The sequence below is a fragment of the Ammodytes marinus genome (genome assembly GCF_949987685.1).
Source record: "Ammodytes marinus genome assembly, chromosome: 6".
In the NCBI taxonomy this organism is placed as follows: Eukaryota; Metazoa; Chordata; class Actinopteri; order Uranoscopiformes; family Ammodytidae; genus Ammodytes; species Ammodytes marinus.
In genome coordinates, this window is record NC_137235.1 from 12035481 (window position 1) to 12142774 (window position 107294).

Below are 107294 nucleotides of genomic sequence, written 5' to 3' on the forward strand. Positions count from 1 at the left end.
ACATACTGTACCAGTGTCCAAATGCAAGATGCCTCACGGAGCACTGTGAATAGTATGTTACACATCCTGTCCTGTTCATCACTCATCATCACGTATATAGCACAGAGCCCAACCAGCATCAACACGCACTCCCCTATCTATGTTGTTTTAGTGGCAAACATTGTCCAGTGATGGATAGTTGAAGTTTTGAATTGCAGTGATGTGCAGTCACAGTGACCATTATCCAGACACTTGAAGACTGAAGAGTTATTGAACTCTGGCCAGTGATGGAATTTCTGCATTTGTGCGTTTGGAAGCTCAAATTCACATTTGCATACTGTAAATGGTACTTGATATATCTACAGCATGTGCATATATGGCTTTTGTATGTAACTCATGCTTTGATACGGACAAAAGACATAAATCAGTTATTTTCCACAGACTGACATTATGTTTTCTACTCCTGTAGATGTGTGTAATTTCTGAAGCCATTAAGTAATTGTGCAGGGAGGGCACATGACCGCCACTGAGAACTATGCTTTCTCAGAATGTGGACCTCTGCTGTGAATGGAAGCACATCAAGTCCATTAAATCCTTGCCAGGATATTACTAATGCAAAATATGTTAACATTCATACTGTCGCTTTGGGGGGGGGGGGGGGGGGGGTTATACAAGGTAATGTCTCTATGTGACTAACATATAACCAGGGAGAAAAAAACACAAACAGACCTACTTTCACTACTTATTGTCTTATCTAATTAATCGCTTGACATAGGATTGCTTCTGGATAAATCAATAGGACTATTTATCTGCAGTACCAAACGAGTACTTTGGTTTAGGATTAAATAACATTTTAAAAATCCTTAAAAATGACATTAAGGGATTAGAAGGGCCAACATTTTGAGGATAAGTGTCAATGCAGAATGATTTGTACTTCCACATTCATTACTTGTAAGCACAAGCTTTCTGTTTTTCTGATTGGCATACCATTTTTCTTTTGCATAATGTACTGTATAATTTATTTTAATTGCTTTAGCATCATTGCAAACACTCATCCGGACTATCTATATTATATAGTCTGATAACTGGAGCTTGCCGCCCTCCTTAGTGTCAAAACCATCTACATCTGTCCTGCCATTAAATATCTGAAGTCCATCTTAAGAGGGACAAGTGCAGCCCCAGTCGTATCTGAAGAGCCCAACATCCCTTTCATCCATGCTTGAACTCCAAACAATTCTACCTCTACAACAATAATCCAATAATGACTTTCAGAATGTATGAAAATGAATTTATTTGCTTAGATGAAGGATCCGAGGCAGTTTGGGTGGTTCAAGCTTCAGGTATCGGGTCACCTCAAGTACCTATTAATAATCACAGTCCTACTTGAGACGGTCTATATGGCCATACAGTCTCATTCGCTTGTGGATTGATCTATTGTGGGGTAATCACCACATAATTTTATGCGCACCTTTAAAATGTGCACAGGGGCACGTCATGGTCCTTGGGGTGGGCTCAGTAATCAAGGTGCATAATCGCATGGCGGTAATGGCAATCAGGCTTAGCAGATTAATTCCTCCAGATCATACGCCAGCCTGTCGGTCCTGTATCTGATCCTGAAGAAGGGTGTAGGTGGTCTGGAGAGTGCAGGTGATTAAAAAGAAGAGAACAGCGGCGGCAAGAAGGAGCTCGTTATGCAAACATTTTAGAGTGCCTAATGCTTTCCATTGTTCCGGCTCCCAAATTCTTCATTTGTATTACTGATCAGGGAAAAAACAAGACTGAGAGGAGAACTTTCTCCTTGCTTCTTCTTAAACTACCTCCAGGGTCAAGGAAGCTAGTCTACCACGTTTTTTCCTGGGCAAAACATTTCTATGGTAACCAATGGTGAAGGGCTTACAGTCTATGCTGCAGCTAAAGTGAATGGAAAGCGGTGAACATATCCACAGATAGATGAATAACTACTTAGCAATTCAGTTACTGAGGTAAATGCTACTATCTTTGGAACGCTCCTGGTTTGAGTCTTTACAATACTGCAACTGCACTGTGGTGCAGCTGTGTGTATACTATGGCGACCTCCAGAAATCTGTACAGTCAATGGAAGTAATCATTTCAGTCCATACAGCTTTATTGACATACAGTCATTTCCTTTTAACCTGTTGGTCTGAAATCCCAGAGTGTTGCATGCTTGTTGCTACAGGATGGTATATGAACAGGGTGCTCTTTGAACTCACAGATATTTATCACCCAATGCTGTTGTTTCCCTCCGCTCTGTGAAGCACCTTAAGTAAAATATCTATTATTTCAGTTCAAAGATAGATTTATAAAGACACATTTAGCTTTTGTAATTTAAGAAATGTAAATGAAATAAGAAAATGCCACCACATGAGATCTTGCTCATGTTCTTACGTGAACACCCACTTGTTTCATTTTTCTCTCCGCCTCCTTTCACAACACGGAGAACGAATATGAATGCAATTTTCCTAAGACTGTTGTTGGACAGTTGACTGCACTTTAATGATCATGTGACCATAATGATACCCATTCATTGCAGGATTAGTTTAACTTCCCAGCGCCTTCTGTCCACTAAAGTGTCCTTGAGGGTGTCATACAGCTAAATAAAAATTAAAAGATGCCCAGTCCGCATGGGCTTACAAGTCACTTCTTACATTACCTTCAGAGGAAACAAGAAGTACCAACCCATTACATCATGTCACTCAAACAATTAAACATACAACACTCTAATATGTTGAGAGTGAGAATTTAAAAAAGAACTGAGCTATGCCAGATGACTTGTATCTTAATGTATCTTTTATGTCAAACAGACTGGGATGTCCAGCAGATGCAATTTTCAATAAAAAGTGCATTTGTTTTTCTTGACCTTATCCAAATCACACAGAAGACACTTTCTGTTCTCCCCTGGGACTGAAGGCCAAAGAACCCAACAATACCTCAGTTCAAATCTGGCATTTCACAATTTGTTATCAGTTAAGCTTTGCTGAATATTTTTTATGTCCGTTTTCTTTATAATATTGAAATAGCAAAGACTTTAAATAGCACTACAAGGCACCTTACTGGATACAACAAGTGATACCAATTCCAAGCTGACTGTGGTCCAGGATAGTCTGGATGGCTGTGACAGCAGTCCATGAGTGACAACAGGATGAATTGTTAACCATTATCCCGATCAGCCGGTGGCAGAGTGCTACAACGTCTTCCAACACTGAACAATCAGTCAAATCATTCATGATAGACTGTAGGTCGGTGATGTATGAGGCGATATGCAAACACGCACATAAAAAGTTCCATCCTATGTTCTCATTGTTTTGTTGTTTAAACAAAGCAAGGATTAACTGGCTCATAACAATGAAAATGGCCATCACAAATACTTTGACATTTGTGGAGAGAGTAGGCTTCAGGTGCATATATAGTACAGTATATCATCAATTCCATAAGAGAAAACATAGCTGGAATCATCCTGGATTCACAGTAATGGCTCTGAAGAAGGAAGTGTGTGCTTGTGTCAAAACTAAACAAACGGGAAAAAAAATGTCTATCATGCTGTTACTTGTTGCAAATATCTGAAAACCTGCTGTCAAATTAGCATTCAGCTATCTCTCGCAAAGCATCTCAAGAAAAAAATAATGCATCAAATCCACACATTCTTATAAAAGCATCATATACACACACAACCGTTAACCCCTCTGCCCATAAAGTAAATTACGGTATGACCATGTGTCCAGTAGAGCTGTGAGTGATTACTTTAGTGCTCTGACATTTGCAACAGCAGTAATGAGGCATGTCTGTGACAGCTGTGTCACTACCAGCAGCCTATGTCTCGGCTGTTCAGTTCAACGCTGGGGAAGGAGGCACACTGTGGCCAAACACTGGCACTCTCTAGATAATGATGGCTCACCCATAGAGAAGCAAAGAGAATGTGTCGAAGTCTGGGGAAACTGTGCGCATGTGTGTTTCAGCGAGAGAAGAAGAAGTGAGCGAGGGAGGGCGATTGAGAGTGTATGTGAAGTGTATTAGTGTGTGTGTGTGTGTGTGTGTGTGTGTGTGTGTGTGTGTGTGTGTGTGTGTGTGTGTGTGTGTGTGTGTGTGTCTCATTGCCAAGATGGAATCAGAGACTGGGAGAGGAGGCTGGGCTGGGACATAAAGACTGGTAGTATAAAAATGAGTGGGCTGAACATGCTCAGCTCATATACAGTGCACCCTCCCGTGGAGTAGGGGCGATCATTTGCATGTGCACACGAGCCGCAACGCCAAACTACAGTATGTATTCTGCATCTAAATTAACCCTCCAAATCAAGCATCGCTCTTTGGAGCTCCGTGAAATGTATGCAAAATGTAGCTACTTCAGCATTAGCAGCTTTCTCTCTCTCTCTCCCGCAACAGTTGTTTTTAATGCCCGCTCAATTCTGATAGTTGTGAATTGGAGCCATTACTAAAGAATAATAGAGAAGGCAGAGCCTCGTTATTTTCTGGACAGGAGCATGAGTGGCCTACATTACACAGATGGAATTAGAGGGTGGATGTTTGTAAAGGTTTAAGATCACTCCATGTGTTTAAATTTATTTTTGAAATTAAGACAGCTACTCTGTTTTCTTTTTGTGATACTCTGTTCCATTAGATTCTATTCTCTAGGTTCCATTCTTTTCTGGCCTATTCTTTCCTGTTCTATTCTATTCTGTTCATTGAGTTTTATTTAATGATAATTTGCTCTAGATAAAAAAATCTATAGGAATAACTAGGAACTATCGCTGTCAGATAAATGTAGTAGGTAAAAGTACACTAGTTCTCGTTGAAATGGGAATATAACAAGTATAACGCAACATAATGTAGGATCTTTCAAATAGAGTAAAAGTTAATTTGTCTTATTGGTAAGAGTACAGTACTTAAGTATATGTACTCAGTTACTACATATTTAAAGTACTAATTACTATAATTAAGTACCATTGTAGAGGTACTTATACTTTGTATTTCCATTCTCTCCTCTTCCTACTTCTACTCCCACTTGGTTTCAGATAATAATACTGGATAATACTGTATTACTCCGATACGACAGCTATAGCTACTCTACAGGTTGAGGTCTAACATACAAAATATAAGTTGAATTATTGATATATTCAACATGTAGACAAGTATTTATTTGGATAAATTAAGTATACTTTGTTGATATTAGTTTTGTGCTTTTGAGTGCAGAACTTGTTTTTTTTTTACTGGATCATTTTGACATTGTTTTATGACCATTTTCACTACAGTGTAGAATATCAGTATTTCTTCTGCCACTGCCTGTTTGTACTTTCTGTTTTACCCTCCTCTGGTTTTCATAGCAAAGAGCAAAGCCATAGCATCACACAGTCCCCCCCACTGCCTCCCCCTCCCCCCCCCCCCCCCCCCCACACACACACACACACACAGTTGCTTTTAGCTGGTGATGGACCGTCACTTTCACAGGAGGGGGACACGCCCCTCTGTCTTAGTGTATAGGAGCCATGCTGGGGTCACACAGGGGCGTATTCAGTACAGTATGTTTCCCAAGCCTAAAAGCCCCAGACATATATCAGTCAGAAGCTGTCTCTGATCTCAAACCTATAGAGTGTTGGAAACCTAAAGAGACGTCTTTCGTCCCCCTCCTGTGATTCTTGGCGCTTTAAACGGGGGCTTTCATATGTATGAGTCAGATCAGCAGCACACATTTAAAAACCAAAACACTTTCTCTCACTGCAGGGCCCAAAGTCTCTTGTCTTGTTAGCAATCAGCATGTGAATTAACAATATGATTTAGAGTTGTAGTTTTTGTAATTGCTTTTGTAGCTTTGGAGATACAGAATATCTTAAGGCCAGTTACAGCTGATAATTGAGAAATTGAGGGACTTCATATTGTTATTCTTTCGTGCGCTAGAGAAGGGTATTAACTACTACAGAAATCTTATAATGTATGTATAGTTTTAACAATCCACCAATTAACGAATTGGTGCATAAATGCATACTTTCTGACAAAGGTCCAAAACAAATCAATTTGTATAACACATTTCCCTAATCAAGTTTCCTGCAAAGGATAAATTAAGGGAATAATGCTACATTCAGCTTCTTCTTTTTTTTTGAATTAGCAACACAAATGCTTAGTGATTATTAGAAAAAAAAGAGTCTGCTCTGTTGTTGTTAGTCATCCGTGATCCTGTCACTCAATGCCGTGGCGGCATAGGGTCTGCTTCCTGTTAACAAGATATGTGTACAGCATCAGCATTGGTCTCCCACCGTCTGTGTATTTGTGTATTTATCCTCCTTGTCACTTCTCAGGATTGATGCATCCACATGCCTGTTAACTATTAACAAATCAGGAACTGCCATCTTTGGGGAGACAGATAGTGACAGGGGCCCCAGGTCCTCCTCAGTACTCAGCGGCTGAGGCAGGCCTTTCTTTGTTATGGAGCCAAAATGGTGCTCGCTGGCAGGATGCTGTGGCTAACCATTAACTAGATTCTTGACGCTCGGCGTTACTACTGAGGTGACAAATCACAATGTTCCCCCAGAACTTGCGGGCTGGAGAAATATTAACCCTGTCTCAGCTGGGGCTCTTCCTCTAGCGTCCTGCAGATAAATGGAGAGATGCTGATCCTTCCATCACCATCAGCTTGTCCTTCCTCCTACTCATCCACTCTCTGTGTTTGTGTCTATCCTGGCACCACTGACAGTGGTGTCTTGTGAAAGACGAAGAGATTGATATGATGAGATGTAGATGTGCTGCTTCCTGCCTCTGGACTCTGCCTCATCACTTTGCGGATCATGAAAAGTTTTTTTTTTAAAGAATAACCCTCAACGAAATTATCATTATGAACGAATACAGAAGTATGATTGAAGTTGAACAATCACTTAAACAGTCGCAGAGCTGGAACAATCAAGTACTTTATTTTATGCAGCTGATTCTCTTAATTTTGTGGTCTGCCACGGCACCTGTGCGGCACACAGTCAACTTTAATTGAACCATATTTCTGCTTCACTGAGCCCTTGAATGTTTCAGGTCTCCCTGTGTTAAACACCTTTTGGAAAATATTCTCCCTCCTTTCCACGAGAAGTTAAAAGGGTGAAAGATTTAGCCTTTGCATCCATCATTAAATCCTGTACCCGTTTGTGAAGTCAGCAGACCTCCATGGCGCCTCGGTCCCGCGCCGTAATGTCGGCTCATGGTCCAAATGGACTGAAGAGCTTTCATGTGTCCTGAACAGTGCACTCCTCTCATTAAGGCCCGTAGTGGCCCCACATCAAACGGCCTCATTATTTTTATCGAGGGAGGAAGTGTGTGTGTCACGAGTTGGAGCTACAAAGTGACTACCAAGTTCAAATAAGATCTTCCCTTTGTGGTTATGCTATGCTAGCAAAATGCTGCAGAGATTAAAGTGTTCCTCCAGACGAGTGACATGGGGCCTTTAAGTCTCTGGTTTCACTCGTATTTACATAGAATTTCAAGTTAAAATCAGGACCTCTAATGTTTCAGCATCTTCAGCAACAGAACTGCAGCAATCTGCTTGATGCATGCTGAGCCCTGATGGTCTTAAATCCAAAATATACTCAGATCATCATGACTAATAAGACAAACATTCAACACCAGCACCTCTGAATATCTAGTATCATAAATGGATTGTTTTCATGTCAGATCCTGTTCATTAAAACACAGCAAAAGTGATATCACCGAGGCCATCATTTTAGCATCTGAATTATGCCTATTTATAGTTTTGAAGCAAAGTACTTCATTTACATAAAAAGCCTCTCTTACGAGCCTAATTTAATATCAGCTGACAACAATTTGACAAGGCAAGATCAAAGGTTAAGCTAACACACAATGGCTGTTAACTCTATTAACATGGAAATTAAATGCAACAACTCAGTAGCCTGTTGTCATACCTACAGTGAACAGCCTAAATAAGTTCCAGTGAAAAAATCACAAGGGCCGTACTTGATAAGACATACTCGTGTTACTATGGCAACGTCCATGGCTCAAGCTAAGAATGCAGAGATCTGGATAATCGTTGTTATTGTGATACATGGGGATTTTGCTTGAAGAACTTGTGTATTATTATATTGAGACATTATTGGTTTTGCAGCCAGCAAGATAAGTTTCCATACAGAAATGATTTCAACAATGGTTACACTGTACTCACATTCACACACATGCCTGTAACACAAAAGGCTCTGCTCATCATTATATATTCATTTTCAAGACTAATGCACTCCTCCTTGCAGCACATATATATGATTTGCACATTGCACTAAATTAAATAAAAATATTGCAGCAGCTTTCACATATTACTTATTTTCAGATGCAATTCATTTTTAAGTTTTTCTGACAAAAGACACCTACAAAAATTACATTAGTCGGTGAATGTAGGATGTTTAAAAGGCAAGTAATGCATGTATCTACTTTGTTTGGAGGTGTAGCAGTATGTTTTGGCTAGTCTAATAAAACATCTATTTCGAGTTTTGATATTTTAGTGAAAGTGAAAGCACTCAAAACTGTCAAATGGCCATTGAACCCTAAACATCATTGAAAAGCCTTTTAGTGGGGACATTTGATAATAATTCCCCAGTGGCTGGCTTTGTACTAATAACATTTCTTCAAAATACTGATTAATTTACCAAGCACTAAGTTATTGCAGCCCTGGCTGCTAAGATGATTTATATACATCTTTAAGTGATTTACAAATGTTTCAAATGTACCTGTTAGTTGGCCTCTTGCACCAGGGTGTGTGTGCACACACTCATTTTCATAGCTGGACTTGCTTTATAATAAACCGTACACTTACAGTTGAATTGCATTATTGTGCAGCGACTGTGTGTAATGATTTTCAAGCTGTTAGACCGCAGTTTCATCACATTTTATCCCTATAATGTGTATAATTGGCACTTGAGGTGATATATTGCTATTTACTGAGCTCCCACAGGCTTATATGTTTTCCTATTGTGTTACCCTGAGTGTTAACAGGCGGCAAAAGCCCATTTGACTTTCTGATGTAGCAAGAATCCATCAGCCCCTGAGGAGGCTGGTTGTCATAAGGTTGTCATGTTGCATGGCATGTGGACTCTGATCAGTGACTATGTAGCTTTGCAGAATATCCCTTCAATGTTTACAGAAGACTTCATGGAAATGTTTGATTTGATCTTGTTCCCATTACCAAAAACAAGGGTCATATTTCTTCCAATAACTGTTTTAATGTTCATCAGTTCATCCTTGCATATCACTGGTGCCCCCTGCTGTTCAAAGATTTTCACTGCCATAGCTCCCTTATACATATGTTTGCTCCTACATCATACAAGACATCGAGTATTTGTTTAAGAGCTGGTTATTCAGCCTAGCATGACCTGTTGAATTACATTTATTTTGATGTCAGATAGAAATGCTAATTTTTTTGAAATTATAAAATTTAAATAAAAATAAAATACCTTAGTGAGGTTAAGTATTGTCCCAAGAATTAAATTATCATAATAACCATGCTAGCAGACTTTGCCTTTGTCCTTTCATTCTTATTCTCCTTTAACCCCTATTCAAAATCCTCACAGCCCAGGTAAAATAAACCCCGCAGCCCCGCAAACGTTGCCAAAAACATTGTACAAAAATGTCAGACATGTGTTGTGGTTGCTAAGCAAATAGTGACTAATAATATCTACATGGAAGAGGTTTGCATTAGTGCAGCATCAAGCCAAAGCACAGCATGTCTCAGTCTCTACCAATCTAAAGACAATGAAGGTTCACCACACTGTAATTACCAGACAATGAGTTTGTCAGTCACTTCTCATAAATATGAATAAGGAGGGATGGTTAAAGGTGTTCGTTCTAAATTTGCCACGGATTTTGACGCGAGAAAGGGAAAACGGCCCAGAATCATATTCATCCTATCAAAATCTCCTGAGGGAGAGAGTTTTTAAAGCTTTTGTGTGTCAGTCTTTCCCTGTCAGGAATGGATGAGAGCGGCATGTAGAGGGCGTACAAAGGTACAGATTGATGTAACAGGTTTGGTTTTATTATTATTATTATTATTATTATCATTATGATTATTATTATTATTATTATTATTATTATTATTATTATTATTATTATTATTATTATTATTATTATTATTATTATTATTATTGTTGTGAAAGGGTTTATATTTTTCAGAAACAGCCTGAAGGTGTCAGCTGTTACTGTGAAATGTAGGAAAAAATCTAAAGGATATTGTAGTCAGTATAGCTTTATAATACGGAAAGATACATGTGATATAAATATTTTTCTTCTTTTTTTTTAACGGTCAAGTTGATTTAAGTATTAATGGTATATGTGAAAATCACCACTTATGCTGCTGCATATTCATCACTTAGAGTCCATGGAGAGTGCTCTTAGCGTCACCAGAGTAGGCTCTATCATAACCACTGCTCTACCCTTATAATTCAAATTAACGATACAAAACAATTTCGTATTTTTTCATCAGAAACAACAATCATTTATTCACCTTTATTCAGTATTAGAATCAGCTTCCACTTCATGAGATTGCCTGTGGCTGGCTCATTGTCGTTTAATTAAAAAAATACAAATCTGCTGGATACATTGCTACACTGTCAATTTGGAACAGCTGGACATGCATGTAAGGTATAGTAAATCCCTGCTGGCTGCCCAGAAATGACTCATCGCTATATGGGTAAATGCTTTTATCAAGTATTATTTTTGATAAAAGCAGGTGTAGGTGTAACAAACACAGCATGCACCTTCTATGATTAAGCACTGTATATGAAATGATACTCAAAACATTATCTTTATGTGCAGTATTGATCTTTCATGTTAGCCAAACAAAGCTTGGTTTAGTTTTCCTAAAGCATTACTGGTGCCACAGTTTTCATTCTCTGTTACAGATTTGTGTATGCGTGTTTTTCCAGTGCACAGATTTTAAGAAAGTAGTAAGTATAAATCACAGCAAAGTATTCTCCATAATTTAAGCTCGCTGGATGACAATAGCACTGTAGTTACCACAGTGTGAAAAGCTTTAAAATGAACACTCATTCTAGTGAGGAAAACGTTGACATGTGGCGTGAATAATTTTACAGTCACAAGAGTGTGATGAATTATGGCCCATTTGACACCTTAATGTTATGTGTACTTGCTTAAAATAATTCCAAAGTTGAGTGACTGAATTTCTGAAAAGCACAGAAAGAACAAAAAGAAGGTTAGACTTTTAAATTGCAGCTTTTATGTTTCTACATTTCAGACTATATCCAGAAAAAGTGTATTTTATCTGTATTCATAATGTATTTCATCAGTTCATTTAGAGCACCACATTGTAGGGTTAGGTTATTGTATGGTGACAACGTGCACTTCATTGTAATTGCGTCACTCTATGTTAAAAACTGTAATGATTCAAAATTAATGTCAGGTTACTTTATGAAGTTATTCCTAATGAACATTTGTGTGTTTAAAAAGCCAGTTTATTGATCCTGAATCAATCTGACTTCTCTTAGTAGACAGGGTTGTGTGTAGCACAGTGAGATTGATGACACCATAACTAATCTCTCGTACAAAGATCAATACAGACTGCTAAAATGACCAGTTTTACTGTATTTCAGGATTGAATCTGTTCATATGGGAAATGTTTATATATTATTGTATTTCTTTTTAAGTTGGTGAATTGTGATAAGTACACAGTGTTTTTCAAATAGAAGTCTGTAAATGGTGTAATTCTCCTCTTTGACCAGTAAGTGGTGCTTAAGCTCCTAAATGGGATTTCTGGGGATTCTTACTACTCTCTCTCTCTCTCTCTCTCGATCACACACACACACACACACACACACACACACACACACACACACACACACACACACACACACACACACACACACACACACACACACACACACACACACACACACACACACACACACACACACACACAATCACACACTCATACACAAATACATAAGCACACACAGATATATTTTCATCTTTTTAAAAAGTGTAAGTGTTTCACATTTTCAAACTATTTCCCCTTATGCTGTATGTTCATTCAAACTGTATGTTGTCATCCAAGTGCACCAATTGACACCATTGCGTGATGCATTATTTAATTATAGGAGCGAAGTATGACTAAAGACACCTTCCCTTCCCTTGCAGCTAGGCTTGTTAGAAAATAACCATACATGTAAATATCGCGATGGTCATTTTATTTTATAAATCTTTATATTATTTTTTATGATACAGATACAGGTAATTCCTCTGTTCAGATTGCACAGCCATTGTGTTATGTTGGATAATGCAGGGACCATGTATGATGTTCATAACACTGCTTACAAATTTAATTTCTTAATGTTTATCCTAGCCTTCCTGTACGTACATGCAGATTTGAGTTTATATATCGCCTTGCTTGTATATTGCAATATGTCGTATAGTCACCCCTGCTGTATCGGGATACATATCATAAGGCCAGATTCTTGCCAATACACAGCCCTACTTGCAGCAACATATGGATTTGCCCACTGGGAGGATGGTCCCTTTACCTAGTTCTGTAAGAGGACCATCCAGTCAAGATCGAGGATTCAATCTGTATCATACTGCAGTTAGTATGTAGTAGTATGATACAGAGAGTTAAATGTAAACTGATACTGTATACTATGAAGTAAATGTCAATGCCAAATAGTTAGATCAAAACATCAGCTGGAGAATGAAGCATTGTGAGCAGATTACTAGTTGTGTTGTCCTGTTTCTATTTCCCTCTTCTCTCTGGCACCACAAAGCCACTTAATGTATAACTAGCTGCGAGAGTTATGACCCCCACAGTAACAGCCTTCACACAAAGGTCCACAGTGTTGTCAAGTTCCCACAGAGAAAAAATAGGTGTTTGTAAAATTTACTAAATCTACAATACAAGTTATTAATCAGTAGGTGCAGAGCCGGCCCGAGGCATAAGCGAACTAAGCGGCCGCTTAGGGCCCCCGACTGCCTGGGGGGCCCCCTCCAAAAAATAAATAAATAAATAAAATAAATATATATATATAGGCTATATATATATATATTTTTTTTTAATTTGTGTGTTTGATACTAACATCATATTATGCAAATGTAAGTTATACAAAAAGAGGAATAAAATGTTTTGGTCTAGATAATTAATAGCCTAAAAATGTAATCAGTTCATCTGGGAGGAAATCCAAAATTATCTGATCATGTCACGTTCACATCCATGCACAGTGTGTATTGAGTTTATTTAAAAACAATTGGAAATGGGGCTGCCCTCAGTTGCCCATGCACTGTGTATAGTCTATAGCCTATTTCAGCCTTGTCTGTGGAAAAAAAGATACAGTAGATGGACAAGAGTTCTTCTGCTTAGTTCCTGAACACTGCATTTAAATGCATTCACTATATTACAGAGAAATATGTCCCGTAAAAGAAAAAGAGCTCCAAGCCCAACCCAAAGGACCCTCCATAATATTTTATTTTATATTAATATTTTTATGGAAAATCCATGTGTCCTTCTTCAATAGCTTCTAATTCATCTGACCCACTGTCTCCAAATTATTTGTTCACACAAAATTTCTCAGATTTAGCCTCTTAATTTTCCTCTCAAAGTGCACCAGATTCATGCATTTCACTTTAAAAAGGTTAAAAAAATCTCCCGGGGGGGCATACCCCCGGACCCCCCTAGGAGGGTCTGACTCTCGGCTGTCTAATATGTACGCACAGCCGCACAGTGGAGGCACTAGCGGAAAACACTGGGTGTGTGAATGATATTTAACAAAGATCTATAGTTTCAGCAGCGCTAACATTGGAGACGGGCCCCCTAATCATATTTCGCTTAGGGCCCCCTGAAGGCTTGGGCCGGCTCTGAGTAGGTGAACCAAAATAGACACCTGTAAAATGATCAAATCCTAATTACAGATGTTTTTCTTTATTTTTAGCCCATATTCTGTACACCAATCAATTTAGTGTAGCCCACTTACCAACTCCACTTAATACAGCAACTCCAGGCCCACAGACACAAAACATTGTGTTAAATGTGCCTTCACCACATTTTGTACATATTTAAATGTATTTTTTTGCAAATTGTATGTTTTTGAACAATTTAAATTCATGTCTCTAAGCATTCTTCACTATCTGCGAGAGAAATTTAGTGTGGAGAAATTTTCTTCAGCATGATGTTTTTGGCCCAAAAGAGTGTACTTTTTTTTTTAAGTCCCTGAAATAATACTGACTACATGACTACCTATCTTACAACACTGCAATACAATATCCCCTTATCCAATTCAATTTATTCAATTTGGCTGTTACATCCTTACTCGGTCTTGTATGGCCAGGAGTTTATGGTAGCTATTGTTTAGTAATGTTAGCAAACCTAACTTACTGTAGAAACTGATTGAGTTTGATGACTTGGATACACATCTCCACTCCCCTTTGCAGTCTTAAAATCAAATCATTGTCACTTGTGGCAGCTGGTAGGCAAAAGTCTTATCTTTCTTTAAATGTTCCACTCCCTGTTTATTCTAAGCAAACTTTGAGTAAATCAAACAATATTAAAGTTGCACCGAGGAACTTTCGGCCTATGTTAATTCTTGCACCCCCTTTGGACAAAAGCGGTAGTGTTTTTACTACTCCAGCTGTAGTTCCTGAGCGTACCCATAGTTTTAAGAACCACTATATAAAAACTGCATTATTTGCACTGATGGTCTCGTTTGCTGTCTGGCCTACATGTAATTTATGATCAGCAGATGAAAAATTAGACTGTTTCAGGAATATTTAAAAGTTCCTCGTAGCTACTTTAAGGGGTGAAATTTACCACAACAACTATCTTTTATTTCACTGAGGACCTATAGCAACAAATACATTACATGACTCCTCGTGTTGTCCCTTTGTATTAAGAAAAGATGATGAAACATCATGCATATCCTGTCAATGACTGGTACAATGCTTAATAAGAAAAGCTTTGACACTTGGATGTTTGTAGCTTGATGTCAATTGATTCACAAAGAAATACAGCAGCTGGCAGGACAATTTTTTTATTAACAGTAATGCTGAGGTGGATATGAATACTGCCATACCTGCCTACAAGCCTGTCTTTCTGTTTGTCATCTATCTCTCACACCCAGAATCTCACTGGTGCAGTAGCCTATCCCTCTTTCACCAGAAGATAGAAGAAATATGTGTGTTTTTTTACGATTCATATTTTTGCATCTGTTTAAGCATTCTCTAACTCTCTCACACTCCCTATCTCTCCTCCCTCCTCTTTCCTCCCTCGTCGTCCTCTGCAGGCCTGCTGCTGCAGAGAGGGGCTGCGTGACGTCAGTGAGGGCTGGAGCGGTTCCTTGGTTGGAGCGGAGGGGGAAAATGGGGAGAAGATTGCGAGGTGAGTGAAACGCACCTTTTATAATTTCTTAACCGACCACCTTCTTGTGTGTCGTTGTATGAGGGTGTGTGTTAAATCATCGCTTCATTGAAGGCGCTGCTCCCATGCAACACATTTGTGCAACGTCGGTCCAGAGCCAGTGCTGCCGTGAAAACCGGAGAAAATCGGATACATGCCAAGCTGTCGCCCTGTCCTCCGAGAGGGCACAGCTGCTGCCATCAACATCGGTGGAAATAAATCTGACTCCAGGCCTGGCTGTCCGTGTATTTAAGTCATAACGGTGGCGTTGGTTAGCTCTGTGATGACATTTGGTGATGCCGCGCTCGTCCACACCCACATGATACGCTACTTGTGACTGATCCATGTGCAGTGCAGATATGAGGATCGATTATTCGTTCGGCACCCAGTGTGCCAATGTTTACTGTCACGTCGTTGTCAACCGAGAGCCTGGATCGGCTTTTCAGATCCTGTTTGGTCGGGATGTGTGTGGACTGTATGCTACCTGCTATTTCTGTAAGATGTGCTCTGTTACAAGTTAAATGTGTATAGCTTATGAAGGCTATAGTGCACACTCAGCTGTGTTGTAGCGTGTGGATGCGTCATAATTTCATATGCATTTTTTTAGAGTAGCCTAGGCTAAACGCATTCATTTATGATATTCCCGCAGTCATGTTCACAGTCTTTATGCAAATGTTGAGGTTTTAATATGCCCCCATGCGCACTTGGATTCAAGAGGAAAGGTGTCTGAGGAAATCATGACTCTGTAATATTCACACTCTAATAATACTATTCCCCACGGGATGCCTCAAACTCTCCTGGTGTACCAATAGCAGCCACGGCCGCTGGAGTTTGGGAAACTGTCATGTGACTACAGTGCATGAGAAATGTGACTCAGAGTCTGTGGGCCTTAACCATGTGTGCTGCTGTGTTTTTGGAAATCAGATGTGACAAAAGTTGGATCAGTCATGCTGAAAAGAGAAGGACTCAATGTATAAGAGTAAAAGCAGAGCATGTTTGAGGGGATTCTTTGGAGTAGCTTATTTAATTGTCATGACTGAGACACTTGAAGTATTAAAGGTGGAGTCTGTCTGTCATTCTGGAGAATGCTTGTTGTCAAAATCACTTTTTTGTCATCCGCTACCTGTCTGTGTGCGCTGAAAAAGAAATATGGTGTTAATGCCTATTTACAGAGCCTAGGCTGTGTTTTAACACTGGATTTCTTTTTCAGGACGCGCACACAGTAGGCCTAAGTACAGGTAGTGGATCGTGAGGAGATATTCACACAGATTTTGACAACTAGCATTCTCCAGAATTGCTGACTATACCTTTTAGTGTGTTGCTGCCCTTACATTTAAGAATGTGTCTTGTATTATGCAGCAGTGTCACTGTCTGTAACATGCATATTATATGCCTACACAATGCAGACCCCGGGGGCTTTCTCATTCACTGGTCTAACACAGATTTTGTGATAGTACACCTGCCATTTTCAGCAGTTATGTAAATGTCACTGCAAACAGATGGTTTCCCACTGATCACATGTGAGGCAGGAATGCACACTGATGCAGAATAATTTCCATTCTATCGTGTTGTCCTCCTCGGCACTGAATATCCTTACAGGTGTGTGTGTTGTGTGCGCGGTTAAGTCACTTTGTGTTTTCATTCCATATGCTCCTATGGTAACCTTGGGAAATCATCAACATATATCACATCAATATAGAATATCACCAGTCTTATCCATGCACTCTCTCATCTTACACACGTAGACTACTGTTCATGTTTGAAACTTGTTTTTTTCATTACCTGTCCTAAGTGTCCATTTTCTTGTGATCAGACATTTTTTCCCTTTAGCTTATCATTAATTTACGTCTCAGTCTCAGTATTCACTTTTTTTTCTCCTTAAATATAATAACAGGACAGTGTCTGGCTCCGGCATCTCTCTGCCTCTCTGTTATTGTCTGCCTGTAAAATGGTGTTCATCCAACCGTGACTTAGAGATCAAGGATCTGGCTCATGATTCTGGCCTCGGGGCATTTAAACTTTTCTGACAGCTCATGACGGCCAAATACTATGTGGAAAAAAACACTGACAGTATTGTGTAAATTGCACCCACCTATGCAATATTAACAAATGATTCCTTATTGTTCAAAGGTTTCCCGAAGCATTGAATACCGAAATAGGCCTTATGATCGACATGTAATTAGATTGTGTTAAAAGCTCTCTCATTTTAAGTCTCCCATCCTTCTAGAGAGAATGCCATATGTCGTCCCAGTTGAAACAGGAACTATTTAATATGCACTGATTCCCCAACTCCTCTACCAGAAAACTTGATAATCATGCCACCCCAGTCTCAGGAATAATGAGTAGGAGAACCTCATAGACAGGCAAAAAATGTGCCCACAAATCACAGAGGCCATTTTCTGCATAATTTCCCACAGACGTCTTCTATAAAAGCCACGTCCCTGGTCTTGCTTTGGCTAGCACAGGGGGCTTAATGTTCGTACATAAGAGGCTTACTTGTGTTCTTTCTAAAAGGATATTAGATCCTCCTGATAAATGACAGTATATTATCCTGCTGTGATTGGATAAAACATTTTAGCACTCCTCGGCGATGGAGGTGACAAATGTGTAAGCATATGAGAGGGCTAGCTGCATAGCCAGCAGTGGCTTAGATTAATGCGTCTACGTTCTAGTTAAACACTCGGCATGACTTATTAATGGATCTAATTATCTGTTGATGACAATGGAAGATCAATTACTTTCTTAATATTCCTTCATTGACAAGTCAAACAAGTTATCATTTTAACCCTTTGTCCTCAGGTATAGATCCAAACTGTAAGCGTATAGATGTGCTTGCCAGCAAACAGTACACAATGATTAAAGCATGGAGTGCTGTCAGTGTGTTTAACCACATCCCCCCAGAATGCACACATTGTTGATGTAGGCCTATAGCAGAGGATAATTGTTTTTGTGAACAGCCGTTTGGATCTATAGTGGACAGTGTTGAGCCAGGGAATGAGTCCGTCCATCAGCAGTTCACATTTAGTAAAGTATGTCCATCTCCTTTACTCCAGCCTCCTTTGTACCTGAGCTCCCATATTGATGCTCATTCTGTGTCGCCGCAGTGAGCACTGTGTGGCTTTAGCTTTCTTTTTGTATTCAACTGAATCTTAACACTGCTTCATTGGGTGCTGTCTGGGGCTAAAATGTGAAAAATGCATGTTAACATAGTATGGTCTTCCTTATCTCCTTTTTTAATGGAGTTATGGCTAAGTGACAGACAGTTAAGTTTTAGGTATCAGTTTTACTCTTGGGTTAGAGCCTATTAACTCAGCTTATTAAGTTAATATGGTGAGCTTGTTAGGAAACAGTTGCTTTTTTACACCATCCAACAGTTACAGAGCAACATAGTCATTCATTTTGAGCCGTGTTCCTGGCCATCTTGCTAAGGATTTAAGTTGGTATCAGCGATTATGCTTTTCCGGGCAGCAAATAACACTTGAAGTGTTGCATTATGGGTTGTTTGTAGCCTTAAAGTTGCAAGGTTAGCAACTTCAATGTATCCATGTATATTGTGTCTGCTAAGGTAAGATCACTGTAAAATGTAAAGGAGTTACCTGTAGCTCATATTAAGATGGCAAGCCATCAATAAAGCCTGAACAGTCAAAGAAAAACTTGATCATGACTGTGTGAGTAGTTACCCAAGAAAACTAATGAAACTGAGTAAAGCAGTAAGCCAAACATAGGTGAAATGTGCAGATGCCTCATTAGAATTATTTACAAACTAAATGTTTTACCTTTATGACATAAAATAACGTTAGGCATGAGGAGAAAGTTTGTATGCTTCATTTATCAAATTGAACTGCTTCAACCCTAACCAATACAAGGGCAAAGCGGGTAAACACCCCTATATGTCGGACTCTTGAACAAAGGCTAGCCTCTTACCAAAGCCTGTATTCCGGTCAAAGTTCAGAGAATTGCCACAAAGCTGAATCCACATGTACATTCTGATTCATAGATGGTAAAATGGTAGATGCAGATGTTGGTTGGTGTCAGGGTCGTACTATAAGATGCAATTATATCTTTTTGTCCCAGTCCTCTTTAAATGGGTGGCTCTGTCTGTAACATTGGCTAAATATTTTCAACATGAACGGTTAGGTTTGCCTTTTGCTGTCAGGTGAGGTGCCCCAGGTTGTCCGTCCACAGAAGAGTCATAGCTTACTGAGGACTAACACACTTTGACATGCTCATGTAGGAGCCTGGAAGGCATTATCCTCCAGCTAAACCTCCCCTTCAGTGTTTAATGGAGTCTATACATTGTAATGCAGCCAGTCAACGGGAACATGTCAAAGCTCTTAAGGCTTTTTGTCTATGTCGGCTGCTGTAGCGCACATTTAACGTTGATGCTGCTGTCATATTGTAGGCTATGCACAGCAAACTAGGGTCGGACAATGCAAATTACTTTTAATAATAATGATATTTTCTTGAATATTCACTTTTCTCATGGCCTTGACTGTGAAAATTAATAATGTGGGGAGTGAGAGGAGTACATTTTACATGCAGGAAATACCTGCAGTGAAAACAGCACCAGTGTTGAAGCGTAGGCTGATGCTCGTGTCACACCTCTCACACAGTCCATCCGCCTATTAACAATAGCGCACTGCTAAGCTCTAGTTCCAATTCAGTGCAGCAGCATCTCTGGGTGAGACTGGCATGACTGCGGTGATACACCTTGACTCACTCTGCTCTTCACACCTCCAAGCAAAAAAAATCTTTATCAGAGAGCACAGGCGACTAATCCCACCTGACTGCAAGGTAGAGAGCTGCAGAGTCGGTCTGGTGAACCAAAATGATGTTGAAGCTGAGTGACATCTGGCTTGATTGACTCTTATTATGTATGGATGAATTCAGACAATTTGATCAGATAGTGATCATCCTTCACAGCTGAACTTTTAACAGTCACATTATTAGTGTAGCCCAGGGGCCAACTGAGCTGATGTTTTATGCACATGGTGCAGAGTTAAAGGATTCAAGCACTGCAGCATAGTCCATGGTATCTTCACAAAGATAGTGTAAGGTCTTTTAATTTTATTGACATATTATTGCAACTGGGGTTATTGTTTTCCTTCTATGCCTTGGGTAATTTTGGCTTATTCTGTTGTTGTTAAAGCCTTGTTTTAACCTGTAAGGTTGGTCAGCCGTAACATTTGACTATTTAAAGAACATGTTTAGATTTTGCCGAAAATGCTCCAACACCCCCTCTCAATAAAAACATAAATGGACTTTAAATCTTTTTTTGAATTTACAATAACACTTTTTTATCAATGTGATGTTATAGAGAATACAAAACTAGCTTAATAATTAGATCTAATGAGTCCAGAATGGATCACAAAATGGGGAATGATTAAATACAGTAATCATGGCCAGATAATGCAGGGAGACACTTGTACTTTCTGGGTTTTGCAAACACGTGGTTTGAGAAAAAAAAACTTTCTAGCATACTTTACAGAGAAGAGTACCCTGAAAAGAAAGATACATCAAAAAGAGAGTGACCCTGGCTTGGGTAGGCTGAGGAGGCATCCCCCACTGGAAAAGTTGAGTTGAGTTTTGGGTTGAATTATTAAAATATCTAGTAGCATGGATCTGCAATGCTTGTAGTTTGAAACGGCGGTTGCTGGTTAACCTCTGACTTCCACCCCTAAGCCAATGACCACATACAGTATCTCACAAAAGTGAGTACACCCCTCACATTTCTTCAAATATTTCATTATATCTTTCCATGGGACAACACTGAAGAAAGTACACTTTGATATAATGTAAAGTAGTCAGTATACAGCTTATATAACAGTGTAAAATTACTGTCGCCTCAAAATAACTCGACACACAGCCATTAATGTCTAAACTGAAGGCAACAAAAGTGAGTACACCCCTAAGAAAAAATGTCCAAATTGGGCCCAAAGTGTCAATATTTTGTGTGGCCACCATTATTTTCCAGCACTACCTTAACCCTCTTGGGCATGGAGTTCACCAGAGCTTCACAGGTTCCCACTGGAATCCTCTTCCACTCATTCATGACAACATCACGGAGCTGGTCGATATTAGAGACCTTGCGCTCCTCCATCTCCCGTTTTAAGAAGCCCCAAAGATGCTCAATAGGGTTTAGGTCTGGGGACATGCTTGGCCAGTCCATCACCTTTACCCTCAGCTTCTTTAGCAAGCCACTGGTCGTCTTGGAGGTGTGTTTGGGGTCGTTATCATGTTGCAATACTGCCCTGCAGCCCAGTTTAAGAAGGTTGAGTGCACGTTTTCAGCGTCATACCAAGAGGTTGGCTTTGGAAAATTGACGTATGAGTGCTGCCAGTATTGCTGCAGGGCTTGAAGGGGTGGGAGGTCAACCTGTCAGTGCTCAGACCATACGCCACACACTGCTTCATATTGGTCTGCATGGCTGTCGTCCGAGAAGGAAGCCTATTCTAAAGATGATGCAAAATAAAGCCCACAAACAGTTTGCTGAAGACAAGCAGACTACGGACACGGATGACTGCAACCATGTCCTGTGGTCTGATGAGACCAAGATACATTTATTTGGTTCAGATGGTGTTAAGAGTGTGTGGTAGCAAACAGGTGAGGAGTACAAAGACAAGTGTGTATTGCGTATAGTCAAGCATGGTGGTTGGATTGTCATGGTCTGGGGCTGCATGAGTGCTGCCAGCACTGGGGATCTACAGTTCACTGAATTCTAACATGTACTGTGACATACTGAAGCAGAACATGATCCCCTCCCTTCGTAAACTGGGCCGCAGGGCAGTATTGCAACATGATAACGACCCCAAACACACCTCCAAGACGACCACTGCCTTGCTAAAGAAGCTGAGGGTAAAGGTTATGGCCTGGCCAAGCATGTCCCCAGACCTAAACCCTATTGAGCATCTTTGGGGCTTCTTAAAACAGGAGATGGAGGAGCGCAAGGTCTCTAATATCCACCAGCTCTGTGATGCTGTCATGAATGGGTGGAAGAGGATTCCAGTGGCAACCTGTGAAGCTCTGGTGAACTCCATGCCCATGAGGCTTAAGGTAGTGCTGGAAAATAATGGTGGCCACACAAAATATTGACACTTTGGGCCCAATTTGGACATTTTAACTCAGGGGTGTACTCACTTTTGTAACTGGCAGTTTAGACATTAATGTCTGTGTGTTGAGTTATTTTGAGGGGACAGTAAATTTACACTGTTATATAAGCTGTACACACGCTACTTTACATTGTATCAAAGTGTCATTTCTTCAGTGTTGTCCCATGGAAAGATATAATGAAATATTTGAAGAAATGTGAGGGGTGTACTCACTTTTGTGAGATACTGTACTTCTAGTCTTGGTGCTTAATATTCAAAGAATGGACGAGAAAGAGTATGAAACTGCGCCTATAATCTTTTCTGTTATAAAGGCATTTGGGCAACTTGGCCTAGTGTGAGTGCACCCTCTGCCATGACTTAATACCTCTGCCTTGGCTTTAATGTGAGAAATGTTTCCCGCTGTGTCTCAACACTTGACTTGACAACAGGCTGATGCAGAACCCAAACACAAAAATCATATGAAGTACATGAGCAACACTGTTGTATTTGAATGCCATATCAACATATGTATGTGTCAGAGGTATGATTATGTGCTTATTCGTTCTTGATTAGGCCCATGCGATTAATGTAATCAAATGGAAAAATGGACTGCATTTATACAGTGCTTTTTATACTCGGGCGCCTTATAATGTGCCTCTCATTCACCGACTGTGCAAGGCCGCTAGCCATCAGCAGCGATTGTTGATCAAAGTCTTGTCCTTTACAGTGTCAATATATATGAAAATATGGAGAAAGAATCATATACACTCACCAGCCACTTTATTAGGTACACCTGTTCAATGGCTTATAAAAACAAAAAGCTAATCAGCCAATCACATGGCAGTAATTTAATGCATTTAGGCATTTGGTCAAGACAATGTACTGAAGTCAAACTGAGCATCAGAATGGGGCAGAAAGGAGGTTTAGGTGACTTTGAACATGGCATGGTTGATGGTGCACGGCAGGATGGATCCATACTTTCATGTTGTTTACGCCAAATTCTGAACCTGCCATCTGAATGTTGCAACTGAAATCGAGACTCATCAGACCAGGCATAATTTTCAATCTTCTGTTGTCCAATATTGGTGATCCTGTGAGAGTTGTAGCCTTATTTTCCTGTTTTTAGCTGACAGGAGTGGCACCCGGTGGGGTCTTCTGTTGCTGTAGCCCATCTGCTTCAAGGTTGGTCATGTTTTGCGTTCAGAGATGGTACTCTGCATACCCTGGTTGTAACGAGTTGTTATTTGAGTTACTGTTGCCTTTCTATCATCTCAAACTAGTATGCCCATCCTCCACTGACCTCCGACTTCAACAAGACATTTTACATCCACACAAATGCCGCTCACTGGATATTTTTTCTTTTTCGGACCATTCTCTGTAAACCCTAGAGATGCTTTAGAGTGAAAATCCCAGTAGATCAGCAGATTCTTTTTTTTTTTTTTTTTTTTTAACCTTTATTTATACAGGTATATCCCATTGAGACCGAAGACTCTTTTGCAAGGGAGACCTGTTTTCCTTTCCCACGTTACCATTCACACACCAATAGCAGGCTAACTATCGACATTCACACGAGGCAAGGTGGGTGAAGTGTCTTGCCCAAGGACACAACAACTATGACTCAGGTGGCAGGGCGGGAATCGAACCTCCAACCCTTTGCTCATCGGCCAACCCGCTCTACCAACTGAGCCACAGTCGCCCAATTCTGAAATACTCATACCAGCCCTCCTGGCACCCTCAACATTGCCATGTTCAAAGTCACTTAAAACCCCTTTCTTCCCCATTCTGTTGCTCGGTTTCAACCTCAATAAGTTGTCCCGTCCAGGTCTGCCTAAATGCATTTCTGACATGTGATTGGCTGATTAGTTATATGTGTTAACAAGAAAATGAACCGCTGTACCTAATAAAGTGGCCGGTGAATGTATATACTGTATATATTTCAAACTGTTGTAACTGCTTGCCTGTTGGTAAACTCAAATAATTTTTATCTGATTTTACAGTGGTTATATTATCTTGGCCATCGATTACTTTCACTGTCCATTAACTCAGCCTGATCACAGCCACACAACCCTCTGCTGCCCCACTCCTGTCTACCTCTTCACCCTGCGCTTTAACATACTCCCTCCGTCTTTATTCTCTCTGTCTATTTGAGGATATACACCTGGGAATCCCTCCTGACTTTATGCTCACAAACCTTGTTATGTGCCACAGAAAAAAATGGACTCTGGGAATTGGAATTCTGCAACCTCTGTAATTCAGCCTCCATCTTTAAACTGACTTTATTGCCATGTTTGACCGTTGGAGAGCTTGCATGGGATGGACCAACAAGGAAAATAAGATGGCTGTTTCCCAGCAAAGAGTCTTTAGGATAGCTTTCCATTTAGAGTCTGTACAATAGGGGTTACAGGGTGATGTAGTTTTAATGGCCGCCGGTAATGTCAGTCAAAAATATGGTCTAGAGCAGTTACAGTATTTTGATCTCTTTACTAATGACCATGTATTCCCATCAGCCCTGGAAATACATAAGACAGAGGCAACTTAACACAGTAAATGAACTGTGCACACCAGTTCATTAGGAAGATAAACAGGATATTTAACATCAATATTAATGCAGTTTATTAGTTTTTGGCATTAAAGATGTGTTTAAGTACTGCACTTCTTAATGCTTTAAATTATATGCCACTATTTTCTTCTGTAGCATCAGGTGGCTGCTCTGTGAAATCATTATCACAGAGACATTCTGTGCATGTTTGTGTCTGCCTTGAGATTGTTGCAGATGTGCATTCTGATCAGCACACGAGTGACACATGAGCACAGAAGATATCTTGTTTCCAATCCCACCGCCTCTAATTAAAGGAGCTCTTGTATGTCTGATCAGTGTCAGGTCACACAGCTTGTCACTTGGCAGTTAAAAGGTAGAGACCACTGTGTCCTGGATACAGGTGGGACAGCTGCTTTTATAAGGCTGATGCTGATGCTGCTTTAGCGTGGAGGGAGCAGATTGGTTCAAATGAAGTCTCAGTCACATTCCGTTGTGCCCAAGAATAAAGTCAAGTGTTGTTTTTGAGACTAGTATGGTCACGGTCTGACCTCACTCCCTTTTTTTGCCCTAATTTAAACTCCTGTCTCATCTTAAAACAACATGGAATATTGTTAGTGTAATTTCTGGATATTTCTGAAATTGTTGATACTTTAATTATCAAAGATACGTTTCATTGGATGTTGTTGTCTCCTTGTCATATGTAATAGGAATATCTCTGGGCTTTTGACATTTGAAGACATCACGTTGGGCTCTGCAAACTTGAGTTCGAAGACCAAATAAAAATAACCATCAGAATAATCGATAATGAAAATAACGTGCATCGTTGAATCATTGTTTTTCTAATAATAAGTGATGCTAGTAGAAAAGAATGTGAACTGAAGGCCATGGCTATGTGTGTGCCTTACGTGTTACACACTTTTCTATAATCCCAACAAAACATTCAAGCCAGTGCTCTGGGATGTCTCGGCAGGATGTGACATGTGGCTACCAAACAGCCTCACTTCCTACCATTTCCTGCCTGGTTGAATACCTCTCTTGGTAATTTTAAGCAGATGGGAACGCCTGCTGTCTGCTGTGTAGTGACTGCGACTGTGAGATCCTCCTCCTTTTAATGAGTGGGCACGGCTTGCCAGTATACACTCCCTGTTCCAACCCTCACCAGACGTCTAATAACAGTCTCAGTGACTTCTGGGGATTTCCACAAGTGTATAAGCCCTCAGTGTAGAACGGCACCGCATCTGTGATTTGTGATTACACCGCCAATGTCGGTGCCCACTGCTTCTCTCATTAGTAGCTACTGCCGAAAGTTCTGAGTGAGAGTCTGTTCTGGTTCAGGCTTCCAGCACCGTTTAAAACAGAGCTGACTCTCCAGCTCCAGCCAGACACTGCACACAGTACTACTACTATTACTGCATGGGCTCCACTTTATATGCAGACCATGTGCACCAGTCCAAGTGTAGTGCTTTAATAAACCCATCAAGTTGCTGTTTTCTTAATTTTTTTAAGGAAGGCATATGTTCACTAAGAAAGTCAGGGTGTAGAATGAGTTCAGCAGAGCTTTTGTGATCTACAGTATGTATGAACAAACTGTTATACTAAAAAATGGTCAAAGCCACTTAACATGACATTCCTCTTTTACATTATAAGTTGTATCATAACAGCAGCCCATATAAAATGGTCGTCATCCAAATAATAATAAGAACTCTTACTCACAGGTGGCTTTTTTGTATTGGAATAGAAAGCTGCTGTCAGATATAATGTGATTTAACATGTGAGCTGTTGTATTGACATACGCCATTGATTATAATGGAATCTGTTTTAATATTTTGCTGGTGTGCTATGATGCAGTGTTGTTTCTGCAATCAATAGAGCTGAATTTATACCATGTCAGTTATTCAAACATTCTTGACACAAAGGCCGGCCCTTTTATGATTATGTAAGTCAAGACCTATTTTATGCCATTTTCACAGTCAAGAAAGCACCAAGTTTATACCACAGTGAACTGATTTCTGAGACTGACCTGAAGATATTGCAAAAATATTTTTTAATTGGAGGGCCTGAGGCAGGGGAATTATTAACAGAGGTTGGCTGAGGCATTCTTACTTCACCAGGGGCCTCAAGTGTTTGGTAATAGGATACACATGGTGATGCTATGTTCTTGAAACAGCTTCTTCTGCTCTGCATCAAGTAGCATATGGAAATTATAAATTAAGAAAAAAAGAAAAAAAAATGTAAAAGAAGCTTTATTTTCTGGATTCCGTTCCAATGAATGCAAGGTTCTTTGTTATTCTAAAACCTGTACATAATTGACTGGTATTCTTCACTTTCTATTGGGGCATTATTAAAAATATAATTCAGCTTTAAAGGCTTACAAGGAACTGCAGAAGCAAAGTCGCTAAAAAGTACTCTGACTAATGGAGCCATATCCTTTCCCACCACTCTTCCGCCAGTCTTCCTCTGAGTATTTGAGGTTACAAGTAAAGGAGAATGCTTTTACACCCATAGTGAAATACAGCCTTCATGTTGCTTGACCACTAAACGCACAAATCAATATTCCTACTTAGAGAGTTAAGATGCAGAGGGGCTTTGATGTCGGCTATGTCCAGAATATTGAGAGATGGACTGAGTGAAGATCTCTCCAATATTATTATTTTCTAATAAATCCAATAAACAAATAAACAAAAATAGGAAATATATGTACATATTTATAATTTGGTTTTGTTAATTTAGCATTTTACTAATATTGGTCAATAATGCTAAGATGTGGTATCCCTGTTGGATGACAGTTTCGTCCAAATGTGTCAGATTTCATTATTTGTTTGCTAACTGACTCGTAGTTTACTGCATGTCAATTTTCTCCCTTTTCCCCACAAGTAAAACTAAAAAAGCAACAAGTTTCAAAGGATGTGTAGGAGTTTGTAACAATTAAAGTAAGTGTATTGTTTCGCATTTGCTTAATATTTATTTGAGTGATTGATTATGTGACTTATATGTTCATTTGCTTTTCATTCTCACCTCATTTCTATTTATCTTGCTCTGTTTCTAGGACCTCAGGCTGGGGGACCATGAAAAATGAAGTGAACAGACCACTTGAATGTTGCCACTATGTGTGGTCGTGCGACCAAGCTGGGCTCCTCCGTTGCACATGGGATCTCTCTTCCTCCCACTGACTTGCCCAGTTGCCCTGTTTTCACTATGAGAGGATCAGTCAGGTGCTTGCCCTCCGTGCCCTCATACTGGTGCCAGTGTTGTGCTGTGTGAGCGCCCCCCCCTCCCCCCCCCTCTCCTCCTGCAGTTACTGCACGGAATGGCCTCTCTGGACCTGCCATACCGCTGTCCTCGCTGCGGAGAGCACAAGCGCTTCCGGAGCCTGTCGTCTTTACGTGCCCACCTGGAGTACAACCACACGTACGAGACCCTGTACGTCCTCTCCAAATCCAACAGTGTATGTGACGCCGCTGCTCTGCTGCCCCTAGTGGCTGAGGGAGCTCTCCTCACACCTGCCAACAACAACGACCCCTTTGAGCCCCTTCGGCCTTCTGCCTTAAGGGAGCGGCGCTTCCCTTGCCGCGAGCTTCCCTGTGCAGACGATCTGAGTTTGACCCCTGCTAACTCCAACACTGCTGCCAGGTATATTCCCAATGTGGAGTTTCCACTGGGGGAGATCTTCATGAAGAAAGCCATGACATCCACAGACCCGGGTCCCCATGGTAACCCCAGCACAGCTGTAGCAGTGGCAGCTAATGTAGCAGCCAGTGCAGTGGAGGCGGCCTATGAGGAAGGCCTGGCCAGGCTGAAGGCGCGGGCATTTGAACGGCTGGAGCTGGATGAGAGGCTGGAGAAGCTGTCCGAAGAGGTACATAGGATCTTTATACAGATATACAGCTAAATAAAGATACCAAGCTAAACAAACTTAAAAAAACATATGAAGTCCAAAAATAATTTGACTGGATAAAGCTTAAAGGAGAAGTAAGTGATATTTGTTTGTAATAAACATTAAAATCACTCTATATTCAGCAATCACTTAAACAGTATGCACAGTTCATAATACAGGTCTCCCAGTCAATAACCTTTGCAGTAATTGCCAGATACAATTTTGAGTATCCCGCTCTTTTTTATCCAATAAGGAAACAGAGCGCTATAAAGAGGCAGGTCTCTGTGCCTGTGAACGATGACTCGCTGCTTTCCATCGCGGCACTATCTGACGAAGATGGCTACTCGTTCATCTGGTGGTGACGTAGGGACGAGGGAGAGGGGAAGACAGAAAGTTAGCTAAAAGGACTATATCACTTACTTCCCCTTTAACCTTGTTGTGTAAAATTTGAAAATTTCTCACTTGAGCACCCCCTAGTGGTTGTAGCAAACATGCCAATTCATAAACCCGTGAATCAAGTCAGGGGACATTCAGAAAGATTGTGATAAAGACACATTTTCAGGAATTGTCTTCAAATTTATTAAAATTATGCTATAATCCTTGATACAATTTGCACTAAAACTCACCAGATTATCTGCAGAGGAGATATTAGTCATCATGTCATATAGTTGTGATCAAGTGCATACCTAACTCCAATGAAATGCGGTTGATTACCTTTAAAGGTGCTGTAGGGGAGAACGGGGTAAATTGTCACACGGGTTGGTTGTCACAATCGTTATATCTCGGAACCAGAAGGCGCTGTCTGTGAAAATTTGGTATGTAAATATCCACAATTGGAGTCAGAGGTCACCTACATAGTCTTCCTTGGAGTTAGACTGCTAAATTTGAGGTGAGAGGACTGTTTGTGTTTTTCATGTCAAATTGAAAATATTTAGCTCCTCAGTATTTTTCTTCTAGGCTTTTACACAATGGGTTTATAACAAAACACTTGTTACCCATAAAAAGTGTGAAGGGTAAACTATAGTTTAGATTGTGGTTAGCAAGCTAATTAGTTGTCAGATGGTTGTTGGCCTTGATGCAAGCAAGAAATTCAAGTTGGGGTTGGTCGTCAAATTTTTTGGGGGGTTGGTTGTCACATGTTATCCAAAGGCTGCAGCCAGAAAAGGAACCCAATAACGAAATAAATTGTCAAGATGTATCCTCACTAACACCCCAGAGAAGGAGAGAATAGAGCAGGAAAAGGCAGCTAGCATGCAAAAGAAAAAAGGGCAACAAAATCAAAACAACCCAGTGCATCCCAAACTAGACCAGCTGCCAAGGCTACAGTAAGTTATGTAGGCCTATTTGTCAACTTGACAATGCAATTACACGTTCAAATTTAGTTCTGCTTTCTCGTCTTCTTTTTAAGATTATTCCCATTAAGATAACATTGTGACAAACAACCCCATAGTGTGTGACAACCGACCCCTTGACGATTAATTTCTTCTTTATTACAATAAGATAGAAAAAGTGAGGGGTACACATTTCAAGCCAACACCTTAAGCTTCAATTTAATGTAGGAATGACTATTGAAAGATGTTTAGGTGATGAGCAATTCTCACTAGAGTAAAAAGTGTGCCTACTTACCCCGTTCTCCCCTAAGCGGTATGGTTCTTTTAGCTAACTTCCTGTCAGTTACTGCAGTTAGCAGTCCCCTCGCTCGTCCCTACGTCACCACATTAATGCACTGCGGTCTTCAAGCAGCAAGTTATCTAGCATCATCTCAGATCCATAAGTGTGATAAAACATGATACAAACCATCAAAACAGACATTGGGAAGGATTTTTACCTGCTCCGCCATTGTAGGCGCATACACATTCACCCATCTGTTGCTCTGGTGTGCACCGGCAGTGAGACCATGGAGTGTATATATTATACATGAGTGAGACGCGTGTTGGTTTGTAGCGTTCTCTCTTCTGATTGGATAAAAATTTGGGGATACTACAATACGTTTATTTGCCGATTCCATGCAAAGCAGCTGACTGAGAGATCGGCTTTGTGAAACGCGCACATCATGTAAGTGATCACTGTATGAATAAAGAGCGATTTTACACTTATATTAACATAAATAAACCGCTTACTTCACCTTTAATGCCATTGCAATTCATGTAAAATATGAAATGCATCATATCTTTCTCGCACTTGGGTGGTCGAAGTGATGTAGAGTAGCAGTGTGCTCAGTCCTGCCTCCAATGATTGGAAGTCATAATGAAAAAAAAACTCTTTAAATAGCTTCCATCCACAAGTGATTATTGAAATCACCTGGACTGTAATCCCTCATATTTTCACATTTCAGATACAGTATATGCATTTTCAACTCTTAGTGGTCAGTTTTATTTTCACATGAGTGTATTTGAACAAGAAGAAAATACTCAATGGATAACTCAAATGGGAGTAACATGTTGCCTGTGAGGAGCTCATCAGCTGCATAATTGTAATCAATATGGTGTCTATATTGAATAACATTAATAAAAGAACAAAGACAGACTTCAGTATGTCTGCACCAGTACATTTTCATGCTTTTTCACTCAAAATTTGTCATCAAATATTTTCATTCACTTATAATGCCAAGGCCAGTATAACGATATCTTGATGATTACTTTGTTTGTCAGAATGTGGTCTGTCTTCCAGTGATTTTTGTAAAGCATCTAAATACCTCAAAGAAGTTTACTCCAGTTTTCATCTCCACAATTTCATCAAGGCGTCGAGCACTTCTTACTACTTTTAGCAATTTATTTACTTATGTAAAATACAAAATATGGATATGTGGAGACACTTACTGAAAGAAATCTTTGTATTCATCATAACCTCATTTGCATAACTAGTTATGTTCTATGCGATGGTCTCTCAGGTGGAGCAGAAGATAGCGGCCCGTGTAGGTCGCCTCCAGGCAGAGCTGGAGAGGAAGAGCTCTGAGCTGGAGCGGGCCAAACAGGAGAGTGAACAGCTGAGCCAAGAGAAGCAGGACCTAGAGGACAAGGCGTCTGAACTCTCCCGGCAGGTCGACGTCTCTGTGGAAATGCTAGCCAACCTCAAGCAGGACCTGGTCAACAAGGAGGAGGAGCTTAATCACAAACAACAGTAAGTGAAATGAACTTGGAGCTGTAGCCGGCCTGAAAGGTAGGCTTTTTCTAATAACTTGACCATAACCTGAGCATTGTTTCAAAACAGCCTCCCAAAACCAGATTTTTTTTAAACTGCACAGAATGTCAACGTTTACTAAACTCTTTTTTCTCAGCCCCTGTAGCAGACAGAGACATGAAATAAATAAAACACATTTAAAAGCTTAACCCCTTGGCTTTAACTGTTAATCACTATCTTTGCTCTATTATTCATGAAGATTTTAAATAAAATCAATAAATATCATAAAAAACCATGACAAATTATAAAATGTCTCAGCCTCTATAGCAGATGAAGACATGGAAAAAAACATTTGAAATCTTTAACCCTTGGCTTTAACTGTGAACAACTTTTTATTTTATTTTTTGCCTTTTAAGTTTCATTGGCAATAATTCTGAATTCAGCCTATTTGTCTCTCCCGCTGCTACGGTCGTCCGTCAACTTTCTTTGCAGTTAATTTTTGCAGTGTTTTTTTTTTTCACCCCGATTCTACACTTGTATTTTAGCGAATCACATTGGATTTCATTGGTCATGTGTCTTGAAACGATGACATCTGATTGATGAGACCTGAAAGGTAAAAACACTCAATGTCTTATCAGGTCATCAAGGTAGAAATACACATATGTTGTATCAGGCCTAAATGGTTTAAGTGATTTTATCAAGCAAAAAAAAAAGAGAAACTCATTGCTGCCTCTAAAATGTGGATATTTGCCAGTTTTCTTTCTCTTTTATGATAGTTCATTGAATACCTTTGGGTTTTGGAGCGTTTTTCAGACAATTACGGCAATTATTGTTTGTCTATTAATTACAAAACTCCAATTTTGGTTGCTGCTGCTTTGACAACGTTGATCATAGTTTGTTGGTCGATCGGTCATATCAAGATGTCATTTCAACACAGACAGCTGCTCTTCTCTATTCCTTGCCCTTCTTTTTATAAAAACACATTGTCATTCATATAAACACACCCCCTCCTCTCCTTCACCTCTGCCCCTCTGTTGATGGTGTTATTCTATGTCTTGTCCGCCCACCAGATGTGGTCGGCATCTGTTCCACCACTGTCTCTTGTATTTACCAGTGCCCTCCAGGACTGGTTAGCTGCTCATGCTGAATGGAGAGCTGGGCGGAAGCAGCTGGGTTTGGCAGCAGAGGTTGTCTAGTTGTTCCCACTAACTCCATAAAAGCTGTCGTGCTAGCCTACTTCATTTACTAGTTACCAGCAGTACGGTTTCTGTAAATAGAAGGAGCACTTGGATATGAATCACAGTGTGGCAATGCAGGTTAGTGCTGGCTCTGAATCTGTTGAAACATGATTTGGAGCTCTCCCACAGATTTTTTTTAGAGCTTTTATTGAAATGAATCCTGGAGTTATTTATTGTATCCTTCAAACGTGGAGGCTATTTTTTAAGTCTGACTGGCACAGAAGAAGGCAATGAATTTAATATGTTGTTTTTACTGAAGTGTGTTAAAATGGACGATAATAGATTTAAATAATGCATCCTCTACCATTATACTCAATATATATATATATATATATATATATATATATATATATATATATGTATTATGTTTATTTGTCCTTGTTCCCTCTCACTGATAAAGATGTTTTTTTGTTTTTTTTGTTTGTTTTTTTAAAGATATTTTTTATTAAGATGCATGTAATTGAATGTCATACTGTCTCTCAATAATTTTTAATAATTGTTTTAAGACATAGAGCAAGGTGTCATCCTTCCGTATTCTCTGCAGCCACAAACACAAGCTCTGTCAATCAAGGCTCATGCTAAATTCATCTGGTATCTGCACCATGTCTTTATCTGACGAGACAGCCGGCCTCGTCTTTATAACTTCCTCCCGGCTTTTTATCACTTGCCCTCGGTTCCTTTATCAAGCCTGAGCATCAACAGTGGATTCAGACACAGAAAGGCTCCTTGCCCTTTATCTCCTCAAAAACTTGTTTGTGTGTGTGGGGGTTGCTTGCTTCTTCACAAATGTAGTGTTGCTCACATTCAAATTTAGATTGTATTATGTTGTTTTGTAGCACTTGAAAGCTAAAACAGGGGAAGAAAAGTTATCATCACGCAAAATATAAATTACTTGAAATGTGGATTAACTAGTTGATGAGTTGAATAATTGTCGCTGAAGCACTAGACCCGTCGTCCATTGTGTTTCAGTCCTCCTGCTATAATCAAATATATCAAAACTACTGTGAATTGAAAAATAAATATATAGGGGAGAACGGGGGAATCTGAGGCATCGGGTAATGTGAGCCACCCCCTGTATCTAGGCAACGGAAAACATTTGTGGTCATGTGAGATATATGTTTTCAAGCCCCTCTCATTTCCCCATGGCCCTGAAAAAGAGGACCTCATGGTGCTGTGGTAAGCATGTTTTTTTCAAAATAGGTATTTTGAATGTAAAAGTAAATTTTCTTGCTGTCAACTTAATCAACTGTTGTGCCAAAGCAAATGTATTCACGTAGGAAAACTTCTATCATACGTGTTGATGAACTACCATCAAATGAAACCATGTGATGCTGATAACTGAAGATTAGCCTGAAATGCTAAGAGAGGTAGTTTTTTCTCAAATTGTGGTGGTGGGGGAAAGTGAGCCAAACGCTGTGGGGGAAAGTGAGCCACTGTCTCACTTTCCCCCACCATGAGGCACAAGTTAAGTTTAGTCTTAAACATATTTTAATGTAAAATTACATGACATATCCTTTATTTTAATGGCATACACATTGTAGAAAAGCCATCATGCCAAGGAAATACACCAGGAAGACGACCTGGGGCAACCACACGGAAAGAGCACCTTCTCATCTGTCCCTGTAACCTTCAGGGCTGGAATGTAGAGTAGGCCTAGTTGTAGAGTATGACAGGCTGATGTTATAATCCAGTTGGGTCTTCTCCTGTGTTCTGAGTCCCAGGCTGTTCTCGCTGGTTCTGATTTTCCTATGCTTTGGCCCCCAGACACTAGCTGGCTCTAAGGGTCCTGTGTTCTGACCCCCAGACTGTGTTCTAATCTAACTGGTTCTATCTTTCATTTGAATCTTATTAAAACCTTTTGAATTATAATATGTTGTATTTGATTTTGTTCAGAGTTACTTTCAAGTGTTTAGAAAATTTGCTTTGCTTAATTGACCAAACCCCATCATTCTTTTACTAGTCCGACATTAGTTCTGGAATGTGTGGCTATCTTTCAGGATTCTTACTGTTACAATATGTGTTGTTATGGTAGTTTCAGAGTGGAAAAAGTAAGTGGATCAGTTTACCCCACAGCTGGGGTAAAGTGAGCCAAATGACAACTTTTTTTAAAACAATCATATTTTCACTGCCCTTTGTCTTGAAAAAATTCTGCTAATGCCCATTTCTAGGAAACATCCTGAATTAATGGGAAATGTGTAAATTTGAGTGATAAATCATTTTAGCTCGCTTAGAGGGGAGCAAATGTAAAAAGTGGCTCAGATTACCCGTTCTCCCCTATATAAACATAGTAGGTTATCTGGGTCCATGCAAGTGTCTATTGATGTTACAAAATGATAATATTTTAGACAGACAGCATCAGCTACATTTGCAATAGAAGTTTACTTTTTCGGATCATGTGGCAGTATGATACTTGACTGTGTTTAATTGGTTTGAACAAGTAAAACACAAGTGTGCTTTTCCTCTGTTTAGCCCCACGTCTCTGTTGTAGAGGTTACAGTAGCTGTGGTCATGTATCCCGACCCTATCCTGACCCTGGCACACACTTTTTCTGTCTTAGTCTCTCTGAGGAGAAGCTGGCAGTCAAACAGTAAGCTCATTCAGGCTCTAAACTACAGAGTTGGTCTGAGGTGGAAAAAGAGCATCACAGTCGGTGAATGTTCAGCAGGGTCGATGACTAAGCAGTAGTGAACAGACACAGAGCAGCTTACTGGCTCAAAGCTGCCTGTCTAAAACACTCAGCTGATACTTTCTAAAGCCTTTGGTGCTTATGAGTGACTTTGTTAAACTCCTTCCTGTAGATAAACATCATGTTGTACACCAGCTATGTCAAATGCTAAACCTGGGAGTCACCATACTGTGTGAGTTTCTATGCAACAAGGGAAAACTCCTACGTCTGGCTAGCAGTGATATGCATTAAAATATGACCTTGACCTACAAAAAATGTTTCCACACATTTTACAATTTATATTATGCCGTAAATAATTGTGTCAAGCATAGAGAACACCTCAGGTGCAGTTGGACTTCATTACAATTTGAGAGTGCAGTCTATTTCTGAAGTAAAACACATTCAACAACAATACACACAAAAGCACAAAAGCACAAAGCATGCTTTGTAACTGTCACTGGAAAAACATGATGATAAACAATCACTCTACAGTGTAGCAGTCACAACAGAATGAGTCACAGGGCCCCTCTAGCATGGGTAAGTGATTTAATAGCAGCTGGAATAAATGAAAGCAGCTTCAATCAGCAGAAACTAGAGCTAGAGGAGAAATGAAAAATGCTGGGACAGTTATCTTCATCATTTAGGAGCTTCATTTTGTGTCTGACGCAGAAATATGTTGAATATTATCACTGTCTTTCCGCCAATTAATGACTGCTTGATGACAAGGTTTATTAAGTTGCTATGAAATGATTGCACTCGCTAATATGCCTATTCTCTTGTTATTGTTCCAGCAGATCAAGAGATATTTCCAATTAATGTATATCTTGTCTGTAACATTTAATGTTTCAGTTCAATTCCTTTATTCGTCCGACAGCTGTGGAAATATACAGCGTTACAGCAGCAAAAGGGAAACTGCATCAGAGTTAAAGGCAGGACAATAATAAAAAGGCAAAGGTATAATAACATGTAAGTAGCCAAACATAACAAAATATAAAACTAAGATACCAAAATAGGTGAACAAAAAGACTGCCAGAATAATAAACAAGTAGAAAAAAAACACACTGTCACTATGACCACTGCACAGTTTACACTACACAGAGGTATTGCATATAGTGACAGTGAACAGTGATATGGCACACATTAACCATTTATTTATGTGTCTGGTCCACTGGGAGCAGTGTTGATCTTTAGGTCCTGACAGCTGCAGTGAAAAAGGACCTGCGATATCTCCCCTGCAGCAGAACGTGATACTGTTTGCTTTAGATTATCTGCTGTTTGTTTACCAGACAAATCCATTTATTGATTGGGTCGAAGCACATAATAAATAGATTTGCATCGCACATCTTACGTTGATGTTAGAGAAATATGGATTGAATTAGACCTATTGAAACATGTATATCAGAAGAACAGGCACTTAAATGACATAATGCATTCAAAATACATGGATTGCTCTGTATAGTATGCTATGCGATAATTTGAATAAATGATCATGTTTTCAGTTATTTAAAAATAATTCTTCCATACAGTGTTGTTTCTTCATCTGAACCCAGACAGAGACCTGCCAAAAACTCAAAACAGGTTGTTTTTTCTTATACTTAATTTATGAACTATAGCTATCAGAACCCCACATGCTCCTGCTCCTCTAAATGAAGGAAGTTTTGCGCACGCTGTTACTGTGACTATACTACCACACTAATTAATGGAGAAAGTAGGGGACAAAGCAATAGAAAATAATAGTTAAACAAATAATTGTTAGTTGCAGCACAACACATACTTCCTGACAACTATTGAGGAGACTGTGTTAGAAAGGTGATAATTATGGTAATTGTGTGGCTGTGCATTTTGTCTTTGTTGTGTCATAAACTGTACAAAGGGGGAGGGACTAAATGTTGCAGTTGTATTAGATGGTGCAGGTGTTCATGATCACTGGGTAGAAAGAGGTTGGGGAGGAGTAAAGAGAAAAAACCCTCATATCATATTCAGGACACATGTACACTCTCTCTCTCTCACACACACACACACACACACACACACACACACACACACACACACACACGCACACACACACAGCGTTACTGCAGTAGGCCTCAACCCTGAGGCTTGATTTATTCCTACAAGCATATGATAAAGTAAAAAATCCTCTGTGCAGCATGAGCAAGCGGGAGGCTCTGCAGACCCTACAGAACATGAAGCAGTCTTGCAATTTGCAACCACAAAAGAACGAAAACAAGCTTGCTTTTCACTGAGCAGTGATGGTGAATGCAAAATGGAGCTGTCAGGGCAGAGAGAGAGAGAGAGAGAGAGAGAGAGAGAGAGAGAGAGAGAGAGAGAGAGAGAGAGAGAGAGAGAGAGAGAGAGAGAGAGAGAGAGAGAGAGAGAGAGAGAGAGAGAGAGAGAGAGAGAGAGAGAGAGAGAGAGAGAGAGAGAGAGAGAGAGAGAGAGAGAGAGAGAGAGAGAGAGAGAGAGAGAGAGAGAGAGAGAGAGCCTCATTAATGCCTGCGTCTGAGTGGGAGATCAGCATGTGGCATTGGCGTGGCAAGACTTCTGAAGGCTTTATAATGAAAGAAATCAGAGTAAGAGCATGAATTGCAGTAGGCCTACGTTGACGGGCTTTGAATTGAAAATGAGTAAAGTGTAAAAATATTCTAAGAATATATGGAATCAGTAGAGAAATACTTGTCCAAACCATGTAGGAATGGATGACATGCATGCAAGTCAGTAAATAGTTTGGATGACAGGAAAAAGTGCAGCGTTGACGCCAAACCATTTCACGCCACGACAAAAGCGTGCACACAAATCATCAATCATATTTTTTTTATGTGTATAATATGTTTATTGACCGGAGAATTTCATTTCCCCACATTTATTACTTGAAGCTCATTATCTGTATTGTAACGTTCTTACAGAGCTCATTTTCTACGACTGGATGTCTGCAGTTAGATATATTAGTACAAAGTACAAAGTAGAGCTGAAATAAGTCCAGCTTAGAGAGAATTATGCTCAATGATATGCCAAACGTACATACGCAGACAATACATTCAGATTTCCAGCAGGGATATGAAGTGGCTTATAACAAGAAAGGACTTGGCCCGATGTTAGATAACCCACATTGTAGTGAAGCGGATGATCCGGTGGATGTAGGCTCTCGGTGAGAGCAGGATTTATGAGCGGAGGTCTGCCTTGTCTATCATTAAATGCAAGAAGCTGACGTGCGTGTCCTTGAGGATGAAACGCTGTGAACACAATGGAGACAGAAAGAGGATGCTGCAGACAGTCTGTCAGCGGACACGTCTCTCTCCTTTTTCATTTGGTCATTAAAGCTGACATGAAAGGTTGAAATAACCACATGTTACACTGTTAGCAGACAAACTCTGTTTGGGTTTAGTGTCAGTGTGTGTGTGTGTGTGTGTGTGTGTGTGTGTGTATGCGTGCGTGCGTGTGTGCGGGTGGAGGGGGGGATTCTTGAGTGAAAAACTGATATTGAGACAATTCTGTCATGATTCCTTTTTTCAAGCTGTCATAGAGCTGAATGAGTGCTGCTGATGTGTATATGTTGAAACACCTGTATGCATTACAACAGTCTGCGATAGAGCTGAAACGTTTGGCAGTTTCATCTATTAGTCGAATTAGAAAAATGAATCTGCAACAGTTTTGATATGGAGTGATCAACAATTTCCTATTCAAAATTCAATGGTTAGCACTTCTTAAATGTTAGGATTTTGCTTTACTCAGTTTTCCATCAATGTAAACTTGTCTTGTTTGGTCGAATAAAAGAGGACATTTGAAGGTGGCTCTGGGAGCTTATGACGGACATTTCCCCCTTTATTCTGACATTAAATAGATTTAAGACAATATAGTGAAAATTATTCCATACGTTAATTTCTTTTTAAATTGTGTTCAGTTGCATGAACATGTATGTATTTCAGAAACTGATTGCACCCCAAAGCCCAAAACATCACGGCCATCTTTGCAAACAGGCAACTGAGACAAGAGTTTCTCTGTTTTTGAAAAATGTGCCAGCTGATCTTCATTTGGCCTTTTCCTCCTTTTAGTGCCTTAAAGTGAATCCATGTTGAAATGACCGTATCTCCACTTGACTCGATCATCTGTGATTTGTAACGTGAGCATTTTTTTTTTACTTTTTTTTTAAAGAACACTAACACACAACTGAAAAAGTGAACACTCAAACAAAAGACAAAATAAAATAAACAACTACATGGCGTACTCTATACTTAACAGGTACTACATGGCGTACTCTATACTTAACAGGTTTCTAAGGACATTGTTTAAACTATAGGTAAATGTAAAGCAAAAAATAAAAAGTCAATAAGGTGTCATGAAGGTCACTTCAGCACTGCTATATAGTCAAGGAAAGGCTGCCATATCTGTTTACATTTTTTGTAACGGGAGCATTTTGTGTGGACATTGTCAAGCCACAATAAAATATTTACTTTCTCCTGATTGATCAGAGCCTAAACATGGATTAGTGGTTCTCCCTTATTTCCCGAGTGTCTTTAAAAAAAACAGTGCTATTCACTCAGCCTGAGTCTCTTTTATCTTTCCTTTTCTATCACCCTTTCATCCTTGTCTGTGTCATCTTTTCGGGTGGCCATACTCGCCACACATCTCCCCATGCTGCCGTTCTCTTTGTGTGTTTGTGTGTAATGTATACGCTGTGTATGACATTATGACATGAAGACACAATGAAGCCTACCAAATCTATCACATAGAAAAGATATAAGTGTCAAAACAGACCGACACGCCAGCAGCTGTCCTTTGTTCCAGCAGAGAGAGCGCTCACATTCTTCATACAACAGCCTCGTCCTCCCCGTGTGGGCCTTTCAGTCAATCATCTCTGCTCTTACATACTAATGAGGTATCATTCTGAAGTAATGCACAGAGATGATGACAACTGTGAAAGGAGGCTGACCAGTGATTGTAATTAACATTTAAACAGAATCCTTCAGAAGATCAGGGCTTATTACTCACACTTGTTGAAGCTGAATGTCTTTGCTCTACTAGACTATTTGTAATGGCTGTTAAGTGCTAGGATAATGGAACATGGTCCGCTCAGCTGTTCATTATTGCAATCTTGGCATTGGGCATTTATCGGGGTCTTTTAAACCCATTTGCATTTGTTTGATAAAAAAAATAACAGTTGATTAGATTGCTCTTAGCAAGCTTCCGAGGACAAAACTTAGCACGACTGGAGTAAAATAATGCATTCATGAGCTCAAAGGGACCGGAAGTTATTCGATTTAAAAATTAATGAGACAACCAAGGAGCGCTTATTGGAAGAGAACATCAGAGACCCGGAGCAGTGTTTGTTGTTTAGGCTCTGAAGAGGAATGTGTGGTCAAACTTAAATGTACCACAGTGTTATTGATTGTACAGTATCTCAACTGTGGTGTGTTACTGTTCATAATAGCATTTTCATTTACCTTCATTCAGTGAAAAACCTTGTTTGCATCAGAGCAGCTGCTCAGTCATCTTTATTTGTATAGCACAGCTCCTGCACTGGGGCAATTCAAACTAAAAGATTTACAATTAAAAAATCTTTCTCATCAAGTGTCAAATCAAGCTGTCATGAAGCAATACAGGTAAAGGTTTGGGTCGTGGCTAACCATTACCTTATCTAAAGTTGTTTTACAAAATATACAGTGTGTTAATTGGTGAGCTATGGAGTCGTGGCTAGGTAGATTTTTTAACCTTTTAGAGATTGCCGGGCCAGCTTTTTCCTACTGTTTTCACTCTATATGCTAAGCTATGCATACGGGCTGCTCACTCTACGAATGTACAGTGTTATCAGTTGTCTTACCTAACTAGGTTTTATGCTATGATAAAAGGTTCATTTTCTGTATTGGAATTTGCCAGACGAGTTCAGAAAATATAATTTGTGAGCCCTTGAACAGCAAAATCACAGCAAAGTTTATGTGTGCTTTCTGGAGGCTGTGTCTTAATATGTGTGGGTGTGTGAGAAACAAACAAAAATAGAGGCGACAAAACTATCAGGCACCATAAGCAAACTGTGAACACGACGGTCACAAATATGTGGTTACCCCCTCTCACCCACAAAACGTGAGTCGGGTGTTGTTGTGAGGACAGTGTCGATCCAGCGTGGAATCGCCGGCGAGTCATTTCCTTTTGATTCACTCCCCCAAGACAAACAACCTGCATGTTCATCAACGCCCTGAAAAATAGAAACATGGCGGCCTGCTTTTTCCGGCTCCCCCAGCGTCCGGGTAAACACGCAGGCATGTTTGTCACCTTGAGGTTTTATTTCTGAAGTGTCGGGAGTGAGTCACGCTGTAAGAGCGAGGTCTGTGTGTTTGTCTCTCTCTCTCTGTGTGTGTGTGTGTGTGTGTGTGTGTGCTTGTGTTAAAATTAGGATTGACAACAGGAAGTAGCCACATCCTATTTCTCTCCCCTGCTCTGTCAAACCTCCAGTGCTTTTTTGCTTCCACATGACTGCAGATCTGTGTTTGCTGTCGGTTGCTTTAGCCTCTGCAGTGTTTTCTCTCCTCGCAGTCTTTGAGCACATTCCCTCCTCTGTTATCAGCTTCACTCCTGTATTTTTCTTCTCGCCTCTTTATTTCTGGTCTTACTCCTTTCTCTTTGCATGTTTCCCGTGTTACAATGAAGAGATTTGTTTTCTTTCTCCCCCTCTACCCTTCCTCCTCCCAACACCTATCTCCATCCTTCAATCAAATCCCTCATTCCCTTGCTGTGGTTTGGCGGCCAGTCGGCCTGGTGCACCCATGCATTTCTTCCTCACGCAGAAGAAGAAAGGGAGAGATCTTCCCGAGTTGCTTCCATCATGTTCCTCCACAAGGAATTTGTGTAAACTCTCTGTCTCCAGTAACAGCAAAAATCTAATACAGTTGAATAATTAACCAAGACAAATTGCAGATGCATTACAATTTGAATGCCATAAAAACAAATGGCCTATCATACACCGCGGTAAATACAAAGCTCAGCTAGTCTATTAATAGCAGCTGTGAGATACCTACAGTATATGTTATTAGTACTGGGGGCTGAGGAGCGTACTCAGTCATTGCTCTCCGTTTATTAACTTGAATAATCAAAGCAAAGCAATCGTTTCAGGCTGCTTCATCATACATCACATTGAGTACAGCTCCATCCATTATAGCAAAATAAATGATACTTGGACTCATTAAACGTGCACCATAACAAAATGCATCGTATACAGTGTACATCAGTTATGTAATCTGCTGAGGCAGTTTGCTAATGCATTTCGTTTTGCAATGAGCACATCTACACCCAGCATCTGTCTCCCTAAATATTTAGCTTGTTTTTTAGTTGCATAAAATACTCACAAGCTCTTACAGCAATACACCAAAAAGTGTTTCAAATATTGTTAGTCCTGTATCAGTTTTGATATTGGCTATGAGTTTTTAATTAATTCTCCATGTAATTATTGTCATTTATTTTAGCTTATCTTGTTTTATCAGTGCCTAGTTCAACCATCCTTCATCCTTTCATTTAATTTTTTTAGTATAGGGATCTATATCTACAGATATCCAAATCCAGGTATCGGAATGGGATCAGAACTGAAATAAAATAGGTTGATGTATATTTCATAATGACAACAAAAGCCAACTTTAACATGCGATAATATCTTATTGTCATGTTCACAGTGGGAAACAGATCAATTATTGCTGCTTTAAGTTTCACACACAGTCAGTGGAGAACATTACATTTCCTTAACCAGGATTTAAAGGTAGCCAACCAAGTTGGGATAAGACTTAGCTTCTCTGGAGCTTTGTGCTGTCTTTAGTACCCCTTTATTATTGCCCAATATGTTATTGTATGTGTTTGAAACCTTCCACCTCTGTCTGTATCTTCAGATTGTCCATGCTTATACAATCTTCTTGAAATGTTGGCTATATATGTTGAAATCCCCCTTTTCTCTTCCAGAAGGTGAAAGGATAGTTTATAGTTTGAGACGGATATAAGAGGTTGGAGCTGAGACAGTTTATGTTTCACACACACAAACACACACATTCTTCATGTTTTCCCTGTAAATTTCCACAGTGAGAAGTATCATCTCCAGCATCGTCGACAGTGTGCAGTAATAGGCCTCTTTCAATCGCTTTACACCCAATTGTATGTGGCTCAAAGTAGATACAAATCACATTATCTCACATTATGAGCAAATTACCAAGAGACATACTCTAAAACATGATGGCAATTTAATTTGATATGAGTTACCATTTCAATGATTGGTTACTTAGAGCATATGTGTTTTAATTTCTCTCTTACAGTCAAACACCTACACTACTTTTTGAGTCATATTTTTTAAATCTTTGCCTGAGGAGAAGAAATGTTAACTGTGCCAGAAGCCAAACTATTTTTATCTCAGAATGTCCCCATTCCAAGGAAATTCACTGTGCGTCTGAGTTACTGTTCTTTTTTTTGATGGGCTCCGGACTGTATAATGGTTTTGTAGTGGTGGAGGTTTGACATTACATCTTCATTAAAGTATCATCCTAATGAGCCGCTTGGTTTATTTCCTGAGCGCAAACCTATTTAAACTGGATGTACTGCGATTTTATGCCCCCATTCCCTGTCTGCAGGGACGGTCTGAATCTTTTAATGGGTACTCGGCCTTTGTCAAGGTCAGATGTCTGGATTGTCTTGTTAAGCTCTCCGGACTGCATTGTTTGGACAGTAAAGACTCAGGAAGGACACAAACATAATAATACAAAAAGGAGAAAAATAACAATAAATGAATGTCTGCAGCTTATTTGAATTGGCGAAGACCCTTATGTTGGCATTGTCACATTACCAGACATGAAATGAAAAGGAAAGTTTTTTAAATGAGGGTGTGATGTTGGATCGTATGGCTTTCAGGCCACATCAGGGAACTGTTAATGAGCAAGAAACCCACTGCGTACACTACCAAATACGTAATGACACGAACAAATCGTTATATGTCAGTGTTGTCCTCGGAACAGTTTCTGCTGCCCCAAAGTGGCCAAAAATGATTCCAAATTCAGTTATTGTAGGTTTAGAGGATGAACAGAATGAAAGAGGTGGCATTAGTCAGGTTGTCTTTTCATTTCTGTGTTCCTTCTTTGTGCCAGCTGTCACTACGGTACACAACAACATCCTTCATTTATGGAAGATTTAGCTTTAACTTGTGCTTTGGGGCTGATTTGGACACAACGCCAAGCTCAGGCCAGTTCCCATCCATGCAGAGACGGCTCCTTGGTCCTGGACACAAGGGACTTTTTAAATAATTCATAATCCAAGTTTAAACTTGTTGAGTTAATATATTTTGACTAATCACGTCTGAACTTTTAGGATTTTTTTTTAAATCTTCAGGCCATTTCGGATCAAATGATACGTAAAAAAATATCACTGCAGGGAACACCAGAAGTATACAGTATGACAGTAACAGTTTGTAACACTGAATTTCTGAATTCCTGGTTTGTTTGCCTCTGTATCTGAGTAACATGCTGTCCCCTTTAAATGAAGGGAACTGGGCCCTGCTGTGCAGAGGTTGTATAAATATCCAGCTGCTCTCTCACCATCTCTCCTCTCCCTCTCTTTGTTGATTGTATAGTGAAGTCTATTTGTCTCTGTCAACAACCCCTCGTTGTGCGTAGTCTGTGTGTCCAAAAAAGACGGCAGGATAGCAGCTGCCGTGAAAGGGAGAGAGGTTGTTTTTTTGTTAATTAAATGTGTCCTGCAGTCACACAAGGATCCATTTGTTATAACATAAAACCGTCTAAGCTGCATATGCCAAGCCCAAGCCGCAAGCGACTTAAAACAGATCTCTGGTTACCCCCTACTGATGAGACAGAATTACAAATACAAGAGTTGCAAGAGAGTGTGCTACAGAGTTTAAAGAATGTCCCTGGTAATAGTGTCGTTTCCCCCCCCCCCCCCCCCCCCTTTCTGCCCTTAGGGAAGTCGCCCAGATAGACCAGTTCCTTCAGGAGACGGCAGCACGGGAAGCTAATGCCAAAGTGCGTCTGCAGCAGTTCATTGAGGAGCTGCTGGACCGAGCGGACCGCGCCGAGAAACAGCTGCAGATCATCAGTAGCTGTGGCACCACACCCAACGGCAGCCTGGGACGCTGCAGCCTCCAGGCCTCAAAGGGCAACGGACGCCAGGTGAGGCAATATCGAGATTGGCACGATTTTTTTTTTATTTCTTGTGTCTTCGGGTTTGAATGGACGTTTATTGGGGTCATCCCTATGTTCCCACAGCCCGAAGGTTCCACAGCCCTATGTTCCTGAAATTGGCGATAAGGTTCAGGCATCAAAGCTGGGTGGTTAGGGTAAGGGGATAGGGAGAGGTTAGAATAGGATTGACACACACACATACACAAAGACCTACTATTCTCTGTTATATAGTTAGATCGGGCTGTGGGTAAATACCCTGTGTTCCAAATTATTATGCAACTTGGAATTAAGTTAATTTTTTGTTTTTAATTTAAACTCATGGATGGTATCGTGTCTCAGGGCGCTTTGGATCATTGAAATCAATCTCAGACACCTGTGATAATCAGTTTGCTAAGTAAGCCCAATCAAAGGAAATCTACTTAACAAGGACGTTCCACATTATTAAGCAGGGCACAGGTTTCAAGCAATATGGGAAAGAAAAAGGATCTCTCTGCTGCCTAAAAGCGTCAAATAGTGCAATACCTTGGAGAAGGTATGAAAACATTAGATATTTCACGAAACCTTAAGTGTGATCATCGTACTGTGAAGAGATTTGTGGCTGATTCAGAGCACAGACGGGTTCGTTCGGATAAAGGTAATATGAGGAAGGTTTCTGCCAGACAAATTCATCTGAATAGGAGAGCAGCTGCTAAAATGCCATCACAAAGCAGCAGTCAGGTATTTGAAGCTTGTGGTGCCTCTGGAGTCCCGCGAACCTCAAGGTGTAGGATCCAGAAGTTTGCAGTTGTGCATAAACCTATTATTCGGCCACCCCTAAACAATGATCACAAGCTGAAACAGTTGCAGTGGGCTCAGGAATACATGAAGACTCATCTTCAAACAGTCTTGTTTACTGATGAGTGCCGTGCAACCCTGGATGGTCGGATGGATGGAGTAGTGGATGGTTGGTGAATGGCCACAATGTCCCAACAAGGCTCCAACGTCAGACAGGAGGTGGTGGAGTCATGTTTTGGGCCGGAATCATGGGGAGAGAGCTGGTTGGCACCTTCAGGATCCGTGACGGTGTGAAAATGACCTCGGCAAAAGATCTATGAGGTTGGGAGGCAGTTCACATCAAAACAGCAGCTATGGGAGGCTATTCTGGCATCCTGCAAAGATATTCAAGCAGAAACTCTCCAAAAACTCACAAGTTCAATGGATGCAAGAATTGTGAAGGTGATATCAAAGAAGGGATCCTATGTTAACATGTAACGTGGCCTGTTAAGATGTTTTTGATTGAAATAGCTTTTGATTTCACTAAATATGACCTCTAAATGCTGCAAATTAAACAAATTACCATTTTTAGTTGTTTACAACCCATAACATTTTTTGAAACTCTGTTGTGCATAATAATTTGGAACAGTGTATTTGGAGTTTTTTATTTAAAAAAAAAATACTTTTATTATTGGGAGGTTTGTTCAATAAAATTTGAAATATACTTTAACGGTTGATGACTTGAAAATTATACTGACTGTTATTTGCATCGGCTATTTAGGAAAATCTGGGAAAATCTCATTTGCATTATAATTTGGAACGCAGTGTAGACAGACACGCCCCATGTTTATTGATGACTTTCAAGATGTTTCTGGTTTCAAACGGTCAGGGCAACCAAATATAACCTAATACATACATTTGCATACCCTCTCTCTTACGTTGTTAAATTAATTGAGATAAAGGAGCTGTCACAGGCTCCAAATAGCTGTTTTGTTCTAATAATTAATAACAGATTAAAATCAGGTCTCTCATAACCAGTTTCATGGCAATAAGCTCCAGAATTATCCTGAGGACCGATACAAGCGACATTATGTATGCCAACAGTAGTCAAAAAGAAATATTAATATTCATACCTGATGATAATAATAGATTCAAATTAGGTATCTCACAGCAAGCTTTGTACAGTAACACTAAACTCAAATGCTAAAACAAACAAGCTAATTTCAGCTAACTGTTTGGTAGCAAGGTACACCAAGGAATGGCTATACTCAAGCTAGCTTAGTATATAGCTTAATATTTCTACAACAACCCATTACAAAAGTGTTTGATATTGAATTTAAACCCCCCACTTGAAGAAATAACACAAATAACGATACCAACAACAATGAATTATTTCAGCAGAGCGTCTTACATATTAACTCAACCACAGCAAGAGGATACAGCAGACCGATAATTGTAGGTAGCAGGCAACCTTCAAACCTGTGTAGGGAGTCAGTAGAGGGCACTCATGTTGCTCACCAATCCCTGCTGTGGGAAACCTGTAAGAAAATATTAGAAAGAATATTGACAAAAAACAAGAATAGGTTATATAAATGTATGTAAATATAAGTTAAGTAATGGAAAATAATGCTTACAGTATAATGATCAGTAAAGTAATGGAAAGTACGGTGGCGCTGAGCATTCACCAAATAAAAAAAAGTTTCACAGCTAATGTAGCCGTTAGCACACTCAGGATCTCGTAATTACGAGAAAAGATCTCGTATTTACGAGATAAGGATCGCCCCTCTCATTCATCAATAACGATGGCTGGCTGGCTGCAGGACGGTGTTGCACCGAAAGCTGTGACCTGTCAGAATGTGTGACCCTAGAGGGCGCTGTTCTTATTGATTAACCCAGTCTCATAGTGAAGTAGGCTATGTAAAAACGTTGGTCCATTGCACAAATCGTAGAAGTTTCTCAAAATTGGCACTGAAATGGTCAGATTGTTTTTTGTTTTTTTAAAAGGTGACTAACCAACCAAGTTACCCATCACAGTGAAATGTGTAGGCTCCACTGCGCAATCATTTTAAATTGGAAGCAAACAACTTAATAATCTCTCAATTGCAGGACTGTTTTTGTGAAACTATGTTTTCAGCTGTGGACCAACATAAGTATTAAAACATTTAACTGTGAGACTGGGTTGTTATGAGTATAGCTATGTCAACAGACATGCAGTCACTAGGACTGTTCAGGAGAAAAGCCCGCAGTCGGACCTCAGCAGCTGATCACGGGCGTAAAGCCGAAAATGTGTCCCTCAGTATAGGCTACCCGATGCGATCGCTGATTAATGAATGAACAGTAAACAAAACATTTAAAATAATTGTATTGATTATGGGGCCCATTGTAGTCCGGTGTTGCACCGAAAGCTGTGACCTGTCAGAATGTGTGACCCTAGAGGGCGCTATTCTTATTTCTTAACTGATTTCAATAGACTGTAGGCATCATTGTCATGCCCTCCTTGTAAAAAGTTATTATGTGTTTGTATGAGTCAAGGATCACACCGAGTTTAAACGACTGCTTTCATCAAAGCATTCAATAAAACTGCGCTCCTATACAGTAACAAACAGGAGGTAAAAGTGAACTAGCCCACCGGGCATTCTGATTGGATGAGACAACACAGTGCGGTGGCTCCGGTGGCCCATATTGAACAAACTGCATATCATTTAACCACATGTAGCCGTTAGCACACTCAGGATCTCGTAATTACGAGATCCTGAGTGTGCTAACGGCTACATTAGCCGTGAAACTTCTTTTTATTTGGTGAATGCTCAGCGCCACCGTAGGAAAGTGGTATCATTAACTCCACTGCGCTAACATAGAAATAGCCTACTTATAATTGCTCCTGATCACATGAAATAATAAGACCAGTGACTAGTGTTTAACAATAACTGAATAATATTTTCAGTTTTTGTTCCACCGCCAAGGACTCGGCTTCAAGACTCCCTCAGAGAGCTAGCCTCCAGCTTTCTGACAATCCTTGACACAGGAGTTTTTTGTGCTTTTGAATAGTGCATGAGCATTGATTTTATTGAGTAAAGCCCATGTTGGCACCACAGGTCAAACCATTAATAGACTTTAAGATACCCTGAGACAATACATCGACTTTACTCTTCTTGGAGACTTAAACGTTTTCATACATTGGCAGGTGAAATTGAGCAGAAGCTAAGTGTTTTTTTAGTAGAACAGAATAGTTTGTATGAAAATGTGCTGTGAGGTCTTTTAGGCCATTAACTAATTAGTTGCGGCATTATCTTTGTGTTGACTATAAAAGCATGTCTTTAATTAAACCACACAGAGGTGTTTTAAATTACAAGACATGGGCATGATATGTGTGCTTAAATTATTGTTCATGTTCATGCCGTTTGACTTCTACTCATATTGTTTAAAACAAAATAATCTAGGTTTCTGTCATTTAGTTTTTGCAATTTTCAATGTCATATTTCTAATTCACAGTTTGATAAACTTACTGAATACACTAAATAGCCAAAGGTATATGAACACACAATTAGAACACCCTAATATGTGATAAACATCACTTTGCAAACACATGTTTTTATGACTTTATTACAGCCATTTTTGGACCTGTCATCAGACATTTGTTCTCATCCAGTCACAAGAGCTTTAGTGATGATTGATTTTGTTAAATAAGATCTGGATCTAGCGGTCTTTTTTCCATCCCAAAGTTGACTATTGAGTGGAGGTCAGTGGTCATATTTGTCAAGTTCTTCTATCCCGAACTTGGGAATCCATTTCTTTATGGACCTGGCTTTGTGCACAAGAATCCTGTCATGTCAAAACAGGGAAGGGCATTTCCCAAGAAAAATATTGTTTGCTGTAGTGTTACATGTAAAGTTTACATGTAAAGTTTACCTCAAGGAATTGAAAGAATTTGAATTAAGTGGGCTCAGAAAAAAAACATAAAAAAATAATAATACCCTGCTACAAAAATGTTACCATATAGTGCATGCATTTTGTTTTGTGTTGTAATAAAAGATGCTCACCTGCCATGGGATCATAAAGACTGATGGTGTTACTAGAGGCTTGATCCTCTATGGATCAATGTGTTGCATTCGCAGTCAAAACAGAGGAAATAGTTTAAGCTCTGCAGCGGACGACAACCTGACCAGAGAGTGCACTGGCATAAGAATCTACCTCGTTGTCAGGAAAAGAGAGATAAGCTATTTGTCTCTGCAGACTTTCCACTGCTTCCATTGTGGCATTTCTCTCTCCCTGCTTTCTTTCCCTTGAAAAGCAGAAAGCTTTGCTACATACACAATACAAAAGTAAAAGCAGATACTTTCCGTCCTAAAAGATGTCACTTATCATCCAACACCTCTTGGAAAAGAGGCGACCTGTTTCATTGGACAAATCTGTGTGCTGCCATGGAAACCAGCTCTTGCTCGCGCTGAATGTTTCCAACATGATTTCGAATCACATGTAATGTGGTACAGATCTGCCAGAGAGAAACTAGCTGTTTCTCATCAGATCACTGTCTTTGCATAGTCATACAGTGAATAATATAAAGGGAGTCTTCCTTTTTAACCTTACCTGTTGCAAATAAATGAGATCAAATAAAGAAACATTGTTTTCCTGTTCCTTAAGCTAAATATGCATGTGACCTGTTACTGACCTGAAACAGTGCTGCCTAAATCTAGACCTAGTCCTCTCTTTGGATTGAAACATCAGTGAGTTAACGGAACTGTGAATAATCAACATGACATGTACAAGTGTGGAGTCGCAGACTGGTTGGCACCTTGTTTCACTGTCTAGGGAAGCCCAGAGATGTCACCCAACCAACCACACACCCTGACAATCCCATTCTCCATCTATCTGTCACGGCATCAGCGAGGTCGCCCCCATCTCCTAGGAGACAGGTTTTAGAGCCGCAGAGGTATTTTAGGACTGACAGCGGGAGAACGGATGGATGACTTGCTTCCTGCTCACTTTCTAGTTCAATCTAAGCAGAATCTAATGCATTTCTTCAAAGGATGTGCCAGGAGGCAGGATAAGGTAGCTTTGGTTCAATCGTAGTGTTTCTAAAAAGAGAGACAACCAGATGTAGAAATAAACAAAGATTTTTTGTTTAAGACCAAACTTTGGACACCAACAAATTTAGTTTTCAGACTGTTGAAGACATTTTGTACCATCCATTTCTGGGAGATTTGTCCCTGTTCTGCCTTCACAGCAGGCTGGCCAGGAATGAGAGCCATGCACGTTGTTTGCCTGTTTCGTCTATAGTCCATTTTCACTGGCACTAGGCCAGACACAAGCTGTGTGAGTAAAGGAAGAGAGAGAGAGAGAGAGAGAGAGAGAGAGTGTGTGTGTATGTGTGCGTGCACATTTTCCCTCTGTGGCACTTCGCCAGTGTGGTACACAGAGTTCCACCTGGCGCTATTTCACACCCACGTAGTAACACACACTCACACATACAAACACTACACACAGCTTTGAGATGTGTATGAAAGCGTGACCAGGAGGATTTTGCTCTCAGGCTGAATAGAAGGGAGTGAGAATCAGGCTGCACACACTCACAAAGAATACTCTTGAAAACGCCTCACCTGCTCTTAGAGCTACAGCCCAATATTTTTGGAAGAAATCAATATGCTGAGGCTTTTTGTGTTGCTAGAGTGAGGGTCTAGGGATGCAAGTGTGTGTTGATACAGTCAGCAACAATAGCAAGACATCTTAATTACTTCTGGCCAGATTGGCAGGTAGTTTTGTCGAGGATAATCATGAGTGGATGATTCGTAAATATTTAGTTCACCCGCTGACCTCCTGTTGTATCACTTTTAGACAAATGTTTTTGCTTATTAAATATGAAAATCTTTTATATAAGTTTAGCATTGCATTTTATGATGGTATTCTCGTCCCATAGTGGGGGAACCAATGGCTCTTCCTGTGCTGCCACCTTCAGGGCTTATTGTCATCTTTTGACTTGATCGTACTGCGGTGATGTGTAAAGACACAGGATTCCTATACGAACTCTTGTGATAATATCTGATTATATCAGTCTAGTAGCAGTGAAACTGTGCCAAGACTTTAGATCTTTAAAACAAAACTTAACTGTAGGAATTCCTGCCCCCCCCCCCTATCATCTGAAATGTTTTGTAGATTGTGGAACAAATTAATAGTAGGCTATAGAGTATCACATCGGTCATGCATTCTTTCAGGAGCTTTACTAAGTTATAACAAAGATCACACGGCCGAAGAACATTTGAACTATGGACATGTCTAATGAAGGACAATTGAGTAAATTGACTTCTCTTTGTTTCTCCCCAATCTGCATGTTTCTGTCTCTCCAGAGAAACTCCAGCCTCTCTGGGAGCACAAGAGGCATGTACCAAGTGTCGGATCGACGGTCCTCCCCCAGCACAGGGTATGTCAAACACAACCCTTGAGTTATGTGGAATTATGAAGCTTTTAACCACCATCTATTGTACCTGTGTGAAAGAGCCACAGCCTCTTTGACTTGGGTTTTTCTCTAGCATTTATAAACCTGTGAGTGGGCTCAAAAAGATAGGGGCACACTATGGCTCTTATAGAGAATTCACACAACTTCCAACTAAAATAACTATAATATCAAGAGATTCTTCAATAAGTCGAAAAATAGTCGCCAACTGTTTTCATAATAGATAATAATTGTTATTTATCAAGCAAAATTACCAGATATTTCCTGCTTTCACCTTCTCAATAGTGAGAATTTGCTGCTTGTATAATTCTTTAACGTTGTAAATATAAAAAAAAAAATTGGCTATATTTCTTGGTAATAGACTTTTCGGTGGACAAAACAAGCAAATAAATGGTCCCCTTGGGCTCTGAGGACTTGTGACAGGCATTCACAAATGTGTTCTATTTTCAGACCAAACAAGAAAATTTATTTTTAGTCCTATGCAATACCTTTATCAATAATAGACTTGCAGCATGTCATTTATTTATTGTCAATAATTGAGTGTGCTCTTCTTGCATGTTTTACAATCACACATCCACTTTGATATGGTTATACTTTATGTAGTACTGTGTTGAACTCTGTGATGTGTAATGGAATTGATCCCATCTTTAGGTCATTGGGCTGTCATTCAGTAGAATCTGCTCTCTGCGTGAGGTGTTTGTTAGGTGTGACTCAAACTATTTCTGGGTCCCTGCTGGAGATTTCAGACACATGGCTATGCCATACTACTCAGATTTACCCAACTGTCATGCCCAGTTGGTGTGTGAATGTGTTTCCCTAATGTGACGTCACACAGAACCTGTCAGGCTTTCCCCATTGAATCACTGATGTCATGACACACACGCTGACCCTCTAGGCCTTCTGTCTCCTGGTTGTAAATAGCTCTTCATCTGGGATAAATATTATGTGCCACTGTAGTAATGGTGATAATCTCTAGTGTTTCGGGGATTTATTGATATTGACCTCACCAGATATCAATGCAACAATGTAAAATCCTCAAAAATGCCTTAGACGGTCACATTTTCTTATCAAGACAAAAACATTTATACATTTTATTTTTTATATCTAACAGTAATTGTAACAGTTTTCATATGCATTTTTCATCAGATTTTATGAGAATATTATTTTATATTTTTAATATTATTTATATTTTATTCCTAAAATATGTAACTCATGTGTATAGATCCTTAGCTGCCATTCACTAAACAGCACTAAACCTAACTTAAAGCTTTGAGCTAAATTGTATTCATCTGTGTGATTTAAATTTCGAGAATCGAGACTTTTAGTTACTAAACGTTAAGTGTAGTTCATACTGATTTTCACATTAGGTAACAGCACAAGCAGGAGGTTGACAAAGGAGGGAGTGTGTGTTTTCCTCTGGCTATTTCTCTCTCCTGTGCTACTTAGCTGTCTGAATACACACTCTGAAATCAATAATCAGCCATCGCTAATTACAAGCGCCTCTTGATTGGGATCTATTTATATAAATAAGTCTCACTATTGATTTAAAGTTGACAAAACACTGAAGCAGTTTATTTATCAGGCTACTGCTTTACAAACAGCTCATTAGACTCTAATGAATCACAGTTTTGTCATCGACCCAGTTCTGATTGTTGAAACCATAACACACAGTCCTTTTTTGATTTTACATTATCTCAGGTCATATATGAAGACACAGCACATCTTTTTTTGCATCCCCTTTTCCTTTTTAGCATTGATCAGTGGTACCTGCAGAAGGCTATGTTATATGATTTCATTTGGTTTGTTATTCCTAAAATCATCTAAGCAGATGCTTCCACTCTTCATTTTACGCTATGGACAAAATTAGTTCTTAGGAGGAAGAAATCGAGAAAGGAAAGAAAAATTGCCTACCTTTTGATAGGCTGATATATGTAACTTCTCATTACTAGTAAATGCTGGGGGTTTATTTAAGTACTGAAGCAATACGTATGTACAAAAACTGCCCTCATTCTTTTAAAAAAAGGCAATTGGTCCCCTTTCAGTCATACATTAGTATCGATTTGTGGTTCGTTTTGGTTTCCCAAGTGCATCCAGCTCTGTCAAATGAAATATCAATACTGCTGTTTTCCTCATTGGACATTTAAGGATGCTGCTCTGAACAGAAGGTACCGACGTTGCTACAGGAAATAATCAGAAGAATCAAATGAACAGGTCACTGAAAGATTTAGAGCAGATGTAATGACACTGCCTTTTTATATGTGCGAGTCCTTTATGTGTAGGGTTTTTATATGACTGCCAGATTATCACACTTTAATTAAACAGATTAAATGCAAACATGTGATCTACTTATTGTCAGTGTAGTGATGATTGTTGTATGTGTATTGTATAATAGTATAAGACATATTAAAAAGGTAAGCATGCAAATTAATTATAAAATCTAAATTGTTGATGGCACAAGAGTAATTTGCAAAAGGAATCATTTTGATATTTTACGAAATCCAAGTATTCGCTTTTCTATGCAATTCTTGGATTGAAAGATGATTGATACCACTATCTCATCTGTTTGTTTTTTTATATGAATCTACAGATGGTTAGCGTAGTTTAGCATGATGACTGGAAATAGGAGGGAACAGCTAGCCTGAGGCTGTCAAAAGTTAACGGAAATTTACCAACAGGCAGCAGTCAGTTTTTATCCTCCACATATGTGGAACAAACTCCCATAAAACTGAAGGTTGGCTTCAACTCAAAGTACTTTTAAAATGTTGAAACTGTAATGAAAGCGAGAGAAAGAGAGATAAACAAGTGTAAGAATGACAGATTGAGGTTTATCCAAAGTTTAAGGGAAGGACTATTTCTTGGCTGGCTACGGTGACTTCCTGCAGACTTTACTGGTCGCTGGTGCCTGACCAATACTCCTTTTATATAACCCCAATAAAACCACAATCTGTCAGTTTTAGACATGTAAATTAATGAGTCTGAAAAAGTAGATTCTGTTTCTTTTGGACTGAGCCAAGAAGGCAATGTTCTCCCCTTTTACAGTGTTTGTGCTAGGCTAAGCTAACTGGCTTCTGGCTGTACCTTTATATTTAACAGTCATGAGAGTGGTAGGGCTATCTATCTTCTCATTTAACACACCAAACATTTTGCACTCTTCCTTTACATTTTTCATTCAGAATAAAGACTGGCAGTTTATTGGCTCTTGGATATATAGAAAAAAGTATTTACACCACACTTCCTTGTTGATTTGCTGCAGAGCATCAGGGCGGGTCAAGTCCATGTCACAAGGCTCGGGAGGTTACGACAGTGACAGCGTGGAGATGCATCCCATGGAGGATTGTCCTGAGGCTCAGTACTATAACATGCAGTGCCGGCTGGGCGAGGGGGGTTACGAGCGCTCCCCCGGCTGTGGCGGATCCAGGAACTGGGGTCTCCGTAAACAGGCCATCCAGAACTGGCAGCGGCGACCGTACCGGAACAGCACTGAGGGCGAGGAGGGAGACGTGTCAGACGGAGGCTCCCGGACCACAGAGTCTGAGGTGGAGATGTGGGAACAAGAGAGGAGAACCGTGGCAGAAGTCCAGCAGTCCGCCGCTCCCTATCCGCACCACGGCAGGCCAGGGTATCGCCCCAACACAGGTAACATACTCGCTATGGTGAAGTTGTTATTATTAGAAATGAACACACTGTTACACACTCTCTCCAATCCAGCATTCAGCTCAGATACGTGGGAGCCAGGACTCACAGAATGAAGGCCCTGAAATGTCTCCTGCGAGAGCAGTGCCTGATGTGGATCTAAAGTCAGGGCTGAGTTGCAGTCGCTGTGATGTTGCTGCAGCTTTTTAAACTGACGAAAGCTGATTCCACAAAGTGATTTTGGATCAGCCGTGATCATATTTGGTAAACATAGAGGAGAGAGGCCTCAAATCTGTGGCAGTGTGTAGACATAATTATAACATTTCTTAGAAAACGACTTAAACTCTGAAGGAACCTAATCACAACATCAAACACACTGACACGTTTTTTGGGGGAATGTATTATACAAATTATGCGTCCAAAGACAGAGGATGTAGTGTGCTTCACAGGCTGCTGAGATGCAATTGTTTATTGGCCCCAAAAAAGAACTTGACCTTACCTAACTTGACAATTTAAAATGCCAATTTCAGCTTGTCAGCCCTCATTTATGTGATTTGTAAAGCATCATGAGACAATAAACAGGGCTCTAGAGAGCCATATTAACTACTTTTTGTTTATAAATATAATTTACTGTGAGTTGTTGTTAAAGTGCTGCATGTGGAAAAAGTTAAATGTGTGTTCATGATGATGACAGGATTATTTGAACTTTACATGTTAGAAAATAACAAAACACTTTGTTGCCCTATTCTGAACAAGAGGATAGTGTTTGTTTAAGTGCAGACAAAACAAGTATTTATAATCTTGTAAAAGAAACAAAAAAAACATCCATCATGGACCAGATGAACATTTTCAGCTAGTTGGTTTGCAACCTAATACGATCCATCTTGGTTGTTTTGATTTAAAATGTGATTATCTCAGGTAAAGTTCATGAAGTGTTAACACTAACGTATCTACCAACAGTACGTACTATGTCTCTATATTATGTTAAACATGATGACTAAACAAAGTCCTACATTGGCTTTGTTGCTCTACACTTACTTTATATGGATGTGTCTGTGGTAGATATATTATATGGTTATAATATGTACCATATTTGTATTTGTTAGTTTGCCTCTTGTGTCATCTCAGTTTTTTGTAATATAATAAGCTCGCTTCAACGAGCAAGCCAAGTCCGACTGCCAGTCATGTCCGCACATTTCTTCAAATCCACACAGAGATTGGACATCTCTCTGTTAACTTCCTATCCTGCCAACATCCTCAAACTCACTGCTGCTGCTCTCCATCTTTCCCCACCTTCTGTCGGGTTTCTTCTCAATATCAGGATGAACTGAGGCGGCCTGCTAAGGAGAGAAACTGGGCCAGAGCCCTGTGACAAATTAACATGAACTGCTATGACGGCCCCATCAACTCTCAAAGATTTTTCTCACGTAACTCTCAACATGTTATTGGCATTCCTCTGCTCTGACGCCATTCTCCTTATTGGGACAGAGTCTTTGCCAGGTTTTATCAGATGGTATGCATCTACAAACACAGTTTTTTTTCTCTCCATGTAACACACTGCTTGGCTTTTTTAGTTCATTTGGCGGTCTTGAGCGTAGGTGGTGTGTGTGTATGTGTGAGCGAGAGAGAGAAAGAGAGAAGGAGGACAAGAGAGTGTGATTGTAAGCTATGGCCCTGATGCTTTTGAGCAGACGCCTTCCGAGGCCAAAGATGAAATGAGTCATCTCAGGAGCAATCTTGCCGGGAGGAATAAAGCCAATAGATAGCAATAGAGACATTGAAAAAAAAATTATATAATCTCATTTACTGTCTTGTTGAGGGTTGGCGCCACCGTGTGACTGAAATCGATTTAACAATGTGCATGATGCACTTGCTTTGTATTTGTTTTTTAGAAATTGACTTGAGAAAAGGTTGGCTCATCGGCAGTTTTATAGGTGAATTAAAGGCAAGACATTCCTGCTTGTTGATAAGAAAAAAGTCACTAAGAGAATGAACCACTAAAAGTAGGCTTTTAAAATCTAATTTTATTTTACTTTATTTTAATTTTTTACTTTATGTTAACCAGGCAGGTCAGAACAGATTCTAGAATCAATTCCGAAATTACATTGGCATCTGAGGACAGGACCTTTTAAACAAGAGTAATACAATAGGCTATTTTCTCTTTTCTTTGTTTTGTCATGAGTCTGAAGGCTGTATGCCAGTTTAAAGACCATCGCAGTAGTCCAAAAAGTCCAGAATAGATTGAAACCTTTAAAAATGTTGAGCATTTCAGGCTGTCAGGAATCTTACACCATGATCAGAAATATTCTCTTTTTTAACTTAACTTTTAAAGGTGCACTATGCAGTTTCAGGGGAGGGGAATTTGATAACATTTGCTGATATCATGAAATGATGAATAGAAACTTATTTTTAGGAACCTGGAACAAAATGTAGTACTAGCTGCTGTAAACAACAACAACAGTGAAACAGTAACTTTTCAGGAAGTTTTCTAACTTCAAACAGTGTTCCAGGGATCCAATTTTCCCGCGAGGAAAGTTTTTTTTATTCAGTTCAGACATTATACCTTAGAAAAAATTTCACTTCTCTGACACATCCAAAGTTACATAGTGCACCTTTTAAGACGTTTTATTTCCTCCCACACAGGACGGTCTGATAACTACAACAAGCCATGCCGCCATGACAAGAGCCCGTCAAAGTCCAACGAGGTGATCAGTCCGGAGATCCTGAAAATGCGTGCGGCTCTCTTCTGCATCTTCACCTACCTAGACACTAAAACCCTGCTGAGAGCCGCTGAGGTCTGCCGGGACTGGAAATTTGTGGCTCGTCACCCCGCTGTGTGGACCAGGGTTCTGCTGGAGAACGCTCGTATTTCTTCCAAGGTGCATACAGTGAACATTGAGATACTGCATGCGTTATGGAAACAGCACAACAGGTGGTGTGAGATTAGCTGTACTGTCTCTCGCTGTATACGTCCTCTGATCTCCTTGTTTGTCCCCTCAGTTCCTGGGCATATTGTCTCAGTGGTGCACGCAGACACACTCCCTCATCCTGCAGAACCTCAAACCTAGACAGCGGGGCAAGAAGGAAACCAAGGACGACTACTTGAAAAGCACACGGTGAGACGCACATGCAGCAGAAACAGAGGCACAAATATATTGTACTCGGAGTATTTCAGACGGATGGGGAAATAAACTGAAAATTGGTGAAGAATAAATGGTCAGAGTGAGAAAAATCTTGTTTCTTTCAACAATACACCATGAAAACTGCTTCTAGATAACCATAAATACACATTCATACACATTTGAACCCGAAAATCAGCATAATATGTCCCCTTTGACCGCATCATGTGTCATTTTGAACTTATAAGTGACATCCTAAACGACTGCTCAAACTGATAGATGAGAGAAAGGTGACAAGAGGAACACGAGTGATTGAATGCTGGTGTTTGTTTCGTCTTTGATTATGATCAGCAATGTCCGATATCACTTCCTGAAAGAAGACAAGTAGACGTTAGAAATATGAGTGGGAAAAGTGTTTGTGTGATTTACGCTTCCTGCGTGTATTGCTGCAAACACTGCAGGGACATTCTGTTGTGCTATAAATGGAAGAAATGCTGATAGAAGGACAGCATTACTTCCTATGTTCCGTCTTCATCTGTATGTTTTTGTTTGACCTTGCCTTACATTTCTATATAAGTGGCTGTCTGGAGGAAGGCCTGGAGGCATTGTTAAAGGCCACGGGAACTAACCTGCTCATACTGAAGATTTCACACTGCCCCAACCTGCTGACTGATCGCTCCCTCTGGCTGGCCAGCTGCTACTGCCGAGCTCTGCAAGCTGTAACGTACAGGTAGACCCGTACACCCACCTTTTTTAGTCATTGTTGAACATCTTCTGCACACATATTTCTGTTCTAAGGCGAGACGCTGAAGTTGAAAAGGGTATGTTTGTTTAACATATAGATATCGTAATGAAACTTTGCTGGTTGATTACTTACATTAAAACGATTATTTAAAGGTGAAGTAAGCGGTTTATTTATTTATAAGTGTTAAATCACTCTTTATTCATACAGTGATCACTTTCATAATGTGCGTGTTTCATAAAGCCAATATCTCAGTCAGCTGCCCTGCATGTAATCGGCTAATAAACTTTTCGGGGAATCCCGAAATTAATATCCAATCACAAGAGAGAACCCTACAAACCGACACCCGTCTCACTCATGGTCTCACTGCTGGTGAACGCCAGAGCGACAGATGGGTGAATGTTTATGCGCCTATGGCGGAGCAGGTAAAAATCCTTCCCAATGTCTGTTTTGATGGTTTTTATCATGTTTTTATCACACTTATGGATCTGAGTTGATGCTAGATAACTCGCTGCTTGAAGACCGCAGTGCATTAATGTGGTGACGTAGGGACGAGCGAGGGGTCTGCTAATTGCAGTAACTGACAGGAAGTTAGCTAAAAGAACCATTCCGCTTACAGCACCTTTTAATTGTATTACATTTTTTCAGAAATGTTTGAATAAATATGCCAATTTGGCAATACTTCAAGGTGCTGTAAGCGGAATGGTTCTTTTAGCTAACTTCCTGTCAGTTACTGCAGTTAGCAGTCCCCTCGCTAGTCCCTACGTCACCACATTAATGCACTGCGGTTTTCAAGCAGCGAGTTATCTAGCATCATCTCAGATCCATAAGTGTGATTAAACATGATAAAAACCATCAAAACAGACATAGGGAAGGATTTTTACCTGCTCCGCCATTGTAGGCGCATAAACATTCACCCATCTGTCGCTCTAGCGTACACCGGCAGTGAGACCATGAGTGAGACGGGTGTCGTTTTGTAGCGTTCTCTCATTTTGTTTCATTATAAATAAACCGCTTACTTCACCTTTAACTTATTATGCATTTATGAATATGTGCCTCTTTTAAAGAAACTAAAATCTAGAAGTTGGATAAAGCCAGAGTTAGAAACGTTATTTCATTTATTTGAAACATATTAGTGTCCAAAGTTTTTACAGAACAGATTTTGGATATAGCTTTCTTTTCATTTTATAGATCAAAACATACTGTATAATGTACAGGTCTTGAACATGCATTTTGTTGTGTTTCAGAAGTGCAACAGATCCTGTCGGCCAGGAGGTGATCTGGGCCCTCGGAGCAGGTTGTAGGGACATCATCTCCCTACAGGTGGCGCCACTTCACCCATGGTAATAGACCAAGACATTTACTGTTACTCTAGAACTTTTGATTGATACCACGTGTTCTTTTCTGTTATGACATCGGTGCTGTGGATTATTAAATGAATGACTATATTTTGTCTCTTTTAGCCAACAACCTGCTCGTTTTAGTAACCGATGCCTGCAGACGATTGGACGATGTTGGCCACACCTCCGGGCTCTTGGCGTCGGTGGGGCTGGATGTGGCATTCAGGGGCTGGCCTCTCTAGGTAAATATTGCTTTTCTGTCTGTGATTTTGGCGACAACACAAATACCAAAGCATTATGCATGATGGTTGTATCTATGTGTGTATTTAATTGCTGTCACACTGCTTTTTTAATAATGACTGTTTGCACATATTTGCAAAGTAAGCTCTTGACAAAATGATGAAACTAAATATTATTGTCATATTTGGATAGAAAACTAAGACAGCACAGACACTCCATTCAACCTCAAATTGGCCTCTATATACAAGTGTAACTTTTTATTCTTATTATTTTGACATTTATCTTCTTCCCCAACCCACCAGCGAGGAACTGCATGCGCCTGCAGGTGCTGGAGTTGGATCACGTGAGCGAGATCAACCAGGAAGTGGCAGCAGAGGTTTGCAGAGAGGGCTTGAAAGGTCTGGAGATGCTGGTCCTCAGCTCCACACCGGTGACCCCCAAAGCCTTGCTCCACTTCAACAGTGAGTTTGAATACTGCTGTACTGACTACAATAGGCCTACAGTACATTTACATAGGGTTAGAGTGTTGCGTAGCGTAGGCTGCTTAAACTACTAAGGTTAAGGTTACACTTGCCGCCATTGGTTGAATGAATAATAGATACAATTAGTAAAGACAAACATGGTGCATTTATTTTTCAAAGCTTTAAATGTGCACTATGTAACTTTGGGTGTGTCTGAGAAGTGAAACTTTTCTAAGGTATTCTCATAACTTAATAAACAAACTTTCCTCGCAGGAAAATTGGATTCCTGGAGCACAGTTTGAAGTTAGAAAGCTAGCCGAAAAGTTACTGTTAGTTTCACTGTGGTTGTTTACAGCAGCAAGGCCCACCTTCTTGTTAACAAACATATTCTAGTCTTATGATTAGTTCCAGGTGCCTCAAAATAATTTTGTTTTGATTTGGGATGATATAATTGGTCAATCCTAAGAATTACATGTACAGAAAATCTGTATTCTAAGATAACTGAAAATCAATGCTACCTATAATCGTTATTCTACTCATGTAGGTGTTTGCCGCAACCTGAAGTCCATCGTGGTTCAAATCGGTATAGAAGACTACTTTGAGGATCCCAACAGCCCTGAAGCCAGAAAATTGTTCGATGAGATGGTTAACAAGCTGCAGGTAACAGGACCTGTGTGTCTCAACTCACACCTACCTACCTAGCACACTCACAGTTTACACAATACATTTCATTACCAAAATCAGGACAGGCAGGACACACCTTTACCCACCACTAGGGGTCTCCCTAACTAAGAATTGACACAGTCGAATGTGATTAGTCAAGTATTGCCTATTGTCAACTAACAGAATAATGTTTGTTTGTTTGTTTTCTGTTCGTTCAGCCATGTTTTCGTTTGCCACATTGGCTTCCATTTTTTGAACACGAGACGAAGGGGCTGAAAAATCCAGTTACAGTTTGTGTTTTTGATTCAGAATAAGAATTAAATGTATTGCCTCTTAGTGTGATGAATTCCACACATTAACGAGATTGATTAAAAGCGGAACTTTATAATAGGAACACAATAGGCGATATATCTAGCCTGGCATGCCCGCCAACGTACTTCTGCTCAACTTTCATTTCCCTTCAGTAGTCAGTCTGGGCCTGCGGTATATTCGCGGGTTTTCTCCGTCCAGATATTTGACGGTCCAATCAGCGAACAGAGGGAGTGGCTTAGAACAGTGACGTTGAGTTTCAGTTGTAGTCAGAAGCCGGCGCATGACATAAGTCACGACCAAACGTTACACGATTGGTTGGCAGATCCAGAGTGGCACTGGGCAGATCCAATAGTTTTAAACTTCAACAAACACCCGCCTTCAAGTGAGGTTACGTTTGTCAACTAAGCGATTCCAGACCTTCTGTACAAATTAAATGAAGTACGATGGTCTGGTAGGACCAGGCTACGATGCATCATGATTGATGCATCATGATTTTTTGGGAGAAACCAAGCAATTCCATGTAAATTCATACATTGGGCACCCCCATGTAGCCGGAATAGAATGATCCTCGTTTCATAATCACATTTTGCGACTCTGAGATTGGCGTTGTCAGCCCTACCCGCCACTCGTGCATATGAAAAAACTGCTTTGCACACACAAGTTTCCATCAGGAAGACAACCTATTGTAAGCCATGACCTTTAGTCTGTTCCCCACACACTCTCTTTCACTGTACAGTACTCCTGTGCCATGCAGCAAGTGCAGTATTGACAGGGAGGTAAACTCTTCTGCTTTCTATCTAGAATTCTCTTGTGAATTTAGTGTCTATTAGTATTTACAGCAGCAACATGTTCTTGCAGTTTTGCACCACTGGATGCACATGACTAACAGCTTGCCCAGTAGTTGTTCAGAGGAGAAGACAAAATCTATTTTTATCACGAGAACACACCATTTAAACCATGATTCAATCCTTGAAGTCCCAGTAATGACTGGTTGTGGATGCGCTGGTGCTCACTCACTCGAGCAGAGGCTCACTGTGAGAGGCTCGGGTCATTCTTAAAGCTGATCTCACACACACACACACACACACACACACACACACACACACACACACAATCGGAGATATAAAAACTGTGAAATCCCAGGTTTTATTTCTGTTTTGTTTTTATGAGTCACTTTACAGTGTGTGGTGGGGTTGCTCACAGCAGTTAGGTAAGCTTTCCCAAAGCTGCAAACATCTATGATTTATTTGTATTCCTTTCTCTTTATGTTTGAAAAGCAAGCCAAAGTTCTCTTCAAGTTTAATCATGCCTTAAGAGTTCTGTAGTGGTGAAGTTTATGTGACAAGAGAGTCATCCATAACCCGCAGCACCTCAATACTTTTCAGTCTTTCTTCCTAGCTTTCTGTCACACATCATCTATTGAAAACACTTACTGCTAATGGAAGAAAACAGTAAGGCACGGAGACGACAGGGGAGAAATGGAGCATTTTGATTGTCAGACGAAAAAACTACAAAAAGTAAAAGATCTTACGGTGGTTGCCTTTGAGGAGATTAGATTCTAATATCTTTTTCTTCAATTTCTCTTTCAGGCTCTGAAGAAGAGACCGGGCTTCTCCAAAATTCTCCACGTGAAAGCAGACAGTCTCTGCTAACATCATTTGTGAGTCTTCAAGTCCCGGAGAGGCGCCATCTTGGCTCCAGTCGATTAAAAAAGACCCAGCAATTTGGAGCCCACTGGAACGGGGGTCGACTACGTCTGCAGCACCGACAGAAACAAACAGATGATTGCCACGACGAACCAGAACCGTGGCTCAATGTGCATACTCCACAGGTACAACCTTTAAAAAACACATAAAAGAAAAACTCATTCCCTCTTCCAATAAGGGGAAAATCAATATCTCCTTTTATGTTGGTAATGAGTGAAAAGATCAAGTCAGGAGGCTTATTTGGACTAACAGTGGCGCTGTACGTATATCACATGATGTGGTCCGTCTTAAAACTATACAGACTTAAATAACCCAACAAAACTGTCAGATTCCCCTTTTCACAGTCGTTTTTTGCTTTCACTATGACAATGGATTGTGTCGTCGGCGCACAGAGCCAGATCTCAATCTTGAAAAACGCCTGGAGCTGGGTGACAGCACTGTATTTAACTGTCTGCATCTCCATAATGCTTGACATATACTTGAGACTACCTTCAGTACCAACAGCTCGTGGGCAGGAGAATATTTTAAAGTGTAATTTCCAGCACAAGTGCGAGACTAAGAGTCTTGAGACAGGGGCTCTTTTTTTTCTTTTTTTTTGTGATTGTGTGCGAACGTATACAGCCGAGGAATGAATAAATGGTTTTCAACCTGCCTGAGCTGCACTACAGTGTGTTGGAGCTGGACATCAGACATCTTTCAACACTGACTGCTTCCACCCATTGGAGAAACATGCTGCGCGAGCTCTGGGCAAAGGACAGCAGTCCCTGTAACACACAGCCCCATCTGGACACTGCATGGCAGCAACTCTGCCCTCATCCTCTGTTTCCTCCTGTGAACGGCATTGTGTCACACAAACCTGGGCTTTTTTTCCACGGTTATATTATCTCTAGACGCAGGACGCAGTATATCTTGCTACTCATTACCAAGCCTGGACGATGATACATAATGCATTTCTCTCCAAAAATCTGGTGCCATTTGTAACAGTGTCTGTCCTCATTCTAGTGAGCATCTCTTCCAATGTGCCATTCCTGAGGGAAGTAAGGCAGATGTTATTATTATTTATTAACTATTGTAACTTAACATTATTGGAATTTGATTAACGTGTAAGCAGCTCTTATTCGATATGAGGGTGTTGTGTTTCATATGCAACACGGTCTCCAGGTGTCTGCACATGTGTTACAGTGTTTGTATACCATGTGAGTTTCATACTTTACCATACTCAACAGTGCCATTCCTAAATAGTAGTGCTTGTCACAGCTGAGGCCCCTTCATATTTTTCTGCTGACGTCCTCTGGCTCCCTCTGCTGTTTTATTGCAAGCACTTACAGAGCCAACAGATGTGACACTGTACTATTTGCAGCATGGAACACGTGTCACCATTTTGTAGAGCTCAAAGAGATCAGTCGGTCTTCAGTATCACCTTTCAAATTTTGGGATTTGATTTGGTGCAATTAATGTCTACAATTGAGTTACGCGTACGTTGCAGAAATTCTCAAGAAGTATGCATAGCAATACCTACTGCGGTCACACTCCTCTGTGCTGCAGATAACTCCATGGTTTACTCATGGAGATCAGTTTATCGTTTATACAGAGGTAATAAGAAATTAAGAACACTTGTGAAGCTTATCTCAGCTTGGACTTTGCAACACAGAAACCTCCATCACAAGCTGGGGGTGGGGGCCTTTTAGTCAAATGAAAAAATGTAGAAATATTAATTTTGCATAGAAAAAAAGTATGTAACGGGTGGGTACAATTCACAATTGAGGGAGCTTAACCCACTCTAGGGACCAGAAGTCAAGATTTTCCTTCCTCTGCTGCGTTTTGCTGTTTTTGAATAAGTCTCTTGCAAGTCCCCAGACGTTATGAAAGTGAAATCGTAAATCACCGGAGTACCCCTTTTAACAGGGCTCCTGTTAGACACGTATCACTTTGATTTTGAAGAAGAAGAAATCGAGCACACTGTTTTCCAAAACAGGCCTACAAATAATTCACCCATCAGGCGGACCGTCATGTCTCTTCCCTTCGCGACACGTTTGCTTAAACACGTTGTTTCATTTTTACCTGGCACATCTCCTTTTGTCTCATTGCAACAGTGGCCCCAACAACTCATCCTTTAAACGTTTGAGGGAGACAGAGTGAGGTGAGGGCTCTTTGAGATTCAGAAAAGCCCGTCAGAAATGTATATCAGGATTTGTGTAACTGGACATTGTAGTGATGCTATGCCAGGTTCAATGTGTGAGAACTGTTGGGGACGTCCATTTCTTACATGTTCTTCCACTATTACATATTATTATCCTACACCGGTACTGATGGTCCACTCGGTTTGATTGAGGGAGTGATGTTAACGTTTGCTGACGATAGAGGGAAAAAACATACAGCACTTGTTGATTTTAAGTTTTAGACAATCCTGCCTTTGCTATCAGCTATTCTGTACATACAATTTGTATAAAAAAAAGGAAATTAATTTAAAAAAACAGCGACAAAACACTAGAAGAATAAGGACCAACATTTGATGTTATATAATATTAAGGTCTTACCCTATGAGTGGAAAAAGTTCAAGTTTACAGGTCTTCATTCTGTAGGCGTTTTCTCTCCAAAGTTGAATGAAAGATAAACATAGAGAATTATATTATGTATAACAGTAGTGTTGAAATTGCAGTTGTGTATTAGATACTTTATATTAAATGTGCATCAGAGTAATATACAGATGGAAATTATTTAAAGAAGAGGATAAAGATGATAACTCAGCTATTTATTTCTATAAAAAAGAGCGATGTGTATAATGTTGGCATGTTTGTGTTCAAGCATCAATCATTAAGTTGCCTTCTTAACTGTTCTGCTACTGTGACGAGAAAAAAGTATTAGATGTTTAAAGAGCTTTGATTGCCTGCAGGTTTATAACGTTTTTCTCTTAAGTTGAATCCAGTCTGTTGTTGCACTAGTGAGATAAAAAAAAAAGTATTTCAGATGTTTATTATAAGAGTGTTGTTTTTAATGTTTCAGCTATTTCTCAGTATTTGACAAAAAGATTATGCACTTTTTTTTCCCCCGTGAACATTTGTATCGGCCCGTCAGTTCTTCGGTTTAGTCAGAAACTAAACCGGTATCTGTCAGCAGAGATGCCTGGCCGGCATTTCCCGTTCTTGTATTATGATAAACCGACAGTTCGGAAGAGGATTTTTGGAAACAAAGCGATTACCTATGAACTTCTATGGTTTAATAAATGTAGTGAGCCTTCTTTCTCTTACACCATCTCTGACATCTCATTGGTTGGGAAGTTAAAGATTTAAACCGTTATATCAAACTATATTCAAGTGCTTTTTTCTTCTTTTTTTTAAAGTCCATTGCCAATATGACCTTACGCCCACCTTTGCATTTGTTACTGTCCTTAATTTAGCTTAGCACATGTCATGCTCCTACCAACAGTACACATGCTTTATTGTGAAAATGGACCTGCTGAGGATGTTACAGAGTTTATGCATGCTCTGACACTGCAAATTAGAGGTGCCAAATACACCAGAATTTCATTTCTGGATTACGTCTCCATTTCTCTGCCGCTCCAAATATAAAGCAAAATAATTTATTATTTATTTATTTTGATTCAGACACTGAAGCATCAGTTATATAAGCCATGGTGTTTCCTCAACCACGTGTTTGTTTCAGTGTTTCATATTTTGCTTTTCGAGTCATTCTCTGTTGCAGTTACACCCATGTGTCAGGCTGTGTAATTGGGGAAAGAAAACAGTGTCTGAGTGTTCCATGTACCTCTCTGTACATATTTTACGTATGAATGATTGTACTCTGCCCGTTCATCTGAATAGTATTTTACACATTACCTCAACACTTATCTGGGCAACTAAGTGTGCAGTTTGTCTTTGTAACTTTATTTTCCCGATATGGCCGCCATTGATATCAATCGATCCGTGAACTTTCATCATGTTGCTACAACGACAAAAAAGGATTCTTTTGCTGAACAAAAACTTTTCCCAAAAGACGTTCCTCCTAAGATGACTGCGTTAGATGGAAATGTTTTACTACTCATTTTCCACTTATTTGTGGTCATCAATAAAATTGCTTTAAATTGTATTTTTGTGTGAATGTGTGGGTGTACATTTAACTGATTTTTGATAAGGAATTTTGGAAAAGGCTTGCAGATTAAGTTTACAAGGTCAAATTACATTTTTTGAGCTAACAATTGTCTTGGTAGAATGCAGAAGGTTCAAGAAGTCTGCCATACGAAGATAGAATGCCTTAACATCAAAGATGAATGTAATACATTTGAATTAAATACTGTTAAAATTGTAATTGAACCAATCACCACTGTATTTGGTGGCACCAAAATCTAAAAACCTAAGCATATAAGACCAAAACACAAATGAGTTTGTGGTGCTATTTGTAGTTGAATGGTTAAATCCTCTGAGGCCTCTCGTGTTCCCCTGCTGGAACCGGGATTGCTGCCAGAACTTTGTCCCCGTGTTTCCCTCTCAGCTTTTCAGCCACCTGAAGGGAGGAGGGTGAGTACACTGCCCACAGAAAACAAGCTCTCAGTTTTAAAGCCTTGTATCACACACACAAAATACCCAACAGTCTGCATTAATAACTTAAAGGAATTATTTAAAAAAACTGAATAAAGTTATAAGTGGTTGACTCCTTGTCCTGGTCCTGTTTTAATGTATGTAAGCTATACTCATAGTGGATGGGGGGAGGGGGTTGGAGTCTGCTAAATCACTTTGGGGCAAGTCTTTTTTAATCTGCCATGAAGTGTTACATGAGATCCGATTGGCTTTGAGGTGGACTTGGTGGCAGGAGCTGTGACTTCTGGCACTTGTGGGGTGTCAAGAGGGAGATGAAGCTCTGGTTACATCAGTGGAATGCCAAAGTTTTGCCACAGGGATGCACCTAAATCACCATGAACTTGGTCAGTGGAAAAAGATTTAAGTAGCCTACAGGATTTTTCTAGTTTTTAGGAGATAATGAACTTGTTAGCAGGAGATCACAGCGCTTAAAAGTAATTGTAAGCATGGCTGTTCTCAGCTTCTGTATATTTCTACATTACGTACACTCCCAGATTTGTTTCCACTCCCACAAAGCAAGAAAACACCATAAAATGCAGCTATGTAAATGTAAAGGTGATAACAATAATTAGTACAAGTGAAACTTGAAAAACAGGACGTTTTACTTGGAGTCCTAACCTTTTATCTGCCTAGAGACAACAATAAATAAAACTGGTTGAATAACTCTATTTACACTCATTTTTCACATAAAGATCAATTTACTCGTTGTGCGTGTTACGGTTCAGCCTTTAACAGCTGTTGTGTATTATCTTGTCTGACAGGAACACTGATAAACCTCATCAAGATGATTGATGAGCAATGTATGGTATTGCAGAAACTTAATGCTAGACAACCCATTTCTGTCACTTCCATGACATGGATTGTTGACTGTTGTGGGGTAAGGAAATTATTTGATTCTCCTTTTAAAATGTGAGGAAACTTCTGCTAAATTTAAAAATCCTATCTGGATGAGGACACCCAGTTGCCTTTAACTGTATTGGTGTGAAATACAGTACAGGATTTTCAAACTCATCATTTCTCTGTTATTTGTTGCTGATTAAAACGTTGTGAGTTCTCTTCCGCCTCTGATTATGTTTGGCCCTGAAGAAGAGGATTTGGTCTGTTGTCCAACAGAAGTGAGGACTGGGTTGTGGTCTGTTCTAACACTATCTGTCACTTTGGCACAGCGTTATATCATTGAAGCCTTTTTTTCTTTTCTTTCCATGTGCACTCGCCTTCTGCTTTTTCTCTCATAGATTTTAACGGATACCAAAATGCTGATAGCGTGGAAACAGCAGTTTTGCCTGTGGTTGCATTTTTCCAGGACAATATTCGCAAAGACTGAAGTGGAAACACAATTTTTTTTTATGAATTAAGAGGACTAAGCTGGTCTTGATAGATCATGATAAAACTTTTATTTAGTTAAAATGTTTATTTATTTAGTATTTCAATTATTTTTGAAAGGACATAATGTTAACGTACAGAAGGCACTTACAAAAACAAGTTAAATTACAGATGCTGTTGTTATAAACATTAAATTACTGAATTAGAAAAACATAAAAAATAAAGACAGAATGATAAAGACAAGAAATGACAGCACCATTGGCAACGTTTGAACAGTACATCTAGAAAAAACATGTTTTTAGCATGGTTCAAATCTACAGTACGATAAAAACAATACTCATTTGTTATCAATTTAATAATGCCCAAGCTATGCTTTTAAGTATAACTTAATCGTCATGATAAATAATATTCATATTTGTATTTTCACTAGTCAGAGGTTTGTTTTATTTTACATATTAGGCTTTGTGGTTTCAGCTCTGTGCAAGTCCTGGTACATCTCTGTTAGGCGAGAGGCCTCCCTCTGTCCTGACAGCAAAGCACCATGGGTAGTGGAATAGTATTTTCTGTGGGTAGCCTCTCCAGCGAACAGGACCTGTAGAGGCTGAGGGAAGAGGAGGGAGAGAAAGGAAAAAAGGATTTCAGAGAACAAAAAAAAACAGATTCAAGATCTGTCAGTGTCATCTTGACATATTTTTTGGCCTCTCGCTATTTTTATTTTTTCCATCACTGCCTCACTTGTTAGCGCTCTACATGTAGGAGGCTACAGTGACTTTCCCTGAGGGGCTTAAGATTTCAGTTTGACAGGATTGGAAGACTTCAACAGAGGGGGTCATGCCGTTCCTTCAGCAGTGTAAAGTGAGCACATAAAACCCAAACACCCACCCACCTTACTCCCTCCTTCACCCACAATGCATCAGGTTTCATTTGGTCTAGACTGCTGGCCAGGAATCAGCATTCATCACGCCCCCTGACACCAGCTGTATGTGTGACAGTGTCTCGGTGACACCGCCGCATTAGCCAGATGCTCTCAGGCTGCGTGCGGGGATTGTAAACAACCAAATGTACGGCCAAGGAAAGTACTGCTGTACAGCTAAAATGTTTCTACAAGATTCAGAGTGCAATGAATGATATATGAAGGGATTTATTTATTTTTCTTTTAAAACAATATATCTGATCATAACAAGGTCCCTTCATTTTGTCTATAAATCCCTACAAAAGGAAGTGATATGTTACCATTAATTAATTGGAAAGTTTCTATTATGGGAGAGAAATGTAATAACAGAGTCAGTATACAGCGATGTATTGGTATTCGCTGGGACAGACACGGATACTTCAAGACAAGTGAGAAGCATGTTAACTTTTAATCTTAATTAGAAATATTGCACTGAGCCGCTCTCATGAACTGCACTGAAGTTTTATGATTCTTAACTTCTTGAGCACTTATTCTTTGTGTTTTTCATTTGTCTTACTGTTACTACTGTTATGCACAAAATATCAAGGCAAATCCCTTGAATCCCTGTGAAACCCTCCTTATAAAGCAATACACCACTAACTATGGATCTAACAATCTCTATAAAAGGTGAGTAAAACACCTTTCTGACACAATATAGTTTACCAAGATAGACTTGTTAGCTAAATGAATTACACAATTGTTTTCAGGGCTCTTTCATTTGATAATATAGAGTTTTTATTATTATTTATTATAGTGTCCTCCCCCTGAGTTTTGTTTGAGCTTTGTCTTACCGGAGCCTTGGTGCTGTTGGCGTAAGGCAGCGGCATGGCCAGCCTCTCACAGTCCTCGCCACTGGAGCCCACCCTGGTGAAGGAGTAGGAGCCTCGGATGTACGGGTTGCTGCCCCACGAGGAGCGAAAGACACGCCAGGGCTTTGGAATGTCAGGGTTCCCTGTGGACAGATGGACAGACGGACAGAGAGACAGAGGGTCAGTGCAGATAGTAGAGAGAGAAACTTCATGACAATCATCATCAGCCTGGGGACTTATACTTGGGACGTCCAATCAGCCAACACCAATCAACTGGTGACCCTTTGTGAGCATAGGGGCACCAGTGAGTCTAAATGTAATTAAGCAACAGTTGAGGATTAAACTCTGTGTGTGTGTGTGTGTGTGTGTGTGTGTGTGTGTGTGTGTGTGTGTGTGTGTGTGTGTGTGTGTGTGTGTGTGTGTGTGTGTGTGTGTGTGTGTGTGTGTGTGTGTGTGTGTGTGTGTGTGTGTGTGTGTGTGTGTGTGTGTGTGTGTGTGTGTGTGTGTGTGTGTGTGTGTGTGTTTTACATTCTGCATCTATAGGAAGTCCAATGACTTCATCATGCAGTGACAGTTAGTGTTTCTGTAGTCACACAGTGACCTATTTCTGAGGCAATCACTTTGCCAAGAATAATTAAATGACTCAGATTATTTGTAATTTCAACTGGCACATTCCTAATCTGCTGCCCAACGACAGACTCTATAAGATTTATGTTGCAATCACCCTAAAGCAGCTATGGCTTAGTGTTTCCTTAACATTCCTGTGGTGACTCATGACAGAAAAATTGAATTAAAAACTGAAGAAAAAGTAGTGTAGCACCTATTCAGGACGTGCCTGGGTCGCCACATGGATTGTAATGCACGTCTATTCAAGCTGTTACGGTAGCAGCACTCTGGTCCCTTTTGGCCAGCTTTTTGCAGTGTTCTTGATTCATACAACTTCACACTCGACACTGCACTCTCTTGGATCCTCAGCAACACACCCGCCCATTGTGAAGCCGTCGGACAAAGGACAGTGTGTGTTTTTGTCAAAAAGAAAAAATGGGGGGGATCGATCTAATGGCACCCAAAGTAAATGCCACTTCACCTATTTATCTTACACGTGATCTATGCTTCTGCTCAGTGTTGCCAGTTAACTGCTGCCAACTTGACACAAAAGCATATAGCTGAGTCATTGGGCTGTATTGTCAGCCAACCTTTTCTCTAATCGAGAAAGCTTCTTACGTCACAGCTGACGCTTATGTCATTTCCTTTATGTAGTGCAATGACCCAACCCCAGTCACAGTTTGAATGAGTCACTATGCTGACAGGCTTGGCCTCAGTTTTCCAAGGCTATTGTGTGAGTTTTAGATAACTGATTCATTCTTAGTGAAAGTTCAACTTGAATAGATCTCTGCTGTGTTTTCTGTCAAAGAAATCAATCATGATTATGGGGGAAATATCTTTGATTAAAAAGTATTCTTCTGTGATATGATTAAGACAAAAGGAAATGATAATATGAATGGATGTCAACCCTATCAAAAGCTTCTGTGGGAGAAAAGCCATATTTTGAGTTTTTAATTCACTTCAGCTGTCTTTTAGTTTATTTAAAAATGATTTCCTCTTATATTTATGCCTTTTCTTAATGGCAATCTTTAATTGATTTTATATACCAAACTGGTATAACTATGCAATTTTAAAAAATGGGACTACTTACGACTGTGTCTGTGGTGTTGTTTTTATTGCCACTGCCTTTTCAGCACTTTTCTAATGTGGATTTTGAGAAGTGCTCTGGGAATTCAGTTATGATTATTATATTATAACAGGAAGTATGACTGGCAGAGGTGGAAAGAGAACTAAAATATTCTACTCAAGTAAAAGTACTACCACTTTGGGGGCGCTCTTAGCTCAGTTGGTAGGGCGTCCCCCCCATGGGCCTCGGCCAGCAGCGGACCCGGGTTCGCCCGCGGTCGTTCTCTGCATGTCACTCCCCTCTCTGCCCCATTTCAACTCTGTCTCTACACTATCAATAAAGCATAGAAATTGCAAAAAAAAAATATCTTAAAAAAAAATAAAAAATTACTACCACTTTGATGAAATTTTACATAAGTAAAAGTCTAAAAATCTACTCAAGTAAAAGTAGTCGTTTTAACTCAGTAATGGACGTGAAATAAAATGTAGCAAAGTACAACCTAAAATAAAACATTCTCTAAGTAATAGTAAAATTACAGATTTTAAAAACCACTTTAAAAAAGTACAAGTGCACAAAAAAACTAATCAATTACAGTAACGTTCGTTCCGTAAATTCATTACTTTCCACCTCTGATGACGGGTAACATTTGCCCACAATGCACTGCTCTGTTCCCTTTCGGTGTGTGCTGCTGACCTGTGAAGCGCCTCAGTAGCTCGGTGCAGGTCTCGGCCACGGTCTCGTCATCGCAGCGCTCCATGTACAGCGCCTCCTGTCCACAGATCCAGCCGCTCAGCATGTGGCCGTAGCGCTCCGGCGGGTAGAGCACGTCGAAGCTGCAGATCTTCTTGTACCACATCTCCTCGGGGTAGACGGGCTGTTCCAGCTGCGCCTCGTCCTCCCACACAAACTGGATGCTGTTGCACTCGGGGCTCCAGAAGGGCTCCTCAAACTCCAGGAAGATCTTGTCGGTGGTGCTGATGCCCAGCTTCTCTATGGCCAGCACCTTGTCCTCGGGTAGAGAGGGCGAGAACATGGCCTCCATGTTCTGCTTCAGCACGCCCAGAGAAGCCGTCAGGATCACGTGGTCGGCCGCGATCCACTCCTCATCCTCGCACTCCACGTAGACGGGCTGGCCGAGGATGAGCGGCTCGTGGTCGTCAGGCCGACAGCCGTGGTGGTTTGCGTTGTGGTTGTTGTCCTGGTTGTTGGTGTCCTGGCTGCCCTTGGCGATGGTCACCTCCTGATGCTGGGCCGAGTAGTTCCAGTGGATGCAGCGGACCGCTTTGTTAAGGCAGAGGGTGCGCGAGGGGATCTCCTGGGCCAGCAGCTCCACGATCTTCATGAAACCTTCAGGGATGACATAGTGCGCGCCAGGGATCTCCGTCCACTCGCCAAACTCACTCAGAGACACTTCGTCCATACTGGGAGAGCTGCTCTCACAACTCTCAACCTGGAGAACAGGAGAACAATGCAAAGAAGGATCAGCTTTATTTCCACCTCATATCTGCAGCACCTTTGCCTGCTTCCCAAATGTACTGGAACACACATCTGGCATAATGAATGAACTCTCCATCAAATCGTCATGAATAAACTGGTCCCAACTTGTTGATAACACATATGCTTCTGCCTCTTTAAATAGCGAGCCAGCATGGTAGAGCTAACCTGGGGGCGTATGCGCTTCCGTCTCTGCACTGCTGCATTTGCCAACATGTTCTATAGCCTCTGTCTTTGCATGTGGGCGGGAGCATAAAGAGGGGAGCTGAATTCAGCACTATATAGAACTCAATATGATATATTAAATGACTATTGATGGAAAAATGAGATCCAGTGTTTTTAATGTAGGTTTCTTCTGAGACATCCTCCAGACAAATAAGAGAAAACCACAAATGTGGAAGGTTAAGCTGTGTATATTGTGTACATTCCCTTTTACAGTCACGGTTTTCTTTACTGTATTCATGAAATAAATACTAAAATTACACTCAACAAAAATATAAACGCAACACTTTTGTTTTTGCTCCCATTTTTCATGAGAAGGACTTAAAGATCTAAAACCTCTTGCCCACTAGTCTAAAACTAGAGACTAATGGCAACACTTTTAACAGAGAACTTAAACAACGGCTCAAATCAAGTCAACAGTGCTCACTCAAATAATTTACAACTGGTTTATTGTTTGATCATGCTGCCTTTGTTTTACTCTACGTAGCCTATATATATTGACTCATTATATTGCTGCTCTGTACTCTATTGTATTCTGCATTTTTACTCTTTTAATTATCAGTTTTTTATCAGTATTTGATCTTGTTTCTGTTTTGTTTAGTTTATTTTGTTGTTTTTAAAAAGCCTCCTGTGGACAGGTGTTGTAAACTAGCATTTATGCTAACACACTGTAAACAATGCATCTGGTTCGTCCAATGACATTGTCATGTCCATGTCCAAATAAAATCTTATATATATATATAAAATTCATTCCAGATACACAATTGTACCATTTCTCTCAAACATTGTTCACAAATCTGTCTAAATGTGTGATAGTGAGCACTTATGCTTTGCTGAGATAATCCATCCCACCTCACAGGTGTGCCACATCAAGAAGATGATCTGACATCATGACTAGTGCACAGGTGTGCCTTAGACTGTCCACAATAAAAGGCCACCCTGAAATGTGCAGTTTTGTCTCACAGCAAAATGCCACAGATACCACAAGCATTGTGTTGCACTGCATGAGGCAAATGGTGGTCACACCATTTGCCTCATGCATGATACTGACTGGTTCTGAGTCCCCAGACCCCCAATAAAGCAAAAAAATGCACATTTCAGAGTGGCCTTTTATTGTGGACAGTCTAAGGCACACCTGTGCACTAATCATGATGTCAGATCAGCATCTTGATGTGGCACACCTGTGAGGTGGGATGGATTATCTCAGCAAAGCAGAAGTGCTCACTATCACACATTTAGACAGATTTGTGAACAATGTTTGAGAGAAATGGTACAATTGTGTATCTGGAATGAATTTTAGATCTTTAAACCCATCTCATGAAAAATGGGAGCAAAAACAAAAGTGTTGCATTTATATTTTTGTTGAGTGTAAATTGCAAAACAAATTGATTCATTAGCTGACCAAGAAAGATTTCATCATAGATTAATCATCAAAAGCTTTACTTCTTGGAAAATGCACTTATTCACTTTATCTGGCTTTCCGACGTTTCCAGGTCTCCAACAGAGACTGCGGGGAATTACAACTCCCAGTAAAAAAGAATCCACTTTAAAATAGTTGTTATTCCATTCAAATGTTTTTAAACATTAAGTAAACCAGACAGAACGTGTAAACCAGAAAAATCAGTGAGATTTAGAGGTGCTGATAGGCACATTTAGTTACAGTCAAACAGAGCCATGCTATAGCTGTTTCCAGTCTTTCTGCAAAGCTGTGCTAATAAGCTGCTGGCTGTAGCTTTACATTTACCTTAAAGCACAAGAGAGAAGTGTCGATCTCCTCATCTACCTCTCCTCCAGAAAGAGAAAAAGAGTATTTCCCAAAATGTCCAACTATTCTTCAGGGTGTTCAGCAGGAAAACATGCCAAACATGAGCTGGTTGAGACTTATATATGACGATTTGTTTTATAGGACGAAAATGTATTTAATGTTTTCCAAACGGTGTGTCTTTCTATCATTGCTCTCTCATATTATAAACAGGATGTTTATACATTGCATTCATGCTCTCAGAGTAGAGGTCTCGAGTGTGTAGAAGAAAATAAACATATCTGCTTTAAATATCAAAAGCCCTTCTCTGAATCATTTTTATTGGATGTCTAAAAGGATCATAGATTAGGACTATGTATGTAAAGTCTCATAATTACTATCTAATTATCAATGGACACCCTTTTTAATAATAGCTTAATTAACCCTTGTGTTAATTAATCAGATATACTGTATGTTGCCTTATTCCAAGGTATTTGTAAACAAAAACAAAACAAAAATTCACCTCATGTTGCCCATTTTGTCTCACTGATAATTCACCTGTATGAGCTCATGGCCTCAGCAAAACACCATTAGCGAAACAGTTCATAAAGTTTGGATGTTTCGGCAAATGCACCTCCCAATTCACAACTGTGCTGTGGTTACCTTGAGGTGATACATTGCACACACCTTGAGGTACTGTTGAAGCATGGACAGTTTGAGCTTCTTGGTGCTCTCAGAATCATCAGGATCCAAAGTGATCCTCTTACGCACCACGTCGCGCGTGAAGACGCCAACGCTGTTCTGGCTCTCGGCACAAACTGGCTTCCCATTCTGGAAGAACTCCTGAGTCAGCTCATACACCTAAAGGAGGGCCAAAGGCCAGACATGTAAGGGAATCAGGGGGAAGAGAAATAAGGAAGGATGTAAGAAAAGCAGAATACAGCTATGTACATGAATGCTGTGTTGTGGGTATTTTGAATTATTCTTTAACATTCACTAGTCCCAATGAGAAATCGACATTAAACAGTGTCGTTCAGGGCTGATGACATCGCAGGGAGTGACAAAGGTGATTTGACTGTGAAGCACAGTCTAATTTTTTCTCTTTTCATAACACCAGCTATTTAAAAACACATCCTGAAGATGACAGCCGTGTATGTCCAGTCCAGTCCATTTAGTTCATCTAGCGCAAAGGAGGACATCTGTCTCAGAGAGCGTGTATACAACACATAAACAAAAACACAGATGTAGCAAGAGTTAAAGAGAAGAAAATGACTTTCCGTGTTCTATACCTTCCCTCTGTTCAGTACTTTTCAAGACGTGACCTACTTATGCTATAATAATCGTGCTCTAACTGAGGGGCTGCTTCGGAGCAGAGAGCAGAAATCTGGATGAACAAACGTGGCCATTCTTTGTTCAATTGTGGTGGACATCTTATTGGTTGGCCCATCAAGATCAATGATGGCTATATTTAATAATGTTGTCAGCAGTGGCTTGGTGCATGGTTCCGATAGGCTGTATCTCTTAAAGGTCAGTTTTCACCTTAAGTAGAGTTCAAGGTTTTTAAAAATCATCTTCATGTGCACTGTCTGACATTATTTAATAAATTCTCCATCAGTCTGTTCAAATTCTAAATTGAAGTAACATGAAGTTTATCTCTGGTGAAATATTCAACTCAAGTCTCCATGTTTTTATGGCTGATCCTTTGTTGGAAGTGGACATTTTCTAGACTTTGAGGAACAATTGGATACAGGGCTTTTGGTTTTATTTGGGTTTCAGCGCTGGTCACTGTGGCTTTGCAAATATTTAACTTGCACATACATATTTTGACATTAGGCAGGCTGAGCAGTAAGTATCTCAGTGTGCTCTTGTCCATGGATACATCCAATTGTTTTCATATACGTGTGTACCCATGTGTGTGTGCCAGACAGTGCATATGCGTCCCCCTCACTTCATTGTACAGGTCACTGAACTCCTCCACCAGGTCCTTGGGGATCCTCTTGCCGACGTTGGTATGGTAATGTGCATCACCGTTCTTGGTGTAGAGGCTGATGCGCCCCTCGCTCCTCTCCCCGTCCGTGGTGTGCTCCAGCAGCCCGTTGTCCTCGGCCAGGTGGTACACTGGGTTCCCATTGGCTCCATGGATCCAGGTGGCTCCAAGCTCCAAAGTTGCTTGTCCTACAAAACAATCATCACACGTTATGTTATTATGGTACATTAATAATAATAATAATAATAATGATAGGTTTTATATAGCGCTTTATTGCCTAGGCACTCAAAGACGCTTTACAGGGTTCCTGGTTCAATTTGTTCACACACACAGTCATACCGGTGGTGGTAAACTACGAGAGTAGCCACAGCTACTCTTGTCAGGGGCAGACTGACGGAAGCGTGGCTGCCATTCAGCGCCAACGGCCCCTCCGACCACCACCTCAAACATACAGCAATCATACACATTCACACAAGGCAAGGTGGGTGAAGTGTCTTGCCCAAGGACACAACAACCATGACACAGGTGGCCGGGCGGGGATCGAACCGCCAACCCTTGAATCATTGGCCAACCCGCTTAACCACCTGAGCCACAGTCGCCCCCAATTATATCACACGTGACCCGAGTGTTAGATAAGATGGGCGGTTCAAGAAGCAGGTCACCTCGGTTTAATCAAGCTCATTGGAGTTGCATTCATTTATTCTTTTCCCTGAGGATGATGGCAGAACAAGATGTATTTGTTTTAAGTTCATTCACGCAAGGTTAACGACCAATGCAAAGACAGAAATTAGTGAATGCTTCTATGACTATGATCCCATGACGTCAAAGCACATAAACAGGCATTTACATAACAGACGCAATTATCCGTGTGGCTGGTGTAAAGGTTAACATTAAACATTGCATTATGACTGACCTCTTACATATACAGTGTGTATATATATATATACACACACACACACACACACATAAGCCTAGCTGATATAAGAGTTGTTTTAAGTAAATATGAATAGTACTTACTGGGCCAAATTTAAGTGTCTTCAGGAAAAAAAGTTATAAGAACAGACAGACTGTTCTTTGATATGAAAGAGGCCTCCTACGAGGAGTGAATAATGTTTCTGCAGCATGACTTACATTTGTATCAGAAGATTCATTGTTTATATATCAGCAGTGCTTTGTAAGGATTATACCGGTGAGAAATTTGAAATTATGTTGCTTTGAAGAGATACCCTTTTCAAGTGTGCATAAAGACTGGAAACAACACTCCAAGTCCAAAGTCCAAAGGAATGACTATCTGACCAACAGCACCTCAAAGCTCACTTATTAACATATTATATAGATGTAGATAAAATACTTACATATAAGTATACTGTTGGTGTCTAAAACTGACATATTTGACACAGTTTGTTACAGTGTGTGGGGTAATTGCAGGCTCAGTGATTTTGTTGAAAGGGGCATAGTGACAGTGTTGAGGTGTCATTCTAACCCTGGGTTTAAGGTGCCAACAGGTAGACAGGGAAACATCGTCCTCTCACCGTGCGGAACACTTTGAACCCTCCCGCCGACGTGGTCTGACGCCTCTAGGACAGTGACATCCGTGAAGCCGTTTTTCAGTAGGATTTTAGTTGCAGCAAGGCCGGCCAAGCCAGCACCAATCACTACTATTCGAGGCTGCCGAAGAGTGCGTAGGCCGCCACTAAGAGGATCATCAGTGCTGTCTGAGGAAATTTCACAACTTTGCATGCCGTCCAAGATCTTCTTCGATGGAGTCTGTGAACAAGTGAAAGAAAAGGAGTTAGAAGTTTAAAACTGCCCCATTATAACATCAGAACTTAACATTGAGCAAATATGGACAGATGGATGGATGTGATTCGCACAAGGTCTGGTGCCATATTTTATTTGTAATATACTGTATATATATATATATGCCTTGTTGCACAAGCTATGGATCTACTGTCTTGTGCGTGTTTATCCAGTGTGAATGAACTCCATATTTGGTGAGCACAGGGTAGTAGAAGTTATCCCTCCTTGTATCTCCATTTTACTGTGGGGGCAGAAATGACTAGGACTTTTTGAATTAATCTCAAATTTTGCTGAGACTACTCAGAGAGTGGAACACTTACAGTAGGTTCAAAGTGAAGAGTACAGAACAACAAAAGACCTTGTGAGTCCAGTACAAAGGGCTGCTCGCTGTGAATGTATGGGCAGCTGTGTGTGAATTACACAGTGTGAGTCTATTCAGAAGACATTCCTGTTAACCCAAATAGAGAGATTCTACTAAATACAAAAAGTGGGTGTCAATTTTCATGAAAGATCTACTGTACTGTTCTATTATCTGAGAGTTACCACAGCAACACTGGGCACATGACAGTACTGTACATATGGTTTGATGTTAAAAATACAAACTTGAGTTTCCCTCACAAGTTGAGGTCACGACGCAGAAATAATTCAGTGGATCTGGAAATCACATATTGGTGGGACTCATGAGCCCCCTGTTTATCTTAAAGTGATATGATCTCATTATGAGGCACTACAGATACAGATTTCTGTTTTCCAGTAGTTGGGCCATCTTCTGATTATTTGAACTTTGAGTCAGGTTTTTGACCTTTGAGAAAGTGTGTTGTAAGCAAGTTGTCCATCTTGACGAGTCAGCTGGAGGAGTCAAGTGATCAGCAAGAATCGACACAAAAACAGAGAGTCAGAGGGGAAGCTCTGCAAGAAGAGATGTGTGTGTGGTTGAACATATGCTGAAGTCAAGGCCAGGCTGTGTGGCCACAAACTAAAGAGGACATACACCAGGCAATTGTTTTTGTTAACCTCTAGAAATTCCTGTTTCAAAGTCTGCTGACCTCCAACACAGGCGTGGATTAAAGCTGTTAATCTGGATGGGTCAACACACACCACATCTGACCTGACATCACGACCCCTCGTCCAGAATATGGGCTGGACAGGGCATGGGATTACAGACTTGGCTTTTTCATTAGAAGTGGCAATTACTGTATATAAATCTGTCAACGGAAATTGACTGCAGCAGGCCTTCCTTTCTGATTGCTTTCTAATTATCCTATCCATAAAGCCCCTTAAGAATAGATATTCTCAGTACAGTACGCTACAATCCCAGGAGTTGGTAGTTGGAGGGCCCCCGACACATTACGACTTCTAAACCCCATACTTATTTCCCCCAATTACATCTATATAAGAACCAAATAAAGCTAAGTCTCGTTCTGTCTCTTTCTCTGAAACTAATCTCAGCCATGACGACTTTTACAAAAAAAATACAGATAAACGACGGCATTAATCATCAGTTGGATTCCCAGAATTTGACCTGAAATTTCTTAGACTTCAAAGATCCTTTGATTTATGTCAAATGTGGCTTATTTACAACGTGACACAGTTAATGTCCACCAGCTGGACTCTTTGAAGATGTGATTTGAGGGTTTTTGTTTGTTTGTGTATATGTGAATATCATATTAAGATATTTACATTTGTGGCAGGTTGTAAATGTGTTATTAACAATGATTGTATTACCTGCAGCCAATCAAATTGTATGTGCCGTCCCAATATGTGCAAATGCCCGGTGCTATTAAAAACAATCATATAATTAATTACTATTAGGTAAAAATGCAAGATTGTGTCACTTTGCATCTTTGCAACACAACAAAAAAATATGTATAGTAGCTTAAAAGACTCAGTGTTTACTTGATCTGTTAATCCTGGGTTTGACCTTAATAAAAAAAAGTACAGTTCAGTGCGAAATTCAACCGATTCTACAAAAAGAAAATACGTTAGCAACGCTGATATGAAATCAATGACAGATCTCGTAGACAGCGTTTCATCACACGTCGTTCCCTCTCTTGACAAACTATACTTGTATATGCATCCCTTCCTGGTTACTTGTAATTCCAAGGCTGGTTAATATGCTCGCCACATACGATTTTACACCACCACAGCAGATTAATGTGCATGCTGGCCTTGGGTAGATAGGCAGCTCAGGGTGGGGTGGAGGGAGAGAGAGGAGGCTATCACTGACCTAGAAATGGCAATCTACAGTACAATGTGTCTGCTAGTGGCCTTTTTAAGAGCAGGGCCAACCTTCAGCAAGGAATACATTAAATGACAGTGTCTGGTCTGACCATCTCCCATCTTCACCGAATCACTCTGTCATTTATTTGTGGCGTTGCTCTTTCCAGATGTGTCTCCATTATCATATACATGTCCTCTAAAAGCCCCATGTGACCATAAGCAGTATTTTCAGTGAGGAAAACACAGCATAAGGAATAGGAATATAATATGTTGATAACACTTTCTATCAACTCACCCCTTTATAAAGGGTTATTGTAACTGTGGCTTTATTAGAAATGAATAAACCTCTATTTCTAATGTTTTAAAAAAAGACACATTTTTAAAATTGATACCTGTAGGGCTACACTCTCCTAATGATTATGAGCATTTAATAATGATTAAAACATTTCTTGATTTCTTATAGATTATTTAGGCTATAACTAATCAATTACGCCATTGTAGGATACGCCAACATGATTTCTCAACCACATATAGGCCATTTATTAGGCCTACAATTTATAGGAAAAGCCCTTTATGAAAAAGGGGCTTGTGTGAAAATGATTCCAAAAATAGTGAGAGAATAGTGAGATAAAAAATAAAACAGATCGATAAGATAAGATGAAAATACAAACCAAACTGTTTGATCAACTCTCATATGCGCTCCCTGGCACTCAGCTGCAGCCTACTGAGCCTTTCTTCGCTGCCACGTATCGGTATAAGCGGTGATGCCAGAAGTGGCAGCAGTTTGAAACAAAGCAAACAATTTCAACCGAGTTGCTCCGAGCGATTGTCTGAGAAATCCGAGCGCGCGGGGAGACAAGCCACAAGACCTACACACATGTATGAATTATTCTCACAACTTACTTCGCCTACCTACACACAAATAAGAGGCGAAAACACACGAATCCACAGTGTTGCAGCCGGAGCAGCTGGTCCCGTTAAACACACACACACATACAATAGGCTACATCGGGGTAACTAACATCAGACCGGAGCTGTGCTGCTTTCACTGATTGTTTTTGTGCAGGATTTTCATGTCAACAAAAAACAGACGGATGACATTGAGTGTAATATATCCAGGGTGATTCACAGCGCTGATAACTACAGTAAAGCTGCCCCATAGTGTTTCCAGCGACATGTAGCCTACTGATACATCCTATTATTTTGATTAATAAAATCACCCCAGTCACATCACCCTGGTCCCAACGTAAAATAATAATTCTGAAATAGCCTACGTTTTTTTTTTTTTTTTTTTTTCTCAATAAAGCAGCTTCTTACCTGACTCTCTTGGTCTTCAGCTTGAAATTCTCAGAATGCTACCGTTCTTTGTGCCGTTTTTCCCTCACACCGGCTCCGCTTTGTATTTATGCCTGGAAACCAGAAGCAGCCAGTTTTCCCCCGTGTCCCCGCCTCCTTATTCATTAAATATGAGCAGTGATGACGTCACGTGGCGGCCCACCACTCAGGAAGCCAGTTGAGCCAGCTGCGCAGAACACACACACACACACACACACACACACACACACACACACACACACACACACACACACACACACACACACACACACACACACACACACAGGCCTACCTGTTTCCTAAATCACGTTGATGGATGTCAGTCCTGATGACAAACAGGGCCGGCGGTAGCCAGGGGCAAGGGTGGGCACAGCCCACCCAATCAAAATTGCATTTTTTATTTATTTTTTAAGGTGGAAGTCCAGACCCACTATCGGACGGACCTGTTCGTTCGCTGTCCAAGAAAATGTCAAATAACATTCAGACAATTAATTAATACTAAAGAATATACCATTACCATGCATTGCTTCTAATTGTATTGGGTGGGCAGGACAGCCTGCCTCCAAGTTACCCACCCGCTTATAGTGGTCACTGGTCAGCAGAGCCGGCCCGAGGCATAAGCAAAATAAGCGGTTGCTTAGGGTCCCGTCTGCCAGGGGGGCCCACCAATTTTTTTAAATTTTTGTTTTTGTGTTTGATATCAACATCATATTGTGTAAATATAAATTATCAAAGGAATACAATAGTTAGTTAATATCTTAATAATTGAATCAGTTCATCTGGGAGGTAATCTGAGGTTAACTGATCACGTCAAGTCCATGGCATGCACAGTGTGTATTGAGTTTATTTGAAAATATTTGAAAATGGGGCTGCCCTCAGTTGCCTATGCACTGTGTATAGTCTACTCTATAGCCTATTTCGGCCTCGTCTGTGGAAAAAAAGATAACTGGACAACAGAGTTCTTCTGCTTCGTTCCTCTCACTGCATTTAAATGAATTCAATATATTACAGAAAAATATGTCCCGTAAAAGAAAAAGAGCACCAAGCCCATCCCAGAGGACCCTGCATAGTATTTCAAATTTATATTTTTATGGAAAATCCATGTGTCTTTCTTCAATGGCTTCTAATTCATCCGACCCAGTGTCTCCAAATTATTTGTTCACACAAAATTCCTCAGATTTAGCCTCTTAATTTTCCTCTCAAAGTGCACCAGATTCATGCATTTCACTTTAAAAAGGTAAAATCTCCCGGGGGGGGGGGGGGGGGCATACCCCCGGACCCCCCTAGCAGGATCCTGACCTCGGCTGGCTACTATTTTCACCCAGCTGGACGTCAGACGCAATAGTGGAAAGCTGCTGGTAGCAGTGCTATCATGGGAACCCCCCCATTACATTACAGTAAATGTGCCAAAAAGCAGGCATGGAGATCTTGCAAAAGCAAAAAAAATTGCCCGCACGAGCATCACAGGTTTCTCTGCCCACCTACTCTTTATATCTGCCCACCCTAATCTTACTGCCTAGAACTGGCCCTGATGACAAATTTACGAAATGAGATAAGCTTACCAGTTTCGATAGGCATAGTTTTTCGACATGTGCACAGTATTCTATTCTAATATATTCTAGGGCCTATTATTTTTTCTATTTTATGATTTAAAATAGTTAATTCTTCAAGCATTTGCTACTGTATCTTGCAGAACTTGACTTATATGATGCCTTAAAGATCCCCACCGACATAGGGCCTTCTCATATAAAATAAGCGTGTTAGTTTAATTCAATGCTTCTCGGGTCCAATTTAATACAAACTTTTAATGTTCTCAAATTGGATTGGGCTGCCTCTATTGTTTGTCAGTTGGGGTATGTGTAATCAGACTTTAGGTAAGATACAGCATGCTTGCCAGTAGAAAAGAATTGAGAGGACTTTGTACCTTCTTGAAAGATTGGAGTAGATTATACAATCCATGGGAAAGCTGTGACACTGGGAACCTGACAGACTGATCTTTCGTATTCTCAACCAAAAGTTATGTTTTAATTGTCAACGCAAGGTTGACAAATAGTTTGTTTATTTGTTCCTTTAAAGATTTTTGTTTTCCAAAGCAGCTTGCGCCAATTTCTGCTGATTATTCAGATGCTTGTCTGACAAACTTCCTTCTTTTTAACAAAGCCCAACACAGAATAAGGAAGGGAGGCAACTTGCAACATGGATTTCAACGATTATTGGTCTATACACAGACAATTGCTGGTGACATCCGAAAGGTCTGCCCGCTCCACTGACTCACCCATGACTTCCTGTTGATTTATGCTGTTGGACCTGTAGACAAAACACAGCTTTTGGTGAAGTTAAAGGGTCAACCCGCCTAAAACAAACATCTCCATTGCTTTCCAAGAGATGTCCTGCTCAACAACCATAACAAATCCACCTCAGCCACAGTAATCAATTTAAATACACTGTGTATTGTCATTAAGAAAAAAACATAAACACTCTTTTTTTGCCATCTACCATCTAAACATTTCTGATTGATATGTTTGCTAATTCATGTAATGTTCATTTTAACTATAAGATACTTGGTTTGGCTTGGATAGAGGGTTGAGGTGGAGCTTAGTTTAATGCCTATACATTTTTTAGTGTGAATAATGGAAATGGACAAGAGAAAAGGCTGTTATTTTAGTTTTCAGGGTGTGTTTGAAGTATATGGTCTTTATTCATATGTTGTTTACATTCGGTTTTTGTTTGTGATGGCCTCTTGTAACATAATACAATTATGTACATATAAAGGTAAATAGTTGAATGATTAATATAATAAGTTGTGTTATGTATGAAGTAGGTCATCTGGAGTATATGAATCTGTACAACATCTATCTTATTGTACAGTTTTGGCTGTATTATTTTACCAGAGTCGTTTACCTGCTACTTGTGTCTGGGTGTCGTTCTATGAATTGTGAAAAGTATTTGAAAAACAGGTTGGTACCCTTTGTACAGTAGTTCTTCTGCATTCTTATAAAGAGGACAGGCTAATTATTTACCAAAAAAAATGGTTTAAATTATCTCTTTCCATTAGGTTTTCTTTTGTGATAAGTAACGACCTAAAGCCTTTGACACATGTCTTCAGGTTGACACGACCAGCCAGGTACAATTTGAATTTTTTTCCAAGAGCTGCATGTCACATGCTGTATAGATCTGATCCATGTGTCACACGATCAGGAGGTCTGACCAGCTTTTCATTGCACCACCTTAGCAGCTACGAGCAGCTTAATCGTGTTTGGTTTCATTATGGACGTAACCACCGAGATCCTGATTTCTGTATTTCTTCCAAAAAATCAAATCAAATCAAAAATAGACCTTACTATAGGCACAAGGAAGTTAATCACAACATATGGACATTAGAGGAACTGATTTGAGTTCAAAGTTCAAGAACATTTGTGTAATGATTTTAGTGAAGTTCCTGTATTTTTTCATTACCTCAAAAATGTTCAGTATTTTTGTTTGTGTTTCTTTCCAGTAAAATGAACAAAATAATCATCAGAATCAGAATCGCTTTATTTCGCCGAATTTACAGCAATACACATGAATTTGACTTGAAGGAACAAATCATTATATAAACAACAACAGGGAATTAAGTTAAAAAATATTTTTAAAAAGGGTCAGAAAGTGAGACAGTAATAAATAGGACATTATACAGATCACAGATAACATTCCTTCCACAATAAAAACAAGGTTAAGGGAGAAAGTCTGCAAAGCGCTTTAAATACTACTTTGCTACTATGAAAAACACAGTCAGGGTAAAGTGCAAGTGCAATATTACTACAACTTACTTGATTTTGACAGTCACCAACTAAACAACTTGTGGTTTTTTCGCCACCTTGCTTGATTGTACATTTCATGCATTTTAATAAGGCATCTTTTTATATACGCACTTAAATTCAAAATGTAGAATTAAACAGATTTTCATCACACTTTAGAAAAAGAAATGTAATTGTTTGGACATCTTAACAGTTTAGATATGTTTGGTCAGAGAATAAATAGTTTGGAAACTGTGGCTCACCAAATGAAGTGACGTTCTTGCATCAATACATTTTATTGTGGTATATGTTGATACACTTGTGTTTGCAAATCATGTGCAGTGCACCCTTGTATATTGTTTGGTATGTTATAGTTTTTGTTGAAGATGAAGCGAGGTGTAGTGCCTTTCAACAATGAAGCAATCAAAAGTACTTGAGACAATGAGATAATATGCAGAAGAGACATGAACCGAAATAAAAACACATGAATAAGAATGAAAAAGATCGAAGAATACAACTTCAGTAACAGAAAAAGGATAGAATTTTACAGTGCAGTTCAAGACTAAGTACATAAGAATAAATTGCCCCATACCACATTTCTTTAAAAGCAGTGTAATACAAACATATTCAACACTTGCCATGAATGGAATATATTTGGAATAGGAATTATTTTTCAATGGGAAGACGAAGGAGCCATACTGTGCTCATTAAAGCTAAAATGGTAAGGCACAGCAGGAAACCCTGCGGGTCCTTACAAGATACATCAACAGCCAGTCTTTTATTGACAGGATTATGCAATAACAAGACAGTGGTGTCCCCTGTGTATGTATTAATCTCACTTAGACTACATGTTCCTTTGCTATCTAAATTACTTGCCAGAGTGTCCCCGGCCGAGGTGACGTGATCAGCACGTGAATATACATGTGTTTGCTGCCTAATTAAAGTGCAGAGGAATGCTAGCGTGGGATTGGTGAAGCCGTTGGATCATGAGAAAGGCCTCTCTGTTTGTTAGTCCACCAGGGCACAGAGAGCTCACATTGTGAGTCTTGGCAGCGTTGGGTTTCTGTATTGTCCATGGTTTTTCCCACCTCTCTCTCGCTCTCCTGAACACAGCCACGCACCAGAGAGGGATAAGAAAGTGGCTTTTCATGGATGGGTCAGTTGGATGAGGGACTGAGTGAAGAGGAGCGTCAGTCCACAGCCTTTCAAGAGCCCCGAGCAACAAGCAACCGGCATGAACGCCACAGAGTGACTCATTACCTCGTCTAACACCAGGAAGCATTGAGGTGGGGTGGGGGGGCAATCACAGTGCACTAATTAATGGCAGATTTATTGTTGTACTGTAATTTACTTTGTTCAGACTTCAAGGTCCTCTGCTGTAAAATATGATAGCTCCAACAAGTTATGTGAACATATTTGTTGTATCAAACTCAACTTTATGGTACTTCATGGTAGCCTTACTGGCAACCATGCCATTATTAGTCAAGATAAGGAATAATTAAAAAGGCTATGGGTACGAATATAGTTGAAATAATCTGCCTTTAAATTATGAGATGAAATAGTGTTGAATTGCATGTTTGTTTGACGGATTAAAGCAAGTTATTTTTTATGGTAAATGTAAAAGAGTTGGTTGTTTTAACTCAGATTATCAAGTTTAAACAACCTCATTAAAGTTAAACATCTTGTATAACCTTTTGAGTCGTGGATACAAAGCTTATTGTCAGGTTGTTTTTCCTCTTATTTTTAAGGCTGCACATTAAATTCCATAGGTTTAACAACTTTTTATAAAGATAGGAAAGAAGAACATGTAAATGTAAAAGTGTTACCAGAAGTAAGAATACAGAAACCATCAGCTCTGTTGCCCCTCTGTATCACTCCCTTTTGTGTACACTCTCACTCCACCGGTTGCGCAACAGGTCTTGGCCCGAAGTCTGAGATTTCTGTTGTTATAGTGTAACAAGGAGTCCTGTCACAAAGTGTTTTGGACAAATCCTTCCCCATTCCCTGAAACTAATGCTCCCCTCATCCTCTTCTGACCCCCTCCACCCTCAAGTTTCTTGATCGCACATTTGAACTTGTAAGTGGTCTTTGCTAACAGAACGACTCAAAGGACAAAGAAGCTTATCAGAGTATAGTGGTTACAATGTGTGTATGCGGTCGCATAAAACATCCCTCATTTATTTTCAGTCATTTCAATTTAGATTCATAGACTTGATCCAAAATTGGTGAAGCAAAGACATGAAATTACTTTTTTTGAAATTACGTTTTCCTCAATAGTTGGAAATATAATAAAATGAAAATATTAAATATATTTAAAAATGAAGTTCTGAAATATCATATTACTGTGGATTGGGAGATAAACTGACTTATAATCACTGTTTGGTTGAAATTTTAAGAAAACAAAAAACATACAAATAAATGTTTTACACTTTGCAATGAATAATCTGACTTTTATATAATCTACAATTCTTAAAAAAAAATCTATTTAGAATGTTTTTAATTACAAACAAAATCAACAATTCAGGCTCCCATTGGTTTTTACCTGGTACATATGTATAATTTATCATACATATGTCTACCAAATATGTGATATGTTTGTCTGGATGTTTGATTTACTCAGCAAATAGAATTCCCTGGTTAATTTCCACTTCTCTATTTGAATCAGCGGAACAGGCTGCCTTTGCACTTTTTTTTTAGAAAAAGTATGCTGTCTGGTTGGATAGAGGAAATAAACTTGCATACAGGACAAAGGAAATGCTAAAGAGAGAGGAAACAGTTAAAGTCCAACCCTTTGGTTTTTATCCCAATCAAAAAAATAAATAATTCATTTTAGGGCAAGGAGCATCTTTTTTTTCTTACTTTTAACTTTTGTCTTTGGCTTACACACTCGCCATATTTCAACTCTTGTAAGGTGAATCATTGAACTCTATTCAGGGAAACAAAAAGTTGCTGCTAAAATTGTCATCAAAGTTATTGAGCAAGTTATCTCATGGGCTAATTCTGAAGGAAGGAAGCAGTCAGGGATAGCCTAAAAGAAGGGAGGGGCAGGGTAATAAATATAACTTCCTTAGTTATCTTTGGCTTGAAGAACAAACAAAGACGTATGGTAATTGCATTGTACGGCCCATTGCTGTGTCTCATCCTGTGGTCCTACAGTGAGGACATGAATGGGAGGTGACCGATAACCCTCTGATCTGACCTGTGCACATGTGGAAGTTATTTTAGACGTCCAGGAAATGGATGAGAGACCATCGCCCTGAGGCAGTCATTCTGTGTCGCGCAACTATTAATATTTCTCTCTATCACCAGTAGTTTCTGCAGACAACACCTCGGATGGCATCGGAGGTCGGCTGCTGAAAAACTGTGCTGGGCAGCTGGCAAATATTTTCTGCTTCATTTTTCAGTTGTCTTTACAGCTGCATAAGGTTCCTCGTCTGTGGAAGGACTCAATCATTGTTCCAGTGCCAAAGAACAACACACCTAAGGCACTTAATGACTTTAGGCCAGTGGCACTTACCTGCCTAGCCATGAAACTGTTCGAGAAACTGGTGAAAAATGCACTTATGGACAATGTACAGGATAAGTTGGACCCTCTTCAGTTTGCCTACAGGTCAGGCAGAGGTGTGGATGATGCGACAGGGATGCTTTTAAACATGGTTTTTAAACACCTCGAGGAGGCCAGGTCTCTTGTTCGTCTGCTCTTTATTGATTTCTCATCGGCTTTTAACTGCATCCAGCCCCATGTTTTAGCAAACAGATTGAAGAGTCTTTTTAACATTGATGCTGGCCTGCTCAGTTGGTTGATGGACTTTTTAACAGTCAGGTCACAACGGGTGAGGGTGAATGGCGTTCTTTCAGATGTTCTGTTCTCCTCCACCGGATCCCCCCAAGGCTGTGTCCTCTCACCTCTTTTATTTGTTTTATACACAAATGAATGTCGTAGCCGACATGATAGGCGCCACATTTTAAAATTTGCAGATGATTCTATTATTGTGTCCCTCCTCAACGGTGACGACCCTGAGCACGGTCCTGTAGTGAGCGATTTTATGTATTGGTGTGAATCTTTTTAAATATTAATGTGACAAAAACAAAGGAGATGTTGATTGATTTTAGGAAAGCTCCATCCCCCATCTCCCCTGTTTTAATGCATGATCAGCCTGTTGAAGTGGTGCAGCAATACAAATACCTTGGGACTGTGATTGATGAAAAATTAAGCTTTGAGCCCCATGTCGATGCTGTGTGCAAGAAAGCACATCAGCGTATGTACTTTTATCGGAAGCTCCGCAGTTTTAATGTTGACACCACTTTTATGAAAATGTTTTATTCTTGTTTCATTGAATCTATTCTTACTTTTTGTTTTGTCTGCTGGCACGGGTCACTTTCTGTAAAGCAGAAAAATCGGCTGCAGGCACTTGTTAAACTGTGCAGCAAGATTGCTGGAACCCAATTGAGCAACCTCAATGACCTGTATAAGGTCAGGTCACTGAGGAAGGCCCGCTCAATCATGGCTGACTCGACCCATCCCCTGTACCCTGAGTTTACCCTGCTGCCATCAGGGCGCAGATACAGGCTTCCACCTTGCCGAACTAACCGGTGGAAGAAATCATTTATGCCTGCTGCCATCAGTCTGGTCAATGACCACATGTAAATATGTGATCTGTTTGTGTTATTTGTTGTCTTATATGTTATATGTTTGCCATATTTTTATACTGCTGGCTGTACAACAAATTGCCCCTCGGGGATAATAAAGATACCTTGAACCTTGAACCTTGAACCTCTGAACTTTTTACAAAGTTCTTGACAAAATGACAAACTGTTAAAAGAGCAGACAATGATATTGAACAACATTACGGCAACAAAACAACAACGTAACGTCTTACCAAGACAAAAGGTTTGGAAAAAGCAGGAAATTACATACTATAGGTCAATAAAATTGTGCCAGCAGTAATACCTGTGTAGCAAACAGTTGCATATGTAATCTAACAGCATTAATTGGAGTCTGGTTTCTGGACACCTGTTGGATATGAAATGTAATGTCATGTCACTCTGTTTTGGTCTCCACCAACTCCTGAGAAAAATATCTGACTCTGTAGCTGCTAAATGCTCCACTATTTTCTAAATGCCAATGTGTGTCTGCCGTTTTAGTTGAAAACTGCAGCCTGTTACGACCAAAACCAGTGAAACAACCAAAACAATAAGCTGAAATACACTAAAATGCCATAGTTGAGTGACAATTCTCTATGGGTCCATGCCTAGCTTGGTCTACTTCTATTATACAGTACATGATCAGATCCATACAGCAGTGGCGTGCACAGACATTTTGGGGGGCAGGTGCTCATTGCAAAAAAAAAGCGCACAATATATTCTATCGATGAATGACCAAATCATTTTAAGGGTACTTGTACAAAATCCCCCCCTGGCCTAATGACTTTTAATACCCGGCCACACATAGTGTTTCTAAAAGGAATTTGGGAGACTGTGTTTGGGACCCTGGACCTTCTAGGGGTGTCAGGGGGAATGCTCCCCCGGAAGAAAAATGTTAACCTTTTAAAGTAAAATTCATCAATCAGGTGCACTTTGAGAAGAAAGCTAAGGCTAAATCACTTGTGTCAATGTGGGCTATTTAGTACTATTTTCTGGAATAATTTGGAGACACAGAATTACCAAAAAGCAGAAAGAAAAAATGTACATGTTTGAAAAAAAAACAGTCAGTTTCGGATTTTTTAAAATAATCCCTTTTCCCGAATTATCTCTTTGAAGTCTTCGTTAGGCCCCTGATCTCCGTACTAATAATATCCTACTAAGGTAAATACAAGATTACTGCAAGTCTGGTAACATAGAAATAACTTATGGTTGGGACAAAATAATATAATTAGCTTATATAGCTTCATGATTTAGTACCACCAACCCACTTTGCGTAGTTAAAATAAAATGTGTGGACAGCTTTTAAGATATTTCAATAACATTTGAGGAACAGTTCAACATTAAAATCTGAGCTTTAAAAGGCCTTGGTGCAACCGGCCCCTTGGGGCCGGTTGCACCAACTGGTCTTAACTAAGCCTGGTTGTAACTGCTAAGTAGGGCGTAGTTAAGACCAGGCTTAAGAATGGGCGTAGTTAAGACCAGGCTTAAGAATGGGCGTAGTTAAGACCAGGCTTAAGAATGGACAGTTAACATGACTCTGGTCTTGACTCTGACCCTTCATCTTCATCTTCCTCCTTGCTGCTGGTGGATGCTTTCATCCAGGAGAGCAGAGAGCTGCTCCCCTGGGCTGCCTGCTGTAGCTCCCTTTCTTTTGCCTTTTTAACCTCTCCTTTCTAGGCATTATACTGCAATTTGTAAATAAAAAGAGACCAACCATATAAAATAAGACTGCTTGGTTACATTACAACCAGGCACAAGGCTACTTTATCTGCAGGCAATTGGGAATTGCCTGTTTGTCATTTAGCAAATACATTACTGCATGTGTTAATTATATAGCCTAAAGTAAACCTAAACAACACTAAATATTCAGCATACTGATAGATTCACATGCTGTACCAGTGACAAACTCCGCCGAAATTAGTTGTGTTCATCACGTCATATCTATTTTTATTTTTTTGGGCTAGCTTGTTAAGCAGGACAGTTGGCTAATTTATGCTCAGCTGTGTGGCGCTGCATGCTAGAGGCTACTTTAAAACAGAGATAGATAAATGCAAGTTATAGCTTGGCAACTGAGGCTTTGGGGGCAAACAATACACTCTTGACTCCATTCAATGTATGTGTTACCTCGCTGGTGGGGCAGGGCAGGCCGGGGAGTAGGTGTGTGTGTGCAGCAGCTGTGAACTGCTGCGGCAACGCGCCTCCGTTTGTGTCCACTCTGCGCGTTCACGTTGAAGTGTGTGCGGAGGAGGAGGAAGGGGGGCATATTTATTGGGGCATTATTGTCAAACGTTTTTAATCGTTGAGCATTTATAGATGATAATGTCGGCATGGGCCACATACACTGTAAAAAAAATTTAAAAAAAGAACTTTCAGATTTTTTTTTTTTTTTTTTTTTTTCAAAAGGGCACTTGATTGGGCCAGGGGAAAAGGGCAGGTGCTTCAGCACCACTTCAGGTCTACCTGTGCACGCCACTGCCATACAGCAATATTGGTAAATGTAAGCTTTAAGTCTAAAGACTGACCTCATTCAAACGATTGTTTTAGGGAATAACTAATGATTAATGTTGCTAGAGGAATCACAATGTTCAGAATTATGTATTTGAAAAGTTTGCTCCATAGATTGGAAAATGTAAAAATACCATGACTGTCTCATGCAAAGAAGACAGCAGTGCTAGTTCTAAAATACATTTGCTGTTTTGCTAATTGTTGCAGTTGTGCAATGCTCACAGTGACACTCACACTTTGCTCCATGTGAGCTCAGCAAACACATTTTCATTTCAATCTCGCCTGTGTTTGTCACTTGATATGCGGCCTCGTCACAGGCGACCCTGCTATGTGTGTCTCTCTCAGTAGGAGAACTGACAGAGGCTGTTATGCGACTGTGAACCTCTCCTGTTACAAAACATACAGTGCAGCCACACAACCTTGTTGAATCTAAATGTCACACAGGCTGCAGACGATGCTGACACCTATTGTAGATAGAAGATGTTTGTCTGATGATCATTGTACATAAACGTCTCGTCCTTGGGCTGGTCTGTAAATACATTGTATTCGTTTGCAATTGTATTCATCTGTAAATCGTATTGTAAAGTTCACAGTGTTAGCTCCTATAGGGCCTGTGTGATAAAGGGAGATAATAACATAAGCTACAATGTTGATGTCAAAGTGAAGGTTGACATTCACTTAACTTAAGGTTATTTATAGTGTAATAGTAATAGTGTCAGAAATGGCTGTCAACTGGTTCTCAACAGGATTAAGATGTTATGGCTAGATAGCTGAAAGCCAAGCAGGTGAGGTTCACTGTCACATCAGTGAGCCACTTAGAAGAAATTAAGAGATCTAATAGCTGATCAACTGATACAAACACTTAATACGGCAGGGAAATCAAACACAAATCATGAAGGTATAGGAAAACCTGAAAAAACTAAATAAATTTAAACCATAAGTGGTCTTCATGGAGGGTTGCAGCAAAAAAAACATACCTCCGACATGGAAACAAGGCCAAGCAACTCAACTATGCACAAAAACATAGGAACTGGTGCTCAGAAAAATGGCAGCCGGTGCTCTGGGCTGTTGAGTCAAAATGTTAAATATTTGACTGTAGCAGAAGACAGTTGTTCGCCGAAGGGTTGGAGAGCAGTACAATAATGAGTGTCTGCAGGCAACAGTGAAGCATAGTGGAGGTTCCATGCAAGTTTCTGCTATGGAGTTGAAGATTTGGTCAGGAATAATGGTGTTCTCAATGCTGAGAACAGTAGCTGGATGTACCTGCGTCCCATTGGTTTCTGCCAGTTCTGAGCTGATGGCACTGATGGATTTATATTTCTATGTTCATTCACTGCATTTTGTTAATTTATGAAAATAAACTATTAAAACTTCCATTTTTGAAAGCATTCTTATTTTACAGCATGTTTCACACCTGCCTAAAACGTTTGCACAATATGTATAACATTAAATAAAATACATCAGCAGCCAAAGGAATTCAAGCTTAAGTGCAGTTAAGTGTGCAGAAAGTAGCCAGGAAAAAATATTTGATCTTTAGATATGCAAAAGCTTCTGTAAATCAGATTGACACATGTTTGTTCCAGAAAGACTCCCAAACTATGTTTTGTTTTATTCCTCTGTCAGCAGGTGTGAGAGTTGTGGTTATTTCAGCGCAGGAGGTCATGAACTGGAGTCATTTGAGATACACTGTCTGAATGTTATTTTGAAGACTCCTGGTCACAGAAGCACTAGTCAAGTACCTGTAACATAATCATGGCATCTGTAGGCTAATGAAGTCAATACTCATGAGTCCTTCATGGATCCATGAACTCCACTTGAGTCCAGCCTAGAGAAGCACGGATCTGCCCTCTACAGGCCGTTGTCCTGCTTTGAAATTTTAAGCGAATAATCCCAACATGTAATGTACTGTGATCACAGCTAGAGGGTAGCAAATAGATGCTGGTGCAATATTTGTGCATTTGTGAAATGCACCATCAAACATTATACATTACCAAGAACATGATATGTTCACTGTAAGAAATTTCCCTGTAAAAAACATTAATCAACTGGCAGCAGGGTTGCCATTTTCTTACTGTTAAATTAACATTATTTGACTGTCGCTGAAATTGACAGGATTATGCTGTTAATGAAAAAAACAGTAGGAACTTTAACAGTATTTTCTAGTTAAACTGATTGTTTAACATACATTTAACAAAACTATTATTTATTACATTAAAATAATTTAGAATAGGCACGCTAGGATGTTCTTTAGTTAAGAAAAGGCTACAAAAGACCTTACTGGATGTCGGCCTGCTTTGTTATTGCAAATGTTTCAATGATGTTATAACAATATGAGAGAAAAAAAACACAGCTTCCTAATGTCCTTTACCATTGTATTTTAATGTACAGTATAGAGAACACATTTATATATATATATATATATATACTGTATGGAGAGAGAGAGAATATATTAATAATATTCCATTAGTACAATTTATAAATAAATGAAAGCCAACTAAAATCTGCAAGGTCCAAAACTCATCATCATAATCTTCAACCGCCTATCCTGATTCATGTCCAAAACTCCAGAGGTAAAATTGAAAAGAAAGCCAACTTTTTAGTTATAGTCAAACCTCTCAGGGTAGAAAAAGAAACAAAGGAATAAGGGAAGGAATAACCTCAACTCCCCGTTTTAAATGAAGTCCCAGGCAAAGTCCATCAGTTTTTTGAGTAGAGTTGACACATGTGGGTTTACAGTCGACTTTTTCTTCCCTTTTCCGTTTTTTTTGACAGCAGCCTTCGTGCCTCTTTCTGGATTTATTCCAATGAATCGCCTAAGAAATATATAATTTTATCAGACACTGTAGAAAGTAAGTTGTGTTTCTCACTCAGCTTAACAGTAAAGGCAGCGCATGTATTGCTATTCATTAGTATTTTAACTAAAAGACAAGAACGATACATGTTTTACTGAAAGTATCTTACCTTTGGATGAACTCAAGGGTGCGTGCTGCCTCTTCTTGATATTCCAGGTTAAAGGCGTAGAACGTTGCAAATAATGTGGCAAGTCCTGTGCTAAAGTTGGGTTGCATGCCTTCACACACAAGTTGGCCTTCAACGCTGACCATCCAGCGTTCCACAAGTCTCCCTGGCGTTTCACCTGAAATTTGGAAAACATTAATTTACATTTGTTAAATGGATGACTTTTTAGTACATGTTTTTACTAAAACAAAGTGTTTTTTTGCCATGTGCAATGCTTGTTGAAAAAACCTTTAATCATCCTCAAAGTTGATCACAAAAAACACTTTTGTAGCCATGACCTAAACCCAAAAGGAAGTCTGCAATTAATTATTTTTCAATAGCAACTTCCTCAAATGTTGACTGCCACAAATAAAAATAGTATTGCAGTAATATGCAGAAACTGATGGTAAGGTTTTTATAGCTATAGTAACGTACATGTATGCATCTTGTTTGGTAAGTCATACAACTATCAAGTCACCACCATGATACAGTTTGATGTACTTGTGACTTACTGCTTGTCACAGAGACAGCAACAGGTGTAGCACAATGTGAAAATCCAACTGACAATTGCTTATTTATCTTCCAAGATAATATGATTCAAAAACACTACTTGGCTCGTAAAAATATTAACTTTGGCATCACTTAAAAGTAAACTATGTGTGCGTTGACCAGTGCTACAATGATTAATCGAGTCAAATATTAAATTAATTGTAAACTATTTTGATAATTTTCTGATTACAGTTCCTTAATGTGAATATGTTCTCATGTGTTCTACTCCTCTGTGACAGTAAAGTACTGATTGACATTTTCTGGACCAAACAACTTAATTTATAAATTGAGAAAATAATCAACAGATTAATCAACAATGAAAATAATTGTTAGTTGCAGCCCTAATTGACCATTACCCCATTATTCATTATGATTTAATAGAACATTTTGTTGTTTGCCAATCCAATAATGTAAACATACCGAGCAGTATCAGACGAGGCGTTTCAGGGATGGACATGGTGCTCTCAATGTTAGCAGCAGTGGCAGATCCCTGGGACAAAGAAAATAAAATTAAAAAGTGTACTATTGATAAGATTAGTCATTATATGACCTGGCATGACATGTATATAGATAAAAAGAAAACCTACATTTGCAAGCAGGATCAGTCCACTCATGCTCTCCGAGAAGTGAGCCATCACAAGCTGAATACAGTAATATTTTTTTCATGCAAGCTTATGTGATGACGTGAGCCATTTTTATTTAAAAAAAAACACAATAATTGAAAAATTTCTCATATAATAGATGCAAAGTGGATTTTTTTGAGTGGGATAATCAGACTCTAGGATATGTTAATGATTTGCAATAAAACTGCTTTTGATACATGTTTAGTATTTGTGCAGTCACAGATGCAAATAAATACTCACACTCATGACCCTAGAGGACAAAAACGTCCTCTCCATATAAACTGCCCTAAAAACATTATACAGTAATATTTTTTTCTACTTTTTTTTTTGAAAACCTTTTATCCCACTTGACCTCTTTACATACATATCAAATATTAATTCATTTGTAATTGCTTTTAACCCTTTACATGCAAGCTTATGTGATGACGTGAGCCATTTTTATTTAAAAAAACACAATAATTGAAACATTTCTCTTATAATAGATGCAAAGTGGATTTTTTTGAGTGGGATAATCAGACTCTAGGATATGTTAATGATTTGCAATAAAACTGCTTTTGATACATGTTTAGTATTTGTGCAGTCACAGATGCAAATAAATACTCACACTCATGACCCTAGAGGACAAAAACGTCCTCTCCATATAAACTGCCCTAAAAACATTATACAGTAATATTTTTTTCTACTTTTTTTTTGAAAACCTTTTATCCCACTTGACCTCTTTACATACATATCAAATATTAATTCATTTGTAATTGCTTTTAACCCTTTACATGCAAGCTTATGTGATGACGTGAGCCATTTTTATTTAAAAAAACACAATAATTGAAACATTTCTCTTATAATAGATGCAAAGTGGATTCTTTTGAGTGGGATAATCAGACTCTAGGATATGTTAATGATTTGCAATAAAACTGCTTTTGATACATGTTTAGTATTTGTGCAGTCACAGATGCAAATAAATACTCACACTCATGACCTTAGAGGACAAAAACGTCCTCTCCCTATACACTGCCATAAAAACATTATACAGTAATATTTTTTTCTATTTTTTTTTACAAACCTTTTATCCCACTTGACCTCTTTACATACATATCAAATATTAATTAATTTGTAATTGCTTTTAACCCTTTACATGCAAGCTTATGTGATGATGTGAGCCATTTTTATTTAAAAAAACACAATAATTTAAACATTTCTCTTATAATAGATGCAAAGTGGATTTTTTTGAGTGGGATAATCAGACTCTAGGATATGTTAATGATTTGCAATAAAACTGCTTTTGATACATGTTTAGTATTTGTGCAGTCACAGATGCAAATAAATACTCACACTCATGACCCTAGAGGACAAAAACGTCCTCTCCATATAAACTGCCCTAAAAATATTATACAGTAATATTTTTTTCTACTTTTTTTTTGAAAACCTTTTATCCCACTTGACCTCTTTACATACATATCAAATATTAATTAATTTGTAATTGATTGACAATGACAGAGTAACTAGCCTGTCCTGTTTATAAGAATGTAGAAGAACTACAAAAGGTACCCAACCTGTTTTTTCATGGGGTCCAAATACTTTTCACAACCACACCCAGACACAAGTACATGTGGAACGACTCAGGAAATATAATCCAGACAAAACTGTTTAATATCAAAACCCAATCTTGTCACCATTTGGCACACAAAGGGTTTATAGGATGGATTATGTTTGAAACAGTTACACTCCGCTGTGCTCAATCTGAAACATTTTGAACATTTCTGCTTTTCTACTGCTTTTTAAATGGCCTTAAGCGGAGCCGCAGCTCTGTGTAAACACCCAACTTTGAATAGATATTGACATAAATATATAAAAATAAAGTTTAGTTTAGTTTAGTTAGGTTCTTGGCTTCCAAAGACCATGGGACCCCCAAGGGGCTGGGCCCTAGAAAGCCTTCCCACTTTCTACCCCTTATGGGCGGCCCTGCACACACACACACACACTATATTTTCTCAATACACACATATGCACCACACACTAGCATCCCTACCAACACACTCACACCATTTAGGTTGAATTTTCTTTTTCTATTGCACTGTGGGGGGCAGGACCGACAACCTGGAAAATTGCTTGTAATTGAACCCTATGCCAAATATAGGGAAATGGCTCAAAATTCTGAAGGTGTTGAAAATGATAAATGTTGATGCTTTATGTCGAGGATGAAAGCATAAAATCATTTAAAAATATATTTTATGCTGTAATGACAGCAGGATCAAATTGGTAAAAAAAAGGCCATTTGAATGGGAGTCAATAGGGGACAAAAACGTCCTTAAAGGCCTACTTCACCGGTTTGAATATGAAGGTGTATTGAATTCTGAGATCCTATGTAGTATAACTGTGAGAAAAAAAATTAAATCGGTTCATCCTAGCCTGAGAAAAGGCAGAAAGAGTGTTTTTTTAACCCTATATTTCTCTTTCTGTGATGTCACGAGAAAGAGAAATATAGGGTTTAAAAAAACACTCTTTCTGCCTTTTCACAGGCTAGGATGAACCGATTTTATTTTTTTTTGCACATTTATACTACATAGGATCTCAGAATTGATTTTTTCACGTGTGGTTTTGCTTCGTAATGCTGGTTCACTTACAAAAAGGCAATATGAAAGTGGACCACACCAAACAAAACAAATCTAAATTCTATTTGGTCTGGACCAAAGCAAGTGAACTAGCGGACTTTCCCTGTGTGAATACACCCTAAATTGCCCCTTCCAAGATTGATGGTTAACAAGCAGGAAAGTGCGGTTTTTTGGGAAGAACCTTACCATCCCTTAAAAAAACAGTAAAGGACTGCAATTGATCACACTGCCTTGTATATTAACAGTTAAATGCTATTTTTATAAATAACAGGTTAATGCTGTTGAAATCCTGCTGTAAATGTACAGCAATTGTTTACAGTGTTCATATGTATGTTGGTAGTAAGAAACTGCAAACTGAGCAGTAACACACTCTGTCAATGTTTGTTTAATGATATATAATGGATATAGGGTGTAGACAACGCTCAATTGATTTGTACAACAATAACTGCACTACCGGGCTATTACAAGTTCCCCGAAGGAATATACTGAACACACGCCAGGCTGTTTTTGATATTGAGTGCAATTTCATCAGTCGCATGCTGAAACATGAGTACCCTTCTGTGTACAGGCTGTTATTTCCCAAAACAACTGGACGACACACAGTGTAATAACGTCCGAAACATTTAATGTTTATTACAATATGTGTCTTACATTTTTCATTTAATTGTACAAGTCAGTAAACCTGACCCAACCCTAATCATCTCCATGACTTAAAACTCACTCTGTTGTGTGTTTGTATGTGTGTTTTATTTAAGTCTGTCAGAATAGTTTGAAGCTAGTTTAACAGGTTTGGCCTCATTAATAAGGTCATACTATATCCTATATTTGTGGCTTATATTGTTTTAAGGAAAAGTATTGTAAGCTATATAAGCAGATATTATTTTAGAGGTGTGTGTGATAATAGGAATATCTTGCCAACAGTTTTTCCTTCTTCTGACCATCATGTATGTATATATCATGTATCCATGTCTCTGACTTTTGTGGTGCTAAAAACAAAACAGCGTACATACAGTGGCTGGATGTATGAACAAGACAGTGATCAAACAAAACAGTAGTGTATGTGCAGAGGTGGACATAATGGCCTTCAACAGACTGGAGGAAGTGTAACATGGTGTTAATAAACCTCCTCTCTCCAATTCTTCTGGAATAATCCCTCCATTCAGTCAGTACCAAGAGCAGCAGCCTCCTCCTGTCGCCCCATGGAAGAGGGAAGGAGGGCCAGTGCCAGTCTTGTACCTAGTCTGCAACCTTTTCAATGGGCCTTTGTGGATGCTGCCATCCTCTTCCCCCGGCCAACCCCCGTCCCGGCAGCCCATTCAGGAGTGTCACATGGCACACCCACTCTGCGCCCATCTCACAATGCAGCCCTGTCATGTGCACCTCATTGACATGCGCTCATAGTGATGTGCATGGGGGAATGGTTGTGTTCCTCCACTGGTTTCAAAGGAAATTAGGTGCCGGGCTGGGTGGCCAAAGTGTGGCTTCCTGGATAGGGTTTTAATATTTCTTATAGGAGGAAGTGGTGAAAGTGTGTGTGTGTGTGTGTGTGTGTGCGTGTGTGTTGGCAGTTAGTCTCTGCAAATGTGTCACACCAACCTCCCACACTGTTTACTGTCAGTAACCATGAGCAAACATTTGCTCGAAAGGTAGATATCACTAGTTTTCCATTTTACCACCCACATCTCATTCAGTCTGATTGACAGGCTATACATCTGTTTTTTTATGTGTAGGAATGACAATACGATGTCCTATGATTATAAAGGGTAACTCCAGATAATAAGGGTTCCTCCAACACAACACTTGAAATACGTATAAATGCGAGTAATTCTCTCTTGTGTTAAAGGTTTGAAGAACTATCGCTAAAATGTGTAATTTTTCCTCCACACCAGTCTGCTGCCCTCTCAGCTTCCCTCCTGTCAGTGGTTATCTTGTTACCTGGGAGCTTATAAATGATACTGACACAAACTCGACGTTGGCCAGGCAGCTTGGATTAATCCGCAGTCCTTTAAAGACGACCTAAGTTTTAATGTTCAAATTTGGACTCAATGGACCTGGTATAAAAACTGGTATTCTCATATAATGCCATTAAAAGAGGCGGAATGTTGCCTGATACAACTATTTCTACACCTTAGATTTGGTAGAAGCTGACAGTGTTTTTTTAACTGAGCCACATTACAGGGGATTTAATCCTCAAGACTAAGTATTCATATAAATAATATTAATATAAAATACGCTGCAGAGAACAAGTAAAGAGGTGTGCCTGCAATGTTGTGTTTTTTGTTTGTTTAATTTTTTTTTAAAGAGTAACTGTGTCCCTCATGCATCGTGGAGAATGGCTTTGTAAAAATTTAGTGAATAACAACTCCACACTGTCTGCCTTGGTCCCTTTGTGGCTAAGGAAATGGCCTTTCATAAATGTATCTAAAACTCTGTTCAGTTAATTTTACATGTGTGGCACATGTTGATAATATTTTTCGTGTAGGCTTATTTTGTCCAATCGTTAAAAATACATAATAAAGTCACACATGACATGATCCAGGACAAAGTGACACTGCCTTTATTGTGGAGTAATTCATCAAATCAAATGATAGGAAACAATAAATTAAAATAGCCCTGACGTCCAAAACATTGGATGTGGCAATTTTTTGTCATTACTGCCATGTGTAACTCTTTCCCAAGCCTTATGCATCCATTACTGAAAGAGACAGGAATCATCATTATCCTCAATGAGAGTCATTCAGTCAGCAGGCAGAAATGAATAAACACTGCTTGCTGCTATTACAACCTAACCTTGAAAATAAAAGTTGAAACTGTTGTGGTTCCTCAGTGAGGAAATTAAGCTTAATTTAGCCTTTAGCCTACAGACTAAATGAAGCGCAATACATACATTATATTATTCCCAGAATGTGCAATGCAATAATTATGTTTTGCAGCCTATAACTTCCAATATAAATGAGATGTTCAAGGTTAATGCAATTAACTTTAAAAAAAAATATTGTTAAAGGTGTTAGACCTATACAGCATAGCTTTATATACTTTCTAATTGGTAGGCTACATTTATGATGTTATTGTTAATATCCACGAATAACTTGAAACCTGTGTGGAAATGCAGTTACACTTCTGTTATTAGATACAAATTGTTATTTAATTGTTATTTATGGGTTTGTTCAGAATTGTTTAAAAGCCTACTGATCAGTTTCATCCCATTTGTGCTTATACCTAGGGGGCAAAACCCCCTTTTTAAAAAAAAACAGACATGGAGCGTTGTAAAAGGTTGTTCACCAGAAATGATATCCAGGACCTTCCACGATCACAACCTGGGTGGACAACCTTGTCAACAAGCTGCTGGAAAGCTACAGCGGGCCGACATAGAGCAAATCAGAACCACTGTTTAAGCGAATGAGGGTGGGCTAATAGGGAATTTTTTAAACTTATATATATCATTATGACACTTTGCAAGTTGATTACTGACATTAAATCAACAACTTTTTGTATTACGGTATTTTCCAAAAAGTTTGAATAAATATGAAAAATCATCAATATCTTACTAATGATGTGTACATATCTGCAAAGCCCCAAAATCTAGATGTTGGACAAAAACAAAGTCAATTTATTTTTAAATTTTGAAAACAAAACAAGTGTCCAACTGCCTGAAGCTTTTCCTAATCACGGTTAAAATTTGATCAATAACCCATAGAAAATGAATTTCTTACACAGTTTTTTCCAAGGGAATGTCTAGCCGTTTCCTAAAATACCAGCTGGAGACTAAAAGGACACTTTTGGTCCATGGCACATGAAATGTAACTGTGTAAAAAATTAATTTTCTATGGGTTATTGATCAAATTTGAACTGTGATTAGGAAAGGCTTCAGGCAGTTGGACACTTGTTTTTTTTTCAAAATTTTAAAACAAATTGACTTGGTTTTCTTCCAACATCTAGATTTTGGGGCTTTGCAGATATGCAAATGTACGCATCATTAGTAAGATATTGATGATTTTTCATATTTATTTAA

At 39.6% G+C, this 107294-nt stretch overlaps 2 protein-coding genes across 3 annotated transcripts; one reads left to right on the top strand and one right to left on the bottom strand.

The window, feature by feature from the left end:
* Nucleotides 1-28289: 28289 nt before the first annotated feature.
* fbxo41 (F-box protein 41) lies at nt 28290-66666 on the top strand (the record flags this gene model as incomplete). The annotated part of the gene is made up of 13 exons (XM_080029256.1): nt 28290-28838; nt 31747-31976; nt 45814-46021; nt 53128-53201; nt 56488-56870; nt 59511-59746; nt 59868-59983; nt 60564-60716; nt 61976-62071; nt 62192-62310; nt 62611-62769; nt 63314-63429; nt 65334-66666. 13 exons carry the CDS (start codon nt 28290-28292, stop codon nt 65394-65396), a joined length of 2502 nt encoding a protein of 833 aa, XP_079885382.1. The 3' UTR covers nt 65397-66666.
* Nucleotides 66667-71476: 4810 nt separating this feature from the next.
* Nucleotides 71477-85677, bottom strand: smox (spermine oxidase). 2 transcript variants are annotated; one of them, XM_080028745.1, is made up of 7 exons: nt 85562-85677; nt 81757-81991; nt 80186-80412; nt 78925-79098; nt 75474-76230; nt 73091-73251; nt 71477-71948 (listed from the first exon to the last, which is right to left on the bottom strand). In XM_080028745.1, the coding sequence occupies exons 2-7, from the start codon at nt 81962-81964 to the stop codon at nt 71796-71798; spliced, it is 1680 nt and encodes a 559-aa protein (XP_079884871.1). In that variant the 5' UTR covers nt 81965-81991; nt 85562-85677; the 3' UTR covers nt 71477-71795. The 2 variants fall into 2 exon arrangements, with proteins under 2 accessions (XP_079884871.1, XP_079884872.1); XM_080028746.1 differs by lacking the exon at nt 85562-85677 and adding an exon at nt 84916-85039.
* Nucleotides 85678-107294: the final 21617 nt, after the last annotated feature.

Coding starts and splice junctions, on each gene's coding strand:
- smox (XM_080028745.1), bottom strand. CDS start 81,964: ATGCAAAGTTGTGAAATTTCCTCAGACAGCACTGATGATCCTCTTAGT. Junction 76,231..78,924: donor TGCTTCAACAGTACCTCAAG/GTGTGTGCAATG, acceptor CCTGTTCTCCAG/GTTGAGAGTTGTGAGAGCAG. Junction 71,949..73,090: donor CCAACAGCACCAAGGCTCCG/GTAAGACAAAGC, acceptor CTCTTCCCTCAG/CCTCTACAGGTCCTGTTCGC.